This window comes from Sphaerodactylus townsendi, linkage group LG02, assembly GCF_021028975.2.
Source record: "Sphaerodactylus townsendi isolate TG3544 linkage group LG02, MPM_Stown_v2.3, whole genome shotgun sequence".
Classification (NCBI taxonomy): Eukaryota; Metazoa; Chordata; class Lepidosauria; order Squamata; family Sphaerodactylidae; genus Sphaerodactylus; species Sphaerodactylus townsendi.
In genome coordinates, this window is record NC_059426.1 from 944,960 (window position 1) to 1,061,553 (window position 116,594).

At 47.0% G+C, this 116,594-nt stretch overlaps 2 protein-coding genes across 3 annotated transcripts; one reads left to right on the forward strand and one right to left on the reverse strand.

Moving 5' to 3' along the window:
- Window positions 1–26,397: 26,397 nt before the first annotated feature.
- On the forward strand, window positions 26,398–92,408 carry RFTN2 (raftlin family member 2). Of its 2 annotated transcripts, none has more exons than XM_048483518.1 (9): window positions 26,398–27,129; window positions 35,258–35,441; window positions 43,069–43,180; window positions 45,471–45,792; window positions 50,596–50,799; window positions 59,004–59,125; window positions 62,428–62,531; window positions 86,227–86,305; window positions 91,940–92,408. In XM_048483518.1, exons 1-9 carry the CDS (start codon window positions 26,991–26,993, stop codon window positions 92,201–92,203), a joined length of 1,530 nt encoding a protein of 509 aa, XP_048339475.1. In that variant the 5' UTR covers window positions 26,398–26,990; the 3' UTR covers window positions 92,204–92,408. The 2 variants fall into 2 exon arrangements, with proteins under 2 accessions (XP_048339475.1, XP_048339476.1); XM_048483519.1 differs by having other exon boundaries at window positions 91,943–92,408.
- Window positions 92,409–95,708: 3,300 nt separating this feature from the next.
- Window positions 95,709–111,763, reverse strand: MOB4 (MOB family member 4, phocein). Its single transcript, XM_048483522.1, has 8 exons — window positions 111,629–111,763; window positions 108,141–108,203; window positions 106,813–106,913; window positions 103,248–103,290; window positions 102,927–103,013; window positions 100,496–100,575; window positions 100,213–100,324; window positions 95,709–98,183 (listed from the first exon to the last, which is right to left on the reverse strand). Exons 1-8 carry the CDS (start codon window positions 111,686–111,688, stop codon window positions 98,052–98,054), a joined length of 678 nt encoding a protein of 225 aa, XP_048339479.1. The 5' UTR covers window positions 111,689–111,763; the 3' UTR covers window positions 95,709–98,051.
- Between the last annotated feature and the right edge of the window lie 4,831 nt (window positions 111,764–116,594).

Consider the following 116,594-nt stretch of genomic DNA (forward strand, 5'->3'; position numbering starts at 1 on the left):
GTTGCAGAGACTGATCAGTGAGAAGGGGAAACGGTGGGAAGGATCGTCCTGACACCACCTCAAACGGGGTTTTGTTGGTACTGCTATGAACTGCGTTGTTATAGGCATATTCAGCAAAAGGCAACAAATCAAACCAATTATCCTGGTGATAATTTGTGTAGCAACGCAGATACTGCTCTAGGGTTCTGTCGGTCTGTTCCGACTGGCCGTCGCTTTGCACGTGGTACGGGGCAGTGACTGCTGAGGTGGTTCCCAGAAGCTCCAGAAAAGCCTTCCAAAACTTTGACACAAACTGAGGGCCGCAGTCAGAAATTATCGTATTAGGCAAGGAATGCAATCGATAGATATGTTGAATAAACAGCCGTGCTACCAGCTTTAGGGGCTGACGAGGAATGGTTAGCAGGACATGGGATGAAATGTTGCCTTGTTTGAGAAGAATAAGTCCGCACCCCCCCCCCCCACAAACAGTGTTTTCCAAACAGTGGCTTTCCATAACCAGGAGATCTGTAATGAAAATCCATGGATATAACTTGCCAGGGCTTAGAAGGCTGCTGGAATGGGTTAGTAGCGAAGTAGCCCATGAGGTTTACCAGGGATGAGCTTCTGGCTTTCCTCGCGACATGTAGAACGGCAATCCTTTCACATATGCTTTGCCTTTAACAATGTCTTTCGCGCATGGTTCACCACCACACAAAACTGACGCCGGTAATACGTTGCAGCGTTTTCAAAAATCTGAAAATGTCCACGCTTTGCCTGGCATCATGGCGCAGCAAGTAAGACTTGTTTACATAAGCGCTGGCGAACGTACCAACACTCTCCCCTCCTCCAAACCTCTCCTTTCAATTGGAGGAGGGAATGCGGTATCCTCGAAGGAATGACTGCTCAAGGCGTCCTGCCTCTTCCAACTGACGTAGAAAAGAAAACGATATCGAGGAATAACTTAGGTGAAGGGGTGGTGGTGGAATCAGGCGTCCTGGGATCGAGGTTACCACTCAATCCCCAGTTCGCGCAGGGCGACAAGAACAGTGCAGCGGGTATGGCTCCGTAAGGAAGAATCCATGCCTATGGGCGAGGCGAGGAGAGATGCATCCACGCTCCAAGCTTGTTGCTTTTGCCAGGGAAAAAATGAACAGAGAAGCAAAACCTGGAAAAGAAATCAGCCCAACGCAACTGTTTCGCAGACATTTTGGTGGGGGTGGAAAGGGCCGCCAAATTTTTATGATCTGACCAAACTTGGAACGGGTGGGCAGCCCCTTCCAACCAATGCCGCCAGGTGCTAAGGGCTTCCTTTATAGCAGCAGTTTCCTTATCACCTACAGTCCAGTTCAGCTCCGGGCCGGAAAACTTTTTGGATAAGTAAGCACACGGAACCAGTTTATTATTTTTATTCCTCTGGAGAAGGGCAGCCCCTAAGCGGCTTTGTTCAGAGGCGTCCACATGAACAACGAAAGGCAAGCGGGGATCTGGGTGCTTCAAAACGGGCTCTGTGGTAAAGGCAGATTTGAGTTGTTGAAAAGAGTCTTGACAGGCAGAGGACCAAAGGAGGGGTGCCCCTGGTTTGGAGGCTAACGGACCCTTTCCCTTTGTGCGAAGTAAGTCAGTGAGGGGCAAGGCGAGTTCTGCAAATTGGGGAATAAAGTCATGGTAGAAATTGGCAAACCCCAGGAAAGATTGTAATTCCTTGCGGGTGGTCGGGACGGGCCAATTTACTATGGCAGCCACCTTGGCTGGGTCCATCTCCAACCCCTCTGGTGAGATTCGATAACCAAGGTAATCCATAGAGGTCTGATGGAAGGCACATTTGGAAAGCTTCACAAACAGAGTTATCGAGGAGACGTTGCAATACGGCTCGAACTAAACAAACGTGCTCCTCCTCCGTCTGCAAATATATGAGGACATCATCCAAATAAACGACCACACCATTGAACAAAAAATCCTGAAGCACTTCGTTGATGAGAGACATGAAAGCCCCCGGGGCCCTGGATAACCCGAAAGGCATTACAAGGTATTCATATTGCCCAAATTTAGTGTTAAAAGCGGTCAAATGCTCAAACCCCTCTGCGATGTGTACTCTGTAATAAGCTTCGCGTAGGTCAAGTTTTGTGAAAATGCGTCCTGTTCCCAAAGCGTCTAGGAGATCTTTAATCAGGGGTAAAGGATATTTGTTGGAGAGAGAAACCACATTCAAACCTCTATAGTCAGTGCATATACCCGTAGGGGACCCATCCTTCTTCTTTACAAACAGTACCGGATGCGGCGGTAAGGGTATTCTTTTTTGTAGCTCTCACGAATGTAAAACCCTCGAGCCAAGTTTCTTCTTTTATCCAGGAAGGCACGGAGCTCCTCCTCGGTAGGACTCATTCGGTAAATTCTACCCTTGGGCAACTGGGCCCCTGGCACTAACAGGATTTTACAGTCCATATCTTGGTGAGGGGGCACCTGGTCACATTCATCCTCCTCAAACACCTTAGACAAATCCCAATAGTCCCTGGGGATTCCAACCAATTCAGGGCTGGGGGAAACCTCAAAAGCCGAGGGATCAGAGCGTTCTGGGGGTCCATGGGATTCATCTGGAGGCTCCCCTTCATGCATATGATCCCCGCAAGGAGGATCCGTTAGGGTTCACAGGGACAGAAAGCAAGATTTCACATAGACAGAAAGCAAAGTTAAGATAACAGCAGTCCTGGGCACACAGCCCAGCCAGAGGAATCCTCCCAAGGTCAAGCTGCTTGACTGAAATTAAAACACAACCTTACAATTCCCTGGGAGAATTTGCGCATCTAAGCATCAAAATGACTTACATTATTGAGCAGTTGCTATTAAAAAAAATGATATCTGGGGCCCTGTTCATCCTTAGTTGACTTCAATGTAGTTATTAGAAAGTAGTAAGTTTCAAGGGACCTTAAAACCAGAACCAAAAGGGGTGAAGAGTGAATCTTCACACCCCAGAGGAGCCGTCCCACCCAGCCCTTTTCTGTTCAGCCAACCAGAGGCCGAGGGACAAAGTTTCTAGCCCTCCTGGGACCACAATCAAGAAAGTTACCCTTGCAAGGTAGGATGTTTACAAGGCGAGTTTCAGAAAACCTGTCTGGTAGCTGTAGCCAGTAAGGGCTAAAGTACTGGATTCAGATTGAAAACTCCCGAATTCAGGAACACCACAAAATATAAATAAAATGTTTTATTATAACAAAAGCAGTGAACAGGTAGAATGAAAGCAATAAAGCTGTAAGTCCAAACATGTTTACGAGGATGAGTTTAAGGTCCAGATGGTACTGGTAAGATAGGGCAACAATGAGAGCCAGCGTGGAGTCTAATCTGGAGAACCAGGTTTGATTCCCCACACCTACACGTGAGAACATAGAACATAAGAACAAGTCAGCTGGATCAGACCAGAGTCCATCTAGTCCAGCTCCCTGCTACTTGCAGTGGCCCACCAGGTGCCTGGGAGCTCACATGCAGGATGTGAAAGCAACGGCCTTCTGCGGCTGTTGCTCCCGAGCACCTGGTCTGTTAAGGCATTTGCAATCTCAGATCAAGGAGAATCAAGATTGGTAGCCATAAATCGACTTCTCTTCCATAAATCTGTCCAAGCCTCTTTTAAAGCTATCCGGGTTTGTGGCCACCACCTCCTGTGGCAGCATATTCCAAACACCAATCACACGTTGTGTGAAGAAGTGTTTCCTTTTTTTAGTCCTAATTCTTCCCCCCAGCATTTTCAATGTATGCTCCCTGGTTCTAGTATTGTGAGAAATGCATAATTTTATAGACTTCAATCATATCCCTCCTCAGACGTCTCCTCTCCAAACTAAAGAGTCCCAAACGCTGCAGCCTCTCCTCATAAGGAAGGTGCTCCAGTCCCTCAATCATCATCGTTGCCCTTCTCTGCACTTTTTCTATCTCTTCAATATCCTTTTTGAGATGTGGCGACCAGAACAACACAGTCCTCCAAGTGCGGTCGTACCATGGCTTTATCTAAGGGCATGACAATCTTTGCAGTTTTATTCTCAATTCCTTTCCTAATTATCCCCAGCATAGAGTTTGCCTTTTTCACAGCTGCCATGCATTGAGTTGATATTCCCATGGAACCAGGGACGTAGGTATAGATTTTTCATGGGGGGGGGGTTGGGGGGGGGCCATGCCTCCCCAAGCCCTGCCCCCGGCTCTCCAAGGCCAGGAACGGCAGACTCCCCCGCCCTGCCCTCCCCTGCCCCCCTCCCCACCAGCTGGGCTCCCAGCCGGCAACTGGCAGTTCCTTCTGCCCTCCCCTCTGGGCAGAGGCATAGAGGGAAAATGGAGCCTGGTGCAAAATCTGAGTTTTGCGTCCGTCCCCCCGGCAGCCGCTGTGATGCTGGAATCCACCCCCAAACAGCATCACTTTCAATGGTGTTTAAACTAGAGAGCCCAAATTCTCCTTTTAAATCCACCTTAAAGGGAGAATCTGGGGTCCCCAGTTAAACAACATTGAAAGTGATGCTGTTTTGGAGTGGATTATCCCCCACCGTGAAACAGCATCACTTTCAATGTGGCATAGTGGTTAAGAGCAGGTGCATTCTAATCTGGAGGAACTGGGTTTGATTCCCTGCTCTGCCGCTTGAGCTGTGGAGGCTTATCTGGGGAATTCAGATTAGCCTGTGCACTCCCACACAGGCCAGCTGGGTGACCTTAAGCTAGTCACAGCTTTTTGGAGCTCTCTCAGCCCCACCCACCTCACAGGGTGTTTGTTGTGAGGGAGCAAGGGCAAGGAGATTGTAAGCTCCTTTGAGCCTCCCACAGGAGAGAAAGGGAGGATATAAATCCAAACTCTTCTTCTTCTAAAAACTGAGGACCTGAGATTTTCCCTTTAAATCCATGCCAAAGGGGATGAATTTAAAAGGAGAATCTGAGGAAATTTGGGGGGTTCCTGCTGTCAGGGGTGTAATTGTTAAGCTAGCAGCACCAAACTTTTAGGGTATCTTTAGGAGACTGTCCTAATGATACCACCCAGGTTTGGTGAAGTTTGGTTCAGGTGGTCCAAAGTTATGGACCCTCAAAGGTGTAGCCCCATCTCCTATTACCTTCCATTGGAAACAATGGAGGATGGGGGCACCCTCTTTGGGAGTCCATAACTTTGTACCCCCTGAACCAAACCTCACCAAACCTGGATAGTATCATCAGGAGAGTCCCCCAAACAATCCCTGAAAGCTTGGTGCTGCTTAGCCTAAACAATGCGCCCCCTGCAGGCCAAAAACCAAAAAACACTAAAAAATTTAAAACCCACAAATGGGTGGGCGGAGCTTTGGACATGAATGGGGGGTTTGAACCCAAGAAACCCCCCCTTACCTACGTCCTTGCATGGAACTATCAACTAAGATGCCCAAATCCCTTTCCTGGTCTGTGACTGATAGCACTGCCCCCTGTAGCGTGTATGTGAAGTTTGGATTTTTTGCCCCTATGTGCATCACTTTGCATTTTGCTACATTGAACTGCATTTGCCATTTCTTAGCCCACTCACCTAATTTATCAAGGTCCGCTTTGGAGCTCTTCGCATGAATCCTTTGTGGTTCTCACCAATTCCTACATAATTTGGTATCATCTGCAGAAACTTGGCCACCACGCTTACCCACCCCTACTTCCAGGTTTCATCATTTATGAATAGGTTAAAGAGCACTGGTCCCAATACTTGGATCCTTCTTGGGGACACCACTAATTCCCTACATCTCTCCATTGTGAGAACTTCCCATTTATACCCACCCTTTAACTTTCCTGTTCCTCAACCAGTTTTTTAATCCATAGGTGGACTTCCCCTTTTATTCCTTGGATTTGCTGAAGATTTTCTCAATGGTTTTACTGGTGAGGAACTTTGTCAAAAAAGCCTTTTGGAAATCAAGTATTAGACAATGTCCACTGGTTCCCCTTTATCCCACACTGTCTGTTTACACTTCCTCAAAGAACTCGTAGTAAGAAGTTTGTAAGACAGGGACTTGCTCTCTGCAAAAGAGCATGCTGACTCTTCCTCAGCAGGTCTTGCTTTTCTACATTATTGGTTTACAATTTTATCTTTTAACGATAGATTCTACTAATTTACCAGGAACGAAGATGTCAAACTGACTGGCCTGCTTTAATTTCCGGGTCCCCCCTAGATCACTTTCTTAAAATTGGTGTGACATTGGCCAAATCTCTCCAGGTGCTTCAGGGATGGGAAGGAGCCTGGATTTCAGGGATAAGTTGCATATTAAAGGGGTAGAGTGAGAAGATCAGCAATTTCAATGCTTGAGCTCTTTAAGAAACCTCTTGGTGTGAATACGAAATCTGGGCCAGGGGATTTGGTAGCCAATTATTTTATGAATGGCTGCCAGAACCTCTTCCTTGTACTACCACTATCTTCACCTACTTGGGGTTCCTTGGATCTCGCCTCCCTAAGAAGCTTGGAGTTGCAGGAATTTTCCTCACCACCTCACCCTCTTACAGCCATGAGAAGACAGATGCAAAGAGAACTTCATTCAGCTTTTCTGGGCAATCTTCTCCTGTCATCTTTTAGCACACCTTTTGTTTCTTAGATCGCTATCCCTACAATGGGCCTTCCGCTTCCCTAGCTGCGCTTCCTAACGATATACTAATGAAGAACTTGTTTGTTGCCGCTATTGTGAGATGGTCTTACGATGTTCGCTTGGCGTTCCTCATAATCCTTTTTTTTTTTGCCTCCCTTACAGCTAACTTGCTTCTCCTTTTGCCACCATTTGTGTTCCCTCTGGTATTCTCTTCATCAAATCCAAACCTGGACTTCTCATTTTTCTAAAAATACATTTTCTTTTTTTCTGATAATTTCCTCAACCTCGCCTTGTTCAACCAGGCTTTTCTTTTGGACTGGGTTGCTGCTCTTTCTAATCTGCAAGAACACATTCCAGCTCAGCTTTTATTACTGTGTTTTTTAAATAACCCTCCAAGCTTTATCTTGGAGGCAGTTTTGACTCCTCTTGGATTTCCCCTTTCAGCTTTCTGCGCACTATCCCCTCATCTTTGGAGAAATTTCCCTTTCTACGAAGGCAAATGTCTTAACTACATTAGTAGTTGTCACTTGTTTCGCAATGTGCAGGAAGAATACTTGAATCTGACATGCAACTTTTGTGTAGTTGCTGTTTCCTTATCGACTCCAACTAACTAACTGACTTCCACGCACTTTCCAGGTCCTTGGGTCCTCATCCAGCTTTTCCTGTAGAGCTTTGTAACCTGGGATAACAGCATCCCCACTGGTTCTCCCTCATTCCACCAACATGTCTCTGTAATGCCTCCACTTATATCAAGAGATCCTCCCCTTCAATACTCTGTACTCCAGCTCTCCCCCATTTTAGGGTCGAAGGCTTCTACTATTAGCATCAGAGACACCTGTATACCCTGTCTCTGTCGCTTAACCTGGGATTTATGTGCTTTACCCTCAAGGTCTTTTGTAGACACTATTCGCCTTGTCACATACACATTGCTATGTTCCTAAAAGGCTTTGTTGTAATGTAGGTTGATTTAGAAAAACCTCCTCTCTTGTCTGCATCCCCATGGACACTGTATTCCCGAACCGAAGTCACCTCAGCTCCTGGGTCATCAGCTTTCCCCCAAGGATCAGTTTAAAGAAAGCTGTTCTGCCACCTTTTAATGTTGGCGCCATTGGCAGTGACCTGGTTCCTCTTTGGTTCAAAGATGAAGCTCCGATCCCTTTTGTACAGGCCTTGCTGCTTGGTCCCAAAAGGTTCCCCAGTTCCTGACACATCTGAAACCCTCTGCCTTACACCACCTTCTCATCCATGCATTGAGACCCTGTATCTCCGCTTGCCTAGCTCGCCCTGCACGTGGAACAGGTAGCATTTCGGAGAATGCCACCTTGGGTGTCCTGGATTTTAACCTGTTTCCTGGCAGCCTAAACTTAGCTTCCAGAACCTCCCGGCTACATTTCCCAATGTTGTTGGTGCCAATGTGGACCACAACTGCTGACTCCCCCCCAGCACTGTCTAAAAGCCTATCTAGACGAAGCGTGACATCCGCAACCTTCGCACCAGGCAGGCAAGTCACCATGCGGTCATCACGCCTCTCACAAACCCAACTCTCTACGCCAGCCATTCTCAACCAGGGTACTGTGGTACCCTGGGGTGCCGTGAGCATGTCCCAGGGGTACCGTGGCAACACTACCACCCCCCCTCATTTTTGTGGTGTCTCCCACCGGCGTCAGCAAGGACATGGAGCTGGCCCATGGGGCAGGGCCAGCCACAAGGTCAGCAGCCACCCCCCCCCAGTGCTACCCTTCACCCTGGGAGGGGAAGCTGGGGGTGTGGCAAGCAGGGGCAATGGGAGGGGAAGGTGGAGGGTGGCGGCAGGGGTACCGTGAGATATGAAGAGTGAGGTCAAGGGTACCCTGACCTCGAAAAGGTTGGGAAACACTGCTCTACGCAGTGGCGTAGGAGGTTAAGAGCTCGTGTATCTAATCTGGAGGAACCGGGTTTGATTCCCAGCTCTGCTACCTGAGCTGTGGAGGCTTATCTGGGGAATTCAGATTAGCCTGTACACTCCTCCACACGCCAGCTGGGTGACCTTGGGCTAGTCACAGCTTCTCGGAGGTCTCTCAGCCCCACCTACCTCACAGGGTGTTTGTTGTGAGGGGGGAAGGGCAAGGAGATTGTAAGCCCCTTTGAGTCTCCCGCAGGAGAGAAAGGGGGGATATAAATCCAAACTACTACTCCTCTTCTTCTTCTTCTTCTTCTTCTTCTTCTTCTTCTTCTTCTTCTTCTTCTTCTTCTTCTTCTTCTTCTTCTTCGTCTTCGTCTTCGTCTTCGTCTTCTTCTAATGATCGAATCACCCACTACGAGGAGCCCCCCACCTCCCCAAGGAGTATCATCAGTGCGAGAGGAAAGTCTTATCTTGTTTCCCTGCTCCTGCATTCCTGCTGGGTGATGTTGGTCTAGTCTCTCTCAGCCCCACCAACCTCACAAGGTCCCTGTTGTGGGGAGAGAAAGGGAAAGGAGCTTGAAAGCCCCTTTGAGTCTCCTTCAGGAGAGAAGGGGGGGTATAAATGCAAACTTTTTCTAGGGGTGTCAAAGTCAGCATACAAGGTTTCCAGTCAGTATTGTTGGAAGCGAAGGACTTTGCGCAGCCTCTTAACTTCCCACTCCACAAGGGGGACATGACTAGAGAGCCCAAGAGAGAGAGGGGTGAAGGCCCTGGGTATCCTGTGCCCTTTGATGTGTGGATTGCTACTCTTAGGGGAACTTCCTTTTTTCCTGCTGTGCCGTCTCCTCCATTTGCATGCACTGGTCTCCATCTTGCAGCCACGAGGGCAGGATGCACACCCCATCTCTCTCTCTATCCTTGTTAGCAACTCTAGATTAGGAAACTGTATTCTCTCCTATCCAGAAATGGAGTTCTTACAATAAATGAAATGTATTAGTTTGAGTAGAATTTGCTCCTGGCACTCAGATATTCGATGGACTTTGCAGCACATGATAACCTTGAAACCCTCTGCTAAGTTGCCAGATCCAGGATCTAACAGGTAGAGGGGACCAGATTCTGAACCTACCCACAAGAATGACCCACACAAAGTCAAGATGTGTCCCCAAGTCAAATATAATCCTGACATGAAGCAAAACTAGTACAATGAAAGATTTCCCTATATGCTCATTGGCCTGATTCTAGTTAACCTAGGGGTGTCCGACTCTTGTGCTTCAGATGCTCATGGACTACAGTTCCCATCAATCCATGAACATCTGAAGTGCCAGAGTTGGACACCCCTGAGTTAACCAATCAAATGATGTTACTTAAGAAATGAAAACATGTTGCTCACCAGGTTATCTCATCCATCTGATTAGTTCGCCAATTAGACCAGCTGCATCCATTCCAGTTAACAAACACCAGCCCTTTCCTCGCACACCATTTAAAACATTTTCAGGCAGGAAATAAAGCATTTCCTCCATGGAGTTCCGCACTGGTTTTTCCCTCTTTGGTTCTGAAAATATTTCCAAGCAGCTTTTTCTGTTTCCTTTGAAACCCTTTTTACACCGCTTCTTTTTTCCAAAACGTTGCCAACAAAGCCATCTTCCCTCTCTGGGAAGGGAGGGAAGGGATTTTTACAACATTTTATCTTCCCCGTTGCCATTTTCCAGGCCCCCGTGCTGCCACCCAACTTCCCTCTTGGCACGGTTTTCTTGCATCCCCAATGTCCACCCTTCCCCCTCACTTCTTCCGTTTTCTTTTTGCTCTTTTGGTGGAATGAATGAAGCGCTGGTGAAACGGAGCGACGGAGCCCTGATTTTAAAAAACCTCTCACAGTGGCCATGAAATGTTTGAGGAAGGTGAGTGTGAATAAACATTGAGGTAAAAAAAAGGGGGGGTTTGAAAACATTTTTAATTATTTATTTATTTCTTAAATTTATATCCCGCCCGATCCCCGAAGGGCTCCGCTTTTAGTGACTTGTGCAGAGAAGTCCACCTCCTCCCCCCACAGAGCTCAGGCGCTGCTAACCAGGTGGGATGTGCCTCCCCAGATGCTGGCGGCCTTGAATCCTCTCGGCTTAATGGGGTGACGGGCACAAGGATTTCTTCCCCATCTCCCTTATCTAATGAGACCTTGAAACTACAAGCAGTTTGACCTCAGTTTTCAAAGAAAGAAACGTCCATCCTTTTTAGGCCTCAGCCTGAACCACTGTCTGAAGTGAACAAGAAGATGCTGAAAGGAACCCGTTTCTTGACATTATCAGGATGGATGTCAGGATGACCTTCGTGGTTTAAACAAGTTTAATTAAGGCTAACTATAAGAACTGTGGAACAGCTAAGCAGCAGCTCTCACTCCCAGGTCTCAGTCCCAACTGCTTTTCCCGGGTCTCTTAACTCCACCCATCAACTCAAAAGGCACACATCACCACAGTAAGCAGCCACCAGAGTGCAAGGGCGGGGCAAGAGGGGAAAAGCAGCTGCAACAAATGCTCCTCTTTTGTTGCTTAATCTTGAATATGAGAGCCAGCTTGGTGTGGTCAAGAGCAGCGGGACTCCAATCTGGAGGTTCAATTTCCCACTCCTCCTCATGCAGCCTGCTGGGTAACCTTGGGCTAGTCCCAGTTATCTTAGAACTCTCCCAAGGTGTCTGCTATGGAGAGGGGAAGGGAAGGCAAGCTGCTTTGAGACTCCTTAAAGGTAGAGATCTCACCAACTGACCCCACTCCTTAAGACAGAGATCTCACCAACTGACCCCACTGTCTTTTCTCAGACTCCTTCTGCCAAAACTGGACTTTTAATTCTCTCCTCTGGGCCCTTCAAAGAATGTGTCAGCCTGTCTCATTGGTTCTACCAATGGAGGTAGTCAAATTGTCCACTAACTGACCAATCGTAAGCTTGACCAATCATGCTGAATACTTCATATAAAAATGAGAGAGAGAGACAGCCACTATCTTGGCAACTAAAATTAAGAATCTGCTCCGCTGCTTAGCAGGCTGCCAAGAGGCCTGTGTATCTTATAGCATTACACCCTCCCCCCCCCCCACTTCCAGAAGTAAATGATCTCACATTTACATCATAACGTCACAATTTCTTAATACTAAACATCACCTTTTCCATGCAGAATGATTATTTATTGTTATTTATTATTTACCTCTTTTACCCTCCACCTTCTTCTCTAGTGGGGACCCAAAGCCGTCCCTCTTACCTTCTCATTTTATCCTCACAACAAACCTGTGAGGTGGGATAGGCTGAGAGTGGGTAACTGGCCCAAGGTCTCACAACAAAACTTCTGATTGGCTCAGCTATCAGAAAAGGTATATTTTGGGGGGCTGCTACTTCTGCAGGGAGGGTCAGTGCATCGACAGTCCATTTCTTAAGGTTTTCCCCCTGAGAGGGTGGTGTTCACGCCCAGTTTAACTTTCCTCCCAAAAGTGGCCTCCAGATTTTACACGTGGGACTATTATACACTTGTCGTCTGCCCTGCAGTGAGCGCACATTCGGGGCAGAGTTTTGATTGCAGCCACCATTTCCCCTCTCTCACACTTATTGCGCTACAGATCCCAGAAGCCCCACGGTTCCTGATAGTGGGCCAACTCTGACATTTTCCCTGGCTCCGCAGGAAAAGTGAAACTTTGCAGCGTTCGTTCTTGTAGCCTCAAGCTTTTTTGTCAGCAATTTTTTTGTCAGCATACTTTTTTGTCAGCAATTTCAATTTGCGGACGTGCTTGTAATAAGCTGAGCTTTGGCAAGCGCCCATACTTACCGGTGGTTCATTGGACGAGAGGGTCCTTGAACGCGGGTCCGGGGTTGCGTAGATCCGGCGGACGACGGTACACCTTCGGGGCCTATTCCAGGCGACGGTAAGCGGGCGGTTGGAGATTCCCAGGTTTCAGCACCAGCATGAAGTCATTACGGCAACGCAATGAATGAGACGAGACGCAGCGATATCAAGGAGCCTGGTGGAGAGAGGCCAGCGGCAGTGGCTAGTCTGGCCAATCTGCCGAGCTGGGGTCCCTGGCATCTTTATTAAGGGTTTGGGGAAGGTGGGAGAGCGGGAGAAAGTTGTGCAATTCATGACTCAGTGGAGGGCTGTGTAGGTGCAGGGGGAAATGTTCCTGTCTGGGTCGAATCCACATTCAGGTATCTTGTGACCTGGGTGTCTGGGAGATGTCGTGATGTGCGTTCGTGGGAGCCCAGGAGGGGACAGATGGCACAGGCATCCCTGTGCACTTTCTGAGGCTCTACTGGGTCCGCTGACGCACCCCTACAGCTATGAAAACATTTTGTGGTGTTGTATCCAGATTTAAAGGGAGACTCTGAGGTCCCCAGTTTAAACATTGAAAGTGATGCTGTTTCAGGGTGGGGGAGAATCCACCCCAAAATAGCATCACTTTCAATGTTCAAATCCGGCTTAAATTAGACCCCAGATGTCTCTCCTTTACAGATGAATTTAAAGGAGTAATCTGGGGCCTCCCGCTTAAAACAAGTGATGCTTTGGAATCCACCCCTCTCAAACAGCATCATTTTTTCAATGGTGTTTAAACTAGGGGCCAGGAGACTTCTCCTTTAAATCCGCAATCTTAAAGGGAGAATCTGGGTCCACAGTTTAAAACAACATTGAAAGTGATGCTATTTTGGGTGGGATTCTCCCCACCCTGGAACAGCATTACTTTCAATGCTTTAACTGGCAAACTGGGGACTCAGATCAGATTCTCTCCCTTTAAAATCCATGCCAAAGTGGGAGGTTAAAAAGGAAAATTCAGAAGTGGAAATTTGGGGGTACCTGCTGTCAGAGGTGCAATTCGGTAAGCTAGCAGCACCAAACTTTCTAGGGTATCTTTAGGGAGACTTAATGATACTCACACAAGTTTGAGTGAGAGTTTTGGTTCAGGGGTTCAAAGTTAAGGGAACCTCAAAGGTGTAGCCCCCATCTATTAGCTACCATTGGAAGACAATACTGGTGATGGGGCAATTCCCTTGAAACTGGATCCTGATAACTTTGGACCCCTGGTCCAAACTTTACAAAGCCTTTGGTGGTATCAGTAAGAGACTCTCCTGATGACATACATCCCAGGTTTTGAGTGAAGTTTTGTTCAGGGGTCCAAGTTAGTGGACCCTCAAAAAGTGTAGTAGCCCCCCATCTACTAAAGGCTCTCTCTTTGGAAACAATGGGGAGGGCACTCCCCTTTGGGGAGTCCATAACTTTGGACTCCCCTGAACCAACTCCCTCACCTAATCCTGGGTAAGTGATAGCTCCAGAAACATCCACTGAAATTTTGGTGCTGCTAGTCCTAAAACTGCATGCCCTGCAGGCCAAAATGAAAAAAAAACACTGAGAAATACAAAAAAAATCCCACAAACTAACTCCTGCACTGCAAAGGTGGCACTCCCTGGGCAACTGCCCACTTTGCCCACAATGGGAGGAATGCTACTGAGTGAGGGGTCTCTCTCTTGTCGATTTGCCCTGAGCATAGCATCTGGCTGTATTTTTTCCTGGTGGGGTTTGAAGATAGCTTGTAGGTTATGTTTTTTCATCGGATTCCCTATTTGATCTATCAGTTCTTGATGTATGGCAGTGTGAAATATTTTTCCTGGGTGGTGGGCTGTTTCCTCCCTCAGTCCTCTGGGGTTTCTCTTGGCCTTGAAAGCTCTTCCTGATTTCTGTTGCGTGAGAGTAGCCATTAGCCTGCAGGAGCCCAGTCTAGAATGATTGATTTCCATCAGGGAGGAGGTGAGGTTCACAAATTCGTTTTGCACAATCTGTCAAGAGTTTTCACTGTTCACCAAAGTTCTAGTGAAACGCAGCATTCAGACTTCATTGATAAGGGAGTACTGAAAAGACACTTTCGGGCTTATCCATTCTTGGAAAAAAAATCTGCAGTAAACAGAGACATGTCCTAAACGTTCCAACATGAACATACATTTTATTTGAAAAAAAAAACTGAAATTCTGGACAATTTGGAAGGTTACTATGTCAGACTGCATTGAAATCCATAAACACCAAGAAAACTTCAACAAGAAAGAAGAGACTCTGAGAATTAACAAAGCTTGGCTACCAGTACCTTAAGAAACACCAGTAGGAAATCAAAGGCCAAGAGACACGCTTAAGTTCAAAGACAATGGACTCCACTCCAAACACAGGATTTTGCATGCCGCCAATACTGCTGCTGCTGCAGGGAATGCAAATTCGACTACAGATGTAAATGGACTAATAACCCCACCCACAATACAGTGCACTCAACCACACCTTTGCATAGCACGTTCCACCCAAACACTTACTGAGTAGTTCCCCACCCTGGGACATGGACACTAAACATTCCCTTCTCACTGGACACAGTGTGTAACAGACTTCCCTCTGTGATACACCTCTGAAGATGCCAGCCACAGATGCAGGCGAAACGTTAGGAACAAGATCCACCAGACCACGGCCACACAGGTACCTTCCCTTAATCTTGGAGATGATTCATTACGAAGTCACTATTAGTTATCTTTCCCTGCGTGAGTGCAATCAATATTAAAGGGGGAGGGAATCCAGCGAGCTGGCTTTTCTTTCATCCAACAACAATAAATAATCCTTTAACTAATTACACTTTTAATTCTAATTTGAATCTGGCTGTGCTGAAGCTCCTTTTTTTGACACAATACATTGCTTAAAAAAAGGGCTTTGAAGAAAATGTGGGAATCTAGCGAGCGACAACCCAGAAGCAGGGGAAGGCAAAATGGCAGCAGGCTGCCCAGCCGGCAGTGGGGCACTTCCTCGCGTGTAAATGGAGAACAGCAAGGAGACCCCACTGAGGAGCTTGGGAATGAGTGGTCCAGGCAGAAAAGGCTGCTCATGTTGCCAGTGGTTGGTTTTGTAATATTCTTCTGAAGCAGAGAAAAAATGCACTCCCTTGATGTTCAGCTGAACAGATGTTAAATGTTAAAGCAGGAGTGCCTAAACTTTTACAGCCTGGGGGCACCTTCTCAGAGAAAAAGGTGCACACCAGGCTGCCATAGGAGGCTCTGGAAACATTTCCATCTGAATGAGGTCCACCAATAACTTACCGAGGTCAACAACCTACTCTTGCAGTGGCTCCAGCTTCGACTCTTCACATGGAAAAGCTTTCAGTGGTGGAACAGGGGAAATAGTGGCAAAGTTTCACAATGCCCACGGGCTCCATGCTGGTGGAACCCTGTGCTAAAAAAACGTTCATTTGACAGAATGACTTGAGGATCCCAAAGTACCAGTGTGTGGTGTCGTGGTTAAGGGCAGGTGGATTCTAATCTGGAAAACCGGGCTTGATTCTCCACTCCTCCACCTGAGTGGCAGAGGCTTATCTGGTGAAATGTGTTTCCACACTCCTACATTCTTGCTGAGTGACCTTGGGCCAGTCACAGTTCCCTCAAGACTCTCTCAGCCCCACCTCCCTCACAAGGTGTCTCTGTTGAGAGGAAGGGAAAGGATCTTGTAAGTCCCCTTGAGTCTCCTTACAGGAGAGAAAGGTGGGGTTTAAGTCCAAACTCCTCCTCCTCCTCCTCGTCTTCTTCTTCAAGGACCATGCAAATAGTTTCATGCACATAATGGAGATTTTATTTTACTAGTTTAGTATGCTGCCCCTCCCTGTATGGGACTAGGTCAGCTCCCAACATTCATAAACAATTTCAATTTAACAGATTAAAATCTCAGTCATTTAAAAAAAACAATTTAAAATCCCATTTCAATTCTCATATTTACACAGATGGCAAAAGTGTCTCCAACCTCACTGAGGGAATAGCCTAAGGGGAGGAGAAGGAAAGGGGAAGGAAAGGAAAAAGTGGACTGGGTGAAGGAAAGGGAGGGAGGGGAAAGGGAAGAAAAAGGGGGGAGGGAAATGGGGAGACCTGGATGGAACAGCTGCAGCAGCCTCAGCCATATGCCTGGTGGATGATAATAGAGTGATGGAGTAACCAGCAAGTTGAATCCCTCTCTGCCTTAGAGGAAGGTTGTAAAAATTAAATGCTTTACACATTGCTAGTTTAAAAAACAAGTTGTCTACACTGCAAGATTTTGACCTAGCAGAATGTTCATGTGTTAAAGCTATACTGGATAAGAAAACCCAACACTGAAACATTCCTGAGACAAGAGAAGATGCCTGGGGTGACCTATTTCCCCGAGCACACGCCTTTCTGTCATGGGGGGGGGGGGGGGCTGCCGGGCGGGTCCCTGGATCCGGCCTCTCCTGCTGTGCAGCAATTTAGCTGGTGCCCAGTGGCTCCCCCCATGCTGGGGCAGTACCCCCCAGTGCCCAAGGCCAGGCCCAGCTGCACAGCCAGGAGGCCTCTCCCCCGGAGGGATTACACCCGGTGTTGTCTGGTTGTGCCCGGTGGTGCCCAGTGCTTAACTGAAGCACCAAGGCTAGTCTCACTCTAAGAGCTTTCAGCTTGAGCAATTGCGGGGTGCTCTGAGCTCCCCAGCCCTCACCAGCCTCTGCTGACAGCCTGCTTGCCCCGGTACAGCTGGGCTGCTGCCGGGCTGCCTCAGCCTGGCCCTTCTGCTAGGCTCCCAGCCCCTTCAGGCTGCGGGACTGCTGTTGTCGGAGCAGCTGCTGGGACCGCCTCTGGAGCAGCCACTGGCTACCAAGGTAAGAAGTGAGGGCAGCCGATTCAGGTGTGGGGGGGCAGATGTTGTTGCCCCTGGGCCATTCCTCGGTACGAAGCTCTTGAGAAAATGTTTAGGTGATTCTGTGAGAGTCCAGAGAGTTGGCTGGCTGGCAAATTGGGGAGAGAACTCTTCTACATCAAAGATACCTACATTGCTCCAGGGGATACCTTGTAGACGTTGTAGAAAGCTGGAAGAGTGGGTCAGAGGAGAATCATATGGTTGTCAGAAGAGAGTATTGACCCGTAGCCCTCGAAAAAAAAGGTATATAAATGCAGTGTATACCTGTATCAGATTGCACAAGATCTGGAGATAATTGTTTCCCTTGTGTTTGTTTTGCTATCTGTGCAGATTGTAAAGTGTAACTTAGCTTTCCACTTCATGGTGCAGGGGTTAAGAGTGGTGGACTCTACTCTGGAGAACCGAGTTGGATTCCCCACTTCTCCACATGAACAGCAGACTCTAATCTGGTAAACTGGGTTTGTTTCCCCTCTCCTCCAGCATGAAGCCTGCTGGGTGTCCTTGGGCAAGTTAAAAACTTTGCACTAGAGCCAGACAGATTCTTTTTCCCTTTGTAACTTAGATTCTGTCTTTGGCTCTTCCTGTTATTCTGACCTTGGGCAAGTCCCAGTTCTCTCTGAACTCTCTCAGCCCCACCAACCTCACAAGGTGCCTGTCATGGGGAAGGTGTTTGTAAGCCACTTTGAGACTCCCTGTGGTTGAGAAAAGAGGGATATAAATCCAAACTCTTCTTCTTTTCTTCTTTGTGTGATTATTAGCTGACCACTAGGCCTATTTTGCCAGTGTATGCCAAGGCTGCATGTGCAAAGCAGCTTTCTTGGAAATAAGTTGTTTCAAAGAGGGGCGGTTTGCTTGTTCCTACATGGATGCAATCTCAATTTCAATAAGCCTTTATTGGCATATGAAACAAAACAATATAAGATACAGTTAAATTATAAGATAAAACTTCACATTGAATCATGAGTTCAGTTTCACAGACTTCAAGCTGGGAACTTTGCCACTTGTGAGACAAACAGTTAAAATCATTGCAGTTCAAAAGCCTCAAGTTACTTTATCTAACTCTGTATGGGTTCCTATAGGGTCAATAGCCTGTGATAACAAGCTGGGATCTTAGTTTCTGATAAAGGAAGCAGAGTGGAGGAGAGAATGTGCAGGATGGAATCCAGCTACCCTGGGCTGCAGGGGCAAAACCTCTTCATCACTCGGTGGACCCTCAGGAGTCTTCCTGTATAAAGAACGAGGGATGGCATAATATTAAATCTAGCCAGCATGTAGGCTCTCCTATATGTGAGGTTGAAGCTTGCAAATATAGTAGCTAGTATTATCCAAGGCTTTCGCGGGCCAAATTCAACTGGTTCGATTGGGTTTTCCGGGCTGTGTGGGTCAGTGGGTCTGGGTGGATCTTGTTCCTAACATTTTAGCCTGCATCTGTGGCTGGCATCTTCAGAGGTGTATCACAGAGAAAAGTCTGTTTCACACTGTGTCTAAGACTGATTCCGCATGGACCAAAAACAGCGGTGTGAAAATGGTGTGAAAACAGTATAAACTCTTTTACACCATTAAAAACCCTTTCACACCATTTTCACACTGCTGTTTTTGGCCCATGCGGAATCAGCCTAAGTGAGAAGGGACAGTTTAGTAGGAACATATGTTGATAATGTCCCAGGGTGAGGGAAACCAATCCATTAGGAGTGTTTGGGTGGAACTTGCTTTATATACCGCAAGAGTGTGGTTGAGTGCATCTTGTATTGAGGGTGGGGTTATCAGTCCATTTTTTAAGTACTGGGAGCTCAGGGCTTTGCCTTGCTAATTTTTTAACGTCTCTTCTTTCCTGTTGAAGTTATGCTTGGTGTTTTGTGAATTTTCCAGTAATGGCCTCCTGTGCAGTGTCTGGACATAGTAAGCTTATAAGGAATTGTCCAGAATTTAAGTATTTCTCAAATAAAATATTGTGTCCAGTTTTTGTTTAACACATGTTCTGCAAACTGCAGATTTTCAGGGATAGGTTAAAGCTGACGAGTGTCTTTTCGTGGTTCCTTTAAATGTGTATCTGAATGCTGGGCGCTTTGTGGTTCCTATGTAGATCCTTTCCACAGCTACAGGGTATGCAATATACTCCTGCAGAAGTGAAGGGTCTCTTGTCCCTTTGCTGAGTGTAGACATTTGCTGTATTGTTATTTTCCTGGTGGGTTTTGAAGATGGTCTGTAGGTGAATTCTTTTTCATCAGTTTCCCTATTTTGATCAGTGCGATTCCCTTGATGTATGGTAGAAATATTTTTTTTTCGGTGGTGGGCTGTTTTCTCATCAGTCTATGAGCTCTCTTGGCCTTAAAGCTCTTCTGATTTCTTGGTTGTGGAGCAATAGCCATTTGGCCTGCAGAGCCTAGTCCCCAGATGATTGATTTCATCAGGAGGAGGTGAGGGTTCTGGATCTCGATTTTACCACCCGATCTATCCAGAGTGCTTTGATTATGCCCTTTTCACCGTGGATGATGTTGGGCAATGGGTGCAGGTGCTGTTAAGGTGGTTCAACCATGGATTTCAATGCCACGGGTTCCAGCTGGATGAGCAGTAGCCATGGGAAGCCCCTCCCCCCAGCCCAGTGGATAGCCAATTTCTGCATGGAACATTTTGAGAAACAAGCTCCCTCAAAAAAAACAGCACCCAGGAAACCTGGCAACTTGGTTCCAATTTCTTGGATGACACTTTTACAATCTACGGAGCCATGGTGGCGAGGAACACTGAATTTTGAATTTTCTGAACCACCTTAAGAGCATATCCACCCAAACTTATCCAATTTACCATAGAAACTCGGGAAAAAATAGCTGAGGAAACTGCCTTTTTTTTTAGGATAGTCTTGATGTACGCTTTCATAGAACCCAGCTGCATTTAAGAGTGATGGAGGTTAAACTCAAAGGTGGAGTTGGGTCAATGAGTTTTTGGAGCTTTGGTAATGAATGTGCAGCCAAAAATTTATGATGTTTAACCAGACAATGGCCTCAATGGAGTATTGACCAGATTCTAAACATAGAACTGCAAATGGGATGCAGTTTGGCACACCAAATAATTTGTGCAGGAGATTTAGAAATGGAATAATGACCCTAATGACAGGTATTGAGATTGGGGATGTCCAAATGAGAGCTCTGTAAAGCAGTTGTGCTCTCACCCTTGCTGTGAAAACTTGCAAAGCTGGGGGGGATATATTGGTTGCTCCTGGAGTGATAGAACCTCCTGGTGGCATTTGCATTTGATTGGGCCTGAGCCAATGTATATTTTTGGTGAGTGGACCATGACAAGTTATTGCTAAACCAGAGTCCTGGGTATTTAACATTTTTCACTTGCTCATTATAGTGGCCCTTTATCTTTGGGAAAAAACTTGTTTTTTGCTGTTTCTTTTCCAAAAACCAGAATCTTAGTTTTTTAATACCAATTCTGCAGAATCCATTTGTCCTACAAAGATTAAGTCACCAAATCTTTGCAGGAGTCTTGATGGCTCCCACACGAAAGGGAGAGAGTAGAGGGCTGCATCATCCCAAGCAAATAGCAGGAGAGGAGGACCGCACGCTTTGGGTCGCATCTTTTTAGGACTATGCCCATCCGCCTGGCCAGGAGGCTATAGGGAGAGATCATGCAAAGAAGATGTTGCAAATAATAAGGGGTGGGCTAGTACACAGCCTTGTTAAAGTCCTCTTTATACCTGGACCCGGGTCTCAGTAGCAATCCTCTAGTGGTCTTCTTCACCACAGCACGTGTTTTGGGTGTGCAGTTGTTTAATCAGAAAAAGAAGTCTTGAGTTGATATTAAGGGCTGTAAGTTTTCCCCAGAGCTTTTCTGTAAGGAATTCCATAGAAGCAGAAATAAAAGGCTTTTGGAGTAAAAAAAAGTCCATTGGTATTAAGACATCTTAGAAAGCTCAAATACCGCGCAGTGGTGCAGGGAATGACACTTCCCGCCAGAAGCACAGGGTTATAATACCAGTCACCCCATCCCCCCTTCCTGCTTCCCGCCAAGGGGAACAGAGGCTTCCATCTCCAGCGCTTAAAGGAGATAAAGTCTCCGCACGATGCATCTGGCCGCTCGCCCCCGGTGCTGTGGGAATGCACTCAAGGAAGGTTACTGCCTCATCAACACCATTGAATCCTTTACACTCTGCCTGCCTCCCTAAAGAAGACCCCCTTCCCCAGGTTTTGTGCCGGAGGAAAAGCGTGATTGGAAAGCAGCCGTAATAAGGGTGGGGGCTTCAATGTTTTAAAGGAATAAACCCATTGATTTACATACCCAGAGAATATCCCGCAAAGAAACTAAATATTGCAAGGCGTTTAAGCGATTAAAGCTGAGAGTCCAGGATGGCGTCAATTTAAGTAGTGTTTGTGTATCGCCATCCAATAATAGTCGGTGGGGAGGCCTCTCCGCTTAGTGCGTCGCCAGGCATGTAGGAGGCATCGGGAGCACTCCTTGAGCAGAAAGCTGGAATGGAAGACAGGATGGATATTACTAAAGGAGAGTTAGGCAAATCTAAGCGAGGGCAGTGACATCATTAATCACTTTAATTAATCTAGAAAAGGCGTCCCACCAAAATCTCTTGCCGCTCAAAGAAGTTTGGAAGGCTATGCACCCGTCTCCTAAGATTTTTTGTAGATAAATACGCAGGAGCCCACTGCATGCAGAGGAAATCCGGCGGTGTTTATGCCGCCTACGGTTTTGAGGAGTCCTTTTAGCTTGTTGTAAAGCGGTCTGGACTGACTGTTCAATCCCTCATGCTAGGGATGAAATCCATTGATGGAAATTCTGGGGTCCAGGGGGTCAAAAGCTCTTGGTGAGATTCTGCGGCAACGGCGGGGAAGGGCTGACCAGACATTGTCAATTTCAGCAAGAAGTTTCTTTGTACTACTATGAACCCGCATTGTTATAGAGGCATTACTGCATTCGCGAAGCGAAGTTAAGTTCGCACCAATTATTGTCTTGGTGGTAGTTGGTGTAACAAAGCGTAAATACTTTCGCTCTAGAAGGTTCTGTTACATTGCGTTCTCTCCGTCTCACCGTCACTTTGTGAGCGTGGTAGAGGCTGATTGCGGCGATGACCCCAACAACCCACAAAAACGCTTTCCAAAACTTTGAGGAATGAATTGGGGAGACTGTGACCGGAGAGACCACCTTAGCGAAGGCGGAATGGAGACCCGGTAAACATGTTGAATAAACAGCCGTTATAACTTAGGATGCGGAGGGATGGAAGCTACCACATGGGAGATAAAATGGGCTTGTTTAGAGAATTTCGGTCTACCACCACCCATAAAGACTGTATGTTAAGCCATGACTTTTCGAGGGCAAGTCTGTAATAAAGTCCCATAGAGATGACCTCCCAAAGGCTGAGAGAGGCTACCGGGAGAAGGTTTAACAGCCCATGGGAGACTTTCCGAATAGAATCTTGGCTTCTGCACCAAGCCGAGCAGCTGCCCTAATGTATGCCTCTCCAATCGTCTTTGCGCGTTGCATTGCGCCACCCAGAACTGTGGCGCGGCTAAATGCAGGAGTTTTCTCAAAAAGCCAAAATGTCCAGCTGGGCGGGCATGCGTGGCGCAAGCCTCAAGAACCTGCTTGCTTGAGGAGGCATAATGCGTGCCAACATTTATCCATGAAACTCCATTCTCCAAAGCGCGGGTGGGAGTCTCCTTCGCCCGGCTGCTGGAGCTTTCGTGCAGCCCCGGGCCTCCTCAGTTCCGCAGGAGGAAGGAGGGAGGCGAGACTGGGAAATGGGGGGTGGAGGGAGAAGCGGGACGTTTGAGATCGGGTGACAGCCAATCCCAACTGGGAGGAAGAACAGTGCGTGGAATGTCAAAGTAAGGCAGCTCTCACCCCCCCTCCCCGGAGTAGGCGCTTGAGCCCAGCTGGCCAGTCCATATTGTTGGTTTTCCTGGGAAAAAAAATGGACTGTAAAGAGAAACGAGAAAAAAAAGAAATGCGGCCGCAGTAGTTGTTTCGCTGAGACATTTTGAGGGGGGGTGGGGAAAGAGCTGCCAAGGTTTTATGGCGATCCAGAGCAAACTTGAAGGGTAACACTTAGCCCCTCAATGAGTGGTAAGTGGCCATGAAGTGCTAGCTGATTGGCATCGAAGTCTCTTTGTCTCCCCACAGTCCAGTTGAGTTAGGCACCAGAGAACTTTTTAGGACAAGTAAGCACACCGCAGGAACCGTTCAGCCTACCAAATCTTTATTTTTTCTGGCAACAACAGGGCTTGCCCCAAGTGCTTTGTCAGGGGAAGCATCCCGCGTGAACCACAAACGGGAGGTCTGGGTCAGGGTGCTTTAGGGATGAGTTCAGTGGTAAAAGCAGATTTTAACTTAGTTGAAAGGCTGTTTGACATTCCTCCGACCAGGAAAGAGGGCCCGGGCTTGATGGACAGTGGATCCCTTACCCTTAGTGCGTAGAAGAGGTCTGTAGAGGATTTAGAGTAAGTTCAGCGAATTGGGGTATAAAGTCACGATAGAAATTTAGCAAAACCAAGAAATGACTGGAGTTCTTTAGGTTGGTGGGGGTAGCGAGCCAGTTGGAGGGACTAAGGTCAATTTTAGCAGGATCCATTTTAAAGCTCCCTCGAAGCTGAGAATCCAGTGGCATGTAACAAAATAGTCAATGGAGGTCCTGATGGAAACAGCATTTGGAGAGTTTAGCAAAGAGAGAGTTATCAAGCAAGCGTTTCAATACCTCTCGAACCAAACATTTCATGCTCTTCTATGGTTTGTGAGTAAGAACATTAAAGCGTCATCTAAGTTTATCACAACAACTCACTTTGTACAGTAAATCATGGAGAACTTGGATTGATAAAGGGCCATAAAAGCTCTGGGGCCCCACCTTAACCCGAATGGCATTATTAAATATTCAAATTGTCCAAACTTTGTGTTAAAGCGCGCAGTCGAGGTGTTCATAGCCTTCAGCAATTCTTGACTCTGTAGTAAAGCCTTCTCTCAAGTCCATTTAGTAAAAATCGTCCTTTGCGAGGTGCATCCTAAAGGTCCTTGATCAAAAGGCAAAAGGTGCTATTAGTGGACGAGGGGCCGCATTGAAGTTACCTCGATAATCTGTGCAAAGCCGTACAAGACCCATCTTTCTTTTGACAAAACAAAGCGGAGGCAGCGTGAAGACGTGTGTTTGGTAGCCCGCCCGTGTTATGAACCAGCGAGGCAAGGTTCTTGTCTAGAGAGGTACAGGAGTTCCTTCTCCCTCATTGGGACTCATACGGTAGAATTCTACCCTTGGGTAGTTGTGCCCCTAGTTGTATGACAATTTTACAGTCAGTGTCTCTGTGGGGTGGCAATGCTAGTCGCATTCCTATCCTGAAAAACTCTGGCCTAGATCATGATATATGTACAGGTGGGATGTCCAATAGAGATAAAGAACCAATCACTGAGGAAGCCAGGGGAGAGGATGTGTCAGGAAGATTGGGTTTTCTTCCCAATTCATGTGTTCACGCAGGGGAGGGTCAGTGAATTCTAGGATTCTTTCTTTCCAAATGAATTTTGGTTCAATGTAATAACAATAACCAAGGCATGCACCCAAAACTATGGAGTGTTTGGCCACTGGTAAAAATAAAGCAATCTTCTCCCAATGAGTGAAACATAGGAGGAGCACCGGCTTGTGTTTTGTACTTCTTGGGCGGTCCTTGCGTTCCCGAGGGAGCTGCGTCCATTTAGGTGAAAGGTATGGAAGCTTAGCCAGGGGAATTCGGTCCGAATTACACCTAACTCCTCCCGCCACCTGGGGCGCATTAAGCAATGGGAGCAGCCCGGAATCCCACAGGGCGAGAGGCTATAATGCGAAGTGTGCATTTTAGCGAGGGTTGGCCAGAAATAGCTTGAACGCAGTAATGGGGCGCTGCCTTCCGCTGCCGTCAGGAGTGGGGCCCATGTCCATGAGGGGCTACGAAGAAAGGCAAACAGCTGCTTCCCCCCCCTCCTCTAGGTAAGCCGCCGGTAACTGCTTTAGAGCGAGCCAGTGGGAAGCTGACCCTGACCTGCGTGGTGGTTTGGCAGGCCAGTGTAGCGGGCATGGGCGGTTGGTTTTTGTTTCTTGGGACAGTTGGCGGCTAGATGACCTGGCCCTCCGCAGTAAAGACACAATCCCAGTCGGCGACGGCGTTCAGAGGTGGTTCTGTTCACAGAATCAAATGCCCCCTTAAGATCCAAAAAGGCCACACTTAATTTGGTAGAACTGTTCTTAGAGTATTTGTTGGCTAAGTGGGCCAGGACATGGGCCTGGTCTAGCGTTGATTTCCCCTTGGAAAAGCCCACTTGTTCAGGGCCAATAATGTTGTTTTGCTTGACCCATGACTCTAATCTAGTCAGGAGAAGTTTGGCATAAATCTTCCCAATGATAGAGAGCAGGCTAATAGGTCGATAGTTTGCTGGTTAATTTTGGTCACCTTTTTTGAATATTGGGACCAGCATGGAGGAGGTCCATGCCTTCGGCATTATCCCCTTTTTGTTGATCCTTGTAAAAAGATTGGCAAGCAAGTTTGCCCACCGTAGTGAGTTTGCTTTCAATATTTCGGGGATGACGGCATCGCTGCCTGGGGCCTTGTTTGACTTTAGGTTCTGTATCAAGGGGACGATCTCTTGACAATTTACCGGATCCCACCTTGGTCCCACTGGGATTTCGCAATCACCATTTGCTTGGGTGGGATTGGTTCCTGGATGCAACCTATAAATATGTTTTCTCAATACTTGCAATCTGAATAAAGAATCCCCTTTGGGACCAGTCAAAGTTAAGGTTCTGCTGGCCAATCTGTTTGTCGTTGCGAGGACAGTTCCTGCTACCAGTAATTCAAAGTACCTCATATAATGCAGCATGTTGCTGTAGAAAGCTTTGCACAATGATGCTGATAATATTGTGGTTTATTATGATTGCATCTGCTGAAGAAGCAGGGGAGAGGCAAATAGCCAGAAATCCACAGCTTCAGTCATTGTAACAAACCACCAAACAGAAGTTTTAAGAACTGGTTTAAGTGCAATTTAGAGAACCGCAGAAAAAGCGGAGAGGGATATACTTTGAATACAATTCCTCTCTCTGGATTACTGTGAAGTATGTTTCGTTGTTTTCAGATGCAAGATATCAAAAGTAGGAAAGTCTCTTGTTTAAGCTTATCGAGTTGGCTTTCCCAAATACCAATTTTCTAGCCAAGAAAAATCTTTCGCTACTCCAGAATTGTGTGCAATTTTCCAGCGGTCTCATGCAAAGGAAGTCAGAGCCATACCCCCACATTTAAAATAGACTCTGAACTGTTTTTCATTTTACTTTGCTCCCTTTGAGATGCCAGAAGCAATTTCCTCTTGAAGCTGACTTCCTTTCTGGAAATGATTTTTGTCTCGAGCCCTGTTGAGGCTCTCTATGCCCACTCTTTGACTAACTTGTCCTTTTTTGTTCCCTTTCTTTGTGGCTGTGGCGCTGGAGTTGGTCTTCTGACTGTAAATAATCGCACTGAAGTTTTCCTGTAACTTTTTATTTCAGTTCTTTTCTTGCATCACGGCCATCCAGCCAAGAGGAACAGACAAAGCACTCATTGGTGCCCTCTGCAACAGAACACTACTTCGAGGGCTGGCTGCAAATTGACGTGGCATGGAAAATCTCTGCTAAGTTTGTATCCTGTTAAAGAAGCACACTCGCTGAGCTTGGGGGCCTGAAAGCACTAAAAGGTTTCCGGCTGGGATACAACATGGATCGAGAATTTCTTTGTTTTCAAACCTGGGAGCGAAATATTATTTTTTTCCCTTTGGCTTTCTGGCTGAAGGCAAAGAAAATCTAAAACAGTTTTTTGTGAATGTTTTCACCGATAAACGGATTTTACAGCACCCTTCATTTCTGCTCCTGGCCCCTTTTCTGCACTTTTACTTTTTTGCAGACTTTACCATGGGGTGCGGATTAAGGAAACTAGAAGACCCAGATGACAGCAGCCCTGGGAAGATATTTTCAACGCTTAAGAGACCTCAAGTGGAAACAAAGACAGATTCTGCATATGAGTACATACTGCTAGATTTTACATTGGAAGGTATGGGTTGCTTGTGTCAAGAATATGAAAATATTTATGGAGAGGAAAGGCTGTCTAGTTAATTGCGTTTCTTATGATCAAACATGGAAAAAATAATTATAATACATTTGTCTAGAAATAGGTTTCTAATGACTGTCTAAATGAAGTAGTTGTGTGCGCGCTCACGCATATAAAGCATCAATTATTCTATGAAGAAGCACAAACCTCTGGAGACAGCTAAATTCTGTCAGTGAGAACTGAAGAAGCCAGCTTGAAAATGCCTTTTTGGCATATCATCTTTGTTTAATAGGTTTTTTTAAATATTGTTGTGAAAGTAATATTGAAATTGGTTCGGTTAGAGGTGGACGGTGTCCTGTAGGGCGACTTCCTTCTTTAGCAGAATGTCTTGTTTCCAAGCAAGTGACTCCCTGTCCCCAAAAGCTGAAAACACAAACAAACCTCCCCAGATGTCTTCCCCCCCAAAAAAGAGGCTGCTCTGTTCTGCTTTGGGAGTTTCAGAGATTGGGACATTTTGCAATAAAAGTTGCAATGGAACTTCTCATAATAGAGAACATCAGTTTGTTGAGGCAGCTGTTACTAAACATGCGTTGTTGCAATGGACAGGTTCATTTTATTATCAGAATCTTCATGTACCTCTTCATGGGAATCTTCATGGGAGCAATATATGCAAGATAACTTTTTAATGATGCAGAATATATCCAGTGCCACCTTTGAATCCGGTACCCGTCTGTGGAGCTTATCCTTCTGTATCGATGAGTTCATTTGATTCTTTTGTGGACCAAACAAAATGTCTTTGTATGAAGTAGTAGTCACAACATCCTATCGCATCTCAGGCTGGGCTGATGAATACATACACAGACAGTGTGCTCATCTGGAACTTGCCACTGGCAATCGCATTTAATTGTACAGCATTTTGTTTGGCAACTTACTGAGCTTTAAAGTTACGTACTCAAAAGTGCCTGAAAGGATTTTGATGGAGATAATTTCTGGTTGGAAAAAAAGTCATTTTGTTGTGGTAAACACTAAAATAGGTGCTTAGCAACTCAAGAGAAAGAGGCTGGGTGTTTCTTTGTGTCATTTAAGATGCCTATGCCATATTATTAAAAAGGCAGGGGCTTGGCTTGGCAGAACAGAACCAGTTGGCACCACTGCAGACTCGCACGTCATGGCCAACGTTTGAAGGATCTCAGAAGTTGAGTGGCAGGTTTCGGGAGGCCCAGTGGTCTTCAGCAGGAGAATGTGGTGGGCAAGGTTCATACCATAAACTCCCTTCTGCCTGAAGCACATAGAATCTAATCTATTGTCCATAAGATCTTACTGAAATAGTTTCCCAAACCCCATTGAGTAGATGCTTGAATATACTTGGCCAAAGTATTAAAGGTTTTGGCAGTTTTGTTAGGATCTGTACATTTTCAGTAAAGACGATCCCTTGTTTGCAAACTAAGTATTCCGAAGTCAGTCTTGCAGTCAAGAAAGTGTGCACTGGTTTGCGACAATTATCACTGCAGCATTCCAGCCCAAAATGTTTGTAGCGGAGTAGCTTCTTGCATTGTGGGAATAACATGCCTGAAGTTCCAAAACACAGTGACAGTGACTTGCTACTGGTATACCTCTGCCTACATGTTGGTCTTAACAAGTCTTTCAGTCTGTCCATTAGTAAATTCACAAAGATAGGACTGGCACTTGTAACCATAACAGTTCCTACATAGACAAAAACAGACATGCTGGTGATTAGAATAATCAGCATTCTGTACATTCATGTTCCGTTGAGGCCTTTATCATACAACAGTGGTATACCCTACCACTGAGAAGGAATTACTTATGATTTGAGTGTCACATGTACGACTATCTGCCACTAGGACAGAAGTCGTGGGTGTGCCCTCGCTGCAATGAGCTCCTGGCACTCAAGGAACGTGTGCGTTCTCTTGAAGCCAAGGTGGCAGACCTGGAGAAGCTGAAAGAGGCAGAGAGGGTGACAGACAAGGCTTTCAGGGACCTAACAGCCGGGTCCCACTCCCAAGGTGACATCTCTTCAGATGTCATGGAGAATGAAGGTCTGGGGGACGGAGGGTGCCAGTCTGAGGTGGGGGAAGATGCTCCCTTAGATGGGATCCCTTCCTTAGCTGGTGATCAGCTATCCTCTCGCACTGAGGATACCCCTCGGGGAGGTGGGGGGCTCCTCGTAGTGGGTGATTTGATCATTAGAAATGTAGAGAGTTGGGTTTGTGAGAGGCGTGATGACCGCATGGTGACTTGCCTGCCTGGTGCGAAGGTTGCAGATGTCACGCTTCGTCTAGATAGGCTTTTAGACAGTGCTGGGGTGGAGTCAGCAGTTGTGGTCCACATTGGCACCAACAACATTGGGAAATGTAGCCGGGAGGTTCTGGAAGCTAAATTTAGGCTGCTAGGAAACAGGTTGAAGTCCAGGACCCCCAAGGTGGCATTCTCAGAATGCTACCCGTTCCACGCGCAGGGCGAGCTAGGCAAGCGGAGATACAGGGTCTCAATGCGTGGATGAGAAGGTGGTGTAAGGCAGAGGGTTTCAGATGTGTCAGGAACTGGGGAACCTTTTGGAACAAGGCAGGCCTGTACAAAAGGGACGGGCTTCATCTGAACCAAAGAGGAACCAGGCTGCTGGCGCTCAACATTAAAAAGGTGGCAGAACAGCTTTTAAACTGATCCTTGGGGGAAAGCCGACAGGAGCAGAGGTGACTTCGGTTCGGAATACAGTATCTATGGGGATGCAGACAGAGAGGGAGGTTTTTCTAAATCAACCACATACAAGCAAGGAACATAGCAATGTGCCTGTGACAAGGGATAGTGTCTACAAAAGACTTGAGGGTAAAGCACATAAATCCCAGGTTAAGGACAGAGGCAGGGTATACAGGTGTCTCTATGCTAATAGTAGAAGCCTTCGACCTAAAATGGGGGAGCTGGAGTACAGAGTTTTGAAGGAGGACTTTGATATAGTGGGCATTACAGAGACATGGTGGAATGAGGAGAACCAGTGGGATGCTGTTATACCAGGCTACAGGCTCTATAGGAAGGAAAGGACAGGGCGCATTGGGGATGGAGTTGCCCTTTACATGAAAGAGAGCATAGTGTCACATAAAATAGACAATGAAAGGGGAGCTGGAAACACTGTGGGTATCAATACCAGGTGTGAAGGACAGTTTAACATTAGGAATATATTATCGTCCCCCTGACCAAAGTGCACAAGAGGATTCTGAGATGGAAAAAGAAATTAGAGAGGCCAACAAAAACAAAAATGTAGTGGTAATGGGTGATTTTAACTATCCCCATATAAACTGGAAAAATGCATGTTCAGGTCATAGTAAGGAGAGAGCATTCCTGGATATCCTAAATGACTGTGGCTTAGAACAGATGGTTGTGGAACCAACCAGAGGAGAGGTGATCCTAGATCTAATTCTATGTGGCACCCAGGACCTGGTGCAGGAAGTCAGTGTTGTTGAGCCGATAGGGAACAGCGACCACAATGCTGTCAGATTCAGTATCTCTGCATGCGAACAAGTGACAACTACTAATGTAGTTACATTCGCCTTCAGAAAGGGAAATTTCTCAAAGATGAGGGGGATAGTGTGCAGGAAGCTGAAAAGGAAAATCAAGAGAGTCAAAACTGTCCAAGATGCTTGGAGGTTATTTAAAAACACAGTCTTAAAAGCTCAGCTGGAATGTGTTCCTCAGGTTAGGAAAGGCAGCGCCCAGTCCAAAAGAAAGCCACCATGGTTAACAAGAGAGGTTTAGGAAATTATCAGAAAAAAGAAAATGTATTTTAGAAAATGGAAGTCCAGTTTGACTGATGAAGAATATGAGAGGGAACACAAATGGTGGCAAAAGAGAAGCAAGTTAGCTGTAAGGGAGGCAAAAAAGGATTATGAGGAATGCATGGCTGCGAACATCAAGACCAGCAACAAACAGTTCTTCAAGTACATCAAAAGTAGGAAGCCAGCTAGGGAAGCGGTAGGCCCGTTAGACGACAAAGGAGCAAAGGGTGTGCTAAAAGATGACAGGGAGATTGCAGAGAAGCTATATGAATTCTTTGCATCTGTCTTCACCCAAGAGGAGCTGAGGAAAATTCCTGCACCTGAACCATGCTTCTTGGAAGGCGAATCCGAGGAACTAGCGAAGATAGTGGTAATCAAGGAAGAGGTTCTGGCAGCCATTGATAGACTAAATGCTACTAAATCCCTTGGCCCAGATTGCATTCATCCAAGAGTTCTTAAAGAGCTCAAGCATGAAATTGCTGATCTTCTCACTTTAATATGCAACTTATCCCTGAAATCAGGCTCTATCCCTGAAGACTGGAAGATGGCCAATGTCACACCAATTTTTAAGAAAGGATCTAGGGGGGACCCGGGAAATTACAGGCCAGTCAGTTTGACATCTGTTCCTGGTAAATTAGTAGAATCTATCATTAAAGATAAAATTATAAAATATGTAGAAAAGCAAGACCTGCTGAGAAAGAGTCAGCATGGCTTTTGCAGAGGCAAGTCCTGTCTTACAAACTTACTAGGGTTCTTTGAGGGTGTAAACAGGCATGTGGATAAGGGGGAACCAGTGGACATTGTTTACTTGGATTTCCAAAAGGCTTTTGACAAAGTTCCTCACCAGAGACTATTGAGAAAACTCAGCAATCAAGGAATAAGAGGGGAAGTCCCACCTATGGATTAAAAACTGGTTGAGAAACAGGTAGCAAAGAGTGGGTGTAAATGGGAAGTTCTCACAATGGAGAGATGTAGGGAGTGGTGTCCCCCAAGGATCCGTTTTGGGACCAGTGCTCTTTAACCTATTCATAAATGACCTGGAAGTAGGGGTGGGTAGCGTGGTGGCCAAGTTTGCAGATGATACCAAATTATGTAGGGTGGTGAGAACCACAAAGGATTGTGAAGAGCTCCAAGCAGACCTTGATAAATTAGGTGAGTGGGCTAAGAAATGGCAAATACAGTTCAATGTAGCAAAATGTAAAGTGATGCACATAGGGGCAAAAAATCCAAACTTCACATACACGCTACAGGGGTCAGTGCTATCAGTCACAGACCAGGAAAGGGACTTGGGTGTCTTAGTTGATAGTTCCATGGGAATGTCAACTCAATGCATGGCAGCTGTGAAAAAGGCAAACTCTATGCTGGGGATCATTAGGAAAGGAATTGAGAATAAAACTGCAAAGATTGTCATGCCCTTATATAAAGCACTGGTGCGACCGCACTTGGAGTACTGTGTCCAGTTCTGGTCGCCGCATCTCAAAAAGGATATTGAGGAGATAGAAAAAGTGCAGAGAAAAGCAACAAGGATGATTGAGGGACTGGAGCACCTTCCCTATGAGGAGAGGCCGCACCGTTTGGGACTATTTAGTTTGGAGAGGAGATGGCTGAGGGGGGATATGATTGAAGTCTATAAAATTATGCATGGGGTAGAAAATGTTGACAGAGAGAAATTTTTCTCTCTTTCTCACAATGCTAGAACCAGGGGGCATTCATTGAAAATGCTGGGGGGAAGAATTAGGACTAATAAAAGGAAACACTCCTTCACGCAACGTGTGATTGGTGTTTGGAATATGCTGCCACAGGAGGTGGTGATGGCCACTAACCTGGATAGCTTTAAAAGGAGCTTGGATAGATTTATGGAGGAGAAGTCAATTTATGGCTACCAATCTTGATCCTCTTTGATCTGAGATTGCAAATGCCTTAACAGACCAGGTGCTCGGGAGCAACAGCTGCAGAAGGCCATTGCTTTCCCATCCTGCATGTGAGCTCCCAAAGGCACCTGGTGGGCCACTGCGAGTAGCAGAGAGCTGGACTAGATGGACTCTGGTCTGATCCAGCTGGTTTGTTCTTATGTTCTCATGTTCTTATGTACAGAGATCAATTCACCAGGAGAAAATGGCAACTTTGTATGGTAGATTCTGCATTGCATTCCACTAAAATCTGTCCTTTCTCTGAACCCCCCTTCCTTGGGGTTTCACCTTGAAAATCTTCAGATATCTCCCAGTCTGGAGTAGGCAACCCTAGTTCTGCACAATGTAGGATGTTTTAATAATAGCTATATTTTCAGTGTTTTAATGTCACCACTTCTTGTTTGTGATTAATAAATTGTAAACAAAGGAGTCTAGAAGAAAGAGCAGGGGACATGAACACATAGCTGTTCATAATTTCTCTGCATCTGGGATTGTAGAGAGTGATGTGTTGGAATGCTTAGAGTAAACTCCCCACAGTAAACTCCCTGAGGTTCAATTTATAATTCGATCATCAGTTATGATGAGCAGCCTCTGAGAACATTTTAAAATAATTGCATTTTATCATGAATTCTAAACTGGCTGTTTTCTATGTGTGCACACACATTCTTGAATATGGATCCTTCATGGAAGAGAAAGTGACAGTGAGTCTATTTTCAGGTAATTTACAAAATATTTCAGCTGACTTTTTATTTAAAAAAAGAAGTTAGTGAAAAACATAAGAAAGTCCTGCAGGATTAGACTAGTAGTCCATCTCGTCTAGCATCTTGTTACACACAGTGGCCAGCTAGTTACTCCTGGGGCCCAGAAAAAGGCATAGAGGCCAAAGTCTTATGTTGCCTCTTGGCACTGGTATTCAGAATGTGGAAGTTCTGCACAGTTTCAGCACTCAAGACAGATTTTTCAAGAGCAAGTAAAGAAAGTAGATTCTGAGTTTGTGCCCAAAGCAGCTTCTGGCTTTGGCTACCCAGGCTGATGAATGTTCACCATATAAATTCAACAGAATACATAAGCTCTTTCTCCCTTTTTCTCTGGGAAGAACCTTTGGGTCATCTAGGGGTTACTTTGAACTGCACCCTTAGCAATTAGAGGACAAATCTGCAGAGCTTGGAGTTCTTGTAGATACAAGTGTGAAATAGGCATTCAGAGGAAGAGATGGAAATTCAGGCTTGCTGGTACTGTGCCTTAGTTGGGCAGGTTTGATATTAATCCAAATTGGCTATTATTTCTGGCAGTGCTTGGGAAAATGCAAAGGAATGAGTGGAGGGGTACATAAATGGACTTAAGTGATTGAGCCCTCTTTTTCAAATTGCAATGCATTTATAAAAAGGCTGCAAATAATGTCATTATGTAAAGTAAGAATGAGCAAAAGGAACAGTTGTGAGATTTCTCCACAAATGCTGCGACAAAGCAACATACCTGCTTCTATTTCCCTTAACTGTTAGGTTAATGGGAGATGCTTGAAGGTTGAACAATAGATCCTTCTGTCTCCCAGAATTAGGCAGAAAAGGGAAAGAATTGCCAGAATTGGGCTGCTGGATATACCCTGTTTCCCCGAATATAAGACATCCCCGGAAAATAAGACGTAGTAGAGGTTTTGCTGAAGTGCGAAATATAAGGCATCCCCCAAAAGTAAGACATAGCAAAGTTTTTGTTTGGAAGCATGCCTGACGAACAGAATACAGAAATATAAGACATCCCCTGAAAATAAGACATAGCGCATCTTTGGGAGCAAAAATTATTATAAGACACTGTCTTATACTTGGGAAAACACGGTAGCTCCATAAAACGTTTTCACGGCATTTATAAAACATTTTGAGAACATTTTAAGTCATATGACACTTAGAACACTTTTAAGTGTTATAACAGTTGTTAAACATTTTGAAAGCATTTTGAAAAATGTCAAAAAAGTTATTTCCGCTGTGTGGCGTGGTCCATTGCTGTGTTCAGATTTGTGAGTTGGGACATGTTCTATAATGTGATGGTGACTTTGAGGTGACCTGGTGCAAAAATAGTTCTTTAGTTGTAGTGGGGGAGGGTGGCCTTTGGTCAAGGTGAGGGAGGGCGGCTGCCCAAGTGGGGGCGGGTGCAAAACTCAGATTTTGCCCTGGCTCCATTTTCGCTAGCTACACCTCTGCAAGAAACATACAGAGGTGGTTTGCCGTTGCCTTCCTCAGCATGGTGACCCTGGACTTCCTTGGTGGTCTCCCATCCAAATAGCTCTGTTCTGATCCTGCTTTGCTTCCAAAATCTGATGAGATCTGGCCAGCCTCGGCCATCCAGGTCTGGGCATGTTTCAGCTGAGCATATTTTTATATGTAAATGGAACATATAAGTGGCTGATGTCACAATTTTCTCTACTTCCAATTCCTTTAGGTTCAACAAATCCAGATGCCATCAGGATCAGCTCTGTGCTGGATATTGAAAAAAAGGTAGAGGACCATTATGCTAGAGGTTATGTGGTAGGAGCTATTCATCCGGTTTTGCTGCCTGTTGGACGGAGGCGGCACTTTCCAGCAAGTCAACTGTACAGAGTTGTCCTGCTGCGTCTCAAACTAAGGTACCTGTTATACATAATTACTTAAGTGACAGTATAAATTAGCAAATGGCTTCTTGTTACCACCTTTATAAGAGTCAATGGAATTTAAGTATCTGAAAATAAAACCCAGTTGACGCACTATCAGGAGAAATGGTGTTCGCCTTCATATAAACCGAGGCATGAAATAAAAAGCAGCACAATAAAGGAGCACGGATGGAGCATATCTGAATGTGATAAAAGTAAATTTGTTTCTCATTTTTGCATTTAATTGGTGTGCACTTCAGTTGTCTCAGCACTTCACGAACTGAGTTACAGGGACTGGTGCAGGTTGGCTAAGGGTACTCCGGAGGATTCATGAGTGTTGTAAGGATATAACGGGCGATTTCCCACTGAAAATTAAAAGTAGATTAATCCAAGTTTCAAAATGAACTGCAACTTTTCATTGCGGATTAAACATCCTCACTGCACCATTTTTCCAGGGGAGATTTGTAGGCCTGCATCGGATTCCAGAAATGCTACAATCCCTACTGCTGCCCGATCGGCTTGGCAGGCCTGGGCGGGTCTCTCTTGATTGGCTGTCGTGCTGTGTTGGGGCGGGAACTTTTTTTCACGTCAACACGTCAGCTGGTGAAGACGTGAGACCATGAGGAAGGCACCCCCTCTGAGGTTAACCGTTATACCAAGCGTCCCCTTGCTCTCATTCTCTCGTCAAATGTTAGACCAAAACAGAAGAAGCCGTGCGAAATGATACCAAACGAGACAAAAACAAAAAGAAATAACTGCGTACGCACTGCGCACAGGCTGCCATGCTCTGATTGGCTGGCAGCATTTGCGTCACTGTGAACGGCAGGAAATTGAACTACATCATGGCCCCCAAACCTTCCCACCAACATGGATTGGTAACGTGTTTTGCCAAAAAGTTGCACAAGCAACCAGGTACTGGGGAAACATATTGACTGTGTATGTATCAGCTACATATATGATAATATATATAAAAGAAGAAGAGTTTGGATTTATACCCCACCTTTCTCTCCTGTAAGGAGACTCAAGGTGGCTTACAAGCTCCTTTCCCTTCCTCCCCCACAACAGACACCTTGGGGCTGAGAGAGTTCATAGAGAACTGTGACTAGTCCAAGGTCACCCAGCAGGAATGTAGGAGTGTGGAAACACATCTGGTTCACCAGATAAGCCTCCGGTGGAGGAGTGGGGAATCAAACCTGGTTCTTCAAATTAGAATCCACCTGCTCTTAACCACTATTTAGATAATTATATATAATTATCTTCGGGGGTAGGGCGGTATACAAATTTTGTTGTTGTTGTTGTTGTTATTATTATTATTATTATTAATAATAATAATAATAATAATAATAATAATAATAAATATAGAGATTATATGAATAGAAATAGTGTGTGTGTGTGTATATATATATGTGGGTATATGTGTGTGTGTGTGTGTGTGTGTATATATATATATATATATAATGTAACTATTCTATATGTTCTATTACATATTTCTCTCTATAAATAATCTAAACATGGGTGTGGGTGTGTGTATATACACACATACTTTTATATATACATTATTGATTGATCTATTGATATATACCTCACGGGAGAGGCAGGCAAAATATTATTCAAATTATGCAATTTCAGTTTCCACCTCTCTCTCTTTTTGTATTTTTGTTGTCTCTGGTTCACATTTTTGAAACCAGATTTCCTTCGGTTAGGCCAAAATTTTGCCCTTGGCTGGAATATCTCCTCAATCATGTTGAGGCAAACTCTCCTGCTGGAATTCCTCACATCCTAAGGGGAGAACTCACCAGAAAGGGCTTCCTCGTTTTTTAACCAGCACCATGTCCGTCCCCCACCTGGTGGAAAGTTTTGGGCTCTTGGATTCAGGAAATTCCCAGGAGATGTAGCAATGATGCAGCTCTTTGTCTGTAGTTCTTCACCCTCAGAAAGCTTGAAAGGTAGCTGGGGGGAAATCTGCTTACCTGGGAAAGATTTTTTGGGTGAACCCCTGAGTGCTAGATTAAACGCTGCCCTTTGAAATAGCTACATTTTACGCAAGTTACCTGCACAGGGTGGCCAGCTCTGGACTGGGAAATACCTGAAGATTTGGGGGGTGGAGTCTGGGGAGGGCTGGGTTTGGAGAGGGGAGGGGCCTCTGCAGGCTATGAAGCCATAAAGTCCACCATCCAGAGGAAATGGACTTAGTCATCTGGACATCAATTGTAATAGTGGGAGATCTTTGGGTGCTACCTGGAGGTTGGCAGCCCTAACTGTGGGGTAAAGTATCACATCTCCATAAAATGTGCCCATGTCCCTTCTCATTCTTAGGCCTGGGATAAAATTACGGTAGATTTGTTTTGTTTCATTCCAAAGGAAGAGAAAATGCCTTTTTTTTTGGCCATAAGCCCACAATTTCGTCAACGACAAGCAAATGGGATCTTATGGGGCTGTGGTTGAATTTGTGGGAGTTTTGTGCAAAGATTAAAATGCATTTGGGTCATCTGAACAACTTCTGCGTTGAGCAGCCCTTAAGAAACTGACTTCAGAGTAGTGATGTTGATCTTGTGCAGACAAGTGGGCAGCTCTAGCCCGAACGCAGGCGGCTGAAATTTTACTCCAACGGTGGGTGTGGCCAAATGTTGACATTATCTCAGAGTTTTCAGCTCTGGTCTTTGAAGGCATGTCAATTACTCTGGTTGTGTGGAGAAATATGGTTCTGAGAGGAACTAAAGTAGTGGATTGTACAATACTGGATGTGGAAATCGGATGGAGGGTCAGAAATTAGAAAAGGAAGAAAGCAGGTGGAGAGGATGAAATCTGGGAAAAGTTCATCGTAATTCTTTGAAGTTCTTATGCAAATCCCTTGAGTCTTATACAGTTTTCTTGTGGTGTGTGTGTGTGTGTGTGTGTGTTAATGGAAGGAAGGCCTGTAGAGAGAGACTAACCCTTTGATGCTTTCCCCATTTCAAAATCATATTGACCAAACTCAGTGGTGGGATCCAAAAATTTTAGTAACAGGTTCCGATGGTGGTGGGATTCAAACAGTGGCGGCGCCGCACACATGCCCCTCCAGTCCCTATTGGGCAGGGAGGTTGCTTTAGGAACCCCTTCTCGCCACTCAGAAAAAATTAGTACCCACTTCTAGAGAAGTGGTGAGAACTGGTTGGATCCCACCTCTGACCAAACTGCTTCATAAGGATGCCAGCAGCTTCCAGGTGGGACCTTGGGGATCCCTGGGAATTACTGCTCATCTCCAGACTGCTTTGGAGGGCGGACTCTGTGGCATTGTATACCACTGAGGTCCATCATGTCCTCCCTAGTTCCACCCCCAAATCTCCAGCAGTTTCCCAACCTGGATCTGGTATCCCTACTAGGGAGTACTGTGGAGTGCCTATACTTCCTCTTTGTTACTACGCCAAAAGGTGAAAAATCAGAGAGGTATTTTGTTAGCTAAAAATAGATAGGAAGCAAAAATATTAAGATGACCAATCAAAGAGCACCTGTTACATGTAAGCAACTTTTTCTTTCAGTAGGTAAATCTATTATGTATTATATAGTTTGTTTTGGGAGATGGGTTGCAATCCAGACTAATTAAAGCGTCATCAAGATAACAGATGGGAAAGAAGCAAGTTGTATGTGCTAAAGCAGTGGTCGCGAACCTATGGCACAGGTGCCAGAGGTGGCACTCAGAGCCTTCTATGTGGGCACGTGCAAACAGAGTCGCCCCACCCCCACACATCTAGACTGGCCTGGGCCGCTGGGCTCAATTATTAGCATTAAACCTAAGACCTAGTTTTGGGGAAGCAGTGCAGGTAACCCTGTTAAGCGCTGTTAAACCCCACTGATTTTCATGCGAAGTTGAATCTGTCCTAGGCTGTGGTTATGGGAGGGGATGTTGGGGATATGGGGGCACCACTATTGGGGCAGGGGATACCAGTACTGATGGGACAGGGTAAATATGACGGTAGGCGGGGGCCATATGAGAAAAGGGGGTGAGAGGTTGTTATGCTCGCTCCCCTTCTGACCTCCAACCTATCTCGAGGAATGAGGGCTATGGGGTTCAGGTATTCCCTGCTTCGTCCTTGGTGTTGATTAATGCCGGATCCATTAATAATAAGACCACGACACTCCGGGATTTTCTCGGAGCTCAACAAATGGACCTGGCTTGCATCACCGAAACCTGGGTGTGTGATGGTGAGACAGTTGCCTTGGGTGAAGTCTCACCTCCAGGTTTCACGTGTGTCCACTAATCACGAACTCAGGGCTGGGGGGCGGCGTAGCAGTGTTCATCCGGGATTCGATTCCTTTCAGGGTTATCCCTGACCCAAAAAAAAAAGGATCCACCCGGTGTGAGATGTGCTGGCCCCTAGAAGTGGATGGCCTCGGAGGAGAGGAGTTGGCTGTCTTCCTGGTGTACCGGTGCGCCCCTAAGGCAGCACCAGAGGGCCCGACTGACCTGCCCACCGGCTGCTGGAGGCCCCGGTGACCCCGGCTGGAGCATTGCACAGTTCCCTAGACTTATTGTCTTGGGTGATTTCAACATCCATGTCGATGCCACCTCATGTTCAGCAGCTGTGGATCTACTGTCATCCATGGCGACGCTAGGCCTCTCCTCTATAAATTCTGACCCCACTCATGAGGCTGGTCGTACTTTGGATTTGGTCTTTGGGTCAGGAGTTGATATGGTCGTATCCTCTGTTGACGGAGTGCCATGGTCTGACCATTATTCCCTGAAAATCCGGGTGGACCTGCCACACCAACCCTGTCTAGGCGATGGGCTGATTTATGTCTGCCTGCGGAGACTTATGGATCCTCTTGGATTCCTGAATGTTCTGTGGGATCCTGAACTCGCTGGCACCCTTGATGAGCAGGTGGAGGACTGGAATTGCAGGCTCTCTGATGCCATTGAGGTGATTGCTCCCAGGCGTCCTCTGCACCCCCACTCTTGGCTACCCCCCTGGTATACCGAGGAGCTGCGCCAAATGAAGCAGGAGCTCAGACGTGTAGAGCGAGTGTGGAGGAAGTTTCGTGGCGAGGCCACGCAAACATCTTATAGGACGTTTATGAAAGCCTATGAGATGGTGACAAAGAGGGCAAAGAGGGGCTATTTCTTGTCCTCTCTCGTGTCTGCTAGCTCTTTCCCAGCCCAATTGTTTCATATTATTCGGTCGCTTTCCTCACTGAGGGTTCTAAAAACATGGAATTGGCTATTGGCTGTGAGGCATTTATGAGCTTTTTTGTGGATAAAGTTGCATCACTCCGCCATGACCTCCCTGCCACTTTTGCTACAATTAGCGAACTGGAGGCCCCGCTGCCATCTTCAGGTCGTTGTTTGGACCAGTTTTCCCTGCTCGCTGAGTCTGATGTTGACAGAGTCCTGGCTGCTGTTAGACCTACTACCTGTCCTCTGGATCCATGCCCCTCCTGGCTAATTAAAGCATGCCAGGACGAGTTGTGACCTCACCTGTTGAATATCCTCAACTGTTCCCTTGAGCAAGGAGTGTTTCCTGGTGGGTTGAAGGAGGCAGTGGGCTGCCCACTCCTGAAAAGACCATCTTTAGATCCCAGTGATCTGGCCAGTTACCGCCCTGTTTCGAATCTTTCGTTCCTGAGGAAGGTAATTGAGAGAGTGGTGTTGGAGCAGCTTCAGGGCTTTCTGGAGGACACATCGGTGCTCGATCCCTTCCAGTTCGGCTTTCATGCTGGGCATGGAACGGAGACCATTCTCGTCGCCGTCACAGATACACTCCGCATGCAGCTTGACCAGGGCAGATCAGCGCTGCTGGTATTAATAGATAGCCACTGCGAAAGCGTTTGATAGTGGTTGACCCGCGACAACTTTGACCCCACTGCCTTTGGCTGTGTCTCACCAGGGTGCGGGGGGGCACTGTCCTTCAGTGGATTGCCTCGTTTCTCCAGGGCTGGAGTCAGCAAGTGTGGCATGGGGATCAGGCTTCCCAGAGGTGCCTGCTTCAATGCTGTGTCCCTCAAGGGGCCTTGTTGTCCCCGCTGTTATTTAACATTTATATGCGACCCCTTGCTCAGCTGGTGCAGAGTTTTGGGCTGGTTTGTCATCAATATGTGGTTGACACTCAACTCATTCTGTTGATGGAGATGGGGAGGCGGCTACTGCCCCTGCAGCTCTACAGCATTGTCTGGAGGAGGTCGCTGGGTGGTTGAAACAGAGCAGGTTAAAACTTAATCCATCGAAGATGGAGATCCTTTGGCTGGGTCGTGGGGGGTGGGGATTGGGGATTTCCAGCCGCTGGTGTTGGAAGGGGTCTCTTTGACACCAACCTTTTCAGCTCGCAACCTGGGGGTCCACCTGGATTCATCTCTCTCTCTATGGAGAACCAGGTGGCCCATGTTACCCAGGTTGCTTTTTTTCATCTTCGTCAGGCCTGGCTGCTGGCTCCCTACCTCTCACAAGTTGACCTGGCCACGGTGATCCATGCAACGGTCACTTCCAGGTTAGACTATTGTAACTCGCTCTATGCGGGTCTTCCCTTGCAGCTGATCCGGAAACTGAAGCTGGTCCAGCATGTGGCGGCTCGTCTTCTCACAGGTGGCTAAGTTCAGGATCACATCTCCCCTGTGTTGCGCCGCTTGCATTGGCTCCCAGTGGAACTCCAGATCATCTTCAAAGTGTTGGTGTTGACCTTTAAGGCCCTTCGTGACCTGGGGCCCTCGTGACCTGGGGCTTCAAGACCGCCTTACCCCATATGTCCCAACTCAGCCTCTGCACTCTGCAGAGACAAACTTACTGGTGGTCCCTGGCCCCGCAATGATGCAGCTGGTCTCTACCCAGGTTAGGGCCTTTTTGGCCCTGGCCCCCTCCTGGTGGAACGCTCTTCCTCCATCTGTTAGGGCCCTGCGGGACCTTGGTGAGTTCCGCAGGGCCTGTAAAACTGAGCTGTTCCACCGGGCCTTTGGGGAGGCTGGCCGCAGATCATTTGCCGCCCCCTCCTGATGCCCTGTGTACATCTGGGCATATCATCCACTGCGATTTGTCGATCCTCTCCCAGGGGGTTATGGAGCAGAGAGTTGGGGTTTGGACACCATCTCTGTACAAATGGGCTTAGGTGAGTTATGATGCTGCTACTGATTTTAATGGATTTTGATATACCTTCTGATTTATGCTGTTGTATTATGTTTATTTTGTTCGTTGTTGGGTTTTATTGTACACTGCCCTGAGCCCTTCGGGGGTAGGGCAGTCTATTTAATTTGTTTATTTGTTTCTTTTATTAATAATAATCATAATAATCATAATCATAATCATCATAATTTTTTAAAAGTGTGATTCTTTGCCTGGGGGTAACCTTGGTTGTTGGCAATGGGGCTGGCTTCTGAGTAAACCCTCCTAGGGTCATGAAGAGTTGCACGGTTGCTTCAAAGCAAAGCCACCAACTGCCACCAAGCTTACTCCTGAGTAACGCACGCCTCGGAGCCAACGTTTTTTTCTAAACTAAAACCTCAGTATTTAGATTAAATTGCTGTGTTGGCACTTTGCAATAAATAAGTGGGTTTTGGGCTGCAGTTTAATTTCGGTCTCGAAAAGGGTTAGCCATCATATTAACTGAAGGGTTGTTGCAAGAATTACAGCAAGCTTGAACCTGACGAAGCAACGCAGTCCCAGCCAGAAGCATTCAGCATCCAGAGTACACAAACACCCCAAGCTTGTGATTGAGGAGTGTCCGTTGATGCACGAAACACTAACGAATGAGACAGTAAAGGGGCTGTTGGAGAAGGTATATCCATTTTTGCAATTCCTTCACCCAAGATTTTTGCATACAGATATTTGATGTGATACAGCAGTACCTTCTAGAGCACAGGTGTCAAACTTGCCGCCCTCCAGATGTTATGGACTACAGTTCCCATCATCCCCTGCCAGCATTATGCGAACCTATGGCACTCCAGATGTTCATGGACTACAATTCCCATCAGCCCTTGCCAGCATAATGCTGGCAGGGGATGATGGGAACTGTAGTCCATAACATGAAGCAGTAACCATGCTGGCGGGGGGGCTGATGGGAAGTTCTGCAATTCCTGGTATCTGATGCATCATAGGATTCCTTTCCTACGGTTCTAGAGCAATGTTCCATTTGTTGCACGGTTTTATGTGAGAGAGGATTTGGTGGGGTGGACTTGTGACCTTGTTTGTTAGTCACCTTGGGCTAACTAGGGATGGTGGGGTAAAATATTTTTAAATAAATAAAGCTCAAGGTGGCTTATAAATAATCATTAAAACATTATAATTTAGAAGCAGCAAACCCCTTTGTGGTTAAAAGCAGGCGTACTCTAATCTGGAGGAACCGGTTTTGATTCCCTGCTCTGCTGCTTGAGCTGTAGTGGCATATCTGGGGAATTCAGATTAGCCTGTGCACTCCAACATATGCCACCTGGGTGACCATGGGCTAGTCACAGTTCTTCTGAGCTCTCTCAGCCCCACCTACCTCACAGGCTGTTTGTGGTGAGGGGGGGAAGGGAAAGGAGTTTGTTGGCCTCTTTGAATCTCCTTACAGGAGAGAAAGGGGGATATAAATCCAACTCTTGTTATTATTATTTTATACAGTGTACAAAGGTGACTTAATACATGACGCTTTTGCAGCATGAGAACATATGAGCATAGAAAAAACCCACATCCATTTGTTTGTATAAAAACTACAAATATTTGTTTATTGATTTATTTAGCATTGTTCCGTGCCACCTCTTTAGAGTCCCATTCAGGGTGGTTTGCAATTAAAAAACATAATGTTAAAATACAAGCCAAATCCCTCTATATAAAAAGTTAACAGTGACTTTGTTAGTCACGGCCTAACGCCGAAATGGCTAGACGGATCGCCCCCAAATTTTCACAGGACATCCCTCCCCGTTCTGGGCAGGTAATCGGACCTTCAAATCACCGAAAGTCCATACCTGAGCCAGGTAAAACGTCTTTTTCCTGGCGCACCAGGTCATGAAGCTGATTGTGTTTAACTGTCACCCTTAGAATGTCCATGCAGCCTGTCTGTCTGTGGCCTGAAGGCTTGGGATGGGGGCTTACAATGAGGGCAGATGGGCAGAGATGAGCAGTGAAAACAGTAAATCGGTAATACTGTTAGGTAATACGAGTGGAAGTGAAACACATACACACTTTGCCGTGTGAGACGTCAGGTGGGGTTCCCCCCCCCACACACACATGCAGGTAACTTTCACTCTCTGTGCCTCACCCACTGCTACCACAACACCACGCTTTCTCTCATTCGCATCCATCTCACATCCTCCACACACCTCACTCTGCCCTCCCTCACATCCAACCACCGCCGCCCGCTTCCTCACACCCTTATTACGCCACAGCTCTCTTTTAATAAAAGCAAACTCGAGTTCACCTTTTTCTTCTAAGAAAACCCGCGGTGTGGGGGCCAACCAACACTACTGGCTCTGCTTCTTTTGCACATGGCCCTTTAAAAACCCAGGGAGCTGGCCTCGATCTGAACGCCTCACCACCCTGCCTCTGCTGCCTGACTGGGATAGCCTCCTTGCCCCAGTTCTGCCTTGCCCAAGCCAGGAATGTGCGTGTCAACCAGCCTGAACTGGACAGCGGGATTACTTCACTCTGGACAGTTCCATTGTGGAATGGAAAGGGTTACCTTATACTAAAAACACAAGACAGCACCATATAACGATGTGCATTGAAAAGGGAAAGAGGGATTCCATTTGACCACCCCAAAAGGCTATGCTGGGGATCATTGGACCTGCATGGACGTCTGTGTGGGTTGTGGACTGTGATGAGAAGGACAATTGCCACAGCAACGCGTGGCCGGGCCCCACTAGTAACATATATCTGTTTTACTAGATACCTGTATTTTGGAAAGGAGCAGTAAAACAACAATGTTGTATTCAGAGCAAAATAGAAATGTGGTGTCTTCACACTCCAGGGTACACATTTTTCCCTGTAGCCATAGACCAATGCACACGTACAAAGGGGTCGTTGCGTGCCATTTGTTCACAGTTTCAAAATTCACCCCTTTAAAGCATAACTTTCTTTGAACAACTCAGATCAATGATGCCGCCAAAAGAGGGATGAAGTTTGTGGGATTTATAACACAGCCGTGTCCTTCATCTCAAGTCTGCAATGGCACAAGCCTGGATGAAAACACAGAGTCAGATTCAACGCTGCGCAGGAGGAGCCAAGAGCCGAGGAGGCAAAACTCCTCGGATGAAAACGTCAAGGCCTGGAGCGATGGCGTGCTCAGCGGTCAGTCCTCTGAGAGCGGAATAGAGGAAGAAATTCGGCCAGACAGCGGACAGCGTCCAGACTCTGACTTTCAAGATGGACGAGAAGGCAGCCCCGGCCCTACAAAACTAAAGAAAGGAGAAGGTATTTAAGAACAGTGACTCCATATTCTACACGCATTGAATAATTGTCCCCACCCCACCCCACCCCCAAAAGAAGAATCACCACAATTCTTAGAAAACTGTTGTTATGCAAAGGTATTGCCACCTGTGAGCATTCAGAATCGCTTGTGGACTCACACATGAATCTGCCTTACACTGCTGCATTAGACCATCGGTCTGTCCTTTTGCTCAAATTGACTTTTGAAGTAAACTTGGTGAGGGTCTCATTGGCTGATTCCACACAACAGAAATAAAATGTCTTTGGGGCAGAAAAAGAAGTGTTTTGTGGAGGAATTCTGACCAGATTTTCCCCCCAAATGTGTTGAAAATGGTCTATTTCAGCCCCAAAATGTTTTTCTTAAAAGAAATGCTAAACTAGCTATCTTTTTCCCTGGAACGTTTTCAAAACATTTCCTGCTTGCTGTGCAGAGAGCAGGAAACGTTTTCTTTTTCCCTCCTGAGTTTAAAGCTCTCACTTTAGTTTTCTCTGCCGCTCATGACTATTTTCTGCCACTTCAGGATTCTCTGTGCCACCCGCCGTTTGCTGAATGTTTCTCACGGACATTTCCTCAGCTGACATCATTGCTGCCCACCATTTCAGTGATTTAAGTACATGAATAAACTCTGTATTGCCTGCCGATTCCGGGAACATGCTGATGCAGGCAATATGGAGTTTATTCATGAGCTTAAATCACTGAAATGGTGGGCAGCAGCGATGCCAGCTGAGGAAACTTCTGTGGGAAACATTCAGCAAATAGCGGGTAGCACAGGGAAGCAGCAGAAAATGGTGGGGAAAAGAACCGTTTTCACCTGAAACATTTTATTTTTCTGTGTTATGCAGACAAAAAAGCCAAAAACTGTTTTTAAAGCACCTGCGTGTTTTAAATGGTCTGTGTGGAAAAGGCCATTGTGATGTCCTGAGGACATGACCAGAGGAAGACTTTGATTTGAAAAGGGATTGTTGGATGCCTGGGTGGCATCAGTGAGGGAGGGTGGGCAGGGGTGTAACGAGGCAAACTGTAGCCCTGGGCAAAGCCTGAGTTGGATGCCCCCCCCCCCCCATGGGCGGCCATTACACCACGACCAAATTGTTTTTGCACCACGACATTGGTGCGTGCAGGGGGTGCATTTTTAGACATATCAGTACCAAAATTTCAGCGTATCATCAGGAGACTGTCCTTATGCTACCCCCCAAGTTTGGTGAAGTTTGGTTCAAGGAGTCCAAAGTTATGGGCTCCCAAAGGGAGTGCCCCACCCCCATTGTTTCCAATGGGAGCTAATCCCCACATTGCATGCCTATGCAGCCCTTTGTCAAAACTCCTTGGAATCAGCCGCTTGGCGGAGGGCGTTTAGATTCTGGCTGCCAATTCACTTTCTCTCGGACTGTAATTCCCTGGTCCACCGTCTGCTCTCTGACACCCATTCCACCCCCTGGTTTTCCATAATTGAAGAAAAAATGGCCTCTATTGGACTGTCAGTGGATTCACTTTGCCCTTTGTCCTATTCAGAAGCTTTTAGGAAATTAAAAGGTCAACTATTGGATAGAGAGTTCTCTACCCTAGTCACCGCAGCCAAGAAAACATGCTCCCCCCTGTATTTTTCTCTCCCATTTGAACGGGGCCACTTGGCACACTACCTGTATTGCTTAATAAGCCCTGCTCAAAGGAGAGCCATAATGCTCGCCAGGTTTAATGTTATGCTTTCTGCCTTGTTACATGGCAGATTTAATAAGCAAGAAAAGGCTAAAAGGTTGTGCCCATGTAATGAAGGCTCAGTTGAATCTCTGGCCCACCAATTACTACACTGTCTCAGATTCAAGGAAATCAGATCCAAGTATGTGAATCTTACTCCTTTACATTTACCAGATCTCCAATTTAATTAGATTACACTAGTTGTTGGACAATCCTGATCCTTCTCTCTGTATGATAGCGGCAGACTTTCTCCTGGAAATTACTAAACGCCAGTAGATTTCCTTCGACCTAACATTTATTTCCTGTATTGTATATGTTTTTTAATCTGTTTTTATTATTGTCGTACTGTTGTCTATGCCAATAAAGGCTTGCAATGGGAGGTGAGATGGGGGTTACAGATTTGAGGGTCCATAACTTTGGCCCCCCTGAACCAAACTGCACCAAACCTGGGGGGTATCATTAGGGCAGTCTCCTGATGAGGCCCTGAAAGTTTTGAGACTGTGCCTTCAGAAATGTGCCCCCCCCCAGCCTGCAACCCCCATTGACAGCAATGCAGAAAACTCAATGCAGAACAAAGATTATTGGGCAAATTTCTGGGATGTTCCTGAAGGGGGCGCATTTTTGGATGTATCAGCACCAAAATGTCAGGGTAACATCTGGAAACCGTCCTGATGGGACCCCCCATGTTTGGTGCAGTTTGGTTTAGGGGGTCCAAAGTTATGGACCCTCAAAGGGGGTACCCCATCCCACATTCTTTGCTAAGGAGAAGGGGGATACCCTTTTGAGGGTCCATAACTTTGGCCCCCCTGAACCAAACTGCACCAAACCTTGGGGGTGCCATCATGACAGTCTCCAGATGATACCCTGAAATCTTGGTGCCGCTAGCCTAAAAACTGCGCCCCCTGCAGGCCAAAAATGGAAAACCACTAAAAATACCCCAAAATGAACCCTGAATTTTGATGCCCCCCACATGGTGATGCCCTGGGCAGCTGCCCACCTTGCCCAATGGGCATTACGCCAGTGAGGGTGGGGCTTGAACATTTTATAATAAAAACGGAGGCTCTTGAGTTGCTAATGTTTTTTGAGAGCCCCTGCAATACCTGGCTAGACAGCAAACTCCATGTACTCTGAAAAGACTCAAAAGCTGCAAATGAAATCTGTGGCCGGCTGTTCCCTGCCCTCACCCCACTCTGGCACGAAAAGCATCGCCAGAAGTGCTCTCACTTTCCCCATGGAAAGCAAGAAGTCTGCACAGGGCAAGTGGATGCGCCTCAGGACAAGAACTCTCTGCAGGCCGCAAAGAGGAAGCATGCTGGGACAAGATTTTTTTGTCCTGATGTGCTTCCGGTCCCACTGTGTGTGCCAGCGCCAGTGAATGGCACTAGTCTCTTGGAGAACGTGAGAGCAGGTGGAATCAGTCCTGTGTTCAGGGTACTGGCTGCCTGTGAGCATCTCAGACCAGGTCCCGATCCTAGTGATCCTGCCTCGAAGCAGGCGGTCCCCACAGCCTCAACAGAGCTTTGTTTTCCCACTTTCTGCCATGTACCTTCGTATACCTGAAGGACTGTCTTCCCCCATACATTCCTACCTGCGGACTGAGATCACAGGGAGAGGCCCGCCTGATTGTCTCACCATTTTTGTTTGGAGTGTAGAGAGGGACTTTTCTGTGGCAGCCCCATCATTCTGGAATAACCTGCCCGAGCTGCTGTGTGGGGTGTGTGTGTGTGTGTGTGTGTGTGTGTGTGTGTGTGTGTGTGTGTGTGTGTGTAGCTAATAAGTGTTTTAAATAAATAAAATAAATATATGTATATGTATATGGCATTTCAGCATGACTAGCCGAAAGCAGATAGCCCCTTATTTATGTATCTACTTAGTTGTCAAGTCACTGCTGAGTCATAGCAACCTTGTCAGGAGACGAGAGACATTCAGAGGTGGTTTGCCGCGGCCTGGATCCAAATCTCCCTGGTATTCCAAAAGAAGGAGCAAGTTTTGACTAATGAAAGAAATGACTCATGCACATGGGGAGATAAAGTTTTTCCAGCAGTTGAAGAGAAGTTTTAGGGTGGGGTGATTTGGTTCAAAAGGTTAGAAGCCTGGTGTGTAACATGTAACATAAGAAAGAGCCTGCTGGGTCAGACCAGAGTCCATCTAGTCCAGCACTCTGCTACTCGCAGTGGCCCACCAGGTGCCCTTGAGAGCTCACATGCAGGAGGCGAAAGCAAGGGCCTAATGCCATAATTCATTTTAATCAATCAGTCAATCAATCTTTGTAGCAGTCCTAAATCAGCATAAAGCAAATAAAATATAACTAAAAGGAAAAACATGTTTTAAAATTGAAACATGGAACTGCAGGCATTGCCAGGAGCTGTGTCAGATGGACAAATATCCGGTGAGTGTAAAAATAGATCTGGCAGATGAGAAAAGGAGAGCACTCAGAAATAGTGTGAAGCAAGAAGGGCGACCATGCTCGGGGAAAGCCAGAAAGATGAGACGGCCGAGTCCTGTGGTCACAGGCGTCAGAGGGGGAGCATTTTGCTAGTGAGGAATGCCGCTCAAAGAGGCCAATGTTGTGTACACAGAGAGGGAAGGGGATCAAGCCGGTGCCAGCTGGAAGCATGAAGGATCTGTATTGGGTTGTCTGCTAACTTGGAAGATCCTGACAGACAGGCTTTCCTACTGACAGAGGAACATCCCACGTGAACTAAAACGGCGTGGCCAAGTCACGCTGAGCCCCCGTGCCGTCAAAACCCGAACGCCTCCTCCTGAAATACTGCTTTGCTAGGTAAATGTTAAAGAAGTATACTGTATTCATACTATTGTGTTCCATTCTCAACCATTAACCTTTATGACCATCATCCTTACCTGATGCATCGTTTAGGTTCCTGGGTGTGTTAAAGTTGTACAGGGTTGGAAGGAATTAATCACCGCTTGGAAGCTTGTATTATGTGGATGAGATATTTAAACTTTTAATGTTTTGTGACTGGTGGTGAGCCACCCCAAGCCTGAAAGGGAAAGGGGCAGGATGTTAAAGTGGATAAAATAAAATAAACACATGATTTCCCTGATTGGTGTCTGTCCTCGCTATCTTTCCTCAGATAACAGGCTGTACACAGTCTTCAACATGTTTGAGGATGATTCTGCCTGTTGGACGTATCACGATGGCATTCAGTCTCTCAAAGTGACACGGAAGGGGCCCGTGATTAGTACTTTGGATGCCGATTGGCTGGAATTAACCACATATTATTACCAACAAGGACTGTCATTAATTGACTCATTTGTATGCTGGGATGCTTCTAAAGGTACGGCTAACAATACCATAGGCCTGGACTCGTCGAAAACAGGGTAGAAAGTGTGGCTTATTTCAGAGCGATGAAGGAATTCAAAAATGAAGCGGACTGTGCTGCTGAGTCACTGCTGTATGACAGGAGGAGCGGGTGATTGGGATTGTGGGGGCAGAGCAGATGCAGACATTCAGGTGCGGCAAACAGCAACATGTTTTCCTGGTTAAAATTCTTCTTTTTTCTAAGGGATTAAAGGGCAAAAAATAGATCAGTCACAGCCTACAGTCTCTGACCTCCCACTGTGCTCCAAGGCATACTCTTTGCAAAACAGACTGTACTTCCATCTATCGTAGGGCAGCTGAGAGGCCTTATCAGTCAGGGGATGTGTCAAATCCTCCGCTCCTCCGTAATAAAACGCTTATGAGGTTCAAAGGATTTTATTGAAGGCAAGTCAGGAACAGAAAAGACAGTTCTGGCAAAGCTGATAGTGTGGATCGCATGATCCCCTCCCCCACACGGGAACAACAGAGTCAGTAGTGTCCAGCCTGGCGGCTCTTCCCAGCCGCAAACCTCAAGGACAGAACTAGGAGATTAGTTAGCACCTGCAAAAGCGGAAGTGCTCCCAGAGAATTCCCCCCTCCCAGACATGGCAACTTGACAGGATGTGATTCTAAGCAAATAAATGTCCTCCTGTGGGGTTAGGATTGCCAACTTCCAACTTCCACATGGTGGCTGGAGATCACCAGGAATGACAGGAGATCACTTCCCCTGGAGACAGTGGCCGCGTTGGAAGATGGACTCTGAGGCATTATTTATACCCCACTGAAGACCCTCCTCTGCCAAACCCCGCCCTCCTCAGTTTCCACCACCAAAATCTCCTGGTGTTTCCCAACCCTATTTGGGGAGCAAAGTATCCAGCGGCAAAGAATGCCAAAGAAGGGTGGCCGGTTCTGTTCTATTTTTGACCTTTGAGAATTGAATTCCTTGTCTGTTGCGAAATGTTGTATGGTTTCATTTCCCCAAGTTTTAGTCATTAAAGTTCAATTGGTGGCTAATAACTTTGGATTTTAAAGACACTTACTTCCACATCTCTATTCATCCCAACCTCGGTTTTCAGTGTGGGAACCAGATTTTTAAGTATACAGCCTTTGGACTGTCTACCGCCTCCATGTTTTCCACAAAGTGTACGGCTGTAGATATTGCCTTTTTATGTTCAAAGTGCTGGACAGTCTTTCCTTAACTAGGTGACTGTCTAGTTACAGCTCAAGATCATCTACAATTGATTTTGTACTTGCTCAGAGATAGGGACTCTTCGTAAAAGTCCAAATTACACCCTAGTTGCTCGGTCCATCTTATTGGTGCACTCCTGGATTCTTTAGGGCAGGCTTTTCCATCCCCTGGTTTTCCATCAAAGGACTGGTGGCCAGATTTCTGTCAAGCAGATACCAATCTGCTTTACACTTTCAGGCATTATTCGGCCTAATGGCACCCACAACAGCAGTCATTCCCATTTGCTAGTTACAGTTAAGACCATTGCAAAATTCCCTGAAAGACGTGGACAGGCTCGCAGGGGCTGATAGGAATCATAGTCCATGAACATCTGGAGGACCAGAGTTGGACACCCCTGATGTAGAGAGTCTCTTCACTTCCACACCTGCTCCTTACATTCTGAAAACATTTTCTTTCCAGCCTGGAAACGTTTTACCTGAAAACCCTTTTAGAATGATTCTTTATGTGGGAAATATTTTCAAAACATCTTCCCTTGCTGTGGCGGCATATTTAAAATGCTTTATCTTTCCTCAAGGACATAGGTTTCTTGGGTTCAACCCCTCCCCCCCCCCCATTACATGTCTGAAGCTTTGCCCCCCGTTTGTGGTTTTTTTTGTATTTTAAGTGTTTTTTTTGTTTTTGGCCTGCAGGGGGTGCAGTTTTTAGGCTAGCAGCACCAACATTTCAGGGATTTTTTGAGAGTCTCTCCTGATGTTTCTACCCAGGTTTGGTCAGGTTTGGTTCAGGGGGTCCAAAGTTATGGACTCCCAAAGAGGGTGCCCCATCCCCCCCTTGTTTCCAATGGGAGCTAATAAAAGATGGGGACTACACCTTGGAGGATCCATAATTTTGGACTCCATGAACCAAACTTCACCAAACCTGGGTGGTATCATTAGGAAAGTCTCCTAAAGATACCCTGAAAGTTTGGTGCTGCTAGCTTAACAACTGCACCCCTGACAGCAGGTACTCCCCAAATTTCCCCAGATTCTCCTTTTAAATCCACCGCCTTCGGCATGGATTTAAAGGGAGAATCTGAGGTCCCCAGTTTAAACATTGCAAGTGATGCTATTTCGGGATGGGGGAGAATCCACCCCAAAACAGCATCACTTTCAATGTTGTTTTAACTGGGGACCCCAGATTCTCCCTTTAAGGTGGATTTAAAAGGAGAATTTGGGCTCTCTAGTTTAAACACCATTGAAAGTGATGCTGTTTGAGGGGGATTCCAGCATCACAGCGGCCACCCATGGGGTGGGGACAAAACTCAGATTTTGCACCGGGCTCCATTTTCCCTAGCTAAGCGTCTGCCCAGAGGGGAGGGCAGAAGGGGCTGCCAGCCCAGTTGGTGGGAGGCGGGGGAGGGCGGGACAGGGGAGTTTGCCATCCCTGGCCTCGGAGAGCTGCTTTTATAAGCACTGAGGCCGGGGCAGGGCTTGGGGAGGTGTGGCCATGCCCCAGGGGCAGCTGGGGGTGTGGCCCCACCCCCAAACCCCCCATAAAAAATCTATACTTATGTCCCTGTGTTTCCTGCTGCATTTTCCACGCCTCCGTGTCATCCGTGAACTTCCCCCTCGGTGCCGCTTCATCATGTCCCAGCTCCCTCTGCTCCCTCTTGGCTCTGTATTTCCATTGGCTCTGTGGTTTTATTTATTTTTTTTGGAAAAAAATGGGTTAAATCTTCAAAGTGTCAATTACACGCAGCAACAGACAATCCGAGCATCGAGTCTTCAAAGCTTCAGTTCTACAAATAGCCAAGAGAGAGAGAGAGAGAATCCTCATAGCAGCCATGAAACGTTTCAAGGGGGTGAGTGACAACAAACAGGGGGATCGAAAACATTTTACAAACGTTCTGCCAGCATTTTCAGCGACTTGTGCTGAAAGGACCGGTGCTTCCCCCCAGAGAAAGCAAAATATTAGTGTTTGTTTGTATATTAACTGCTAATAGTGAATAGTAGTTCAGACCACACAGAGATCAGCTGGCTCCTCCCTCAGCCAATCAGAAGCAAGCTCTCTCTCTCTCTCTCTCTCTCTCTCTCCTTTCTCTCTGTTTTTCTCTATTAGGGTTAATTCTTCCAGTCCTGCCTGCTCTTTGTGGTTACACTTTAAAACTTAGATTATTTAAATTTGTCACAACAACGTTATCTGACAAGCAAACCACATTACCAGGGCTTGCAAATCAACCACAGATGCATTGAGCAGATTTCCCCTTCTCCATCATGGGTGGCCTCTCCAGTGATCCTACCCGCTCCTGATTTTTCCTGCTGTGGATCTGTTTGGCACCTCAGCAAATGCCAAGCACCCTGTTTCTGATCCAGAGCTGGTCAAGACCCAGGATCAGAAGAGAATGTGTTTCAGATCCCTTGGGCCAAGGGCCCGTTTTATGCCTTCCTACACCTTCCCCTGTTGGGAAAAGTGCTCACCTGCAAATGAGCACAGATGCAGCATCCTCATGGCATCTTTTTGGCCACACCAGGTGTGTTTCTCAGGCTTCCTATTCATGGTCAACGGCAGGTTCATGCACCTTCAGAAGGTCCAGGACCTTCTTCAGATGGGGTCTCTCCTGCATCAGGAGGTTCACAGTCTGACTCCTCAACCTTCTCCAGTGAAGTCCTCCCAACAAGTACTAGAAGCTTTATTGAATTCCAGGAAGCCTCCCACATGGGCCTCACGTGCCCTGGAGTGGGATCACTTTGTTGAGTGGTCCACAGTTAAGACCGGTTACCCTTGTCGTGCCCTTTACCTTTTATTTTAGAATACCTCCTTTCCCTTAAGGGTTGGGGGCTTCCTCTGTAGAGGTGCCCTTGGCTGCCATATTGGCATTTCATGATTGGATTGATGGTATTTCCCCATCATACTTCCAAACAATTTCTTAAAAGGTTGTTTAAACTGTGCTCTCCTGGACATCACTGTGGTCTCTTGGCTTAGTCTTATCTCAAGAGACCTTGGGAGAAGTCCCTCTTTCCTTACTTTCATTTAGGTTAATTTCCTCGTTGCTATCACCTCTGCTAGGAGAGCAGATGAGCCCTCCCTTCATCCATTTTTCCTGAACAGGGTTCTCCTGTGCCCTTGTTCTCAGTTCTTGCTGAAGGTGGTGCCTCGATTCCATCTCTTCCTGACAGTGTCCTCACTTGTGTTCTTGCCCAACCCCCTGTCCTCTGCAGAAAGGCCTCTGCACAGCCTGGCTGTTACGAGGGCTTTATTATATTATTTGCACCACTCTAAGAATCATAGAGTTGGAAGAGACCCCCCTTAACCTTCGCTTCTCCAGACTAAACACCCCCAGCTCCCCCAGCCTCTCCTCCTCGTAGGGCATGGATCCAGTGGCGTAACTAAGCAAACTGGAGCCCTGGGCAAAACCTGAGTTTGATGCCCCCCCAGGCACATGCCCAATGCAACGCGCACCTCCCCCTTGTAGCTACGCCCAGTGGCGTATCTAGGCAAACTGGAGTTTGGCACCCCCCATGGGCAGCCACCCTCCCCCACTGTGACCAAGCAATGATTTTTTACACCAGGTTGTTTCAAAGTCACCATCACATTATAGAACATGCCCCAACTCACAAATCTGAGCACAGCAATAAGCCATGCCACACAGCAGAACAATTTTAAAAAACATTTTCAAAATGTTTTCAAAAAATGTTTTATTACTGCTATGAAAAACATTTTATGGTGTTATGTGTCTCCAGTACCTAATTGCGGGAAACAGCATCACTTTCACTGTTTCAACCGAGAATCTGGGCTCCCTAGTTTAAACAAGTGATGCTGGAATCCACCCCCAAACAGCATCATTTTCAATGGTGTTTAAACTAGGGGAGCCTGAGATTCTCCTTTTAAATCCACCTTGGGAAGGGGAGAATCTAGGGTTCCTAGTCAGTATCCTGGAAGTGATGTGCTATTTTAGGGTTGATTCTCCCCCACCCTGAAACAGCATCACTTGCAATGTTTAAATTGGGGACCTAGGATTCTCCCTTTAAATCCATGTCAAAGTGTAGGATTTAAAAGGAAAATCTTGGGGAAATTTGGAAGGTGCCTGCTGGCAGGGGTGCAATTGTTAAGCTTGGGCAGCACCAAACTTTCAGGGTATCTTTAGGAGACTCTCCTAACGATACCTCACTCCAGGTTTGGTGGTGCTATTCAGGGGTTCCAAAGTTATGGACCCTCAAAAGTGTAGCCCCTTATCTTCTGTTAGCTCCTATTGGAAACAATGGATGATGGGGCACCCCTTTGGGGAGTCCATAGCTTTGGACCCCCTGGACCAAACTTCTACAAAACCTGGGTGGCGCACTGTAGTAAAAGATTCTCATGATGATACCTCCCAGGTTTGGTGAAGTTTGGTTCAGGGGGTCCAAAGTTATCGACCCTCAAATGTGTAGCTTCATCTCCGATTAGCTCCCATTGGAAACAATGGGGGATGGGGCACCCCCTTTGGGAGTCCATAACTTTGGACTCCCTGAACCAAACCTCACCAAACCTGGGTGATAGCATCAGGAGAGTCTCCCAAAACATCCCTGAAATTTTGGTGCTGCTAGCCTAAAACTGCGCCCTCTGCAGGCCAAAAATGGAAAAACACTGAAAATACAAAAAATCCCACAAACAAACCTGCGCCCCCCAAAGGGCTGCGCCCAGGGCACCTGCCCACTTTGCCCAATGGGAGGAACGCCTCTGCATGGATCCCAGACCTTTTACCATCTTGGTTGCCCTTTGAACACGTTCCAACTTGTCAATAAATTGCGGTGCCCAGAACTGAACCCAGTACTCTAGATGAGGTCTGACCAGGGGTGGAGCCAGGGAGAACTGTGCCTGGGGCATGCACGTGGCCTGCGCCCCGGCTGTGGCAGTGCCCGCCCCGCCCCAGAATGCCTCGGACTGCACAGAAGGCCGAAGGCAAAAACAGGGTTGCGCTTACCTGTAGCTGTTGTTTGTCAAGATGTCTTCTGTGCAGGCACACATTCCTTCCCCCAGGACCACAGCGAGGGGGAACTGCACCCTGCACCCTGCGCCCTGCCACACCCACCCCACCCTGGAACGCCCCACGCTCCCTTGGCACTACGCCACTGTCTTCCCCCCTTCCTGCTGTGAGCTCTCTGAGAGACGTTAGTTGTTTCTTGGGGGTCTTGCTTGGCAGGTGGGCAAAGAACTGAGGTGAAAGGGGGCGCCTCCCCCTTTGGGTGCACTCTGATTTGGTGGGAAAACGTCTGCCTGCGTGCTGGGGTGAGGTGCCCCCTCCTAGCCCTGGAAGCCAGAACATTCTCTCCATCAGGAGGCTGGGGCGGGCACCGTTCCATTGTATGTCTGAACGGCAGGCACAGGTCAGCGCAACGCTGTTTTGTTAGCTCTGGATGGGGAGATTCCTAGAGAGCTGGGAGTGGAGCCGGGGCGCAGCAGGGCCTGGGGCGGGCAGGGACATCCGTGGAGCCCACTCTGCAAAGCAGCCCTGCCCACCAGGGGAGCCCATCTCTGGAGACCAGTCGTCATTCTGGGACAGGGTTGCCAGGCTCCAGCCCTGCCCGCCTCCCAGGGTTGCTGCAGGGCTAAAATGAGGACAGAACAGTGCATGTTTCCCCCTCAAGAGGAGGCCAGGGCAGGAACCAAACAGAGCCATTCAAAAAGGCCAGGGGGTTTAAGAAGGAGAAGCATCCTTCTAACAGAAAGCTGCTGCTGCAAGTGTACGGTCAGAAGGTTTGCCAGGCCCCTCCTCTGGCCATTGGTGGGCGATGGGGGTGGGGGGAGATTTTGGCACGGAGTCGTGGGAGGACAGGGGTGTCAGTGGGGAACAGGCTCCACCCTCCAAAGCAGCCATTTTCTCCTGCGGAGACTGATCTCTGCAGGGGATCCCCTGGTCCCACCTGCTGGATGGTGTCCCTGTACCCCAGTTTGCTTTGTGAAAAGAAAATGGAAAATTATGACCACCACTTTATGAAGGCTGTAGGACTGACCCATAGGCCGTTTAAGGGAAAGCACTCATTTGAGTACCAAACATGGCTGCAGTCTATTGTCGAAGGCTTTCACGGCCGGATTCAACTGGTTCTGGTGGGTTTTCCGGGGGGCTGTGTGGCCGTGGTCTGGTGGATCTTGTTCCTAATGTTTCGCCTGCATCTGTGGATGGCATCTTCAGAGGTGCATCACAGAGGGAAGTCTGTTACACAGTGCGTCCAGACTTTTCTTATAACAGACCTCTCTCTGTGATGCAGCTCTGAAGATGCCGGCCACAGATGCAGGCGAAACGTTAGGAACAAGATCCACCAGACCACAGCCACACAGCCCCCCGGAAAACCCCCCGGAAAACCCACCAGGCTGAAATCTTTCTGAATAAAGGCAAAACTGAAGTCAAACAGCACCTCTCAGCAGCCCTCTGTGCTGGCATCCATCCAAACATCGGTTCCTTTCTGGTCCTGGGCTCCTGGGGAAACTGGTTCCGCAAGCTGGAAGCAGAAGCCGGCCGGCCGGCTGGCTGGTTGGCTGTGTGTCCTGTCACTCAGACTCTCCCTTCTTCCTCAGTTTCTATAGCAGTCCTGCTCAATCAAAAATGTTCACGTTGCTTTCATAAGGCAACAGATAAATGAATAAATGCCTTTTATGATGCCTTTAAAAAAAATTAAAAGTGGGCAGTCTGAAGCAGGAGGGGCAGGACAGACACCACGGCAAGTATCCGCCTGTTTTGCTGGCAGGCACCTCTGTCATTTCAACCTCAAAACCTCAAGGAAGCCGGGCTGACATGCAGTGAGATCTGTTTTTAGAGCTTATGCCTCTTTCCCCAAAGCCAACGATAAAGACCAGTAGTCAGTTTCTAGTTTTTAAAAATGTCTAATCTTTGGATAATCATTGTAGGACAGTCTTAAGATGCAGGGGAGCTGGACTGATGGGAGGGATCTTAACTGGAGCTCAGGAGTAGATAATTTTGCAAACTTTAAATGTTTCGTGTTTCTATAATTTTATTTCTTTTCTTCCACTGTACCCAGTTGATCACCTCTCCAAATCATTAGAAGGCTTGTTTATATATGAAGAAGAAGGTTCAAGAATCCCAGGTTCAAACAGGAAAGGAAATGATGCCATAGTTGTAGAACAGTGGACGGTCATTGAGGTAACTTCCTGTTTATGTGCTTTTTTAAATCAGTGTAGCCAAATCTCACAGACTGCTATGAGGATTTATCTCTCCCCAAATTTCTGATTTATGCTCAAACTCAGTTTAAATGAATGTGTGAAAGCGAGCGTACAAAATACACGTCCCGTCCCACATCCAAGCTCCTGCAGGACTCCTGGGAACAAATTCTTGCCTGCTTACCCTCTTCCCCCAGTAGCCCCCCGCCCCCGCCCCGCTGCCACTCTGCTGCAGGTTGGGAGAACAATCTCCCAAGTGATCATCCCCGAAAGCATCCCTTACTCATTTAAGAAGTGTTACCCGCAGCTAGGGCAACTTTAATAGCGATTTCAGTGATTTCAACTTGGCAGCAAATAAAATTGAAGCCACAAAATTCAAATTGAAAAATAAAATAAAGTTTTAATGCAGTCAAGTTTCGTTCAGTAAGAAGTGAATTCAGCAGCTCGGTCCGCACCAGGCAGGGCGCACAGCCAAGCACCCTGGCAAAAAACACACTGAACACTGCAAAACACCAAGTTCTTGTAGGAAATGTTTGGAGGTTACATTATGGATTGAATCATACAATGACAATACAGGGCCATCAAGGTCCATTCTTCCGAAATATCCAGGTCTTATCTTTGGTGAGGAAACACCTCCGAGTAGTTGTCCTGGGTGTGTGTGTGTCTGACAATTACTCCCCAGTAAATGATTCAGGCAAACCCCTTCTGCATTTTGACAGAGTGGGGCTCTGTCAAAATGCAGAAGGGGTTTGCCTGAATCATTTACTGTTTGCTTCCTGTTTCTCTGGGTCCACCTTTAGCATCATCTAATCCTTTTGTTTCAGCAAGCTTGTGGCTTAGTAATGCATTTTACAACAGGAAGGAAAACCTTACAGAAAATCAAAATCAAACCTAAATTCTACTAACATTATATATCTATCAAAACTTTATTAAAAACAAAATAATTGTTATCTCTCCCCCTGGTTACACGGGGAGGAGGGGGGTTTCCATGGGGTTCTCTCTCCTTGCTTTGGCTCCCTGTCCTACCTGGCGTTTTGTTTTCAAGAGATCCCCCACCACCAGCAGTCACTTTATCACAAATCTGCTAGAAGAAGGGAAAGGCAGGAAAGATCTGAATTTTCTTCTGTTTGTGAGATCTTGGACAAGGATCCCCAACGGGGCGTCCGTGGATGCCGTGGCACTCAGTGGCACCTTTTCTGGCCCATGCCACGCAGGTCCAGGTAGGGCTTTTTCCCAACAAGGTTTCTGATTGACTTGGAGATCTGATTGGCTGTGCAGATTTCTTTGCTTTGGCAGCAGCTGCCACCACAACACCAGGATCTATTCTGCGATAGTGAAGTTTTAAGCTGTGCGATCATTTTGTGGCTGGCTAGCTCTGCCTCTTGTGGCCACCATTTGGTACCAGCCATTTTGTTGCTGCGCCCATCACACTATGGGCCTTTCCCCACTTACCTTAAGCCCCGCACTACTCTCCTCAAGTAGCGCGGGGTCCCCCGGCACTCCCCACGACAGGGGCGGCGACAGCGCAGCCGCCCCAATGCTGCCGCTGCCGCGCCCCCTCAGCGCCTGGCATCCCTGGCGCTCTTGTAAACGGCGCCTTTTGATGACCCCGCGCAGAGCGCAGGATCGTGGGGATGCCCAGGCACGTGCCAGGGATGCTGCGCGCTGAGAGCAGCGTGCGGCATAGGGGGGATCATGGTGAGTGGGGAAACGCCCTATGCCAGAATTCCAAACATGCCTGCAGACTCAAAGACGTTCAGGGCCCTTGACTTAGGATTTTGGTGGGAAATAGCTCCTGTGGTCAATTTTAAATCCTTTTTTCATTAAAAATTAATCTTCATGAAATCTTTTTCCAGCCTTCAGAAAAATATTTAAACTAATATCACACGCATGGAAGGATATTTCTGGGGAAATGTTGATAGTATATATGCCACCTTTGGTGCTGTGCAGTGAATGAAATGTTTGGCCGGAGTTCACCACAAATGTATATTTCAGTTTCTGTCTCCTGCGTGCACAAGTTAAACGGTTCCATACAGAAAGAGTCTTGCCCAATGAAACACATCACGTAGGGTTTGGGTTTATGTTATGCTTGTGTGATACAGGAATTGGGTATAGTTTTTGGCAAAAGGCACTGTCAGCTCAATTGCTTCTGGTGGGAAAATGGAACCTTTTCTTAAAACGATGGAACAAGTACTCACAGAAGCTGACCTTCTTTGAATTCCTCGGCCGCGGTGGCCTCTCAACGTTAGCGGGCTCTTAGAGCACATTTTCCCCTTGTTGATGAAGCACATTCTTCTGACCACAACTTTTTTACCTTTCCATTTTTAATTAGGATACTTTATAAATAAACGTTTCTTTCAAATCACCAAATTTAATCCATTTTATAAATAGAATGGTAACTTTCTGTTACCGACATTTATTCAGAATTGGAAATCCATGATAATTTTAAAAATAGAGAGCTCCACTCCTACTCAGCTGCATGTCAACATGCGGTGGGAGGAGAGCCAAGCACAGAGGGAGACATCGTCTGAATTTCCACCACATTCACTCCCACACCTGATTTATTTATTTTTATTTATTTGATTTGTATCCCGCCGTTTCCCCGCAGGGCTCGCGATGGGTCACAACACAAAACTTAACAATCAATTAATTTTAAAAATACATCACTATAAAAACAATTAAAACCAATTTAAATACAATATTAATACAATATTAAGCGCCCAAACTATTAGATTGAAACAGATGGCAATTACCGTATATACTCGCATATAAGTCTACTTTTTCAGCACATTTTTTGTGCTGAAAAAAGCACCCCTCGACTTATATGCGAGTGAACGGGTGGCGAGCGGGTGGGGGGAGCGGGTGGGGAGAGAAAAAAGGCTGGGAGCTGAGGGTGCTTTTCTGCACCTGCTCCCTGCTATGTGGACACAAAGGCAGCTCCCAGGTGAGCCATGGGCTGTTGCTTCGCTGCACTACAGGGGGCCAGTAGCTTCATTCACAGTGAATATTCAGTGAATAGGTGTGAATATTAAATGTATATGTTACAGAATTTTTGTTCAGGCCAGGTATCTATTTTTATTTTTGAAATTTACCAGTAGCTGCTGCATTTCCCATGTGCGAACGGTCCGGGGTGTGTGTGTGTGTCGGCATTGTTGATGCCGACGTACCCCTGCTCGCACCCGTGCGGAAAGGGCCTAAGTGACAGACTTAAAGAGAGCTATTTTGCATGGGAAATGCAGGTTCAGACTCTCAAGAAGTATCCTGTATCTTTGTTTCTGACTTCAGGGCAGTGAGATCAAAACGGATTACGGTCCTTTGCTGCACACTTTGGCTGAGTTTGGCTGGCTTTTAACGTGCGTGTTGCCTACACCAATCATTCGACTGGACAGGTGAGTTGAAATGATGCAGAAGAGAACACAGCAGGTGCTTACGTTAAGGTTCAGCAAATGCAACATTTTGCTTCTCTACTGACTTGCATCCTGCTTCGCTGTAAGGAACAAACATGGCAGCTGAGGCCACCACAGGTTCCCAGACAAAAAGTCCCCTCATCCCACTGCCACCTATACTCAACCCAAACAACATACCAAAGGACATCCCATGACTTCCCAGTCTTCATGGGCCCCCAACATGACTAGGCCCCCCTGAATCTTGTCCCCTTATTCTGACCTCCTGGTCCTGAATTGAATCCAGGCCTTCAGTTTGAAGTTGGCAAGACATGTTTGCAGCAGTACGGATTGTAGCATCACATCCGGCTCTTTTCCGTTGTCAACTTTTGCTCTGTCTGAAGTTCTTTGCTGAATCTGGGCCATTCGTTAATAGAAAGTACAATGCTTTAGACACCAAACAGGGTTACTTGAGCAGTCGCTTCTGTCCTTTGCAAATTGCGATGAATGTGCTTGTCAAATAGAATGTTGAGCTGGACTCTTTTGCTCATGTGGAGTGAACGCTCGGCTTAATTTAAAATGCTTCAGCAAACACCTGGAACGTCGATCATAGTGTAGCAACCACTATCTTCCTTTGTTAGACCTTTCCTGCTCTTCAGAAACAAAATCCTTGTTTCCCAAACTGCTTGGTGAATTTCAGCTCTTTCACCTTCTTACTCAAGTGGCTACAGAAGGGCTTGCTTGCTTCTGTGACAGTATGCAGAAATCTCTTGTGCCAAAAAGGAAGATCTGTGTAAGATATAATTATGGAATTTAAAAAACACACACACACAAACTGTTCCCTTTGGATTTTAGTTGCAGAGTAGTTTACAACCCAGAACTATCATGCTGGGAAAGCAAAATTAGCATCCCATCTGCAGAGAGTTTAAAATGTCAAAGGGCCACGTTCCCCTCACCCCCATGCATGTTGACCTTAACGCAGAAGGGCCCTGTAGTAAGTATGGTGGCCCTTGGAGGCTTCCTAAGCTCAAAGGACAGAAGGGTAGTAAACTGTAGGAGAGCCCTGGATTAGAACTGGGCTGATGCCAAATGGCGACGGAGTGGGCGGATGGGGCAGTTTCAGGCACTGAAAAAGTAGACAGGAGAGGCCCGTGGAAAGTTTCTTTTGCCCGGAAACTTTCGTTTGTGCTCTCCACCACTTTTCCCCAGTTGATTTTCTTTGGATGGGACACTGAAGTTGGAAATAATTTTAAGGGGCAGAAAACTGCCTGAGCCGAGGTTGTAGAGGGGAGTGAGAACTGGGCTGTAGCCGTTGTCCTCTTTTTGGCCTGGCCGGGACACAGCCATGTAGGCATGGGGGTCACAGGTCAAAAAACTTGCAGCTGAGGGCAGGACTGCACAATACGCACAACTCCTGTAGCAGTCAGACGGACATTCGAGGAACTCACCTTCAAAATGCTTGTTTGCTCAACACTGCAAGGTAGTGCTGTGAGGGGAGGAGAGGGACTTCTAGATTTCCACTTGCCCTGCTTTCAGGGGACAGGGTGGCAGGGAAGCTCCTTCTGCCCCCACCCCAACACCAAGGGAACAACCGCTTTTTAAGTTGAGACCCCCCCCCCCGCCCCCATACTTCTGACTGTGGGTCCGGTTGCGCACCTGTGACCTGACACGTCAGCTATACATAGTTGGAGCCTTTCAGGAATCAGGGCCCCCCTCCGCACGTGCAGAATAATGCACTTTCAATCCACTTCCATTGCACTTTGCAGCTGGATTTTACTGTGTGGAATAGCAAAATCCACTTTCAAATAATTGTGAAAGTGGATTGAAAGTGCATTATTCTGCACGTGCGGAGGGGGCCAGGGAGAGACAGGCAAGAAGGACGTTTTGGTCACTAGCCATGCTGATCTGCAGCAGAATAGCCAAATTCAAGTCTGGCAGCACCTCACAGACCAGGGGTCTGCAACCTGTGGCTCTCCAGATGTTCATGGACTACAATTCCCATCGGTCCATGAACATCTGGAGAGCCACAGGTTGCAGACCTCTGTCACAGACCAACAAGATTCTGAGATATAAATGAGTGGATATTTAATTTGATTTGATAGAATTTTGTTTCTGCAAGGCCAATGGTTCACAGTTGCTAAGTGATGAAGGACAACACATGATTTTATAGGTCATTAAACATCTGATAGTTTTGATAGCTCATTGGACCTCCAAACCCTCCTTAGTATTTTAGCTGTATTTCCTAATCGAGACGTTGGACGAATGAACGTGTGAGTCGGTAAGAATGTGTCTGACAAAAGGAGCTCCTACTCTCAAAACTCCCTCCCTCACGTGCTGCTGGATTCGAGTCAGACAAGAAGGAAACCAAGGTCTTGGAGCGCAGGAACTGCCTCGGGCATGGAGCTTCACAAGCTGGCTGTAGAGAGTGCTGAAGGAGCAGGAGCCATTTCCCATTTGAGGAGTCTTCAAAGCAAACTTAGGGCTCCAACCTTCCTGCCAAGACTTGACCTTCTGTCCCATTAGGACAAACTGTCTCTGCTGGGTTCAGTCTTCTGCTTGGGACCACCGTCTTCTTCGGTCTCGGGAGCAGAGGGCTGGGTCTGTTCTATAGGCAGGTTCCTGATTCTCTACCTGTACCAGCTCCCCAGCTGGAATCTACTATGAGTCTTCCTCTGAGGATCTGCTTGGAGCTTCATGGATGTTAGAGACAATGTAGTAGGTCCTTCTCCAAAGAGGAGGGGCTGTACCATATTAGAGATGGTCGAAAGATACTGTGATGGATATTTCCATCCCCATCTTCATTTGATAGTCCCACCCCACCTCCAACTGGGTGGAAGTTCTGCCTAGGGGTATGCTGCTGTAAGGTGTCCTCAGAACCAAAGGTCTGCTTCCCTTCCACTGCCAGACAAGCCCCCAGTTGGCCAGTGAATGAAACAACAGTGAAGGTAATTCAGAGCAACTGCGAGATCACTCTGCTGCATCACACCCTGAGAACCAAGCTAGTCATTACAAGATATTTCAGCATGTTTGGGGAAGGGTTGTCTCATGCCATGCATAGCTTACTGAGTGCCCAGTCAGAGGAGGCAGGCCAGCAGGGTATGTATTCTTTCAAATGGACAAAATCTTCTCTGAAATAGTGTTGGCGGCCACAGGTTGGACCCGAGGCTGCTGTCATTAGTCTGGCCCTGAGAAAATGTCAATATCATGAGACATGTGAGGGTTTGCCTGTCAGCAGCTTCCTGGATTACATTAAAGTGGTTTAAAAAAAAATCCCAAGCAGCCATCAAAAGGTTAGAGGTTGTTTCAAAAGACCTCCACAAATACAGGAAAGTGATCTTCAGTTTTAAGTATAATTAATTAATTAACTAATTGTTTTTTTTGTTTTATTACATTTGTTGCCCCTCCCTTTCATCAACGTTTCCCTTGAATATAAGCTCTGTGTTGTTTTCAGAAAGTAGCGAATAGGCTTTAGTTTAAGTGTTTTTATCGTGTCTCTCCCATGCATCTCAAATGGGGCCAAGATCAGAGCTGGGTGTGGACAGAACTTTGTGCTTGATTTCAGGCTTTTATTACTTACCCACTATTAGATCTGCTTGCCCTCACTGTCCCCCAAAAGCGCCCTATCCGTACATCTCAGAATTCGTGAAAGGGAGACTCTAATGGCTGTGCATTCCGTCCTATCGCATGACGTAGCCTACTTTCTCCTGGACTTTGTTAAGAGGCCACCTCCTTTATTTCTATCATTCAGAAAAACCTCGTGATCCCCAAAAAATCAGTTGAATCTCTGCACTGTTGAAATCCACAGATCGAATTAGTTCCGCTACCATAAGTCCCACTGATTCAACTCAGTTATTACAAGCCAAACCCCACTGGTTTTCAACAGGATTAGAGCCAGCAGGTTTACCCCTATTAAAAATAAGTTTGCCTTCCTGGTGCACATTTTAAATTAAATTCTGCATTCAGCTTCTGAAAACTTGATAAGCAACATTTTCGGAAGCGGGCAGTTCGGTACCCAAAGGCACCATTCCTCTGCCACTTTGCTGTGAACATGCTTTGAGAAACAGGACATAGTTCTACTTAAAATTCTGTATCACCAAAGAATCTCTCATGAGAAACATGCAGTTTGTGAAATAATCTGAAACGTTACGCCTCTCTATTGCTCTGTTCTTCTGACAACTGTGCATTTGTAACTGCACACTGAACTGAGGAATTTTTCTATGATATGTTCCAACAAGAGCATAAATTTAGAAGATGGCCCCCTTCAGTGGGACTTGTTGTTGGGGGCAGTTCAAGGACTGTAGCCAGCAAACAGTCTTTTTTTCCGGGGGAGTTGACCCAGTTTCCTGAAAATTCTCTTTGAATGGCAAAGCGGCCTCCGTGGTTCAGACAGGCGGGAGAAAATAGTGCTGGTGTTTTGAAAAGTAAATTGTCGTCAAGCAAGTACGATTTTAGAGTATATTTTTATGATGTCCTGAAAATTGCTATGGAGGTTTACAATATTTGTTTCCCAAAGGTAAAAACTACAGTTGCGAGTACTCTTGTAAAACAAACTGTGGGCGTTTCCCCACTTACCTTTGTTGCCATTCGCTGTGCGCTACTCTCAGTGCGCAGCATCTCTGGCACATGCCTGGGCGTCCACTCGGGGTCATCAAAAGGCGCCGTTTCAAGGAGTGCCAGGGATGCCGCGCGCTGAGGGGGCGCGAGAGCGGCAGCATCGGGGCGGCTGCGTTGTCACCGCCCCTGTTGTGGGGAGTACCGGGGGGACCCCGCGCTACTTGAGGAGAGTAGCGCGGGGCTTAAGGTAAGTGGGGAAAGGGCTTGTATCACAATGTGCACTGTAGTAAATAGTGAGAAGTCCCCAAAAGATCCAATGTGAGTGTCATAGGCAGTTCCTGAAAAGGTCTTACGGTTTACGCGTGGTGTAACCATGCCCCAATCAAGGTGAACAATTTTTTTCTGAACAGTTGCAATCCTTAGGTCAGTTCCTAGACTGCAGAGCATCATTCTGTCGAAATCTGTCAAAATCTGAAATGAGCAAGTAGGAAAAGCCCAGCAGAGGGCAAATTATCCCAAATTGCTTTTGATCAGCATCTTTGTAGATTTTAACCACAGCCACTCCGAGGCGAAAACAAGGCAGTGACTCCTGTCTTGAGTTCCTGCAAAGCAGGAAGTGGGATGCTGTGAGGTCGACAGAGAAAATAAAGGGAAGTTATTTCATATGCACTCAACTGTTTCAGGAAATGGTCTTTCTGAGTCATTAAACAGCATAATTTATCGTGTGCTAATGATGACCCATGATGGGTATGATTTTGTAAAGGAAAGCAGAAAGCGAAGACCCGTTTCAAACATCAGTGCTTGGGGCTCAGAAACCCATGCTCCTTCCACATCAGTGTATCCTTTTATAATTGGGAAAGTGTATGAGAATTGTGCCCATCTGACCTACAGCATTTGTGTGCGTGCTCAGCTTGTGACTTCCTTTATACTGCAGAAAGCCAACCTGTGTGTTCCTGAAATCAGTTTCTTGTACTGCCATGTAAAGAAGATCGAGCCAGTCTGGGCTATTAGGACTGCTGCTACTGCCGAGAAGAGGTTTTTGCCATTGCTTTCCTCTGCATAGCAACCCCCAGTTTTCCTTGGTGGCCTCCCGTCCAAGTACTGACCCTGCTTAGCTTCCAAGCCCTGACAAGAATCAACTAGTCTGGGCTATTAGGGCTGCTACAGCAGCTGTGCAGAGGTGGTTTTCCATCGGGTTTTTCCCCACGGCCAATATATCCTGGGGTAAGGAGGTGGAACATACCAGTTTGGCCATGATTTCCTCATGGCTTCCGGGTCTAACTCGGGCCCGCCCTGTGAGATGTCCCTTATCCCGTGCCTTTCAAAAAACAATGAAATTTGGGGTTCTTTTTAAAAACCCATGCCTCTCCCACTCCCATGCAAACACCACGGGAGATGGACCGGTTTATTTTTCCTGCCTCACCAGCTGCAGCTAATCACAACGGTGGAAAAACGGGTTGTGCGTGGGCGGCAACCTTGGCGAGGAAAATGAAAATAAACTGGGGGCCGTGCGTAATCACCTGCACTTCTTCCTCCTGGCCTGAATGCATTGCCATGCGGAGGGAGAAACCAAGATAGAAACATCCCGGTATGTATGATGCCAGTTTCCCCCTGGAATATTTTGGTCGTGGGGAAAATGCCATAGTCTTTCTCTGCATATCAACCCCGATCTTCCTTAGTGGCCTCTCATCCAAGCAGTGGCGTACCTAGGCAAACTGGAGCCCAGGGCAAAACCTGGGCTTGATGCCCCCCATGGGAGGCCACCCTCCCCCACCGTGACCAAACAATTATTTTTTCCACCAGGTCGTTTCAAAGTCACCATCCCATTATAGAACATGCCCCAACTCACAAATCTGAACACAGCAATGGGCCATGCCACACAGCAGAAATATTTTTGAAAACATTTTCTAAATGCTTTCAAAATCTTTTATTACTGCTATGAAAACATTTTGTGGTGTTGTTTCCAGATCCCCCAATTGGGGGAAACAGCATCACTTTCAATGTTATTTAAACTGGGGACCACAGATTTTCCCTTTAAGGTGGATTTAAAAGTAGAATCTGGGCTCCCTCGTTTAACCAAGTGATGCTGGAATCCACCTCCAAACAGCATCACTTTCAGTGGTGCTTAAACTTGGGAGCCCAGATTCTCCTTTTAAATCCACCTTAAAGGGAGAATCTGGGGTCCCCAGTTTAAACAACATTGAAAGTGATGCTATTTTGGGGTGGATTCTCCCCCACCCTGGAACAGCATCACTTTCAATGTTTAAACTGGGGACCTCAGAGTCTCCCTTTAAATCCATGCCAATCCATCCGCACATGCAGAATAGTGCACTTTCAATCCACTTTCAGTGCACTTTGCAGCTGGGCGGAATAGCAAAATCCACTTGCAAACGTGAAAGTGGATTGAAAGTGCATTATTCTGCATGTGCGGAAGGGGTTTGAGTTTCAATTTTCTATTCCGAGCAACCACAGTTTCTGGATAAATGCATTTCCCTTGTCACCAAAAGTTGGCATCAAAATGCTGCCAGCAGAGAGCAGCTTGTGGAGCAGCCGGAGCCCCTCGTCTCCCCCCTCCCATCTCCTGAGCCCCCTGAAATTCTGCCCTGGGAAGGTCAGCGCCCCCCCCCTCCAGGGACAGCATGGACGGAAAAGGGAGGTGGGAAATGGCGAAAACCGGCTCCTCTCTCGCCTTCAACGCAAATGCTGTTACTCACCTGGAAAAAACACCTTTGAATATAACTCCGTATACAAGACATTGTCCACACGGCCAGAGTAAGAAAGTAAAACCTGTCACAATGAACTGTTTGAGCCCTTGTGGCTTCTCTGGCCTTCCTCCGGCAGGTTCCCTCTTCTTCTGCCAACAAAGAGGCTCGCCTGCAGTTCTGAGTCACTCTTGTTCGTGGAAGGAATTGCTTTTCTTTGCAGGCATGATGTGAATTTCCCATCACTTCCCAGGAAAGGCCAAAGGGGATTTGGCACAGGGTCTCACTGGCTCTTCCAACTGTTTTGTTCATACTTCAGGGCTGCTTTTGGGTCCCTCCACACGGGTTCAAGAGGGAGTCTTCAACCTCTTTCTCCCAATTTTTCTGAAATAAATTGCTCCCCAGAGCCAATGTTAAAGCCCTGGAGGAAAATGTACTGGCAGGCTCCCACCCCCACCCCCCCCACCCCCCAGGCTTTCCAGCCCACAGCTCGGTGGGACCAAGTAATCTTGACCCCTTCCTGCACCTTTTCAAGTACCAAAATAGCCGGAAGGGGCAGGGAGGGAAGAGGGGGAGATGGCATCTTCCAAATGTGGTGGCATTTTTAAATGGCTGCATTCACATCTGAAATGGTGCCACCCTCTATGGACTGGACCCATGGATGCTTCCACATCTATTTTGGCATGAAGAGTGATTGAGACTGGAGGAAAGCATGAAATGCCTCCCTCCCTCAGGGTCTCTGCTGTGATCAGATTTGGAGGTCCAATATAGCTGCATGAATATAAAAACAAAACTATAGAAACAAAACTATAAAAATACAAAAACAAAAACCAGCAAGAAGCCCCATCGTGGATTTTCTGTGTCAAATGCTGAACTTTCTCCATGATGCAAGTAAGAGTTGTAAAAGCAGCCTCCTCCCTTTCTGACTTCACTTTCTGCTCCATTTAGGAGAGCCAGCGCAGTGTAGTGGTTAAGAGTAGGTGCACTCTACTCTGGAGAACCAGGATTGATTCCCCACTCTACCACTGAAGGTGTAGAAGTTTATCTGGTGAACTAGGTTAGCTTGTGCACTCCCAACACATGCCAGTGGGTGACCTTGGCCTAGTCACAGTTCTTTGGAACTCTCTCAGCCCCACCTACCTCGCAGGGTGTTTGTTGTGAGGTGAACACTCTGCTGGTGAACACAGCTCTGATTGAATTGGCTTTGTTTCCTTTCCCCATTTATTGCAGTCAGTGAAAAAGCCAGGACAGCCCATCTGACAAGCATAAAACTGATACAGGCTACACCAACTGGCTCTACAAATAGCAAAAGCCACAAATATGGACCAGCCGCCCCCCCCCCCCACCCACCCACCCACCCACACACACACACACACACACACACACACACACACACACACACACACCCCAAAAACCAGAAGTTTGTTTACAATGAGTTTATCTCTTCTTGTCCCACAGTCTTTGGCAAAGCACTAATGGAGGCAAAAATCAGGAGAATGAGATGAAGCCTTTAAAACAGCTTCTTTATGTGCGCTTGTACCGCTAAAGTGAAATTCAGGAAATCCCACTTGAGTCAGCTCAGTTCAGTTGTGGAGGAGAATGGAGGCCCCTGAAGTCCGCGATGGGTCGGCTTACATTTTAATCCAGGCCCAACAAGGCCCATTTTCAAAAGCCTGGCTTCCACAGGGTGACCAGCACTCCGAGGCTCCCTTTTTTAAAAGATCATTTTACCCGTAGTTAAAATGACTCGAATTTGCCTTTTTGGTAATTTGCATGTGATCCCAGAGTGCAAGGTGAGTGAGAGCTTCGTTCCCCACAGGAATTCCTAACATCATCAAACCTTTTCACCACCAGGCGGTGGTGCAAGGTGGTGGGGTTCAAATAATTTGACAACCAGTTCCAGGGGTGGGGGGGATTCAAGTAATTTAACAACTGTTTTGTTTTACAAACATCATTTTAACTGTGTACCAGATTCTGCCGAAGTGGGTTGCAAACCTGCTGAAGTCCCACCATGTGTGACCAATCGTCTCCCCTGCCACCTCTCCCCTTTCTTTAGCCTCCTGAATTCCTCTCTCTCTCTCTCTCTCTCTCTCTCTCTTTCCACACACACACACACACACACACACACACCTCTCTGCCGGATTTGGGAGTCCGGCTTTGGTGACTGGTCATGAATAGGATTGCTAACCCGGCTTGGAGGAGAAAGCATACCAATACTTTGAATAGAGGTCATCTTCCCAAGAATGTGCAGGCATGGGTAGCCAAAGAAAGCTTTTTTCATGGTGTTAGAGAGAGAAATAAATGAGGGTCCAAGGGACATGAGCGAGGAAGTGGGCTAAGTGAGGCTCAGAGGGGGCTTCAGCTGGCCCCTAATTGCAACATAAATGGGGCTTAAATGGGACCTCAGTTATGCAGACAGCAAAGTGCTGGAAGGAGAGGCTGTTTCCGAGGGCAGGTAGCCCGACCCACTAGCTGACTGGCCGATTTAAAGCCCGATGGGGCGGGGGGGGGGGGGCTATGCTGTTGTTTTGGACCTGATGTTGGCTTTCTTAATCCAAAGAAAAAATTGAAGAAGTCAGAGCCATTTTCTCAAAGACTTTCAACAGCTGTATGAAGATAAATTCAACAGGTGCACCTCCCCCCCCCCCCACTTTCTGTTATGTCAGAGACAGCTGCCTGTGTTGGTTGCCCTGCAGCTGTTAAAAGCTACACACAGCATCTGTCAATTTTAAAAAGTCTGAATAAGTGGGATTGGCTTTTATCCCTTCCCTTCCCTTCCCTCCCATGTGGCCCAGAGCAGCTTACAGGACCCCTCCCCAAAGAACAATTCAAAAAGAACAAATCACAATTACAAAAAAAAATCTCTCTCTCTCTCTTATTAGCTGCTTCTCTTCTGTCCTGCCTGCCTGTTAACAGAGACTTCCTCCCCCAGGTCTAGAGAGGGCAACCCTCCTTTGGTTCTATGCCCCAGTGGTGGGAGTTTAAAATAATTTAACCACCTGTAAGTTCTTGCTTGGTGAGGGGAGGCAGCAGCTGGCGGCGCCCCTGCAGCTCAGCCTCCATTGGCTGGCCAGCCTGCTGGCTCATCTGGAGGAGCATGCACCATCGCATGTAATGGAGGTTGAGAGGAGGAGCGGCAGCAGCTGGCTGACAAGCTGCTGGCCCACCGCTGCTGCACCTACTCCCCCACTCAACGGAACCAGTGGTGGCCTCAGCTCCCTTCCGCCCTCAAGACTGTTCAGATTGGCTCAGGCTCTCCTCCCTCAGCCCTGGGCTCTGAGGTGGGGCTCCTCCCAAGGGGGGGAGAGGAGCAAGAGGAGCTTTTTAACAACTGGTTTTACTTGCCCAAACTGGCTGGAGAATCCCACCACTGGTTGTACCTGTGAAGAAGGTACATTCAGGAGTCTTTGGTACACTCTTTAATATGCAACTTATCCCTGAAATCTGAGGCTCCATCCCCTGAAGACTGGAGGTAAGATGGCCAATGTCACACCTGAAATCTTTAAGCAAGGATCTAGGGGGACCAAGGAAGTAGACCCAGATCAGTTTGACATCTGTTCCCTGGTAAATTAGTAGAATCTATCATTAAAGATAAAATTCATAAACATGGTAGAAAAGCCACAAGACCACCTGCTGAGAAAGAGTCAAAGCATGGCTTTTGCAGAGGCAAGTCCTGTCTTTACAAACTTACTAGAGTCTCTTTGGGGAGGGTGTAAACAGGCATGTGTGGACTCAAGGGGGGGAACCAGTGGACATTGTCTGCTTGGATTTCCAAAAGAAGACTTTTGACAAAGTTCCTCACCAGAGACTGTTGGAGAAAACTCAGCAATGAAGGAATAAGAGGGAGGTCCTCCTATGGATTAAAAAACTGGTTGGAGAAACAGGAAAGAAAAGATGGGTGTGAGATGGGAAGTTCTCTACAATGGAGAGATGTCGGGAGTGGGTGTCCCCAAGGATCCATTTTGGGACCAGTGCTCTTTAACCTATTTCATAAAATGACTTCTGGGAAGTAGGGGTGATGGTATTCTGGTGGCCAAGTTTGCAGATGATACCAAATTATGTAGGGTGGGTAGAGAACCACAAAGGAGATTCACCGAAGAGCTCCAAAGCGCGACCTTGATCCCTAAATTATTAGGTAGAGTGGAGGAAAAACTCAGGGAAATGGCAAATGCAGTTCAATGTAGCAAAATGTAAGAAGTGATGATGCACATAGGGGCAAAAAAATCCAAACTTCACATACATACACACTACAGGGGTCCAGTGCTATCAGTCACAGACCAGGAAAGGGATTTAGAAGGCGTCTTAGTTGATAGTTCCATTGAGGAATGTCAAACTCAATGCATGGCAGCTGTAAAAGGCAAACTCTATGCTGGGGATCATTAGAAAAGGAATTGATAATAAAACTGCAAAGATTGTCTCTATGCCCTTATATAAAAAAGCAGTGGATGCGACTGCACTTGGAGTACTGTGTCCTATAGTTCTGGAGTCGCAAAAAAAGGATATGCGAAGAGATAGAAAAAGTGCAGAGAACAGCTTGACCAGGATGATTGAGAGACTGGAGCACCTTCCTATGAGGAGAGGCTGCAGCGATTTGGGACTCTTTAGTTTGGAGAGGAGGCGGCTGAGGGGGATATGATTGAAGTCCTACAAAATTATGTACATGGGGTAGAAAATGTTGACAGAGAGAAATTTTTCTCTCTTTCTCACAATACTAGAACCAGAGGGGCATACATTATGAAAATGCTGGAGGGAAGAATTACAGGACTAATAAAAGGAAACACTGCTTCACGCTAGCGATGTGAACAAATTTTGGTGTTTGAAACTATGCTGCCGCACAGGAGGATGGTATTGATGGCCACTAACCTGGATAGCTTTAAAAGGAGCTTGGACAGATTTATGGAGAGAGAAGTCGATTTATGGCATACCAATCTTGATCCCTCCTTGATCTGAGATTGCAAATGCCTTAACAGACCAAGGTGATCGTGGAGCAACAGCCATGAGAAGGCCGTTGCTATTTCACATCCTGCATACGTGAGCTCCCCAAAGGCACCTGGTGGTTACCTTGCAACTTTGGTCTGATCCAGACTGCAGCTTGTTCTTATGTTCTTATGTTTCTTATGTGTGGGTAGGCAAGAATAAGCCCAGCCAACTTCTTCCCTCTGCTGTTGGAGACAACTTCTAGACACCGGCTGAAGCCTCTCCACTCTTTGGGAGAGATGGAGAGCCTTCTTCAACATGTAGCCTCCCCTCTCTCTCGAACTGGGAGACAGCCTTCCCTTCAGGAATATGTGCTTCTCACCAAAATAAGCTTTGTGTTGCTTTTTCAAAACTGGCTCAGGAACAAGTCCTTAGCACTTGATGCAGCACAAAATGTCTTCAGGCAGACAGGCGCTGATGCCCGACATAGATTCAGGGGGGCAGAAACATGATTTTAGTCACATATTTCCCCATGAGGATGTAGGATGGGGTAAAGCCAGTCTCACTCAGATCTTGGAAGGTAAGCAGAGTCGGGTACTTGGAAGAGAGACGGTCCAGGAAGTCTCTCTACAGACAGAAGGCACCCGGTAACACCACCTTCGGCTTCCCACTGGCCATAAAGCCTCTTAGTGGGTTAGCCGTCCAGTCCAGTTCTGGCACCTTGATGGCACTTTGATGCTGTACATAATGTACTTCCCATAGTATGTTGTGCAATGGGAGCTGGAATGAGATTCTCATCCAGGTAGTTGTACTTTAAAATCCCACTGAATCCACGATTGTTTAAAGGGTAGGGGGAGAGTCAGCCTTCTTCCCGCCCTTTCTCTCCCCACCCACCCTCCCTCAAGTGATTAAAAACAAAGTCATTAAGATTATTAATTGAGATCTTAATTATTTTTTTGCTGTGACCCACTTGTGACTAATTTTGACTGAATCGTCCAAGCTTAAGCTGTCCTGGCTGATGAGGTGCTGTGTGGGCGTCACATGTACTTTTTTAAAGAAAAGAAATCCCACAAGAGAAGGAAGAAGAGTATAGATGGTTTCCAAGCTGGTGTGGCAGATGGGATTGGCTGTGTGAGGGCACCGTTAGCTGTCTTTCAGGCTGCCTGCTTTCCTGAAAGCAAACAGGCCAGGCAGCAGTGGTGTATGGCGGACCTGCTGACCTCCCACCACTGGAGGCCAGGGAGTAAATATATGAATATTGCTCTTCTTTCCAAAGTTTTTTGTTTCATTTGTGGCTATAGCTGCTTTTGCTTCTGAAAGCAATTGTGCCCCACAGGCGCTTCCCTCGATGTCGCTTCCTGGTTCAGCAGCAAAAGGGAAGCAGAATGCGAAGTCCTCCTACAAAGGAGGAATCAGCTTGAGAGTCAGCTAACACCAGGCCACCATGGGAACCTGTTACTAAAATTTTTAGATCCCACCACTGGGTGGGGGTTGCATAGCCTGGCACGGGACGGGGATATGACAGAGTCCGAATTGGTGGGTCCCAGCTGCCAACAGCTCTCTGTATTGCTGGAATGGGTACACTCACCTGCTTAGAATGCAAGAGACCATCTGCATGTGGCCAGACAAAGTGTTCCTTGGGGTTTTCCCTTCCAGCTTCTCCTTTTTTTAACTTAGCATTTTTGAAGTTTTGCAGTTGTATTTTGGGGACTGAGGGTGCCTTGGGCTTCACAGTGGCTGTCTGAGCCTTCTTGCGTACCACCTGTTCATCCTATAGAGCTGTCACCATTTACCACCTGTTCATCCTACAGACCTCAACTAACAGTGTATTTGATAGTCTTATGGCTTTTCAGCAAAGCAGGGCAACTGGGCCATATAGGGCTGTGCAGTCCTGAGCCAGGGGTAGTCACAGTGCAACCCCGCTGCCTCCAAAGGTGGTTGCTGCGCTATAGCCAGCAACAGGAACACACCCCCCCCCCCCCACCCACCCACCCACACACACACCCACACACACACACACACACACACACACACACACACACCCCAAAGACCAGAAGTTTGTTTACAATGAGTTTATCTCTTCTTGTCCCACAGTCTTTGGCAAAGCACTAATGGAGGCAAAAATCAGGAGAATGAGATGAAGCCTTTAAAACAGCTTCTTTATGTGCGTTTGCCCCCCCCCCCCCCCCCCTAATTGAAATTCAGGGGAAATCCCGCAGTCGCTCAGTTCAGTTGTGAATGGAGGCCCTGGGCGTCCGCATGGCCGGCATTTTAATCAGGCCCAACAAGGCCCATTTTCAGCTGGCCGACAGGGTGACCAGCACTCCCGGCTCCCTTTTTAAAAGATCATTTACCCGTAGTTAAATGACTCAATTTGCCTTTTTTGGTAATTTGCATGTGATCCCAGGTGCAAGTGAGAGCTCGTTCCCACAGGAATTCCTAGCATCCAAACCTTTTCCCACCAGGCGGTGGTGCAGTGGTGGGGTTCAAATAATTTGACAACCAGTTCCAGGGGTGGGATTCAAGTAATTTAACAACTGTTTTGTTTACAAACATCATTTTAACAACCAGTTCTGCCGAAGTGGTGCAAACCTGCTGAATCCCACCATGTGTGACCAATCTCCCTGCCTCCCCTTTAGCCTCTGAATTCTCTCTCTCTCTCTCTCTCTCTCTCTCTCTTTCACACACACACCACACACACACACACACCTCTGCCGGATTTGGGAGTCCGCTTTGGTGACTGGTCATGAATAGGATTGCTAACCGGCTTGGAGGAGAAACGCCTGTACTTTGAATAGAGTCTTAGAATGTGGGCATGGGTAGCCAAAGCTTTTCATGGTGTTGAGAGAAATAAATGAGGGTCAGGGACATGAGCGGGAAGTGGGGCGAAGAGGTCAGAGGGGCTTCAGCGTGGCCCCCCCAGTGCAACATAAATGGGGCTTAAATGGGACCTCAGTTATGCAGACAGCAAAGTGCTGGAAGGGAGGGGCTGTTTCCGGGGCAGGTAGCCGGCCACCCAAGCGGAGGCTGCCGTTCGCCCCGGGGGGGGGGGGGGGGCTATGCTGTTTTGGACCTGATGTTGGCTTTCTTAATCCAAAGAAAAATTGGCGAAAGTCAGAGCCATTTTCTCAAAGACTTTCAACAGCTGTATGAAGATAAATTCAACAGGTGCTGCCTTCCCCCCCCCCACTTTCTGTTATGTCAGAGACAGCTGCCTGTGTTGGTTGCCCTGCAGCTGTTAAAAGCACACAGCATCTGTCAATTTTAAAAAGTCTGAATAAGTGATTGGCTTTTATCCCCCTTCCTTCCCTCATGTGGCCCAGAGCAGCTTACAGGACCCCTCCCCCCCCAAAGAACAATTCAAAAGAACAACACAATTACAAAAATCTCTCTCTCTCTCTTATTTCTTCTCTTCGTCCTGCCTGTTAACAGAACTTCCTCCCAGGTCTAGAGGGCAACCCTCCTTTGGTTCTTGCCAGTGGTGGGATTTAAATAATTTAACCACCAGTTCTGCTTGAGTGAGGGGGGGGGGCAGCAGCTGGCGGCGCCCCCCTCGCTCAGCCTCCATTGGCGGCGGCCCTGCTGGCTCATCTTCGGAGGAGGCGGCACCATCGCCAATGGAGGTTGAGGAGGGAGCGGCAGCAGCTGGCGGCAAGCTGCTGGCCCACCGGCTGCTGCACCCCCCCCCCCACTCAACCGGAACCAGTGGTGGCCTCGGCTCCCTTCCCGCCCCCCGCACTGTTCAGATTGGCTCGGCTCTCCTCCCCGCCCTGGGCTCTGAGGGGCTCCCCCCAAGGGGGGAGGAGCAAGAGGGCTTTTAACAACTGGTTTGCCCAAACTGGCTGAATCCCACCACTGGTTCTTGCCTGTGAAGGTACATTCAGGTCTTTGGTACACTTTAATATGCAACTTATCCCTGAAATCAGGCTCCATCCCTGAAGACTGGAAGATGGCCAATGTCACACCAATCTTTAAGCAAGGATCTAGGGGGGACCCGGGAAATTACAGGCCAGTCAGTTTGACATCTGTTCCTGGTAAATTAGTAGAATCTATCATTAAAGATAAAATTATAAAACATGTAGAAAAGCAAGACCTGCTGAGAAAGAGTCAGCATGGCTTTTGCAGAGGCAAGTCCTGTCTTACAAACTTACTAGAGTTCTTTGAGGGTGTAAACAGGCATGTGGATAAGGGGGAACCAGTGGACATTGTCTACTTGGATTTCCAAAAGACTTTTGACAAAGTTCCTCACCAGAGACTGTTGAGAAAACTCAGCAATGAAGGAATAAGAGGGGAGGTCCTCCTATGGATTAAAAACTGGTTGAGAAACAGGAAAGAAAGAGTGGGTGTGAATGGGAAGTTCTCACAATGGAGAGATGTCGGGAGTGGTGTCCCCCAAGGATCCATTTTGGGACCAGTGCTCTTTAACCTATTCATAAATGACCTGGAAGTAGGGGTGGGTAGCGTGGTGGCCAAGTTTGCAGATGATACCAAATTATGTAGGGTGGTGAGAACCACAAAGGATTGCGAAGAGCTCCAAGCGGACCTTGATAAATTAGGTGAGTGGGCTCAGAAATGGCAAATGCAGTTCAATGTAGCAAAATGTAAAGTGATGCACATAGGGGCAAAAAATCCAAACTTCACATACACACTACAGGGGTCAGTGCTATCAGTCACAGACCAGGAAAGGGATTTAGGCGTCTTAGTTGATAGTTCCATGGGAATGTCAACTCAATGCATGGCAGCTGTAAAAAAGGCAAACTCTATGCTGGGGATCATTAGAAAAGGAATTGATAATAAAACTGCAAAGATTGTCATGCCCTTATATAAAGCAGTGGTGCGACTGCACTTGGAGTACTGTGTCCAGTTCTGGTCGCAAAAAGGATATCGAAGAGATAGAAAAAGTGCAGAGAAGGGCAACGAGGATGATTGAGAGACTGGAGCACCTTCCCTATGAGGAGAGGCTGCAGCGTTTGGGACTCTTTAGTTTGGAGAGGAGGCGGCTGAGGGGGGATATGATTGAAGTCTACAAAATTATGCATGGGGTAGAAAATGTTGACAGAGAGAAATTTTTCTCTCTTTCTCACAATACTAGAACCAGGGGGCATACATTGAAAATGCTGGAGGGAAGAATTAGGACTAATAAAAGGAAACACTTCTTCACGCAACGTGTGATTGGTGTTTGGAATATGCTGCCGCAGGAGGTGGTGATGGCCACTAACCTGGATAGCTTTAAAAGGGGCTTGGACAGATTTATGGAGGAGAAGTCGATTTATGGCTACCAATCTTGATCCTCCTTGATCTGAAATTGCAAATGCCTTAACAGACCAGGTGATCGGGAGCAACAGCCGCAGAAGGCCGTTGCTTTCACATCCTACATGTGAGCTCCCAAAGGCACCTGGTGGGCCACTGCGACTTTGGTCTGATCCAGCTGGCTTGTTCTTATGTTCTTATGTTCTTATGTGGGTAGGCAAGAATAAACCCAGCCAACTTTCCTCTGCTGTTGGAGACAACTCTAGACACGGCTGACCTCCACTTTGGGAGAGATGAGCCTTCTTCAACATGTCGCCTCCCTCTCTCGAACTGGAGACAGCCTTCCCCTCGGAATATGTGCTTCTCACCAAATAAGCTTGTGTTGCTTTTTCAAAACTGGCTCAGAAAATCTAGCACTTGATGCAGCACAAAATGTCTTCAGGCAACAGACGTTGATACCGACATAGATTCAGGGGAGCAGAAACATGATTTTAGTCACATATTTCCCATGAGATGTAGGATGGGGTCGCCCAGTCTCATCAGATCTTGGAAGGTAAGCAGAGTCGGTACTTGGAAGAGAGACGGTCCAGGAAGTCTCTGCAGACGAAGGCACCGGTAAACCACCTTCGGCTTCCCACTGGCCGCCAAAGCCTCTTAGTGGGTTCGCCGTCAGTCGGTTGCAACTTGATGCACTTTGGTCTGTACATAATGTACTTCCCATAATGTTGCAATGGGAGCTGGAATGAGATTCTCATCCAGGTAGTTGTACTAAATCCCACTGAATCCGGTGTTTAAAGGGTAGGGGGGAGAGTCCGCCTTCTTCCCCGCCCTTTCTCTCCCCCACCCACCCCCCGGCGTGATTAAAAACAAAGTCATTAAGATTAATTGAGATCTTAATTATTTTTGCTGTGACCCACTTGTGACTAATTTTGACTGAATCGTCAAAGCTAAGCTGTCCTGGCTGATGAGGTGCTGTGTAAGACGTCACATGTACTTTAAAGAAAAGAAATCCCACAAGAGAAGGAAGAAGAGTATAGATGGTTTCAAGCGGGTGTGAATGGGATGGCTGTGAGGGCACCGTTAGCTGTCTTTCAGGCTGCCTGCTTTCTGAAGCAAACAGGCCAGGCAGTGGTGTGAGCGGACCTGCTGACCTCCCACCACTGAGGCCAGGGAGTAAATATATGAATATTGCTCTTTCCAAAGAGTTTTGTTTCATTTGTGCTTCTGCTTTTGCTTCTGAAAGCAATTGTGCCCACAGGCGCTTCCCTCGATGTCCTTCCTGGTTCAGCAAAAGGGAAGCAGAATGCGAAGTCCTCCTACAAAGGAGTCGCTTGAGAGTCACACACCAGGCCATCCTTTAATTGGCCCCGTGTTGCATACAGAGCAGCATTGTACTGATGCTGAACTCCCAATATGTTGCCCACATGTCAAAAGCAAAACCGTTCTGCAGGCAGTCCCACCCAAAGCCTGGCCTGCGAGTCTCCATCAATCTCAGTAAGATTCAAAGGGGCCTAACCATGCACCGGATTGTAGCCTGTGAAGACCAAACTATGCAAACATCTGGACTGGATTGCCTGACTTTAACAAAATTTCCCAGTAGCACATTAAAGGCCAGGGTATAAGCTTTTGTGAGTCATAGGCCTTGTCCGCACTTGCAATCCACTTTCAATGCACTTTGCAGCTGGATTTTACTGTGCAGAATGGCAAATTCCAGTTGCAAACAATTGCAAAAATGGATTGAAAGTGCATTATTCTGCATGTGCAGAACGGACCATAGCTCATTTATAAAAGCACCTCTTGGGTTCTCCCCAGAGGGGAGGACAGAAGCCAGGTTGATGGCTCTCAGGAGCCCAGGGGTGGGGGCGGTGTCCTCAGGCCTCCTTGGCCCCGCCCACGTAGATGACTATGTGGGCGGGGCCGAGGGAGCCCGAAGACAACGAAGCAGAAGGACTTCCTGCTGCCTCATCGTCTTTGTGCCGGACCTAGTCACGTGGGAGCCAATTTTGTGCCCCCACGTGACCAGATTAGTGGCGTACCCCTTGTCCCCAGGCAGATACACCACTGCCAGCTGCTTCTCCCTCTGCATAAAATCTGACTTGGTGCTGAGGAAGGGGCCAAACCGCTCTCTCCTGATCAAAATGGTGTCCTGGCTCCTCACCCAAAACTGCTGTTATCCCATGTGAGATATAGGAATGATAGAGGTTTATTTTAATGTGTTCTGTATTTTTAAAAACTTATTTTCAACATTATATCAGCTTCTCTGTTCTTCTGTGTCTCTTTTTCATCTTTATCTGTTTGCGTCCCTTTTTCTTTGGCCTCTCCTTAGCTCAGAGCAGCCCCCGGCATTTGGCGTCTCTCACAGTGTCTTCTATCCTTTAAAATGTCTTTCCCAAATCCCCTCTTTCAAGGAAGCCTTTCCTCCCTGAGCTTGGGGCCTCCCAGCTTCATTTCTCCCTTTCGGCCTCCCTTTTCTTTGTTTCCTTTCCCTCCTCCTCATTTTCCCGTTTCATTATAAGGCTGCTTGAGGGGCCTCATTTAAATTTGGAAGTTGACGTTCCTCTGGTTGCTCAAGGAGAGCGCCTGTTTCAGGTCGCATGAAGGAGACTGAGACTGAGACTGCAGAGAACAAAAACGTGGAGCGCTCCAGACCCTGTCCAGACTTTCCCCCTTCTTATTCCCGGGAGGGGGGGGGCGCGAAACCCTGGCGTCAGGGGTTCCCTTGCTGAAATCAGCTGAATAAAACAGGGCCCAAATGGATTATGTCTGATTGGAAAGTAGATATTGTACGAGTTATAGGGTTGGCAAGTCTGGGTTTTAGGAAAATTCCTGGCAGTTTGAGGGCAGAGTTTGGGGAAGAGAGGGAGCTCAGGAGGGATTCAGTCATAAGTTCAGAGCCGGCATGGTCCAGTGGTTAGAGTCGTGGACAAGAACCAGGAGAACCACGTTCAAATCCCCGCTCTGCCATAGAAGCATGATGGTGACCTTGGGGAGAGGTCACCTATTCTCAGCCTGCCCTACCTCACAGGGTTACTGTTCTGAGAATAAAATGAAGTGGAGGAGAATGATGTAAGTCACCTTCCTTCTCCGTGGGGGAGAAAGAAAGGTGGGATATAAATGAGTGAAGGAAATACCTGAGTCCATTGTTCTGAAACTGCCATTTCCACCAGAGAAACTGATCTCAGTAGCCTGGATGTTGGCGACCTTAAAGTTGCAGGATCGTGAGACATAGTGAGTGACTTGCCTTCCACCTTCCCTCAGGAAGGCAGGGGATGGAGTTTGCAGGGGGCCCCCCCCGCCCCCTGGCTGTGCTGACCTCTCCTCTCCTTTTTCTTTGCACGCGGCCACAGAGGAAGTCCCCAGAGGGTAAGCTGGATTCCGCAAAAGACAAACTGCCACCCAAGATTGCCTGCTGCAGGGGGCTTAATTTGGTCCAGCATTTTTCAAATGTGTGTGTCAGATACTCTTTGCTTAGACACACAGCAAGCTTGCTGAAAGACACGTTCGTGTATGTATAGCCGACCCAGTGCACCATGGGCGTGGAGACAGAAAGGCAGGACTGCTCTCTCAAGAGCTTTCCTGGGTTCTGTGAATAGTGTGAATTATGTAAAACATGGGCTCGTTTTTTCAATCAAGGGCACCAGTTCCTTGTCACTGGCAGAAATGCCTCAGCCACAAACCAGAATGACGTTGGGCGCACTTCTGCCCACCTGCCCCACAGGACACCTGCGGGGCCTCCTCGTTCAGAGGTCATGAGAGGTCGTTGTTCGCGCTGTCCCTGCCTGTGCTCCGTGTCAGACGGCTTTTAGTTCTTTGGGATTCAAACAGCAATTGGGGGGGGGGGTGTTTCTGCGGGATGTGGTCAGGACCAGCATATGCATTTTCCCCCACTGAATTTTAAAAATGGCTGGGGTGGTGGTCTTGGAGAAGAATCCTCTCTGAAAATTCAGGTACAGAGAGAGGAAGCACCCCCCCCCCCCACACACACACACACACTGTTGTACTCCAGAGAATGCAATCAGACAGTGCTCACCGCTGGACTGCATTCGGGCAGGTGCATCAGTGGACTCTACGTGGAGCTTCCGTGGGCGGATTCTGACCCCTCTGCTTGTCTTTTTATGTTTGTCTTCTTTTGCACAAGCTCCTTTTATTTGAGAACATTCTTATGCCGCCTCTCCAGAGTCCTTCTCAAAGCAACTTATCATGATAAACCTGTGTGTGTGCATACACACATGCCTTGAAAAACAAGTTACTCAACATAAGCAGCATACAAATGACCCAGAAGCAGACTGTTAAAAATCAGATATGATAAAACCCCTAGTCATAAGCTGGGGTAAAATGCACATTTTGGCTTGGAACCTAAAAGAAAGGAAACTGGGCCCCAGGCAAGCCTCGGGGAGAAGACTGTTCCAAAAGTGAGGAGCCACCACAGAAAAGGACCTAAACACCACCCCCCTCAGGGGCACGGAAAGAGGTTGACTTTCACTGTCAGGCTGGATAGTGTGGGAGGAGACTCCTTGGGACACCCTGCCCCCAAGCCATTGAGGGCATTGCCTGTACGATCCGGCACTTTAAATTGCACCTGGCAACAGATGGGTTAGCAGTGACCAAGTGTCAGCACAGGGATGATAGAATCCTTCTAGCCAATCCCAAACAGTGGGTTGGCCACCAGTGGCGTCATGTCCATGGGGCAATGTGGGCAGCTGCCCAGGGATCAGGAATTTTGCAGGGCATGCTCCTGCGTTTTTATTTTTTGGTGTTTTTCACATTTCGGCCTGCAGGGGGCGCATTTTTAAAGATACCGGCACCAAAATTTCAGGGTATCATAAGGAGACTGTCCTTATGATGCCTACCAAGTTTGGTGCAGTTTGGTTTAGGCGGTCCAAAGTTATGGACCCGCAAACGGGTTGCCCTATCCCCCATTGTTTCCAATGGGAGCGAAGGAGATGGGGCTGTACCTTTGAGGGTCCATAACTTTGTCCCCACTGAACCAAGCTTCACCAAACTTGGGGGGGGGGGGTGTCATAAGGACAGTCTTATGATGATACCCTGAAATTTTGGTGTCACTAGCTTAACAATTGCACCCCTGACAGGCACCCCCAGAAATTTGCCCAATAATCTTACTTCTGCATTGATTTTTTTCCATTGATGTCAATGGGGAATTTCTGGTGCAGCCTGTGGGGTGCACATTTATGAAGGCACAGTCACAGAACTTTCATGGTACCTTCAGAAGACTGTCCTGATGACACCCCCCAAGTTTGGTGAAGTTTGGTTCAGGGGGGCTAAAGTTATGGACCCTCAAAGGGGCAGCCTCTATCTTCTATTAGCACCCATTGGAAACAATGGGGGATGGGGCACCCTTTTTGGGTGTCCATTAACTTTGCCCCCCCAAACCAAACTTCACCAAACTTGGGGGGTGTCATCAGGACGGTCTCCTGAAGATACCCTGAAATTTTGGTGTCACTAGCTTTAAAAATGCTGGGGGGGTTTTGTGGAACCCAGCAGGCTTCATGTGCTGGAGCAATGATTCCCCGAAATTTTGGTGCCAATATCTCTAAAAATACGCCCCCTGCAGGCCGAAATGCAAAAAAACAAAAAATAAAAACGCATCCCAGAATCTCGGATGTTACCGCAAGTTTGGATTGCGCAGAGTTCAGAGGGGGCGGGCTCGGGCCCTTGGCCCTCCAAACTGGCTCAGCTTGGCCTGATCCACGGATCGGGCCGAGCCAAGCTGAACTGCCAAGCCTTGCTGCCTGTACTACGTCTCTTGTCAGCCCTGCTGCGTCCTTGGATGGATCTTTGTGGGGTGGCAGGACTAGAAGGACTAGCACGTGCACCTGGCCGACCCACCGACCACGCCGCTCTCCCCTGAATGCCGCTGCTGCCCGCCAGCGCCCCCACCGCCCATGCATCTCATGCCCTTTTGCCAGTAAGGGGGGCGCCTAAGTTCAGCCGGCAGGGAGGGGGAAGCCACAAGCCACCAGGGGAGGAGGACGGGGGAGCTCCGCCTCCTTCCGCCACCCATGGGGGGCATCAAACTCAGGTTTTGCCCAGGGCTCCAGTTTTCTTCGTTATGTCCCTGTTGGCCACCATCTTTTGGATCAACGAAAGTTTCCAAACTGTTTTTGAAGGCAGCCCTGAGTAGAGTGTATTACACGAATCTAGCTTGAATGTGATTAGAGCTTGGATCACCATACGCTTCAGGAAGGAAGGAAGGTACTGTGAATATATATATTTAACAAACATAAACATTCTAAAATTCAGCTTCTTTAATTTTGCAGTGAGGGTAACCTGGCCACTAAGCAAGTAGTCTTTCTTCAGAGACCTGTTATGTGGAATCCAGCTGTCCAGACACCCGAGGTGAGAACTGGTTTCTGTATTATTCATTGCTTTTAAATCTGGGTTTTCTTTGGTCATAGAATTCAAGGTGCCAGGTATATGGGTCCTCAGAGGTATCCCATATGAACACCAGCCAGACCCCTCGAGCAAGGTGCCTGTATTTTAAGACCCAAACCACATAGTGAGTAAAAGGCAGACGTGGAAACATGCTTCCAAAACAAGGTCATGAAAAGCAAACACTGTAATCAGAGAAGCATAGAGTTGCAGGAGACCACAAGGGCCATCAAGTCCAAACCCCTGTCATGCAGGTATATACCAGTGATGGTGAGCCTTTTTGAGACCGAGTGCCCAAATTGCAACCCAAAACCCACTTATTTATCGCAAAGTGCTAACATGGCAATTTAACCTGAATACTGAGGTTTTAGTTTGGAAAAAACAGTTGGTTCTGAGGCGCATGTTACTCGAGAGTAAACTTGGTGAAGCAACTGTGCAATGCTTCGAATGGGTGAATCATGACCCTAGGAGGGTTTACTCAGAAGCAACCAAGCTTACTCCCAGGTAAAGGATCATGCCCAGGCCAGCCTAGGGGTGTGTGTGTGTGTGTGATTTTCCGCCCCCCCCCCCGATGAACTCTGTGCATGCGTGCCCACAGAAAGGGCTCTGAGTGCCACCTCTGGCACCCGTGCCATAGGTTCGCCACCGCTGGTATATACAGTCAAAGCACTCTGTTGAAAAACCTTCTAAGAAGGAGACTCCACCACACTCCAAGGCAGTGTATTTCACTGCTGAACAGCCCTTATGTTCTTCCTAATGTTTAGGTGGAATCTTTTTTCCTGCACTTTAAATCCCTTACTCCTTGTTCTAGTCTCTGAGGCAGCAGAAAACAAGCTTGCTCCATCTTCAACGTGACATCCCTTCAAATATTTAAATATGGCTATCATCCAGACTGAACATACCTAACTCCCTAAGCCGCTCCTCATAGGGCATGGATCCAGGCCTTTAACCATTTTGGTTGCCCTCCTTTGGACTCATTCCAGTTTGTCAGTATCCGTTTTGAATTGTGGTGCCCAGAACTGGATACAGTATTCCAGGTGAGGTCTGACCAATGTAGAATACAATGGTACTATTACATCCCTTGATCTAGACACTATACTTTTATTGATGCAGCCCAGAATTGCATTGGCTTTCTTGGCTGCCACAACACATTGCTGGCTCATGTTCAGTTTGTTGTCTGCTAAGACTACCAGACCCCTTTCACGTGTACTGTTGTCAAGCTGTCACCCATCTGTGCATTTCCATTTTTTTCTGCCTAAGTGTAATACTTTACATTTCTTTCTGATGAAATTCAGGAATGTTGTTAGTTTTGGCCCAGTTCTCTAATCTGTGCAGATCATTTTGAATTCTGACCCTGTCCTCTGAGGTCAGCTACTCTTCCTAATTTGGTGTCATCTGCAAATTTGATTAGCATGCCCTCTATTCCATCACCCAAGTCATTGATAAAAATACAATAACTGGCCCGGGTCAGTGTACCCGACGTCTTCCTGCCCTCCTACGGTCCTCTGTGTGTTTCCTGTTTCGCTGAGAGACTGATGGACTGGGCAGACTGAACAAACATTCCAGCTATTCCCCCGCCCCACCTCAGATGCAGCTGAATGTTCAGCAAACCATTTGAAGACCTTCCCAGCGCTCCCAGGACGAAAGAAAGGCCTTCATTATGAGCAGCGCCACCCGGGGGTTTTTCTCTTTCTCTCCCTCCCTCCACAATAAGGGGCATATTGTGTGGAGTTGCGTAAGTACTAGGATGAGCTGTGTAACAGACTATTATCCGTTTCCTCACGGGGCGGGAGAGGCATTAAAAATAAAGGGCTCGGAATAGCTTGTGCGGCGGCTGACCTTGGATGATCCTCCATGCAGCCGGGTCACTTCCTAAGGCGCTGGGTTTTGTGCAAAAGCCGTGCGGACTGTGGCACAGCTGCTGGTGGCGACTGGTGTCGGGGCCCTGGCCTGCAGTAACCTCTGGCCACAGAGCCACTGTGGGTCAAGCTCTGTCTTACTAACATCTGGCCCTTCCAAGTCATCCTTTCAGTGGATCTCTTTAAAAGTCACGTCTGGTAGTTGGCACCCCTGTACATATTTTTATCCAGAGGTATACTCAGATGGCACTGTTGGTCTCCACTGCTATGACACCTTCAAAAAAACCCCGGTACAAACGAGGACGGTCATTGTTTTCATCCCCTGTAATACTGGCCTTCCATCAATAAATTTTATTGTGTTGATATCGCAACTGAGGACAGCCCTGCCCCCCTCCTCTTGGCTGTTGTGAGTTTTCTGGGCAGTGTGGCTATGGTCTGGTAGATTTTGCTCCTAACATTTTGCCCACAAATTAGGAGCTAAAACTGCCAGACCACGGCCACACATCCCGGAAAACCCACAACAGCCAGTTGATTCTGGCCATGAAAGCCCGACTTGTTCACAGAATTGCCACTTGCCTCCATGGTCCTGAGTGAAGAAAGTACCAACACACACATACGCACTCCAAAAAAGACAGGCGTAATTATCACAGGAAGCAAGTCTGAGTGGACTAGAAATCCAGGTCCCAACCCCTTTAGCTACAGGAGGGGCTGCCAACTCCTGCTTGGGAAATTCCTGGGGATTTGGGGCCAGTGCCTGAGGAGCTCAGCACGGAATGGCCTCTGCCCACATAATGGCCTCTGCCCTCACATGCTGCCATTTCCTACCGTGGAGATGATTTCTGTACTCTGGAGACCAGCCGTAAGTCTAGGAGACGTACCGGGAGGCTGGCTGCTGTAAGGGCTGTGTCTTCATCCATAACGTCCAATCAACTGCTGCTGACATTTTCCTGCACTAAATATAGTGGTGTGAGGCAATCTGACTGTGCTCACAGCTCCCTGGTGCTCATTCCTCCAGGCAGGCATCGGCTCAACTTTTTTCTTTCCAAAAAGCCTTCGGCACAACCCAATATCCGTGCCAGCGTAGCAGTGTGCTCTACAGAGAAAGCACATGCGCGCACACACACACACCGCTTTAACCCTTTCATCTCCCCTCTTCGTAACACAGCCAAAAATGAGAGTCACGGATGGTTCTGGAACCCTAGATTCACATTTGTTGTGTGTTATTCTCAAATTGTGTTTTTTTTGTTGAAAAAATAGGTCTTTTCAACTCTAGGAAATTGAGTATGAGTTAGAGAAAGAAAAGCTGAAAATAAAGAATAAGAGGAAATGTCAACTCCTGGAAAAATGAGGGGAAGTTGACTTTCAGGGGGTCTTTGAATAAGACAGCATTTTAAAGGAAACGTGCAAAACAACAACTCCGGCCATTTTAGGAAAGAGACAGTTCAGGGCACCTGCATGTCTCCTCTGGTTTGCCTTCGGCAAGTTTCCTTCCACACATTCCAGCATCCTTTCATGTTCAATGGAGCCACCTGCCTAGCAGCAGGACTTGGGGAAAACAGCCGCTGTAGAGTGCTGACTTCATGGCATCACAGCCCGCCAGTGACAATCTCCTGTCCAAAACCCGCCCTCTCCCCTGAATCTCCAGAAATTTCTCAGTCTGTACTTGGCAACCTTATGGCAACTTTAGTCCAGAGGCTGAGCTTTATTGATTGGTCAAAGATCTTAAAATGCATATCCCCCTCCCCCTGTAGCAAATTAGAAGAATTATTACAACATGCAGGCAAGTGCCGTGGGTCCCAAACATGCGGGGGAAGAGCCCTGCCTGCAGGCTTGCCCACTTGGGACAAAGAGGAAATGCCTTCCTTTGGTCCGTTTCGCACGGGCCAATAAGCACAGGTGCAGGATGGTAGAAAAGCCGGGGGGGGGGGGGATCTTCACACAGGTTTGGGGTTTTCTTTAGAATTTTGCTACTAGCTAGTCTTTTTTAAAAAATCCCGGTTTGCAGCCGCTCGCAAGCGACTGGCCGGGCAGAAGGTGATTTATTCACCTCCATTTTTGTTTGTTTTTCTGTTGTGGCTTACGTCTGCATAGCCACGCAGGTGCAGATGGCTGTATCGTGAGACATCAGCATGGCTGTGGAAGTTCATTTGGGCATGCCTGCATAGCTATGCATCAGTAGGAAGTAAATTTTTAAAAAGAGACGCATTTCTGTGCAAAAGTGCGACAGCCACCTGGATTGTTTCCGTGGGCTCCAATCACTGCTTGCACGGATGCATGTGAATGTGAGAACAGGAAAACGGGTTACTTTATCCCGACTGCAACCCATTATACATGTGCTGTGCGGAAGGGGCGTTTGCCTCTCAGAGAATAAAGCAAGAAGTTTTCTTCTCGCTCCTAGTTTGACATCCCAAAATTTACATAAATTTAAAGTATGCCAGTGAATCCTCAGAAAAAGACAGAAAAGCCTTTTTTCTCTAAAGACAGAAAACTTTCTGTGAGACTGAAATGTGGAGCATGCAGTGGCGAGGCATTTCTTTACTTGAGCTGGAGGCCCACAAGAAAGAAAAGTTTGAAAAGTTAATCCTGAGACTTCATATATGTTTATGTCTCTTGTGATGGTGTGGCCCAATTTCAGAAACATTCAGTGCTAGATGGTTGGGGTGAAGTACTTAGAATGTCAACGGTGAGACTGAAATTTATGCAAAAATCAACATAAGTTGTAATTGCAATTAACTGCTCACCATAAGCAAGGAGTCTGGCTCTGCCCCAAAGGACTGCTATTCTTCCCTGCGCCAGTTTTGATCAAAGAGAACACTTCAGAGGACAATACATTCCAGTTGGTAGCCAAAACTGCCCAATTAATGGAAACAGAGTTTTCATCTAAACCTTTCATAATACAGAGCAAGCTTGGTCTGACAGTAGAAGGAAGTTTCTTATGTATTAAACTTGCTAGATAAAACATCCTCAAATAAACTTACCCTGAAATGTAAATACTGCACAAACATACCAATATAAATATATATAAAAACCCAAAGCCCTCAACAAACATTCTACACTGTTTCTATTTACATTTGAATTATCTTGAATTTGTTAAGAATATTTCCATTTTCTTTAGTTCACCGTGTTTCGTAAGACCGTGGCTTTGTCACACTGGCAGAACGCGTGCACCAGTCCGAAAGCACAAGCCAATAACAGCTTACTTTCTATTTTACTTAAGTATTTTTACATCAGTATTTACTTAACTTTTACTTAAGCATTTTGCTTGAGTGTATTTTACTTAATAACATGATTACAAGGCAGACGTTTCCTGGGTCAAAACCAAAAACATCTCTCAAGCAGGTGCTAGAGAGATGTTTTTGGTTTTGACCTAGGTGATCTCAACAAGTAAATCCTCTACATCCTTCTTCCTTATCGCTGTGCTGCATCAAACCTTGGGCATTGCCGCTACAATAGTGGGCTGCTACAGATATGGTTTGTCACAGTCCCTTGTAGCTGTCTTGCAACCAGGGGCCTTCTCAGCCATTTTGAAAGTCGGCTCTGCCCTGTACTAGCCACACCAGGAAGGAGTCTCTGCTTGCCAGACTCACCTCAAGATTTAACTGTGAACAATAAATGACAATTTATAATTCTACATATTATATAATTATAATGCAGATATTCAGACATTTCATCCCCCATTCCACAGCTCGAGAGCCCTTCCTAATTTTCCAGTTCTTTACTAACAGCTCCCGTTGCCTTTCAGAAGAAATCCAGCAAGCAGCTCAGAGAAGAAAAAGACGTTTCAAGCAGACGTGCTGGACGAGACCCGGCCATTCCCCACCCTGCACCACAAGCCCAGCGGACAGAGGAGCTCCGTTTGTCCCCTCCTGCACCAGGTGGATCCAAGGAAGGAGGTGCCCAACAGGGAAACTTCCCGGGATTTAGCAGCAGCAGCAGCGATGGCCTACTGAGGGAACTGGACGAGGGGCAGTTTGACCAGGAAGTCACTCAGGTCACATGTATGTGACCAGTAATGGGACGGGAAGGGCCTGTACGTAATTCAGCAAGCCATGAAACCAGGCCTTATGTTTATATATACACATCGGAAATGTCCGTCAGCTTTGTGGCGTAGTGGTTAAGAGCAGCTGCATTCTAATCTGGAGGAACCAGGTTTGATTCCCCGCTCTGCCGCCTGAGCTGTGGAGGCTTATCTGGGGAATTCAGATTAGCCTGTGAACTCCCACACACGCCAGCTGGGTGACCTTGGGCAAGTCACAGCTTCTCGGAGCTCTCTCAGCCCCGCCCACCTCGCAGGGTGTGTGTTGTGAGGGGGGAAGGGCAAGGCGATTGTCAGCCCCTTTGAGCCTCCTCCTTCTTTTTCTTAGCCAATTATATGCAGTCTCCCCCTCACTTCTCTGCAGTTGTGTTAACAGAAACACAAACATGTAATACTTAGAAGAAGAACTAACCAAGTTGGGTCAATTCTATGCGGATGTCACATTCCTAGGATGGTGCTAAATACCCTCGATGATGATCTCAATGGGGCTTCTGACAACTGGAAGGAAACAGCTGTTAGAGGTTGTGGTGGGTTTTCCGGGCTGTGTGGCCGTGGTCTGGTAGATCTCGTTCCTAACATTTCACCTGCATCTGTGGCTGGCATCTTCAGAGGTATATCACAGAGAGAAGTCTGTTATACACTGTGTCCAGACTTCTCTCTGTGATACACCTCTGAAGATGCCAGCCACAGATGCAGGCGAAACGTTAGGAACAAGATCCACCAGACCACGGCCACACAGCCTGGAAAACCCATCACAACCAGTTGAATCCGGCCGTGAAAGCCTTCCACAGTACAACTGCTACAGGGGCATTGGTTTCTGCTCTGTTGAAAAATGTAAGGCTTTCTACAAAGCGTAGAAGCAGCACGCAAGAGAATTTCCCTGACCTGCTACTGTAAACAATGCATGGTTTGAGGGGAAAAAATTAAGATGTACATGAAGAACCTGGTGTTACCTTTAAGGTGCAGATTTTAACTCTACTCCTGCTTGAGCCTAGAACTCAAACACTGTAAAAATGTTAAAATAAGTCTTATACAGTTTTGAGACTGTTATATTTTTGCGATCTATAACTGTCATGACACAATCAGCATGGAGTTCAACTAAGGAGTTGAAATATGATGCCTCAATTCAGGTTTCATCCTGGAGATGCCTGATGAGTACACACATTTGTCTCATGCCAAGTTAACACTATTGTGCAACCTTCGCAGCTTGCTCTCTATCCAAGGTTAAGGCTGAATTCTTTCCCAGGGGTACCCATGATCCTTTTAACAGGCAACACAGAGGGCTGGAACTAGAGACTTTCTGCAGGGAAGGAGAGGCGAGGCACCCTCCCGAACGATGTGGTACAGCACAAAGCTACCGTGCGTGCAGCGTAGGCCTGCACTGACTCCTCTTTGCAGGTATGGTGGCCCCAACGCAGGGAGCCCAGGGTCTTCTGGGCAGGAGTGGCCCTGTCTCTCACATGGTCTTCCTATTTAGGGTAAGTTGTGCATCAAGTGTCTAGCCAAAGCACGAGATCCTAGACAGAGGTACAGAGGAAACGATCCGCTAAGCCACACAGGTATCAGAATTTAATTTAAATTTAATTTAGTATTACAAGAATATGGTAGGTTGTCAAAAAAAGAATTAGCTGCATGTGACTCTTTTCGTCAGTCAGCAATGGAGATGAAGCTACTAGCAGCGTGCACAGAATCACAGCCATTGTCCAGTCACTGACTTTAGGTCACTTTCAAGAAAGAACAATGGAATTCTAGATTGATAAGAAAGGAAGCAGCTAAGAACTAAAATTACAATTTATTGTCCAAGGCTTTCATGGCCGGATTCAACTGGTTGTGGTGGGTTTTCTGGGCTGTGTGGCCGTGGTCTGGTAGATCTACCGAACCACGGCCACACAGCCCAAAAAACCCACCACAACCCAAATTACAATTGTTTCACAATCTTATTTCTCATGCCCTTAGGAAGGCTGTCAGCTGATAACAAGCATGGTCGTGGTAGTGGAAAGCACCTTCAATTATGACAACTCGCTACGATTTTCAAGGCAAGAGATGAGCAGATGCTGTGCCATTGCCTGCCTCTGTGCATCAGCCCTGGACGTCCCTGGTGGTCCCCCTCCAAACACTAACCAGGACCGAGTTGCACAATCCAACGACATCAGGCAAACGAATGTAAGAACCAGGAAACAGAATAGATTAAAATGGGACAGAAGTTTCATACTATCCCATTTCGCACACAACTTTAAGAACTGGAAAACCAAATAAAATGGTCCAAACAAGATAGATTCCAAAGGAATGTGGGGTTGGGGGGGGCGGGGGTGTTGGCCATCAAGTCACATCTGACTTGTGGCGAACTGAGTAGGGTTCTCAAGGCAAGAGACTCCTGGATTGCCTCCCTCCGCATTGTGCTCCTGGTATTCCTTGGAGGTTTCCCATCTAAATTATAGCTATTGTGAGGGCTGTATGAAGGGGCCAAGGTCACTCGGCAAGCTTCCATGGGGATTCAAACCTGAGTTCCCTGGGTCCTGGCCTGCCAAAGATTGACAGATGTGGAGTTCAAACCACAGTCTGAGGAAATACAGCATGCTGTTTACTTTGAGTCACGGCATTCCTTGCAAGTTTAAAGATGGTTAACTTCCTAGACTCAAAAGAGAAGTGGTTTTAGCAATCTCACTTCACCATTAACAAAACTTAACCTTGCTCTTCTAGAAAGATGATCCATATTCTCTCTCATAAAGCTGTATGCAAATTCTCATTTCTTCTCATTACAAATTCTCATTCTCATTACTTGAACTTAGAATTAACGAAAAAGGAATCTGATTTCATCTCCTTCATAATTTAGTTTTGCTGATAAATCTTCGCCAAGGAGTGAGTGTGTTTGCTTTTACAAGGGTACTTACAGAAACTGGGGGGGGGGGGGGGGGGGTTAGATAACATCTTTTCCACTTTCCACTGGAAATTGGAGACTGCCATCTTGAAGAAACACTTTATAAATCAACTTCAGCAGAGAAAGAGGGTATACCAGGTAGGAGCTGGAAGGCAACGTGCTCTGTCCGAGGGGCCACCACCAACCACCTCCCACTCTCCAGGGATCTGGCAGAGCAGCCAAAAGCAACCTCCTCTCCCTCTGTCCTGGCTCATCATCTCCTCTTTGCTCCAAGCGCAGAAGCGACACAGTGGAAGATGGTTGTGCTGCTTGAAAAACAGCCAAAGGCTTTCAAATGTAAATATTCAGTTGACATATTTGAGCAATGGCCCTTTCCAGACAGCACCCTTGCTGATTGCCCCAGCAAGCCTTAAGCCTCACACCCCAAACCTTCTGCGTAGGTCACCCAAACAGGCCAGCGTGTTTTTGTCTCCAAACAAACTTTGGATCTCAGGAGAAAATGTCATTCTTGGATACAGTAAAATAAAAATATGGAATATGTGCATACTTTAAGGATGGGGAGAGTTAAAAATGAAAGAACCATTTAGCAAAATAGACTGGTCTGGAAAAAGAAAGAATTTAATTGCAACCTCTGCTTTGTACAGTTGTAATTCAAAAGACCAACATGTCTCAGTTTCTCTGTAACACAAGATGCAATTTAAACCTTCAATATATTTACCATACAAAGTCCACTAAAGCTTTACTAATGTTCCAGAGAATGAAGGAGGCACATGTGCACACACATCATGAGAGGTACTCAAAGTCAACAGCATTAAGGAAAACGTCACAAGCAGTGTCCCATTGGGGCCGTTCACTGAACTTGGATTACAGGGAGTCAAGTTTTACAGTGCAGCAGAATGGGAATTATTATCTAAGGACAAGACCAACCACTTTGGAGGCATTTAGCAGGAAACGGAGTGTGGGTTTGCCACTTCACTGCTGGGTCAAGCACTCCACATTTTCACAGACGTGGTTCAGGGAGCCATCCCTTTCCCTGATCAACTTGTTCCACCTGGGAGGAGATGGCACTGGAACAGCCAACTGGAGTAGCGCCAAACGTGTCCTACTGCCTCCGAAACACAATTCCTCAGCCATGCGCTTCCGAGTCCTAACCAAAGCCGCATCGGCCAAGGTCAGCCTCAGCTGAGCACAGACATAGGAGCAACCTGCTGTTGCTAAGAAGAACATATCCAGTGTGATGACCCTGTTGACCATTAAGACCGTTTCAAAACACACAAGAGCCACCAAGAGGGGACAACTGGGAAACAACCTGAAGAACTCGTGGGTCAGCCCCACAAGCAATGCCCACCAGCCCTGCCCCATTCAAGTCAGCGGGCTGGCGCCACAACTCTTTGTGACCCCGAGTCTTCAGTTTCCCAGCTTCTTATGTCAAGGTAGCAAAGTTGCTAAAGCTGTGCCAGTCTGTGATCCCTTATATGCAATTAAGGCATGTCCCCTCTGTCGTCTGAAAAAGAAGTAGGACTATGACAAATAAATTAAATTCCTTTATTCCCGGCTCATGGAGTAAACCTATAAGGAAACAAAACCAAGTAAAACCAGCTTTGTCCCGTTAAGGCCAACCTATATCTACTCTGAAAGATAGAAAAGGGGGAACTGGCTAATGTCTTTTAATATGAAAGGCCCAGCCACCAACTTCAAAGAGTTAAGACACCTTGGCAAGTCCCATTTGAACATACAAAGATTGGTAATGCTTTCAGGTGTCAGCATTCACATCTACCTAATGTAACAAAGCATAAGACAACCTTTCTCAAAAATAGTACTGTAGGATCTGAGACCTTTCAAACACCATTACTTTGCACTCATGAAACCTTCGCAATGATGCCAACCTGCACAGGCCACTCAAAAACAAATTTAGATTGGAGGGAATAAGGAGCAAAACCCCACTAACGGGAACATGACAGCAAATGTTATTTTTAGGAGTGGATAAAGTCAGGTCCGATTCCAGTTGCACAGGATGCAGTGGATACATTCAAGCTTCTACGAATATGGAGCTCTACTGCTACAAACGAGTAAGATTATTTTACCGCGCACCGCTTGGTAATGTTGCATGAACATTTAATGCGGGGTATAGTCTGTAAGCCATTGCTCTAAAGATGCACAGGCGTACACAACAGAGTACTTCACTGCAGGCAAGAGGAGAAACCTGTCGGTTTTAGCCACTGCGGAGAGGTGCAAATAGAGAAACCGTGGAAGGGGATCTCTGCCTTTACGGGACTGCACAGGTGAACTTTTGTGAGAGACACAGGCCTCCACCCAGACAAAAAGGCAAGTCCAGAAAGAAACAAATACAACTAGAATAATGCTTTTGGCAACATAATAAAAAATTATCCCTTTGATATTAATACTGTAATAATGAATATTTGGATACACACATACTACAATAGTTCAGCACTACATTTGTGCACACCCTAAAGCAAGAATCTGGGAAGTAAGATAAAGGGTAATTTCTATAAAATACAGAATTGGACTTCAACTGACTTGCAGTTTTCCTTAATTAAAATATCAAACCAAAAATTAAAAGTTAAAAATTCCAAACTTCATTAGCACAAGAAGCTTTGACTTATTAGACTGAAATTGGACAACGTTTGAAGATTGTGATCCAATGATTGTTTAGCAGCAATTTCTTCAGAACTGTAAATTCTTTTTATTAACAGGCGGTATAAACAGATCATTCTAATTTTATTTAAAAACCATGAGTGCCACAATGAAGAATATACAGTTCATGAATAACTTAAACCATATCCCATATTAAGAGGAAATGCACACAGCATACAAAATGTTTACTAACCAGAGCTCTAAGGATAATGATTGAAGTTTCTAAAATGATATATATACAGTACATCGTGTTAATTATGTGTTCGTTAGAGTCTGCGATACCCATCATGCCTCACTTTCACCAGAAACTGAATTCTGCACCTCCTCTTCTAAAATGGGGACAATCAGGTTGTCCTTGGACATCAAGTTGTATTTCATCACAAATTTGGTAAACCGGTGACACAAGAAGGTCTCATTCTGAGGAAAGAAAAAAGAATCGCATCGATTACACGCTTGAAACAACAGTTTGAAAGAGAAGACGTTACTGGGGTCCACTGCCCAAGCAGCAGTGGCATAGTAGTTAAGAGCAGGTGCGCTCTAATCTGGAGAACTGGGTTTGATTCCCCGCTCTGCCACTTGAGCTGTGGAGGCTTATCTGGTGAACCAGATTAGCTTGTGAACTCCAACACATGCCAGCTGGGTGACCTTGGCCTAGTCACAGTTCTTCTTTTTTTTTTTTTTAGAATAGAATCTTTATTGGCCAAGTGTGATTGGACACACAAGGAATTTGTCTCCGGTGCATATGCTCTCAGTGTACATAAAAGAAAATACATTTGTCAAGAATCATAAGGTACAGCACTTAATGATTGTCATATAGGTCTAGTAAGCAATCAGGAAACAATCAATAGTAATAAAAACATAAAATGTAAAATCATAAAATAAAATGAAATGTCAGCACAGGCTATAGTCATACAGTCATAATTGGGAGGAGATGGGTAATAGGAATGATGAAAAAAGTAGTGCAATAATTATATAATAAATATATAATAAATAGTTTGACATTATCGAGGGAATTATTTGTTTAACAGAGCTCTCTCAGCCCCACTTATCTCACAGGGTGTTTGTTGTGGGGGGAGAAGGGAAAGGAGATTGTAAGCCCCTTTGAGTCTCCTACAGGAGAGAAAGGGGGGTATAAATCTAAACTCTTCTTCTTCTTCAAATATATCATGCCCCCCCCCCATCCCACACACTTTTGGATTCCAAAAGGCAGGCAGCCCACAGCGTGTTCATCCAGATACTTGCTAAATCCCCCTACTATTGCGGCTCTACAGGGCCACAAAAGCAAGGAGCTCTGGAGTACCCATAGACAGAAAAAGAACAACTTAAGAGGAGTGCTTACATTACACTATATATAATGACTCTTCCCCATGGGAAAGTTTCCCCTTTAAGTTTCCCCTTTAAGCAATCTTTGGGGAATTGCCCCTTTAAGAAATTCAGAGCCGGGAAGAGACTGGCGGGAGATCTCCCCTCTTCCCCAGCCAGCCAGGCAGCCTCCGTGCAAGAGAGGAGCTCCAGCTAGCAGCTTCCATACGAGGACTGCAGGCTGGGGCACCCCTGGATTTCCATGAGGCTGCCTGTAACTGGATGGGGAAGAGGGGACCTCTCCCCCCTTCCCCAGCCAGCCAGCCAGCCCCTCCCGTGGAAGCGTCCGTGTCCCGTCCCCGCAACAATCGGCCGGCCTCCACCGAGGCCAAGGAAGGCCACCCGGGGTGCCGCCGCTGCTCTGTCCCGCCCCCGCGACGATCGGCCTGCCTCTCCTGAGGCCGAGGCCACACAGGGTGTCGCCGCTGCCTCTGCCACGGGGTAGTCTTATATGGCGAGTATGTGCCGAAATCTATATTTTAACTGGAAAAGTGGGGGGGTCGTCTTATACCCCCAGTCGTCTTGTACGCCGGTATATACGGTAACCAACTGCACCTGGGGAACAGACCATTACCCTCAAACGTTCGTCCAAATTATTCCTCAGTACATAAAAACACTGGCTGGCTTGGGCTCCAGCTTACATAAATGTTCCAATGACTACAGCAGTCAAAACATAAGCAAGGCTAGTCACGTTTGCTTTCAGATCCAAAACACCTGAGATTTTTCCTTCTGGCCCATCTATGGCACCAGAGAACAGCAAATCCACATCATTCATCTACCTCCCTTCCAGTTTCTGCATCTGTGGACAGTCTGGCCTGGAACACTGTGACCTGAGTATATTTTAGAAGTAGCATATGCCATACCTTCCCTTCTTAAAAGATATAATGAAGAAAGCACACTCAAACATACTGCTTCAGGGCAGAAGAGGAGGAGATGCAGCAGCCCTCTTTAAGAAGAGCCCTACGCAACTTCAATCCAGAGAGAGATGCCAGCACTAAGTTAAAGCAGAAATCCTGCCCCCCCCCCCGCCGCCCACAACCACTTGTGATACCCATGACAGCACACTCAGTATGACAAAACTTACCTCATATTCGTCAAATATTTGACGGTGATGAAAATACGCATGTGAAAATATTCTGTAAATCCTACGGCAGACGGATCCTAATTTGGCTACGGAAGATTCCTTTATGCTAACTCTGGAAGAATGAAGAACAAACATTAAAGGCTGGATCCTGTTCCTTTTATTTAATGCGCTATCACTTTTACAAAAAAAATCAAGGATTATACAGCAAAAGTTAATCTTCATTAAACTTTCTCTTCTTGAGAATTAATTGTGGACACATAAAAATGCAGAAAGGGCACTTTACCTGCTGGGAAAATATTTATTGCTATTGAGAAGACACGCAGCTCCATCCAGCGTGTGCCTGGTATAGTCAATGGCAGGACACTGAAAGCAAAAAGGAAGGTCCTGTTTTACTAAAGGCAGCACATCCTGCTGTCCCCACTGCAGACGCCCCCCTGGCCACACAGCTCCACAGGAGTCCTTCGCTCGCTCACAATGGCCTTTCCCACAGCAATACTTGTAGGAAGATCTGGCTTCAGAGTCGCAAATGCTGTTTTTCAAATGATACATTATTTTCAAGGCAGAGGTTAAAATGTTTAAACCTGCATCTATCCTGGTTCTATCCAGCCCCTCTTCCAAGCAGCTGGAAGCGGGATGAAGGTCTCCCCTTCTCAACAGCACTATGGTGAGGTCACTGGCTGAAGGTCGTCCAGTGGGCTTTTCATGGCTGAATGAGGACACAAACCCCAGTCCCCACAATCCTATTATTTCATCCATTGCCCCCCCCCCCCCCCGAGTTGCAGCAGAAGGGTGCCTGCCAGGGTGACTCACGGCCCTGCCTTCTGCTCGCCTGCTGTGAAGCGTGACCCTCTGTCGTGATTCCCAGACTGGGTCTCCAATCCTGGGCCTTCCAAGTGGAAAGCAAACGGGTCATCTAGTCTGAGAACACCACACTGGCTCTCATCATGACCCCATGCACAGAAAGAAGCAAGCCCCACTGCCGATGTCTGAGACCACAGCCCCAACACTGGAACCCAGCGCAATGAAAATGTCAGTCAAAAGCTTCTGTAGCTCTTTCCAAACAAGGGAGTCCCTCCTCCTAAGCTGTCTAGAATTGACCACCTTCAATCAACACAGAAAGTGTTTTCTTGTGTATCTGATAATGATGGATAAAGCTCTGAGGCTGGTGCCCCATGCATGGCTGTAGTCCATCCCTTTGGATTCCCACTATCAAAATGAAGTAGATTTCCTTGAATGGGAGAGGCTATTAAGTGCCTGCCGTACCTGCAGTCTCATCTCCGTCCGCTCAGCTCACACTTCCTCTGGAGAGGCCACAGACGCTCCTTATCAAAGACGCAGGTTTTGCCACAGAGACTGCTGTGTGAGACGACCCTTTTGCAGCCCACTCAGAGGTACCCAGGACTGGAGCCACAGGCTAGGAACCAGTTTTGCTGACTGCAGAGGAGCAAGCTTCTCAGCAGCCGTGAGTCATCCTGGCAGGCACCGCTCTGCGAGAGCCTTGGAGGGCCACCGCGTGCCCCCTGGCAGGGCCCACCATGCCTCCCAAGCACCCTCTGCCTGAGCCAGGACGCTGTTCCCATGAAGAGCCCCTTTGCTGGCAGGCTGGCTTTGGAGAAAATGACATTTGGAAACGCAAGAATACGAAGCATGCTGGAAAGTCAAGGTTGAAAGAGTCTCTCCTCTCGACGCCCAGCGCTGCCGGCCTGTTTCTCACAACCAGACAGAGGAATGGGGGCAACATGGGTCTGGCCAAGGTGAAAGGAAGACCCCCCGCCCCCCCGCCTTCATCCACACACAGCCCAGGTCAATATTGTACTTTGTACTTTGGCCTTTGTAGGAAAACAGAATGTTACTTTGTGTCACACGTAGACCAGTCCTAAACCAGAGACTTGTCGGACAGAACTGCCCTATCCCCTGTGAGTCCCTTCGACACAAAATAAGACAACCAAGGGATGTTCACTCCACTGGGGAAGTGTCCAAGGAAGACTGGAATGAGAACAGAAACGGTTTCAAAGGGCATTCTAGAGCAGTGGTTCTCAACCTTCCTAATGCCGCGACCCTTTCATGCAGTTCCTCATGTTGTGGTGACCCCCAACCCTAACATTTATCCATTTTACACATTGAGAACTTAGGCAATCCCTGTGAAAGGGTCGTTCGACCTGCAAAGGGGTCGCAACCCACAGGTTGAGAACCGCTGATCTAGAGCAAGACCAATCCACCCAACCCCCCCCCCCCAAAAAGAGGCGGGAAGAAGAAAAAAGGTGTTCTGAAAGAGGAAGGGGAAGCCCAGCCCCACCCCCCACCCCTGAGACCGCACAGAAAGACTCAACTCAAACTGAATCAAGTCTAACGAAAATGATCTTTCACAGATGAGCAATCAGATTCAGAGAAAAGTGCCCGTCTTGGTCCTAAGTGCTCAGCAGCATCTCAACTCCCAGGGCAGAGAGGGGAAAGAGGGGGCCAAATTCTGGGTCTCCAGTTGGGATCAGGCACCACCCAAGATTCTGCATGGGCACCATTGCTCGCCCAGTGTGGCGAACACAAGTCTTGAGGGAAGGCCCACGCCCCATCACACATCACAACAGCCCTCCAAGGCTGACCACTTTCCAAGTTACAGACAGAATGCGATACTCGGGCAAAGACTCCTTATTTCTGTTCACAACAAAGACGGTGCACCAGCACCCGATGGCCCCTGTCTGGACGCCCTTTCTTACCTCTTTCGGGGTTTTGTGGGCTGCACAAAGAAAAATCCACTGTTCAGTTGCCGTCATCTGCGTGCAGGTATCTGGGTGGCATTCGGTCTGTGGAAACATTGTGCCCCAAACCGAGATTAGACTGGGAAGAATACAGCTCCGTACAGCTGCCTCCCTGCCTATCACAGCACCCAACACCAGGACGAAACAAAAAAGACTGAGCTAAGGTGAAGAAAACGCAGCACGGCAGAGGTTTCCCATTATCACACACACACACACACACACACACACACGACTCTGGGCTTAACTTTTAAAAGGAAACGAAAAGAAGGAAAAAGTTACCTGAAGCTTAACTGCCAGGCCATTCAGCTCAAGACAGAACTGCCTGAAATTTCAGAAAACAGAAAGTTAGACAATCGCTTCTTGTCCTCATTAAAAAAGCACAGACTAGATGCTACAACCTTTAGTACTTGGGAATGTCTGCAGTATAATATGCAATTACTATATCCAGAATGAAGGAACAAAGGGAAAGCAGGCTAAAGCTAATTTCAACTGCTACAATAAATGAATGAAACACCTGTAGGCCTGCTAATATGTCCCTTAGAGGTGAGGAAGGACAGATAATCTCACCTTTTCGCAGAATCGACAGAGATTGCCTCTGCAGCAAAGTCTGTGAACTGCTCAAACTCTTGAAAGTTACCCAAACCACCCATGCAGAACATAAGGCTCAGTTACCCAAACAAGTGGGTTCAGTCATTCTTTCTCAGTACACAGACTCTGTTGTTGGTACAGGAGCCTTCATTAGTGGAACAGACGAGAACCCAAACTTCTTCAAGCCAGTTCTGAAGGGTGGGAAAAGGCATTAGCCCTGTATTGTCTAACTATTCCCCTCCCCCCCGCCCCCTTCCTTCTCTTTCATGCTAGTGAGACTTTTTCAGGCTCCAACTTCATTATGTCTGGTGGAGACATCTTCCTTATCATGTTGCCAGGTGGAAGGGTCTGGGACTCTCAAGAAGGTTTCAAGAGCTTTATTGGAATCGTGTCAGCCCAAGGCTCAGATAGACAAAACTGAAGTTTGGCTCTCTGACCGCTGGTATATACCTGTAAGTTGCAACATGAACTCATCCCAAAATCCCCCCACCCTCGCATTCCCACAATATCAGCATAACAAAGAATGGTGTGAACAGAGACATTGTTTAAGGACAGGCGGTTCACTCCTTCCGAGGAATAAGAGTGACAGTAAAGCTCTATTGACAAGTTATGTGCAAGGGGGGGGGGGACCTCCTTTGCCCTGAGCAATGATAATGGCTGGGCCAGCTGCGGCCTTGATGCAGACGTGAACTGCCGGGCTGAGAATGGCAAGGTCTGACACTGCATTAAAAAAAGATACGCAACGTCCATAAACGTGTATCACAAAAAATCCCACGTCGCAAATCAGGCTCAATTTCTCATTCAGGTTTTATAACACAAACCTATGTACATTACAAAAGCATTCATTACATTCGTTTCAACAAGAACTCAAGTAACAACATATTGTATTCAGGAAACCAGTTCCAAGTCATACAAAATCCACGTTTTATCTCAGCTCAGTCAAAGTCTTCTCCTTATAATGTTCATCACCTCAATACTCCATTCAGAAAACATTTATAATCCATTCAGAAAAAAGTGGGTTGGTATTGGCAAAGGTACGTAGTGCTGCCTATTTCGTTATCTTCCTCAGTGCCTCAACCTCATACGTCTGTTTATGAAGATCTCCTATGGGTATTCTATAAGAAACATAACATAATAGTCCAACATTTCCATATTTTATATAATCTAAACCAAATCAACAACACCAAAATTGTACTTACATACTCTCTGTTCATCGAGCTGTCACTTCCCACAGAATCTTACTTACGGTACTATCTTGTAAGCATTTAGTCACCATATAAACCTTCTAATTAACTACACCTGGGCAATTTCCTGTCGTGCTCGTAAGTGACAGGTTTAGTCCAAAGTTTTATTTAAACCAAACACATTAGTTTTAAACTCATAAATGAAACGATTCTCAGCCTACAGGATAAGTTCCTGACTGCATCCGGTCAAGAGGAAGCACTGTTGGTGCAGCATTTTTATGCTAAGAATCATAGAGATTCGGACTTAAAATTCTGTGTAATACAACAATTCAATCAAACTGCTCCTTACATTAATTTGGATAAACTTATTCTGCAGGTCAGCATCTCAATAAAACCTTTGATTATTTCACTATACTCGCTGTGTTGGGTCCTGTTTCTGTTCCCCTGCGCTGCCGAGAGCTGGTTGGTCTGGAGCTATTAAAAGTTACCAGGCAGCGCGGTAACAGTTTCTTATAGAATACCATAGGAGATCTTCATAAACAGACGTATGAGGTTGAGGCACTGAGGAAGATAACGAAATAGGCAGCACTACGTACCTTTGCCAATACCAACCCACTTTTTTCTGAATGGATTATAAATGTTTTCTGAATGGAGTATTGAAGTGATGAACATTATAAGGAGAAGACTTTGACTGAGCTGAGATAAAACGTGGATTTTGTATGACTTGGAACTGGTTTCCTGAATACAGTATGTTGTATACAATATATTCTGCCCAGGCAGAATAATGCCGTTACTGTCATTTTGGGGGCGGCGTAAGACAGCTGGCCAGCCACTGGGGGAACAGAACGCTGGGCAAGTATTTGGGCTGATCTAGAATGGCTCTTATGATCCCATTTGAATGCACGGATGATATAGGTTCCCTGTTACTATGTCTATTTGTTCATTTTAATAACAGATTTGGAGCTCTTAATAAGAACTTTCAAAGTTATCTTAATAAGAACATTCAAAGGCCAAATCAGCCTTTAAGAATCCTTCCCAACAAACAAGGGGGGGAATCCTCATAACCCCTTACCCACACCTGCGTGCTGGTGTTACACAGCTGCTTATGTACAGACCAGCCCAGACCAACAGCATCCTAAACATCAGGGACAGAGATTTGAGCGAGCCTTTTTCAGAAACCTCCATGGAAAGTTAGCTGCAAGGCAGCAATTAAAATGGCCTTTACTTTGAACTGACCTTATTCTCACACAGCAAGGTAAGCCAATAACACCAATTATTAACTCTAATCCGAGGACACTTCCACCCATGCAGAATAATGCACTTTCAATCCACTTTCACACAGTAAAATCCAGCTGCAGAGTGCACTGAAAGTGGATTGAAAGTGCATTATTCTGCATGTGTGAAAGCGCCCACAGTTATTTAGAGCCCTGTTTCATTAAGAACAATGAAATCCGTTTCCAAATAAAGACATCTGGAACAAGCAGATCAAATCGAGCAGAAGACCACATGTAACTGAGGCAGATAATGGTATTTTTTTCACATCCAACTGACGCCTGTGAATGACAGCACCTCGTAAGAAGCTTGCATTTTAGGAATGGCTTCGGTAACAGTTGAAACAAATGTTATTGACCAGAAATCGAACTGCTTGTAGCAGTTTTAAATCTCTGAAGTCGAGGATGGAGGAAACAAGCCCAGCACATCTGCCTCCAAAGAGCAGAATTGTTTGGGGGAAGGGAAAGTATTGAATGCAAGTGCCCCCCCCCCCCCCACATTCTGGTAGCATATGCACCCTCAACTGGGAGGGTAACATTAGCTGAAAGGGAAGATGGTGCTTTACTCCCTCTTTCCCCCAGAAAATACCCTCTCTTCCTTACCCCGTCTTCTACCAGCAAAGCCTTGAAGCGCAGATGTCGTCTGCAGGTGGTTTAGCACCTGAGGTTCACATTCTTGCTCTTGTCTCCAGCAACCATGGCACCTTACAGTTGTGTTCCCAGGGGCACATGGATCCCCAGTATTCAAGGACTGAATCTACAGTTCACTTTAGTTCCAACCCCACCGCCATCAGCCATTACCTCAAGTGTTCATACTTCCACACTCCTTCATCTTGTCCTTCTGGAGGTTCAAGAATTTTGTCAATGTTCGAACAGTCTGCCCTTATGTTTTGCTGGATGTACTAGAAGGAAACATTTAAATACAAGCATACAGTTTATTGAAGGGATGCCAAACATGTAGGCTGGGGGCTGTATCTGGCCCCTTGAGAGGTCTTATTAGGCCTGTGAGCTGTCTGTGCAACACCCACCCACCCCACTTGTTCTGGCCTGGTGCCCCTGCAATGGGCTTGCCAGCACAGGCACCCATCCTACTTTGCTCCCGACTGAGGCTGGCAAGATTGTTGTGGGCTCAACAGCCAAGGCAGTCTCTCTCTCTCTCTCTCTCTCTCTCACACACACACACACACACACACACACACACACACACACACACACACACTCACACACACACACACACACACACACACACACACACACACACACACACACACACACACACACACACACACACACACCCTCCTCAGTCCCATCTGGCCCTTGTAACAGATGAGTTCAACAAAGTGGGTTCACGGCTACTCTCCTAAAACAGCCATGGCTGAAGCGAGATTGAAAGGATGGTGAATTCCCATCTCACTGCCTCAGTCATGTCATGAGAAAACATTCCCCTGCGGCGCCTCCCGTCTTCCACAGGAAAAAACCAATGACTGTTCCCCAGTATCTAATGGTTGGATGAAGATGGGTCCTTGTGAGTCTTCTTGGCATGATGAATGGCAACAATTCCCTACAGGCGCAAAGCTCCTCTTGAAGTATGAGTTAACTCTTGTGCCTCTTCTAAACACTTGGCTGACATATGCTAGTGCAAACACAAGTGGAAGTATTGAGAAGACCACACATGAAACAGGCACAGTGTAAGCACTCTAAACCAAAGAAGAGCTACCGTTACATGGATCACATTCTTGCCAGATAACCGGGAGAATCCACTTGGGAGTTCTTATCATCTCGTCAAAAGCACTTTCAAGTCTTACTCCGTGGGTTGGATGCTCAGATCTTGCATAGAACATCACTGAACTGTATGGATAGAGGACCTGAACAGATTGGAGCTCTCTTATGTTTTCTCATTGATGTTTTGAAGCATGAATTCACTTACGGAAGGGATTTCTCCTGCAGTAGCACTGTATTTATTGCTACTGAACATGCTTAACACTTTGGTCACTTTATTATTATGTTATACAACCTTTGCTTGAGATTGGTTTGTGATTGTATATCTGGAGCTGTCTGGATACGGTGGCTCTTCTTTGGTTTCGAGCTACGCAGAGCAGTCAAAGAGGAAGAATGTAAATACGGAATACCTGCTGAACAGCCAGTGTGCTGTCCATTTCTTCAAAAGACTCATCAGGCCAATTGTAAAAATCCTAAGGGCGCGGGAAACAAAGATATTTTAAAAATCCAGCCCTCAGGAGGGGTCTTCTTCCCACAACAGTGCTGTGCACACCTACATCACAGTTGCAGCAGGACCTCGAGTGGAGCAATCCCTGGTGTTGCTAAAGCCTGCCAGATAGACAAAGAATGTCTAGCTCCATCAGCCAGGCTAGAGCGTGCAATGGAAGACTCCAAAGATGATATTCCCCATCTTGCAGCACCACTAGTCAATTTTTTGCCAACAGCTACGTGGAAGACAGCTAGATAACTAGGATGTCGACACAGGTGGCTGGTGCCAACACAGCAATATTCAGTGGCACTCATTCCAGCACAATGTGGTGGGCCAGAGCAACGATGCAGCAGTTTTTGCATCCCGTTCTGCATTCTCAGTTGCCTGAGGAACAAGACTCACGAGGCTGTTTCATTACAACAATGTTGGAGGGGAAGAAAAAGACTCTGCTTCCCCTATGCTAAGGCGATGGATTTTAGATCTTTGCCACCACAAATTGTAAGCTACACTATTCCGCTCATTTACATGGAAGTAGTCCCACTGGCCCTCATCTGGACAGCTGAGGCTAACCAGATCTCACAAGCCAAGCAGGGTCAGCCCTGCTTATCACAGGGTCACTAGGCAGAGGCAAGCAATGGCAAACCACCTCTGCATGTCCCTTACCTTGAAACCCCCATGAGGGGTTTCCCTAAGTCAGCTGCGACTCAGTGCCCCTTTCCACCATCACCATGCCCTGCTGAATTCGAAAAGACTGGGCTGTCAGTCTTGCAATGCCAAGCATGTTTTACTTGAAAACAAGTTCTTCTACAATTAGCACAGCTACACCCACAAACAAAGAGGCCTGAAGTTACAATGCAAAAAGGAAATGTTTTCAGCTGACATTTGGGGCAATTTAGTTTTCTTCAGCACTGCAGTGCCACTTGGCCATGCTGGCAGGGGCTGATGAGAATTGTAGTCCATGAACATCTGGAGAGCCACAGGTTGCAGACCCCTACTCTAGTCTAACTGAACAGAAACTAATACACAAAATAGCTTTGTATTATATTTAGGAAAGGGACACCGAAACAAATTCACATTTATGAAACCATACAGTTATGCACCCACAGCTTCCCTAAGAGAATGACTTGTCATTTTTTTAACTGATAAAAAGCTGCATTACTGAGAAAATATTTTTTACAAGAATAAACCAATAATAGCAGTGATTAAAACTAACAGAGCAATCACAGCCTTTCCTATCACAGATTTTTTTATTGATCGGTGGAAGTATTTTGCTATACAGGATGTAACAGATAGTGCAGGAAAAATATCCCAATCAGCTGTTTTCCTACTATTTTATTCAAGCTTCTCTGCTTTCACAACAGAAGGCCCTGTCTAACTGTGAAAGTCCAGACGTCCTATAGAAGAAACCTTACTGCAAAAGCTGAATATTGAAATGCATCCTTCTATACCTCAAAAATGTCCAGGTCAGCATTATTTCAGCAAGAAGGTATGCACAACAAGATTCAGATCTGCCAAGAATGCGCACCACACCCTTACCACCGTGATGGGAACAGAATCTCCTCAGGTTGATGTTACCCGTTCACATTCCTTCCAAAAGAATAGGCAGACGGGGCAGACCATCAGCGATCTATTTTGACGTGCCGCTGAGCTTTAGAAAATGAATCCCTGGTCATGGCGTTGTACTTTCTACACTTTCATATTTTAAAAAGGTAGCGTATAGTACATAAAATCTAATCAATGGGTCAACTATTACAACACTATCGTTTTCATTTAGCTATTTTCTGTTCCCCTAGGATAGAAGCCACCGGGATCTTCCTTTTTAACAAGGTTGAAAGCAGTCTCAAGGTAACTTGGCACACAGAATTCATACGTGTTCCACCCAGTTTTGAGGAAAAGGTGCTAGATCACACACACTATGTAGGCAAACAAAACCCTTTAAAAGGTACAAAATCTCAGCTCTTAGTAACACCACGCATTTTATTAGCTCCAGAGGATTAGCCACGTTAGTCCCTTGTAGCAAAATTTCAGCAGGAGTCTTGCCTGCAGCACTTTGAAGACTAATAATGTGTATCCCAGCCTAAAATCTGTAAGTCAGAATTCACTTCATCCCAGCCTAACGTCTGCTTCCTTTTATCACCCACTTTGAGAGTCTAGCTGCAGAATCTGGCATGACAGCCAGACATCCTGGGGTGTGACGCCTCTTGCTTAAGCCGGATAGCCATCTGTCAGGCATTGCCAGTGACATACCTTTCTTTATTCCCCCACCCCGCTCCAGCTTGAAGCAGTCACTGTTGTGAATAACACAGGACAGGTGGCTCCTACTGCCGTAGACCCCACCCTAGGCCACATTCTGATCTGTAGAAAAAACAGAGTGCAAGTTCCTGGCAGCTGCTCTGCTAGATCCCCACATTCCCCATACATCCCCACTTCATTTCCTTCCCTCCCATTCAAAGATTCACTGGGTGCTACCCTTGACAGGTAGCAAAGACCATCCTTTTTACCAGCGTGTTGGGCTAGCATTTCTGGAAGCCGCTGTACAGCAATCTCTACAGAGTGGACGTCAGGTACAATTTCATTATGTCTTCATGCCCTTGCGTTATTGCTGACTGTTTTGTTTGTATTTACTGATGTGCTTTGTTCCTAGAAGAGACCACAAGGGCCTTCCAGTCCAGCTCCCCTACCCAGCAGGAATCATTCTTCTGGTTATTATTCTTTTGGGTTCATTGTGAGCCACACAGAGAATTTTGCATTGGGTGCCGGGGGGGGTTGAGATAAATAAATACAATTCCTTGCCACCACAAGATACGGGTTAAGGAGGGGAGAATAAGAGGAAGAATCAAAACAAGGCAGGGGCTCAGCAGGCCCTGAGATGAAAATGAGAATTCTGCCCCACCCCCACTTGGGCTGTCATTTTCTCTCTTTTGGGGGGAGGATGTGCGGCGTGTGACTTTGCCCCTTCCCTTCCAGCCCGGGTGGGTGGGTGGGTGGAACACGTCCTGGTCATTCATTCCCAGTGCATTCTGCGTTCTGCACTGGGAATGACCGGGACGTGTTCCACCCAGGCTGGGAGGGAAGGGGCAAAGTCACACGCCGCACATTTCCCACCCCCCAAAAAGAGAGAGAGAGACAGCAAATGAAAGCACCCAAAGGACACCCCTGTCTGCAAACCCCAGAAGCCTCCAGTGTCCACCCCCCCCCCACCGCATCTTTCCCTCCCAGTTCCCTTCCCCCCCTTCCCCCCAAAGGGGCCTTTTTCAGGATGCAGGCTCAGCCCCTCCCCCTCCCCGCAGGCCGGCCCTCAGGACACGCGTCAGGGGATTCAGACGCGGCCCCGCTCGCCCTCCCTCCCGCCGGCCCCCTCGCTCGGCGGTCAGGCCGCGACCCCCGCGCGGCCTCCCCCGGCCTCACCTGGGCCTTGGTGCCCGGTCTGTTCCGCCTTAGCACAGCCGTCCCCTCCGCCATGACCATAGTGACAACGAGCGGCGCCAGGACCCGGATGCGGCGGCGGCAGCGGCAGCAACGGCGGCGGAAGTGCGCGATACTCACTTCCTGCGGAGGGTGGGCGAGCGCTGCTCAGGAACGGCCGCTAGAGGGCGCTCGCCTCAGGGGAACAACGGGGCGCGAGGGAGGAGGGGAGGAGGCTGGAACAGCGCGGGGGCGGAGTTGAGGAGGCGGGCGGGAACCGGCCAGCGGAGGGCGGCCTCCTCGGGGGGGAGGGGCCAAACTGCAGTTGCCAACCTCCAGGTGGGGCCTGGGGAGTGTCTGGAATTGTGGTTTGGCTGCAGGCGGCTCCCCTGGAGACCGCGGGAGGCTGGCAGGGCGGGCGGGCACCAGACCCCTCCGCAGACCCTCTCCCAGAGTCTCCGCCTGACTCCCCGGTGGCCTCTGTGGCCGCCTCCACTGCCCAGGAATCCCCAGACCCGTAAGCGGAGACGCACGTGGCAGGGATGTGTCAGTGGCCGCCCTGGCAAGGAGAGCCGGATGCAGGTCTAATAAGTATATTTAGTGTAATCATGCAGCTGGCTTTTCAGATCAAGCGCTGTGTGTCGTTCTCCTTGTCTCTGTTTTATCCTCACAATAACCCTGTGAGGCAGGCTAGGCTAAGACAGTGGCTGTGAAGAAAACACCAAACCTCAGAGTGTCACAGTGCAATTAAAAACAATAATCATGTATTATATAAAGCATTCAAATACAATAGAACTCAGAACACAGGAAGAACAGCACATCTCCGTTCACAACAGCTTCTCTTAATATTCTCATCTCATTCTCAACAAGCCGCTGAGAGTCAGGTATCATAAGTCCAGTGGTACACAAGACTCTGGAAGCCAAGCACCAGCGCCCGGGCAGCCAGCCCCCTCCCCAGTGCTGATCTGGGCTAGCACAGCTGTTGGGGGCTCACCCGTCAAGGCCCAACCAAGTCTAGTGGATGTCATATTGTGACAAATGAGTTCGACACCCTTGATCCAGGATCTATTGAAGTCCTTTCGGGAAAGGTCTTTCATAAGATTGAGTGGGTGGGGTCATGGAAGGTTTGCTACACGCATGCACTGGGAATTAATTCTTGGGTCCTTGAGCAGTCCCAAAGCTCTCCCTTTGCTCAAGGAGGAAGAGATTCTGCTCCAGGCAATCCTAAAGAAGAAGGAAGTGGCCAAGGCAAGAGAGAAGCGGGAAGAAAGGATCGAAGAACAATAGAGGAGCTGAAAGGAAAAATAAGCAAGAGTCTGGCGGTTCCTTGAAGACTAACAAAATGTAATGTCAGCAGAAGCTTTCATGGATGTTATAAAAGACGGCTGCTCAGGAGACAGACATTTTATGTAGGGGGGCTGTTGTGACAACTCATCATAGTCAAGGGGCCATAAAGTCCCGAGTGAAATATCATGATGTCCAATTCAAATGTGATCAGGAAAAATACAAAGTCAGCCGTGTCTGAAACCCTTAAGTCTGAGCTTAATATCCCTAAAGACTTTTCCAGGATGACCCCACCCTGCTTCTTCGTATCCCTGCCTGAATGTTGCATCACTCACTCAACATGACAAAGAGAGAGAGAATTAAATTTCCTTTAAAAAACAGAGGAGGACGGGGAGGAGAAAATGGCTGAAGGGAAGGTTGGATGACTTTGAGGAGGTCCTAAATAAGGGCCGGGGGTTTGGTGGGGTGGAGAAATAAAACCCGTTTCAAAGGCTCAAGTGAAGCTTGCTTAGAAAACATCATTGTTAAAATGCTCAGGAAAACAATGGAGGAAAAATGTTTCCAGAACCAAATAGAGGAGGGGAAAGTACAGAATTCAAAGAACAAAACGTCGCATTTGGCAGCCAGAAACGTTGTAAATGGCTCATGGAGAAAAGTCCTATAAGTCTGTTGCCGCAGTAGAATTAACAATTAAGGGATTTTCATTCTTCCTTTTAATAAAAAGCCATCAAAATCTCTTGCAAGCGCATGCAACGTATCAAAAAGAAAGCATAAGAGAGGGAATGAAGTAATGGGATGCTATAAAGATACCTGAAATACCTGCTTTGCGTGGGAAATCACAAGAACAGTAAACAGTGCTAATGGGAAGAGGTGAACAAGTCACTTTCCCACCCTGATGTGCACTATTCGTGTCTATCTGGTTGATTGAGAGGCATTCCCAGAACCATGTAACCAGTCCGCTACATGTAACCACTGCCATCTGTGCATTCTTCCCTTGATATTTGCTTTATGACTTTACTTACTCATAGACAGGTAGGGTTCCTCTGGCCCTCTTGTCCCATGGGACATCCTTGCGGAGGGTGCGCCACCAGAACTGCCTTCGAACGAGATGCAGCATTTTCACAAACCCTGAATGCACCACATGTTTTACATCATGATGTTACCGCTGCTGCTCGGGTAACATTAAGTGATTTCAGTTCAGGCAACGTAGTGAGGCGCAGGAAGCTGGTGCTCTTCGAAAATAGAATATCCTTATTTGAAAGTGATTGCCACAGCTCAGGCAGGGGACCGCGCGGCTGTAGCCAAGTGCAGGATCTTTTATACACTAACATTAAAGGAGGGCAAGGGGGCAGGTAAGGGGGCAGGCCACTTACCTTGCAACAATAAGGAAACATCAACACATAAAAGAAAGGTACAGTTACAACTTTGTGAATGGAACCATGAGATCTCGCTGTCAGGCGTCTTCCCACGAGACTTTACAAGAGCGCAAGAATAGGGAGAGGAGAGTGTCCATGCATAAAACTGGGTGAGGCTGTTAATGCACCCAGGTATCTGGTTATCAGATGGGTGGCTTCCTTGGGTTATGCCTTGAGGCTCCCGGGCTTCAGTCCCACAACAAAAGAAAGTTCAAATGGCCCAATGGTGGTCTTGGCGCGTTCTTCAACGGCTGGGCCATCTGGGGTGCCGTCATCAGATTCAATTTGTAATTCCAAAAGGGTCTTTGTTTTTGCTAAAGAGATTTACCAGGTGTTGGTCCAAACTGAATTCCAGGACTAACTTCCTTGGGTCTTAATATCAGCTGCTACAAGCTATTGCTTTTACTAACAGATACAAATATCTTAAGTGACATTTCTAATTTAAACATTAGATGCAATCCTAAAGAACTTACAATATAATAATGAGCACCCACTTATATATATGTAAACAAGAATATCCTAAACTAACATTAATAAACCTTGAATCAACTGGAAAACCTAGTTAAGATGTATGATTGACATAAGCATAAACATTGGGCAAACAATAAATCCAACACCGAGGGGCTTACACTCAGTCTAAAGAAAATAAAAGCAAGAAAAAAACCATGTGAAACATTGGCACAACCACGTATACATGTCCTTTCCAGACCCTATGGAGACTTCTGGATAACACTGGTCTCTGTGCTCTGGTCCTTAGCCAGTGCAGTCTGGCGATAGGCTTAGGAAAATATTTTTTATATTTTCCTGGCGGTAACAATGACACCCTTGCAGCACTTTGCTATGTAACACCGATGGTACATACAGTTTCTCCCCCCGCCACCACAATCCTCCCTCCTCCTTTAGGTCCCCCCCCCAGTTCCTTCAACTCAGGGTCAGTCGCACTGATCGTACGAAACTCCTACTCTAACGTTTTTTGGAGTGGGTTGTGTTTTTGCATTCCACAGATCCCAACCTCATTGGCCGGGGGAGGAAGGCCTTAAGGGGGGCAGAATGTCAGCGGGATTGTATCTAGGTGATTGTGATGATGATGATGATGATGATGATGATGATGATGATGATGATGATGATGATGATGATGATGATGATGATGATGATGATTGGATTTAATATACCGCCCTATCCCCGAAGGGCTCAGGGCGGTGAACAATATAAAATATTATATATAAAAACATACATACAATTTAAAACAGTTACATTCTAAAACAATGTCCCACAAACCCGTATACAACCCTCCCAGAAAGAAATAATGGGTCCCGATGATGTTAGGGACCCCTGTAAAGCAGGGGGGCAGGGCACCGTCAGCGGCTGGTCTCTCCGAAGGCCCGGTGGAACAACTCGGTCTTACAGGCCCTGCAGAACTCTCCAAGGTCCCGCAGGGCCCAGACAGCTGGTGGGAGAGTGTTCCACCAGGCCGGCGCGAGAGCCGTAAAGGCCCTGGCCCGAGTGGAGGCCAGTCGCGTCATTGAGGGGTCAGGGATCTCCAGTAAATTGGCCTCTGCTGAATGCAGAGGTCAAACCAGGCCATATGGGGTAATGCGGTCCTGGAGGTACGAGGGTCCCAGGCCACGTAAGGCCTTAAAGGTCAATACCCACACCTTGAAGATGATTCGGAATTCAATTGGTAACCAATGCAGGCGGCGCAACACAGGGTGAATATGTTCTCGGAAGGCGCCCCCTGTGAGCAGACCGGCCGCCGCATGTTGGACCAGTTTCAATTTCCGGATCAAGCATGAAGGAAGGCTACTGATAGAGGCTGAGGATTACAATAGTCTAGCCTGGAGGTGACCGTTGCATGGATCACAGTGGCTAGATCAGCGTTGGAGATGCATTCTTACCTTATTGTAACTGCTTAACACTATAAAACACTGCTGAAAGATATACGTAACCAGCCTGCTATATGTTATCACTGCCATCTTAGGAAATTCTTTCCTTGATCTTTACTTTATGGCTTCACATGCCATGTAGATAACTAAACTTTCCCTTGACACCCTGGTCCCATGGGAAATGAAGTCGCAGGAAGCCAGGTGGCTTTCAGCTCCTTTCTCTGCTGTCCTGCTCCCCCGCCCCTTCAACCTCCTCTACTTGGAGCTTTGGAATAGTCCCAAGCCATGAGGCCCAGTGGGAAGGGGAGCGCCTGATCCACTTCCAGCAGAATGATCCCGATGGGGTCTCTCTCTGCTTGGGTAGCCCCAGTGCTGGGTAGCACCGTC

Excerpts from the sequence above, each read along its gene's own strand:
- RFTN2 (XM_048483518.1), top strand. The coding sequence starts at position 26,991 with ATGGGGTGCGGATTAAGGAAACTAGAAGACCCAGATGACAGCAGCCCT. Across the intron at positions 27,130-35,257 it reads GCTAGATTTTACATTGGAAG|GTTCAACAAATCCAGATGCC; the intron begins GTATGGGTTGCT and ends CAATTCCTTTAG. Across the intron at positions 35,442-43,068 it reads CTGCTGCGTCTCAAACTAAG|CCAGAAGCATTCAGCATCCA; the intron begins GTACCTGTTATA and ends ACGCAGTCCCAG.
- MOB4 (XM_048483522.1), bottom strand. The coding sequence starts at position 111,688 with ATGGTCATGGCGGAGGGGACGGCTGTGCTAAGGCGGAACAGACCGGGC. Across the intron at positions 106,914-108,140 it reads GCACACTGGCTGTTCAGCAG|TACATCCAGCAAAACATAAG; the intron begins GTATTCCGTATT and ends GTTTCCTTCTAG. Across the intron at positions 103,291-106,812 it reads TGGAAGTATGAACACTTGAG|GCAGTTCTGTCTTGAGCTGA; the intron begins GTAATGGCTGAT and ends CTGAAATTTCAG.